At 41.5% G+C, this 144179-nt stretch overlaps 1 protein-coding gene across 9 annotated transcripts; it reads left to right on the top strand.

Annotated features, from left to right (window-relative positions):
• Positions 1-23898: 23898 nt before the first annotated feature.
• epha7 (eph receptor A7) lies at positions 23899-109901 on the top strand. Of its 9 annotated transcripts, none has more exons than XM_061091518.1 (16): positions 23899-24533; positions 41932-42087; positions 50272-50607; positions 91099-91223; positions 92866-93034; positions 95656-95764; positions 99110-99163; positions 99732-99736; positions 101883-101996; positions 102457-102642; positions 103008-103069; positions 103290-103499; positions 104490-104639; positions 107929-108122; positions 108749-108904; positions 109787-109901. In XM_061091518.1, the coding sequence occupies exons 1-16, from the start codon at positions 23930-23932 to the stop codon at positions 109899-109901; spliced, it is 2745 nt and encodes a 914-aa protein (XP_060947501.1). In that variant the 5' UTR covers positions 23899-23929. The 9 variants fall into 9 exon arrangements, with proteins under 9 accessions (XP_060947501.1, XP_060947499.1, XP_060947497.1 ...); XM_061091516.1 differs by having other exon boundaries at positions 103290-103503; positions 104464-104639; XM_061091514.1 differs by lacking the exon at positions 99732-99736 and having other exon boundaries at positions 99110-99165.
• Positions 109902-144179: the final 34278 nt, after the last annotated feature.

Here is a 144179-nt window from a genome sequence, read left to right as displayed (position 1 = left end):
CGTGAATATCATGTGGTGATGTGGCAGCTACACCGATGACTAGCCCAAGGGTGTGGAAAAACAATTATTGTGCAAAACCACCAAGGGGAAAAGCCTTTTCTAAAAGTGATGCATTTTCCTCCCTGCTCATCTTCATAAACCTATGTGGAGAGAGATGCTTAGGAGCCGCAGTGTTATAATAGCTGTCATGGGATGTCACTCATGTATCAGCACGTCTGACGGGTCGAACATTATCCCTCAAGCCACGAGAATGCAGAGCGGCGTTGGTGCCAGCAGCTACTGTAAAGTTTATGAGCTGTTAAAGTGACATTATGATTTCAGATGCCTTATCTATAATGTCAAGGGAACAGGATTTCAATTTAACGGGAAATATAACTTTACAGCAGCTCCATCCCATAAAGTGCGCTTTTCACACTTACTTTGTTATATGGTGGCTATTATTAAACAAAGCTCTCAGGATGAGGAATACGTGGCCGCTCTTGTTCTTTATAATCCTCTGATGTTGTGATATGTCTGGGAAATAAAGTGGCTGCGTCTCCTCTCGGGCTTTTGTCCGTCCGAGTGGCAGTTTCGATTTCACATGTTGAATCCGACATGTGAGGAGATGCCGGGCACAATTGCTTTGAGATTTAATTATCTGATATCATTGTATGAGGTATGCGTTTCTCCACTGATTGTGGATTCACGTGTGCTGCCCCGTCTTGTATAAGTCCTGACACTGGTCAAGCTTTCACAGCCTCCTCTGAGCATCTTTCGGATCATAAACTGATCATTATCTCAATCTCATCCTGTGTCTGCTATCTCCGTCCTCATATTTATCCTCTTATTCACAAATCATAACTTCACTTTGCTGTTGTTTCTATCTCTTAAATCCACATTGTCTGCCCCCCCTTCCAGGTCTTTCACTAAAACAGAGGAAACTCTATTCTGCATTTCTGTTCTGAGCTGTGCAGACTAAGGTTATTGTCATGTAAACAGACGCAAACTCCCTAACCTGTCCCACACACACACGCACACACAGACACAACTCTGTGAGCTACAGCACTGCAGTTGTGTGTTTCTGTGACTCTTGGTAGCTTGTTAAAAGGATTTTTTATCCAGGACCATTTACAGCCCCCCCACTGCCACTGATTCTCTTGTACTCTTTTTATACCAAATAAACCTGCTGTTAAAACGGTGGTAAACCTGCCAATAAAAGGTGATTGACTCCTTTCCTTTCACATGTACATATATCTTTTAATTTATTTCCATCTTGAACAAGCTTGATGTGACATGTAAGACAGGGTTAGTAAATAATTACAGCAAATAATTACAGGCAGCATGGAGGCCATGTTATCGTGGTTATTATTCCTAACACAACTTCAAACTCAATACTGATTGGACCATGTTCAAGCGCTGGTTCAGCGTTGGCGGATGGAATTTGTTTCTGACCATAGAATTTGAAGTCATGGTTCATCCTAAAATAACATTAACAAACTCTATTCAGTCAACAAACACGCTAGAGTGCTTTTTTCTTGGAAACAGGTGCAGGAAGTGTTGCAAATATTAATGTTTGTGACATTTTCGACAGATAAGACATTAAAACTGTGGTAAAAGATAATTTTCATTATCTATTTTACTGTCAACCATGCGCATGGGCAGCGTGGCTACTCTTCTAGATGCAAGAACAGTGGCCGCTCAAATGTTCCGCAACACACACATTCTGCTCACAGATCCAGTGAGTTGGCAGAAAGTCAGGGGTGACAATTAGCGCGTGAACCGGGTTTCACTTCTGATCAGAGCTAGAGTCAAGACACACGAGCGACTGATGCAGAGCCATGTGACCTGGGAATGAATTTCTCTCAAACAAATCTTTGAATCCCTCTCACAGAACAGCAGCTATAGCACCTACGGTAAAGGCAGTGCAGGTGTGTCTTTTTTTCGCATTTCTAAAATCCAACAGGGGAGGAAAGTGTATAAGATAATGTTTTCTGCAACATGAGCTGCAATGGTTAGCATGTCAGTTCCCCTCTGCTAAAGTACCTGCTAAATGTGTCTCCAATAATATGTCAATGTTGTGTCACAACTTGTGTCCTACAGGTGCCTGAACCAAAAATCTGTCAACCGGTATTTGTACCAGAGGAACTAAATGATGTCTGTGGGCTGTAGTTCCTGGTCCGCAAACAGTTCCAGCTCTGGTGATGGTGTGTGGACAACCAAGGGAATCTGTGGGCGGAGTGTGATGTTTGTTTGTATTGCTGATCAGTCAGCTCCGGCCTCGCTAATATGGTTATGTGCTGAAGCAGAAAAACACAACTATTAAAGACTGTGCTGACTCACTAACTATGTGATGGCTTGAGCTTTAATGGTCTATTTGATTAAGGCTCATGGATCTTTACATTCAGTGAAATTACAAATTAATAAAGAATAAAGGCAATTTTTTTCTTCATGAGCTTCTGAGGAAGATAAAAAATACACATATAACCAGCTTATTTAGAGAAAATTAGTTCTTGGAGAGTGTGAATGAATATTTGGCTTCTTAACCAGACAGTCAGACCTAACAGAGCAGAAAGGAAAGCGGAAGGTTACCACAGCAACAATCCTTTTATCCTCCATCATGGCACTTAAAAAGTATGATGGCGTATTAAGGCCACTTAAAGGTAAGAAGAACCAGAGATATAAAGAGTAATGTAGTAAATGTACGAGAATTAAGTTGTAATTTTAGGCAATGTGTCACTTTTGAGGTGAAATATCCGATAAGAAAGAGTAAATTGCATAATATTATAACTCATCAGATCCACATCACCTTAAGTGTCAGGACTAAGAAACTGTCTATTCTGAAGAAAGAACCACATAGACTTGAAGGAAATGTTTATAGTGGTCGTCTGTGTAATTTTGGCTTTGTTTGTTTGGTATTCAACAGGGTTTCGTAGTTTCACATTGGTAATCAAGGCTTTAGATCCTCAGTCAAAATTTGATTTTATTTCAGCATTTTTAATAATAATAACACAATAATAAAATAGTATGACTCAACCCTCATAATATTATGAAATTAGGAGCGGCGTGTTGCTCCCAGCTGCCGCCCCAACAAGGCAACGCCCTTAACCGCAAAGGCTTGGGTTGGATTCCCACCCGCGGCAATGTATGCATGTCCTCCCCAAGTATCTCTCTATCCCCCCTTCACATTACCCTGTCCTATCCATTAAAGGCGATACAATCCCTAAAAATACATACAAAAATATGATAATATTATGAAATTAGTTTCTTGTTAAATTACAACTTCATTCAAGTAATATGACATTATTAAGTTTCAACATTTTATCATAATATGACTTTTTATCAATGAATTTACCTAATTTTCATGATCTAATGTTTTCTTGTTCAATTAGAAGTTTATTTTAATATTATTACCTTTTTTTCATGAAATTACAACTTTTCTCTCATAATGACTGTTGTTCTAGTTAAATAATGACTTAATCCTCATAATATGACTTTTTCATTAAATTACAACTTTATTTTCATGCTATTGTGACTTTATTCTCATAATATTACAACTTTATTCTTAAGTACTACTTAAATCTCATATTCATTTTATTCTCATTGGATTACTCTATTCTATTTTTTGTGTTGTAGCCTACTATGCTACAACACAGTCTACAGCAAAAGTGGAACTAAGCTCAACTTCAGCCAGCTGTTGCCAGATTCTGTTTCCACAGAGCTTAATTATACTGGCACCACTTAATCAACACTGTGACCTAAAGGTATTAATGAGGAGGCTGCGTCTTTTTACAAAGTCTCTCTGAACTCAGCTTCGGTTTGGTGAATTGTGAATCTTCCTAAAAGTTGACAGAATTCATCAATTATAAAGAATAATGTCACAAAGCTTCAGTGTAGCTGGGAGACATTGCTTTAGTGTGGATGAAGTGAAGAGATGGGCTTTCAGCTTTACTCACAATAGTGTGGAATTGGTCTAAAAGGCCCATAGTCATGAGCATTTACTGCACAGGAAGGATCAGGTGGTATGTTCCATTTAAGGGTTGAGTTTGCACCACAGAGTTTTGCCTCTGCTGTCCTCAGGATGGGTTTATGCTAGTGTAATTCTCTTCCTTTTTTCTCATTGTTTTCTACCTATGTTTAAATTAAGTAGCTTTACATCCAAGCTGGGTTAAACACAGTGGGCTGTGTAAATCTGCTCTTTTCCTTTTCATCATCGTATAACTATAAACCCACCACTGGTTCCTCTTGGAAATGCTTATTGGCATAGTGACAGGATTTATTTATTCAACGGCAGAGGTTGTGGGCTTCACATTACCTCACACTGGATATGTTTGGTTTCAGTGAGCTGTAATGGATTGGAAGGTGTAAATCCTAATGGATTTACTTTGGGGAAAGTAATAACATGTTGGTCCGTTCTTTTCTGCGGGTTTGGTGGGTGACCCAGCTGCAGACCCTAGAAGATGAACACTCCCTTTTGGCTTTGGAAATGTGCACATTTACTTCTGCCTTCCATCAAATGTGTTAAAGACAAGGCCTCAATGGTTTTTAGAGTTCTACCTTACAACTTTAGCATTATTATTAATAAAGAATTTATTTAAAGTTCCTACATTAATTAATTTAGGATTTCAGAATTAATGTCTCACAATTCTATCTGGTCCTTTATTAAGTGTAATTTCCATACTATTTTTACCTACTGTATTAAATCATTATTTCTAAGTTGGCTTCATGTATACTGAATCCCTCAGTTTTGCTAGATTCTCTAAACCTTTGTTCTTTTTGCTCCCTTGTAGTTGAAATGTACTGTATGTTGGTGGTCAATGGTCAAAGGGCCACAGAGGTTTCTGTCATTCACCCACACAGTGGTTCACTCTTTCAGTTGTTTGCCAATAACGTAAAGATGCAAAGCTGTTATTTGAGATTAGAGCATGACAAACTGGGAATGACATCGGAGAAAGAAGTAAACTTAAAGAGAATAAAAAAATCAGGACCTGTTGTTCTTTGTTGGATATCCATAAATATTGTCTACAGTCTGTGAAGGTGTCGTCCAAGGACATAACTTATGTGTTTCCATTGTCTTCATGCAGGTTTTTCTATTTCAACATCTCATAATTTTTTTATGTTTACAACCATACAGAAAAACATCAGCTGAAATACACTCTTATTTGTGACTGTGTGAACATTTTCCCTCCATCGTTTTTATGCCCCATCCCCCATCCCCTGCACACAGCACCCCCCCCCCTTTATCTACATCACAAAACAACAAACAAAGTGTTGCATCTGTGCTTCTGTCAGCACCAGCGAACTCAAAGTCACACAAGTTAGCATATTTCCACACACTAATTCAGTCGCTCTGGGAAGTGGGCACGCAACACTGACCTCTCTCTGAGTCAAAGCATGCCACCGGCATATTAATGCCAACGTAAACATAGTCGAGGGCTCAACGCTACAGCTGTATCCTCTGCATTTTAATCAAAATGATGCACTGTTAGTACTTTGTGTTTGTTTTCACTGGAGCGTTCTCTAAATCCCAAAGGTCAGCGTGGTCAATCCCAGCTATAATTGTGAAAGAGGCTTGAGGCTACATCACACATACCTGGCAAAAAGGAATTCATGCAGCATAGCCACTGTATCGTTAAGTGACAATGAGAATGAGATCCGATTTCCAAGGGAAACAAGAAACATGTAAAATGATACTGGTTAAGATATATAACCATTTTAATATTGTAAAAATTGTGGGGTAGCAGAAAAAAACAAAGTTAATAATAGTAAATGGAATAACACAAGGCCTTAATTCAAGTGTAAACAGCAATTAAATTGTCCAAATGTAACTATTTCATGTGTTGTTTAATCAACAGTCGGATTTTAGCACCTGGAGGTGAATATCTCCCTCTGAAACATAGTCAGATAAAAGATATGATGAAACAGAATTTGATTCATTCAAAAGAAAAAGTGAAGGGTTGTAGATATGTTATGAATATGATCAAACAAGACTATATGCAGTAAAGTGCATCTGTGTCACATTATGAAAATATTATTATAGACTGTCCAAAAGTTTTGCCAAAATGCAATATAAGCAATATAAATGGATACAAAAGTAAAGTAAAGAAAATTGCACCTCATAACAGCAAAGATACGATACGTAACAAGATACGCAGAAATACCAGTAAGCAGTAGTGAGTAGAGTTAACATAAAAAGGAAACAAACAACACTCCATTTACATAGACATGAATATATATTTATTACATTGTCCTTTTAAAAAATTGACGACTGCAAAATGATCACGTTAACCTGGAACGCTAGTGTTGTTGTGCTAAATGCTAATCCCAGTTTACACTTCTGCATAAAATGAACACCGTATTAAAAGGTATAGCCGTCACAAGCTCCTCCCTATAAAAGTAATTACATGACTCATCAACTCATACCGACTGTAATTAGTCCAGTTGGTTGAAATGCCATCCATGTCTCCCAGTGACAGACAAGCACAGAAAACTTCATTTTGCCATTGGTCGTACCTATGATTCCTCCAATGCCTTCTCTTGTTGATGCGCTATGGTGATTTCAGCTGTTCAACATTTATTCACCCCAACTCCAACATGAGCCACTCAGCCACTTTCGCCTATTGTTTGAGGAACTCAATCTTGACAACTAGTGTTTTAATGATGTAACTTTTCCAGTCAAAAGTTGATGAACAGAAACGGACATGATCAAGTAGAAGAGGCAGGGAATTTAGAAAGTTAGTTACTTCCCAGAGCTTTGTGTGATTGCTGTCCATCTCCTGCTTCAAAGCCAGTAAGCATTTCTCCCTGCGCCCTCCTCCGACCAATAAGGATCCCAATCAGAAGATGAAAAGGAGCGGAGGGGTCGCTGCTAGATGTGAGCCTATCCCTATAAATCTTACATAACCCCATTGTTTCCCTGTAGGGCAAAAACAAGGACATTATTCGGAGTCAAAAGTTCATGTGGGGTAGTTTAATGACAGAGATGAGCTAAAAAGTTTGGAGTTAGCCATTGGCGTCTCATTAATATATACACACAGGCTGGAGCTAGTGTTAAAGGATGACTACTTGCTCCAATACTCTGTCTCCGTCGCTGCTGATGTACTGCAGTTGAAATGAGTGGTGATGAGAAAGGAGTTTAAGAGAGGCGATTGATGTTATAATGATAGCGGGTTTGTCCCAGGGCTGCAGTCTCGTTGCTGGAGAGCAGTGAGTCTTACTGAAACCTGCTGAGGACTTTACACATTTTCTCTGAATTGTCCAAGCATGGAGACATTTCTTGAGGGCTTAATTCTAAGGCAGCAGTATCGTGCAATGTGTGAGCAGAGATTGTCACGGGTACGGCTACGTAACACAGCGACGATCATGAAATCCTGTTGTGCAGCAATAAAGACACAGAGTGCCGCAGGGTTCATCTTCAAGATTACATCTTTGTATCAACTTCAAATGGAAATTTTGCAACATTTGTCTTTGTATCACTGTCTGTTAATGACACTAAGTGCATATTTAGTTCTGTGATTTGACACAGAAAACATTCATGTCTATTAACTTCCGGTGTATTTCTTACACCTTTCTACCTCAAGCAACGTTAAAGTACATTTGTACCTGTGGATATGTGGTAAAGGGACAGTAAAGTCATACAGAACTGCACAGGATGAGGGACAATTATTTCATTACTTTGCACACCTTTCAACACCTTGGATGTCATGAACACAACTTTTTTTTTGCCAGGTACGTTTAAAAGGAAGGATAACATCTCCTGGAGCTCTTAGAAAAAGCTTGACGGTCTCGTTGGCGTGACAGCACACAGTTACCTTACTGACTGTGATATGTGAGAAGGCAAACGCGAAAGCCCAACGAAAAGATCCAGAGGATTGACCACAAGTGAGAGGGCACAATGATGAACACAAAACTAAAAGCAAAACAAATATCTTTGGATGTAAAAGGGGTGACATACACATAAAAGTCATAGACAAAGATGTCACCTTGGAAAGATAAGATTTGAGAGCTTTTAGTAATGCATGGCGATGATTTAGGTTTTACTCATTACAGCCCTAAGAGGTTGTAGTATCCGTAAAATACATTTCAAAGGACAGTAGTAACATGCCCAAGTGATTATAAATGTTTTATGTTTTAATCTAAAGCTCAGCAACACTGCAATCACTGCTTATTCGATACTCATATGTAGTGAGCCCTGCTCAGTAGAAGGTCCAGATGATGTGCGGAGGAAATCATCTCTGAGTTCAGGGGTTATATTCAAATTGATGTGTGCCTCTCAGCTATTTATTTGAATGTCTTCGTAGAAAGAACACAGGGCATGAACTTTACAGTACGTTCCTGGTATTTGCAGGGACATGAATATATCGGCATGCTGTTGAGTATGCAAATATTTCACACAGAATGGCCTTTTTCTGTTGTTGTTACAAAACTGAGAAAAACACTAACATTCAGTTTCTCTCCAATGGCAAAATGCAAAGACTTTGGATAGCAGAGCTGGACACGGGATTACATTTTCCCATGCTCAGGACAGCTTCAGCTGCATGTTAAAGCAGGCAGCCCATTGTGCAGGCCCATGATTAAAGAGCAATTGTTCAAAATAAATTAAAAAAGTGAGAGAGACATCTATTTCTCAGCAACTGGGAGAGCCAGACAAGCAGTGTGGCTGAAGGCTGTGTCTGGACGGACGACAGCCGCTGGTCAGGCTGCCCAGGGGAGACACAAGCCAAACATCGCCTAAACTGGATGCTGTCAGCATTGCGACACAGGCAGCTGGAATAAAACACCTTACAGCTCTGCATCCTTCACATTCATAGGGGCCACCTTCTTCTCTTTCATGCAACAGACACCAGCACTGACTCCTGCACCCTGCAGCCTGAGCGCTGAGCTCTGACTGACCAAGTTAACTCAGGTTGAGACACATACGTAACACAACACTGTTGCTACATTTGGATTTGGGTGATGTATGGTACAGCTAACAGTATAATGTGTCCAGTACCTGAACAGGCCAATAGGAGCCCTGTGAGCCTTGTTAATCCTATTTCACTTCATAAAAAGAGATTTACTGCTGAAGGAGCAGCTGAACAATCCCATCACTAAACTGTGTTCGCACTTGTGTCTTGACATCTCCAGTGTTAAGGAACTCAAAATTCAATAGGACCGCCTGAGCAACCACAGGGAAGAATTATCCAGTCAGATTTGAACTAGAAGTATATTATTAACTCTAAAATTATATACTTATTTCAATGTGAGCAAAGTTGAACTGAATTTGCTTTCATTTAACTGTTGATTATTTTCAGCAGACCCTGAATGTCTTTTTGTTTCTCAGTGGTATTTGTCCAACTAAAAGCTAATGCTCTTTTAGAATTGGATCTGACAGCATGAGAACTCCAATTATAATAATTCATGATATTTGCCAACGTCTGGACTGACTACAATCACATGCACACACATGCTAGCTAGCTTACAGCTAACATGCCTACGTACAGAAATAACAATCCACCATTCAAATAGTACAAGTAAAGTAAGGGATAATCTACTTTACATAAAGTTCTTGTACACTTTAAAACATTTATTTAACCTTTATTTAATATTAATAACTTAATAATTCACTTCCCATCATCTCGGCCTCCTCACTAGCCCCTGTTGGCTAGTGCAACTCTTCCTTGAGCTGATTCAATGAACTGAGATAATATAATGAGATTCAGTCGTAATTCTTAATTAACCGACTTGCCACAATTAGTTTGTCTTTACTCAAAAGGGTTTGCAAGTTTGGTAGTAGGCTGAAGCTATAGCATCTGTTGCATGTTTTAATCGTAAAAAACAAAAAGATTTAGTTTGTTCTTTGTGTTTGTGCATCATAGCTACAAATAACAATTCTCATTTTGTCTTCATTGTTTCTGTATCTAACAAGTGTATCAATTGTTAAGGCCAATTTATGCTTGAGCGTATTTTCCTTGACGGATAGATAAGACCGCCCTATCCGTCGTGAAACGCCCTCTCCGAGCGCTTCGATCAGCTTTTCGTACACCTCTGATTTTTCGAACTGTCCGTGTTGTGTCGGAGAGCCCACGGACAGCTATTGGCTGTGATTGGTCCGCGAACGACATCATTTCCGTATGACGTCATTTCCGTACGACGTCATTTCTGTTCGACGTCATTTCAGGACCTGTAACTTCCTGATTCACAATAAACACATACACAACTACGATTCTACGATTAATGTGACGTGTGTGTTAAGCCAGCGGAGTTGTCCGGCTGACGGTGAGCACTGACGGCATGTGTGCACGGTCACATACGGTTATAACAAGCTTTCAAAACGGCGCTAGCGGGCTAGCAACAATGCTAACTGCGGTGGTAACAGTGCAAGAACCCACCGTCACGACTTTAATTCCACTTCTATCATGACACTGTTTCTATAATACCGTCAGGTTAGAAGCAAACACTGGGTAGTAGTTAGTGTCGGGAGTCCTGCTGACTGTGTGTGGAAGCTGGGGGGGAGCTAGCTAGGTCCGTGTAGCCTCAAGCAGATTCAAGCTGTGGAATCAGCAACACAGTTCGGAAACAAGACCGGGGAACCGCTGCGCTACGAAACGATAACATCAGCATCTTGACCCGCTGGGTGTCACTTTATTTAGTTCTGTTAGTTGCCATGGTTCAGTGTGTGGGAGGCAGGCTGACAGAGAAATATAAACACAAGTGGACTTCTTCTTCCGATAATTGGGGTAGGCTTCTCTGAGCTCGTCTTCCGTTGCGCCACCTATGGGTTTGGCGGTGAATTTTTTCCGACGTACAGTGGTCGGAGAAGTAAATATCAAAAAGACTCTTCGACCCCTGTGGAGCCCTCTCCGAATAACGGATACGTAGTAGTATACAAGAGCCTTTAGGCTGGAGAGTTATTGGGGGCATGTGATTGGCTGAGAGAAAGGGGGTGGGATTAGGGGAATACACATATCTCAAAGTGACTTGGGAAATAAAAACTTGCAATAAATCCAAATCTTGTGAGCAGTGCTAATGGAATTCTATTATGAAATAAAATTGACTCACTAGACCAGGAATACAATTTTAATCTTACTTATTGATTTTTTTTAATATGACTTTTTCAGTTTTATTTTATTTATAACAATTTTACCCCTTTTGGACTTCCATACTAGCATCAACATAGCGTAGAAAATGAATGCGATACAATGCCACATATTTTGCACTAAAACCTATCTCATGATATGCATACAATCTCTGCAGGCATAAATAATTAAACAAAATAATATCCGTACCTTTGATTACCACTGTCAGATTTGCAGTTCCGGGCTTCTGGCTCTGCTCGTGTGTCATGTTACTGGGAGTTGTTTTGAGACGTCTCTACTGTGGGATTCTGGGAAAGCTAAAAGGAAGCCATTTTAATCACCGTTACATAAACAAACAACACAATGACCGTGGAAGAGCCAGTACCGTCGCTGTGCATGAATGAGGTTAAGTGAAACTTACCACATTTCTCCCTTAAGTGCAGACGCCTGGATGTCTTCATTTGTCAACTCTGATTTCTACAATTCCTCAGTTGTATTGCAAAGGAAAGGAACAAATGAAATGAAGCAGCCATTAGAGCAGGACGCTGCTGCATCGTGATAATTTACTGACTGAAAGTGATTTTTCTGTCTTAGACATTTTATTGCTTTAACAGAATAAACAGCCACGATGATGGAATAACTTGAAATCAGACATTTGAGTATTTGTGTGAGCAAGGTCGATGAGTTAATACATTTCCACTCGCATGGATATATCAAACAAGAATTCAAAGGGTTGTCTTGGAATAAATTGTCTCTTTTTAAATGAACATATGAATTACCACAGTTGTCATTTATGAATAGTGATAATGTTGAGTCATTCGAGGCTCCATTAGTCCTGTTTGTGTCTCATTATACATTCTGGCTGCTGTTCTTTTTGTAATTACAGCAAAAATAATTTTCTTTGTGTTGCAGCAAAAAATTAGTTAGTTATAAAGCTGTGTTCACTGAAGTTTCAAAATCACACATTTTGTGACCCATTAACTAAGATGCAAGACACCGAACTTCTGCTGTACCCACATTAACTAAAAACTAGAGCAACATGCCAGACAGAAACGTGCTTAATAAATACAACTGCATATTTCTCTCTTTGAATCTACTAATTGGATGACAAAGAAACGTGGATTTCTGGTGTACTTCCTTGCCTCCTGATGAACCAATTTTCATAATTGTGACCCAAGGCACATGAGTTTAAACACAGGGGAAATTTTGCATGGAATGATTACTCCTTCCTGAGTGCTTTGCATTTTAAAAACTTCACCAGAGTCGCAGTCCGACTCCGGCAGGAATGTGATTATATCAACAAAACGGTGTCAGGTGCAAATGGCTTTGAGCTGCCCCACAACAATACAAGTTGAATTTTCAACACTTGAGATTTCCTCTGGGATCGCCATTCCATATTACTGATCTATAAAAAGAAGCAAATTGCCTGCTTGCACAACCAAACCACCATCTGACAGGGCCTCTGCGCTGCCTCTCATGGCCGCTATTAAAGCTCTGGGTGGTGTTTTCCTCCAGGGCCTGACAGGCAGGCTTCAGACTGCCCCCACCCTGCAGGGTGGTTGCCAAGAACAGCCTACACACACACACAAACTTGTACATCTATCTTAGTGAGGACACTCACTGGTATAATTCCTTCCCTACTCCCTTACCTTAACCATCAAAACTAAATGCCTAAACCTATCCCTAAAGAAAACATAATTCTAAACCTAACCCTATAAACCAAGTCTTAACCCTGACACAGCCCATTAATAGAGGGTCAGAAAGTGCGGACCGGCCATGTCCTCACTTTCCCAAAATATCCTCACTCTGTAGCCCGTGGGCTCAAAATGGTCCTCACAAAGATATCTGCACAAGTACACACACACACACACACAGCCCCAGCGGCTGTGGTCACCTCGTACGCTACCTACCGACACAGCCTGAGAGGTTCATGGGAACAAGATACAACTGTGTACATAAGTATTTCTAACTTCTTTACACATTGCAGCAGTCTGAGAGACTCTGTCTAAGACATGTAATTTGAGCCTGGGGGAGGAAACACTGACAGAGGAGTTAAGTGCTGCCTGCTGATGAGGACACTGGATGAATGTTTAACAGATTTTTCTGTGTATGTGCACAATTTTTCATCGTGGGTTGGAAACTCGCTGCACAATTCAAACTGAGTGGTGATGACTGGTACTGTGTAAGGGATCACTACAATAGCTAATGACTGGTAAATAGCAAACTGAGTTCAGGAATCTATGATGAGAATTGTAAATCAAATTCAGCCACTAAGCAAAGTCAGTGCAGATAAAGATAGTTTTAATACTTGGGAAAAGCACATCATGCATTTTATTAATTGTATTCCTTATTTTCTTGTTTTCTGAAATACATTTGGGAAAACATATCAACGAACCTGATTAATTCCTCTGTATTTATCCTCTGTACCATGGGGGTAGTTTACATTCTATAGTTAAACAACTTATATCTCAGATTGAGTACAGTATTTATTTTTTAAAGGAATAATTTTGAATATACCCAATGGGTTTAACTTTTACTCATTTTAGGCCAACAAAATCATGTTACAGTTAGTAGACCTACTTCTGTACAATAATCTTGTGGGGATGAGGGGGTTGTGGAAACACTTGGACGTCCATGTTATGAGATAAAGTTTTACAAGAAATGCTAAAAGAACAAAAAAAAAACTTTTGGAACAAAATACCAAGTCTTTGCTTTGTGTTCAAATAGTTTTGGACTGAAATACAAATATAAGCCGATAGATTGATATAGTGTTATTGTTATACTGTTTATTGAAGCTGTGTTTTTCTGTTGTTTGTGTCCTGTGATTATTTTTATATTCATAGCAATATCCTTAAATACCTTTATCTTGTTTTTATTGTAATATACTTGCAATATACTTATTCGACTTTTTCTTCTGTATTCTTTTTCTATATTTTAGCAGGATGCTTTCAAGGACAATATTGTATATCACTGTAGGTTACATAATAAAAATAAAGTTGAACTGAATTAAAACACTTTTTAACAGTGTTTGATAGTGAGTTGTTCACTGGTCAATCAAACACAGAATAAACAACCATAGGTTAAAAGCTGTGTGTGACTAAGTACTGTAATAACATTAGTGTCATTATTGAAAATGTACTGTTAATCTAACGTGATAGTAAATTGATATCCCAAAAGAACAGAAAAAACATGTCATTGATGTGAACTGGTCCTGTGGTGGTTCTAATTGAATTTGTGTCCATGTCAGTGATATCAGGCGTTTCCTACAAATTAACTGGGTTGTGTCAGTCTGCAGTTTGCAGCGTGGCTCAGAGCGTCTTTTTGTTGCGACAGCCGTGCCGTCGTCTCCCTCGTTGCTGTTGCCATTTATGGCAGATCGCTCACTGAACCTAACCTATCTCCCCTGACTGACAGCCGGTTCACGCGGACATGCAGAGTTTCACAGCTCCAGCCGCCTCCGAGTGACCCTCTGACATGTGGCACACTGACACTTTCCTCTGGTGGCCAATCAGTTTGGAAACAACAAGGCAAGACAATAGCAGCTTCATTACTGTCAGCGCGGATCATAGCACTTCTAATGCTTAATGTCACCTCCATAAAAAGATAACAGAGATGCTTTAATTAGAGGAGGACATGGCAGCAGTGAGCTTGTGTAGGTCCGCTACAGTGATGAGAAGGAAACAGCTTCTTGTTTCAGGGAGATATCTCACAATTGTCAAGCAGTAAGAAGTAAGAGCTTCTGAAAGACAGAGTGCTGGACTTCATCTTGTTTTTATGTATCACTGAAAACAGAGTGAGCAGGCTTACAATCCGATGTGTATCACACAGCTCCGAAGATTTGTTACGGGACGACTGATAATATGAACACAGTGTGCCGCAGATTAATAATAAAAAAAGACAGGATTTATTCTGACCAAGAATGGACTTTTCGATTAGAGCCAAAAAGCACTTCCACTGGTGGACAACGTGTACATTACAGCAGCGATGTGCAACCTTTGTCCCATCAAGAGCCATTTCAATTTTTACAACATTTTTCAAGGGCCATATTGAACACACTAACCGAACACACTAACCGAACACACTAACTGAACACACTAACCTCTCTAATGCGTCGGCTGGAACCGCTTCTCTGGTAGTGATAATGATGATGATAATGATCAAGCTCAAAGCTGGTTTTAGGAAACACGACTTTCGTTAAATATAATCCTCAGCTCTGGTAAAGTCATGGGTGGCTTACAATAGTTGCTTCCAGACATGCACTGAACTACGGATGAACCACGGATCTCCTGATATTCTCTAGAGGGGCTGAATGTGAGAACGCACATTTCTGAGTGAACACCTCCACACTTTCTCTGTTGTTTCTTTGGCCTCCGCAGGATTCATCATTAGCAAGTAGGTCTGTTGATGTGATTCTAACATGTAACAGACTCAAAAATGTTTAGACCCCAAAAGAATACAATTATCTCAGAATGAGATGAAAAAGCGGTGCCATACGCGATGAAGACACCATCCGGCTCATCATTTTGTTTATGCTGTAAACAAAATTATAAATTGTTACATTCTTACAATTAATACATTGCATACCTGCTGCACAACCCCTCGCCTGAAGGCTCTGGAAATATCTCTCTTATTGTAAATGCGAGCATAAAATCTCCTTTTTGCGTGGTTCATGTGTGGAAGCCAAGGCAACTCCAGAGAAAGGCTGCACAATTTAGTTAATGTCTGAAAATGGCTGACAGCATTTCCTCCCTTGAATCAAACTCATTAGTGACCCCATACTCAGAAATGTTGAGCTGTTCTGTATGTAATGTCCGTTGTTTCATCTCAGGCAATAGAGAAAAATTTGATTGTCTTGTAGAGTCCTTCAGAGATTTTTCAACTTTCCAACAGACCTTTCTCAATCAAGTTTTTGTGATCCTGACATATTTTATAAATCAAAGGTTACTCTTCAATTCAAATGATTGAATTTATTACTGCAACAAATGTAATGAGGGCCTCTGTGAATAAAATATCAAAGTTATAAAAAACGTGGGGATCCAAAAGCTTCCCTTGAAATGCGTTCATGCTGAACTTTCAGGTTCTACCTGGGATCAATTCATCCCTCCCTCTATCTGTACACATTTCCTGTGGCACTGGCTGGTACGAGACCCCAAAGCAAAATATTTCCACCCCCACTCTGAACAGTCAGCACGCTGTTCTTGTCATCAAACACTGCTGCTGTTTTTTTTTCCTCCACACACACCTTTGGAGATTTCTGGTCAGAAAGCTCTATTTTAACTTCATCTGTCCACGGAACTTGTTTGCAAAACATTTAATCTCATTCAGATGTTTCTTTGCAGACTTCTAAGAATTTTATGATGAGGTGGCAGGTAAAGTTTCTTCCTGACATCCGTTCCGTGCAGTTTATGCATCGCTGCTGCACAAAGGAAAGGTGCACCCGGCTCCTGTATCAGCGAAACCTCACAGCAGCCCTTTGCTTTGCCTGTCTGTCCAGTTTTTTCTTGATCTTCCAGGTATTGTCTTGACTTCCCGTTTCCTTTAGTTGCCCTTTTCTTTACTGGTTGAATTTTGAAAGCTGGAAACACTGATGTGTTTTTATTGCTGCCCCTGATATGTAGGCATTGGTTAGCTTAATTTCCACACCAACAGTCAGTTTCTTACAGGAGCCTGTGGTTGTTGAGGGGTTTCACAAGTTTGAGACCTTATCAAACTTTGAAATTGTCATCCGCTGACAGTTCCTAATTTCAATTCTTGACCTGCCTCCCAAGTCTTAATGAATCACGTAAGGCCTCAGGAGTGTTGCACGAGTAGAAGGCTGTCCAAAGTTTTTGCCGAAAACATCTCAGCACTTGAAGGGATCTGTGAAAGGAGGAGTAGATGAGGAAGAGAAAGACTCTCAGCTGGCTAATGCATTTTCAAGCAGTGATAACTTCCAAAGAGGCTGGTCAATAAAGGCCAATTTATGCCTCTCCGTTTTTTCTATTACGGACAGATAAGACTGCCCTATCCGTCGTGAAACGTCCTCTCCGAGGGCTTCGGACAGCTTTTCGTACACGTCTGATTTTTCTAACTATCCGTCTTCATGTTGGAGACCCGACGGACCGCTATTGGCTGTGATTGGTCCGCGAACGACATCATTTCCGTATGACGTCATTTCCGTATTTCCCGACCTCAAACTTCCTGTTTACATGTAGCAACAAACACGAACACAACTATGATTCTACGATTAATGTGACGTGTATGTTAAGCCAGCGGAGTTGTCCGGCTGACGGTGGCTCGTTAGAGCACTGAGGGCATGTGTGCACGGTCACATACGGTTATAACGAGCTTTCAAAATGGCGCTAGCAGGCTAGGCTAGCGGGCTAGGCTAGGCACCGCTAACTGCGGTGGTAACAGTGCAAGAACCCGCCGTCACGACTTTAATTCCACTTCTATCATGACACTGTTTCTATAATACCGTCAGGTTAGAAGCAAACACTGGATAGTAGTAGTTAGTGTCGGGAGTCCCTGCTGACTGTGTGTGGAAGCTGGGGGGGGCTAGGTCCGTGTAGCTTCTAGCTACATGTAGCCTCAAGCAGATTCAAGCTGTGGAATCAGCAACACAGTTCGGAAACAAGACCGGGGAACCGCTGCGCTAAGAAACGATTACATCAGCATTTTGACCCGCTGGGTGTCACTTTATTTAGTTCTGTTAGTTGCCATGGTTCAGTGTGTGGGACGCAAGCTAACATGTAAACAGAGACACGTGGACTTCTTCTTCCCAAATGGGGTAGGCTTCTCTGAGCTCGTCTTCCGTTGCGCCACCTATGGGTTTGGCGGTGAATTTTTTCCGGACGTAGACTGACGGAGAAGTAAAAATCAAAAAGACTCTTTGTCTCCCGCTGAGACCTCTCCGAGAAACGGACACGTAGTAGTATATAAGAGCCTTAAGTTCTAACTCCATTCGTTGTTTTTTTTCTAACTTCACAAAATATAAAGTAACAGTGGATTATCATTTATTTGCCCCTTTGCAGCAGTGGTATTTACTTCTTCTCATCTCTAGGAAAAATATGCAAATCTGCCCAGCAGTGAGTGCTGCCAAAAGTTTTGCATACAACTGTTTTTGGAAAGAAAAAATGCGAAGACGATGGGATTGAACATAACGTAAAATACTGTTGATTAAAAGGAGTTCAGTGTGTGTGTGTGGGTGTGTGTGTGTGCGTAGGTGTGTGCAGTTTCAGTAAACACACATACAGTTTTACTGAATATGGGTGTATAGTGAAAGTGTCCTGCAGACGCTTTGTGATAAAGGTAACATTAATCCAGATTAATTCAATCATTACTTATACATTGTATCAAGGACAAAAAGGATTAGTCACAATTTGCATCATAAATAGGCCAAATAAACAAACAAACACAAAAAGCAGAGTTAAATAAACCTTGAAGTGAAGTCCTTGTCTGCTTCTGTCAGTTTTATGTACACTCTTTATTAATCAATATTTGTTGGCCATAATTACAGCTGCTTCGCCTGTTTCTGAGGTAATGGAGATTAATTAGTGACCTGCAACAAACGCTGTACGTAGAAAGGGCTAATGAGCTCTGCTCTATGCTTTAATTTTTAAGTGATATGCCAAGTCATCTGAGAAAGCAGGGAATTAACTTCACTCTTTAATTGCGTTTTTTTTCCCACTGTTTATCTGTGTTTGTTATTTAAGACCCCCGGAGGGTCCATCTTTATGGTCAGAGTCTCTCAAGCAGCAGAGCAATGATGAATCAGGTCCAGTCGTGTGAATGGATGTCTCTGTGGGACTTTCCCTTACTTAAGGTGACCTTCCACAAATAAAACAAACAGGATGCAGTGTCTCTCCGTCTGAAATCATGTTGTGTATTAGAATCCAAGAGCTGAATGAAGAGGCTTTTACACAAAACTCCATAACTAGTTAGTTATAATTAAACATTTGCTTGTTTTAATAATGAATGCAGTCATTCTGAGGCTCCATGTTGTACTTCTATCTTCACATTCACCTGCTCTGTAGCTAAAAATAATAGTTAAATACTTTCTTTCTTCACTTGCTGCAGGTTCAAGTGTAACACTGGAGTATAGGTAAGTCAACAGATGGTAAAGTCGTTAAAAAAGGCTTTTTAAATAGGCTATCAAGACTTCCTGACAGAGTTTGTTTGTAACAGTAACACTTCCGGCTCTGAAAGCTAGAGATCATGATTACCTGCTCGGACTTGAAATTCACCACTATGTTGGCTTAAGTTTACAATGAAAAATATAGAAATGAAAATTAAGTAATATAATTCAAGATAAACAACATACCTTGACAAAACAGACAACCGGCTCATATACAGAAACAAAAAACGTATCGCTGATAAAGAACCTTTATTGTAACAAGAATAGAACAATACAGGTGAGGTGGGTTAAATCAGTGGCATCAGTAGTAGTGTTCATGTGGATAATGTAGTGCAATGTGTTATGTTGTGAAAAATAAAGTAAACACTGAACAAAAGCAGAAGGTTGTGGCTGGCTGGGGCGGAAGCTGACTGCAATTGTTTAATATTTCACAGCAGAGCAGAGATTAGAGAAAAGAAAAACTCATTTGTGGTGCAGAACTTTTTTTTTCTCTCCCTCTCCTCCTCTCACATGAATCATCTCGTGCCCCCTTGGATTTACCTGGCGACAGTTTGGAGGGGGTGTAAACCAGAGTGTATATGATGAAGCAGTTAAAATGAGCTGCACACAATAAAACTGCTGCTTACACATCAGTGTTTACAATCTAATAAAGTCACACAGTGTCAGTGAGTGTCTACATTTGACATTAGAACAAGTTATTTGACGTTTATTACTGTGAGAACATTTTGCTGATGTTGCAAGAAGTAGATGTTTTTTTTTAAATATACATGTCGTGAATATTTTACTTTTACTAAAGGATATGAATACACTCACTTCAAATAAAGGCTTTCTCCAGTTTTCACTCTCATTGGCTGCTCATCAAACTGAATCAGATTCATGCAGACATCTCTGGGTAGTGACGAACAAGTTGTGGAGACCATGTGACAAACTGCAACAAGTCATGTTTCTGTTTCTGTCTTGTGGTACAGACTTCAGCCGTGTCACCATCTAAAATAACTTTTATTTTGTAAATAACCAGAGCCGGTTTCGTATTGATTATCAGTTGCCATTTAAATGTGTTCATGTTGTTGGTTTCTAGAAGTGCTGCCTCGGCTCAGGTTCACAGGTCTGCCCCTGCCAACAACTCCCTCCTCCTCCTCCTCCTCCTCCTCCTCCTCCTCCTCCTCCTCCTCCTCCTCCTCCTCCTCCTCCCAATTACACAATGCAGAATATGAATTTGTAGATGACAGATTTATTCAAACAAAAGTGTCTCCCGTGTTAAAACAAGGAGTTGTGTGTCTCCTGTCCCTGAGGACACACAACTCTTCAGCTCCTTAAAGCGATGGGGCGGTGAGATGGACTCCAGGGCATGAGGCTGCCTCTCTGCTCACACAATACCAACCTGGTTTTATTAGCCCTCATGTACATGTGTTTAGTTCTGACTTAAAGTGACGTTCTCTCCACTTAATTTGGTATTTAGTATTTAATTTGTTTTCAAATAGCAATTTTATATTTTATTTTATGTAGAGTATTGTTATGCCTGCTCTGATCATAGTTTTGCAATGACCTCTGTCTGCACTGTCTCATACTTCAGCACTTCCGTAATTCATGAGTGCTTTTCTTGCAGTGTCCAGTTTAACTTTTTCAGGTTTAATCTATCTATCTATCTATCTGTCTGTCTGTCTGTCTGTCTGTCTGTCTGTCTGTCTGTCTGTCTGTCTGTCTGTCTGTCTGTCTGTCTGTCTGTCTGTCTGTCTGTCTGTCTGTCTGTCTATCTTTGTGCCTGTCTGTCTGTGTTTCTATCTGTCTGTCTGAGTGAGTGATAGACAGATGAGCTTCTACTTAACAGAGGTGACATGACAGGAAAAGGATCGTTTGTCTGTGTAGCTGCTTCACACATCGTTGCTGCGGTGTGTGTGCGTGTGTGTGTGTGTGTGTGTGTGTGTGTGTGTGTGTGTGTGTGTGTGTGTGTGTGTGTGTGTGTGTGCGCGCGTACCAGAGCATCTCTTGGCCTTTTCCTGGAGAAAACCAAAAATATGTGATTCAAGTTGTGACAACACTTCCTCCGCCGTACACCCCCTCTCCCCCCCCTCCCACCACCCTCACCCAGTGGCTCCTCGCCTCCGTGACGTCTCCTCCTCCGGGCTGCGATTGGCCCGTGCCTCCGCCCGTGCCCGTGACTGACATGAGCGCAGCCACAGTCTCCTCCCAGCGGCGGCAGACGCTATTTGAGTGGAGCACTGGCGGAGTGTTGTACACAGAGCCGGGCTTGGTGGCGTCAATGGGAAGCGTGCGAGACAGTGGCAAAGCGAGTTACGGTCTAGAGTGAAATCCGCAGGCTGCACCATGCTCTCCAGGTCCATCCCGTGCGTGTGGATTACAGTTTGCCTTCACCTCTGCTGCGTCGTGGACAGCGGGGACGCACAGAACGCGAAAGAAGGTAAGTTCCCTAAAGTTTAGGACTCTCCTCCATCCCAGCGCACATGGAAGACATGCGTCAGAAATGACAAGAGACGTGTCCTGGTCCTAAAGACAGTGTCCGCGTTGTCTTTAATTTCGTCAACCATAATTTAAAATCACACGTAAAGGTAACAACCCAGAAATGTGGACGCGTCCTCCGCGCCGGGATGAGGCCGGTGTGCGCCGGGATGACAGCGCGGTGGAGCCTGTTCGCGGGCTGTTTGTCGGGGCGACCTCTCCGGGTTTTTACGCACCGCGATCAAAAGCCGTAGGAACACGGGAGCAGACGCAGGACCTGCTGCTTTAATCCCCCCCCCCCCCCCCCGCCCGGTGCCAGCGGCGAGCCGTCGGGATAAGTAGCCTGTTGGTTATAGATTAACAATCTATTACGGCCAACCAAAGGGAATACCAGCGGATCGATCGTTCCGGCAGCCTGGAGAAGAGCGTGCCGCGTCCGAGCATGGACCCAGTTCCACGGGGGTTTACTTCCTCCCGGCCAGTCCCGTTCGATGGACGCAGAGAATACAGCAGGACCGACGCGGAGTGGTGAACTGCATCGGACGCTCAAGTTGGCAAGAAAACAATAAAAATAGCAGAGAAAAGAGGAGAATTAAAAACTATAAAAATGACACTTTTAATTAGTTGGATTTTAGCTTAAAATCAATGTCACGTCATGCGTAAAACCCGAAATCGCGATTCTTATTTTCTCGCCAATAAAACTACATTCACCTACAATAATTATTGTAATGATAATAACAATTAATAATAATAGTAATAGTAAGGAGGGAGTAAGGAGCAGATGTGATTGCGGACATGAAGTGAATGTCCTCGGTGTTAGGGGGGGATTCCGCCGACCTCCATATCAGACAGTCACCTTTAAGACATTCTTTTTTTACGGCGATGCATCCTGACTCCTGCACCCCCCTCCCCTCTCTCTCTTACAATATTACACACAATTAAAAAAAAACTTAATTTCTAAAGCCGCCGCCGCCGTGGTGCCGCTTTGCGCTCTCGCTCGCTTCCAGAACCTAAAACACACTGGTGTTATCCCCCCCCCCCCCCCCGCTCGACAAAATCTCTCTAGCTGATTCAAACCGCAGAAACCTGCCGCCTGATAACATCTGTAGTTTTTATGACCGCTTTGAGCCGAAAATACACTCGCCCGTGTTCTGCAGCCAGTTTGCGCTATGGACGCAGCTGCTGTGGCGTGAACGCACAACAACTTCCACGCTTCTCCCTTAAACATGAGTTTTAATAAACTGTTGCACAGAATAAAAGCACAGTAAGTAGATTAAATTCGCGTAAACCGGTGCGTAATGGTTCCCACCACATTCTCATACGTGTGTTACGCTTTGTTCTTTATTTCTTCTTAATGCGCACTGTCGGTGTCTTAATTTCCCAAAAGTTCCCTCCGCAGACAGCGCTGCAGTGTATGTATATTCTCATGAATTTTTTTTTCGTGCTTTAGCTGCTACAACTAGAAATTGGGTCATGCTTATATATGCGCTATAGATATAGATGTGTGGCCTGTCACTGACACCCAGCCCCGGTGCCCCGGTGAGATTTAACCACCTGCCTCTTGGTTTCCTGTCACTAGTGATTCTGCTGGACTCCAAGGCACAGCAGACAGAACTGGAGTGGATCTCCTATCCTCCCAACGGGGTAAGTTCGCAGGATCTGAGCGCCACAGGCACACAGATGTACTCCTTATCTATATTTATATATATGTCTAGCTTTCTCTGATGTCCCACATCTGTGATAGGAATAATAATTTGGAAATTAATACATAACGGCCCCCATATTTCTTTGCTCAAAAAAATCCCTTTCCTGAGCATGAGATCGGGAATACAGGTGGAAGTTTCTGCCACTAAACTCTCCGGGCTTTTGACATTCAGAGCGCAGAGGCCGGAAGCAAAGCGCTTCCAACCAGCTAGTCTGATTAAAAGCAGGCAGCGAGAAACTTTTTAAATAAATAATGTGAGCAGAGGAAGATAAACCGAGCACAGTCATCCTCTTAAGATGTGTTTGTGCGATAAAAATGCAGCCACTAATCTCCCTTAATTCACTGCAGCTTATTGTACAGAGCAGCGACTGAAATGACTGTATTTCATATACCTTTGTCAGTTTCATTGCAGAGTAATCATTCCCCGTTTGGTTTGATTGCTGATCATTAGACTTTTATGCTATGATGGCTAGACGTCTGTTACATTTGAATGGAACATGGTGAGGTTCCCTGACCGATGTATTCATCAAAATGTATGTTTTCTGTTAACAGTGGGAAGAAATCAGCGGCTTGGATGAGAACTACACACCTATCCGCACGTACCAGGTTTGCCAAGTCATGGAGCCCAATCAGAATAACTGGCTTCGGACTAACTGGGTAGAGAAGGGCGATGCACAGAGAATTTTTGTGGAACTGAAGTTCACCCTGAGGGATTGTAACAGTTTGCCTGGTGTGGTCGGCACTTGCAAGGAGACGTTCAACTTGTATTACCAGGAAACGGATTCAGAGGTGGGCAGGAACTTACGGGAGAACCAGTACGTGAAAATTGATACGATCGCTGCAGATGAAAGCTTCACTCAGGGTGACCTGGGCGAGAGGAAGATGAAGCTGAACACAGAAGTGCGCATTATTGGCCCCCTGTCCAGGCGGGGCTTCTACCTGGCCTTCCAGGACGTAGGGGCGTGCATCGCCCTGGTCTCTGTCAAAGTTTACTACAAGAAGTGTTGGTCTATCATCGAGAACCTGGCCACATTCCCCGACACCGTGACGGGATCAGAGTTCTCCTCCCTGGTGGAGGTCCAGGGCATGTGCGTGAGCGACGCCGAGGAGGAAGCCGACAACTCTCCCAAGATGCACTGCAGCGCAGAAGGGGAATGGCTGGTGCCCATTGGGAAATGTATATGCAAGGCTGGATTTCATCAGAAGGGAGATGCGTGTGAACGTGAGTGCCTCTTTGTTTCTCTGATCAGAATGGAACATATTTTTAGTATTACCTTAATTTACTCATTAGCATTCCCAGAGTTGTTTTTCTTGCTGAATTAACTTCTGGCAATCTGTCAGGGGATTCCTGGATTTCACACAACATAAAAAAAAAAATAAAAAACATGCAAGTCTTTATGATTTGATAATGCAAAGCAGGAAAATGACATTCGCGTTGGCAAATGGGATTAAAGAAGCCGATGTGACAGCAGTAAAGATGGATAAAGTATTGAGGACAAACATCCTGATTATAATAATTGGAATCCGTGGCAATTGATTACGAGGCTCTTAATTTATAGCCATGATTCTGTTGACACTGGGATTAAATAATTGGAGTTTAGCTGCTCGGCGCAAACACTGCTCTGTTTCTTACTGGCAGGGGGCCAAGACAATCACTTGCAGAATACACCAGTCCTGAGGAAGTCCAGCCAGTCAGTCAGTGTCTTACTGCCTCGGCCAAATGACCAGGACAGGGGGGGGAACAAATAGCTGCCGTGCTTTGGCATTTAGGCCTCAGGATATTTATGAAGAGCCTAACATGAAGGTCAAACGCAGCCTCGCCGTGGCTCATTTACGTAAACCACGTTGAGTTGCTGCATTGTGCAACTGCCACTAACAATAACCTGCTCTCTGTCACTCTGAACGCTCAGAGGATTATTTTTTAGTGGCCACCTGATTTCAAAGATAAAAATTGACTATGGATTAAAGGGAGGTGACTTAGGTCACAGAACTTAAGTGGCCTGCCTTGTCAGCGAAGCAAAGCTGTTTTTTTTTTCTTTTTTGCTGCAAAGAGGGCAGCCTCATTCTAAGGAGCTTATAGGGAGCAGCAGCCAGTAATAATTGAACGGAATGCGTCTAAGAACAAATTAGTGTCCCTGGCAGACAAGCTTTTATGCCACGCTGTCTTCCATTAGAGACCCCTCTGAGGGAGGTGTGTTAATGAAATATATTAGGCCATGTAATTTAGAGCAACACAGCCCACCTCAAGTTGTGCTATGTCTCCGGTGTTAGCAGGCTATCACTGATTTAACCCCACGGAGCTCCGCTTTATTGTTCTTGTTGTTTTAATATGCAAAGATGTAAGATCCAGTTGTGCCCCTAGGTGGAAAGAAAGCCCGTGATTTATTTCCACAGGGAGACTGATGCAGTGTAACAGCAAACAGCTCCGGCTTGTCAAAGTAATTTTAACCCCCTTTTCTAATTATGTCTTAATGCAAAACCCTCAGAACAGAAGATTGTTGTGTGTCTCTATTAAGTAATTTGTACGTGTGTCAATTAAAACAAATGCCTGCAGATATAATGGACCTACCTTTCGGATGTTAAAAGCCTGAGGAACATGGTTCCTTAATGTGTACGTGGATCAAGTTCCAGTCTTGATGCTGCACCTTTATGAGCTTTATCTCCACTGAGGCATGAGAAGCCTTTGTATTAAGGGGTAGTTAATCTAAATAAAATGAGAATCACGGTGCACCATCAGCACTTCTTCCAGCAGCTCCACTGACATTAAATTGTCCATTCAGTAGTTTCTCCCAGAACAATCTAAAAGCTATTCAGACTATATCTACCAGCTGAACAGCAGAGCAATAAGTCCAAGTGGCTGTGACCATTAAAAATGGGAGATCCCGGCTTTTGGACAATGGGCCGACTTGTCTCAGTGCTGTAAAGGACATCATCGTTCAGCTAAGGGGATTTTGTCTAATGGTATCTCATGGTGCATGATGTGGCACCTACACTGTCGAGGGTTCCGCCTGCTTCCAACAAACTAGGCTGTACAAAGTGTCGTCCAAACATGTCTAAAGGCAAAGATATTTATACTTATTTGGAATGTTCAAACTGGGAAGAATAATGATAGACACTTTTCAAAAGCATCTTATGGGGTTGCACTTGGTTGCAGACCAAAAAAGGAAGAGATTTAGTTTGGTGACAAATTGAAAAAAAAATGAATGAAAAATCCCGGCTGATTTTTCACACCCGGCCACCCGGCCAACGGCTGCGTGAAATGGACATAATTTTAGGATTGTTGGTTTCAGAAAGTAACAAATATTGTCCGTTATCCCCTGATTCCGACGCTGGAATGAGGGTTTTAGATCCTGTTAGATGATCCGACAGGCACTTTGTGTGAAGCATACAGTACTGAGGCTTTTAGGGATTAGTACCATATCCGTTTAACTTTTCGAATAAAATGTTCTGTTGGTTTCTTCTCCCCATCACGTTGGAGGCGGGATGTAGCCTCACTAGTTCATGATATCCAAAACTTAACTTCAAATGCAATACAGCCAATTTGATAAACGACTCCACAAGACAGTCCTTAACCAGCCCGTTATTTGTTACCGGCAGTTTGCTGTGGTTATTAAAATGGTCCCCAAGTGAAATATTCTGAGGGCGGGTGCAGGTGGAGTAAGCATGTAGAGCTGTCGGTCATGACATTTGAGGAGCTGCCTCTGGGGATGCAACGGCCTCTTCTGAAATGTGTTGTGATCCACTCATTCATCACCGTCAGCGAAGAGGGACCCCTTGTCTTTCACCCCTACGCCCCTCACTCCCCCTGTCCCTCTTTAACCCTTTGTGTGGCAATCTGTGGCAGTAAATGTCACTCATCCTCTCGGCCTGCTGTGTTCGGCGGGCCTCAGAGCGATGGGTGATGAAAAAGGCCAGTTGAAGTGTCCCCGCATTCTGCGCAGGCTTCATTTTGCGAAGAAGTGCGTGTTGTGAAAATAGCGGCCATTCATCCGCTGGTCCTGTTTAGCACTGGCCACTGGTTGCAATGGAGCCACAGAGTCGTTAAGACAGAGAGAGGGCCCTTGTGGGAGGACACTGGTCTCTTTGTGCCGCTCAATCCCGGGAATGTATGTTGTCCGATTTTTGACACATCACATCATTGTGGTGCTAAATAACCAGTGCCTGTGACATGATTAACTATTGACCCTCGCCCCAATAAGGGAGAGGCCTGTATTCGGGGTGGAAAACAGATAAAACAGGCCAAACCGTGCGGCTATCAGTGCATGCTAACAAGAAAATTAATGAGAGGATACAGCATCCTGTAGAAGCTGGCACCATCCATCTTGGCTGTCAGGCAGCTGGACAGAAGTTAGTTGGAGACTGATTGATGATCTAGTCCCCCCCAGGGAAGGGGTTGGGCAGTAAGGGTCTGACTGTGGCACCTAACGTGTTTGGAAGCCACCAGGCGGCTACCCGGCCCAGCGGCCGGCTGGAGACAGAAAGCTGTACTTAGCATTTCAAATGAAGCCAGGACGCCAGGAGTCAGGAGGTCCTCATACAGCTTGACGCTCCCTTGATTGATAAGGTGTGAATTTAATACACCAAATGCCTGTCTTTTACAACAGCTCCAGCGCTCAATTATGCAAATGACAGGTGTGCACAGTATCCACAGGAGACCCAAATGGACTTAAATCAATCAAGACCGAAATAAATTGATCAATGGGAACTCTTCCTGTCACTGCCAGTGTCTGCTTCCTGTGAATGGTAGCATTCTTCCACAGCTCACGGCTTCTCCTCCTTGTTGTCTTGGCCTGGCAGGTAGCAGTCGGGCACAAAGATGGGCCATTCTCTGCTCAGGATGTTGCTACCAATGCAGCTGACAGGGTCCTGAAATTGATCGCTCAGGGGAGGACTTGAGACATGGGATTTTGAGGGACTGAAATGCTTAGTGCGAAGATGATTAATGGATTGATCGTTTAAGTCATTCGTCTAAGTAAAATGCCAGACACTCACGGGTTCTTGTATCTCAACACTGGGATTTACTGCTCTTCTCTCTTGTTTTTATTGGAGCTGGAATATCTTTGGCTTTTGGACGGTTGGCCAGACAAAACACATTTCATATTTGATAACATCGCCGTGGGCACCTCAGAGTCTGAGATAACATCTTCAGATGTCTTGTTTTGCACAACCACTAGTCCAACCCTGCAGATATTACATATATTATCACAGCAAACAGAGAAAACCGAACTTTGCACTACCTGTATTTATCCTTATTTCACAATTACTTGAATTATCAAATTATAAACAAAGTTGTTAAATAATAATTCCTGAATTTAACTGAGTAATTAGCTCAACAAAATATAGGTTTATATTTGAACATGGTATAAATGATAGGGTTCATACTTTTTTCCTGTTTAATTTTGATGTTTTTTTGATTTTACAATTGAGCTTATCTCTTTACTTCCTCCTTTCACCTTTTATAGTGGTTTCCTGCATTGAAGAAGTTTTAGGATCAGCCCTGCCCCCCAAAAGACTGTCGAAATAATAATGATTACACTACGACTACTAGTAATAACAATGATTGCATTGGGAGGTTTCTGCTGGAGAGAACAATTGCTGTTGAAATTAGAAAAAAAAGGCCAGTCAGAAGGGTGTTACATTTCAATGGAAGTACCACGGAGATCAGATGCAGACTTGTCTTCACGACTGTAAGATTATTACTGTATTACTGTGCAGATCCTTTGCTCTATCTGGTTCCCTCTCATTAGTGGAGACTCAACCACAGCTGCTCCCTCTGAGGATGAAGAGAAAGGCACAATGTTTGAAATCGTGATTTGGCAAGCTGTGAGGATGAACATTCATTTTCCTTCCAAATCCAATGACCCGATTTAAATATACACGTCCAAATAAGAGGTAAAAAGCAAGAAGTTGTTTCCCGGGATACGCTCACTTGAACGGGTGCCAGCAGCGCTTTCTGCGGGATCCAGCTGCCCTGTCAACACGTCAAATTATGTACAAATGGCTCATTTTGCTTAAGAAAGACATTCACTGGGAGGCTCATTCACAGAGCCGTTGAGTTTGGTGAATATTTTTCACAAAGTTATACACATATGACCTGCACTTATTCACATGGTGAAGCAAAGGCAAGGAAACAAAAGAGTTGTCATGGCTAATTATTTGCTCCGGCAGGTTTTCTGCATCTGTAGATGTAACACTGAGGTAAAGATGGATCTAAAACCTTCTTCTAAGCACGAGGGCTTAAACTTAGAGAAGGACTGGAGGCTGCAAGGGCCTGGTCACTGGTAATGGGGTTTGTCTTTCCCCTCTGCTAATAGGCTTCAGCTACTGAGTCATGCATACATGAATATCAAGCAGGTGATGGGAAAGCTAGAATCCAACTGTTGTAAGCGCACAAATCTTGTTCAAAAAACTCTACTGGGAACATCTTTACTAAAAAAACATTGTTTTGGAGTTTCCAAATACAAGCATCCTCTTGTTTCTTTAATCTTAACTCTTGCATGTTGGCCTGTTTTTTGCTCATTTCCTTTGCTCTATTTACAGGCAGACTTTATTTATGGTATAATCACAAGTTGTCTTTACCAGGCATGCCATAGTCTGCTATTTCTGTAGTCATTTAGCAGACTCAGACACAACAGCAGTTGGCATGCCAGTGCTACAATACATGTTTTTTTTAAAAGAAGAAATAAAATCTAATACAAAAACACAAATTTTGCGTCATAGGACCAACATCTGTACATGAAAGGACAGAGGAGAGTGAGGGAAGAACATGTTGATAGGACTTTTTAAGCCTTAAACCTGCTGACACTATGGAAGTTCAGACAAAGATCAACTGGATTTGTTTTGATTCTAAGCAGAAAGGTTATGGTTTCTGAACAGAGGTATTAACAGCTACCCAAATTAGAGACACTGATATCAGCAAATATGTTGAGTCCAGGAGGATGTTTTGACAAATAGAAGAAAAGCTGTGATTTTAGATGCACATTGCACCAAGCAGCTATTTAATGCTGTTTCACGACTGTGCACAGATCATTGTGAAGGTCTTGGAATCTGACCTGCCAGTCCAAATTTGAGACCCTACGTTGCATCATTTGAAAAGGCAGAATCCAAGCGAGCACCCCTCAGTCCCACGCAAACAAAGCCATATGGTCAGTTGTACTGGTACGGGACTTTGTTAAGCCCCTAAAAGGGAGACCTTTGTGACTTTGTGTCAGATAGTGTTATTTCCAAGGTGACATCAATGTCCACATTAGAGGTCAGTGTATATTAACTTCATTTACACATGGCTGCAGACCAGTGCAGCGCCACAATGGAGGCCTGCCTCTTGTGTTTAGTAACGTGAGCGCCCCGGCTGACAGGACACTGTCAAGACGGAAGATGGATGATTGCAGCAGTTGACCCTTGATCGCCGGTGGAGTCACCTCTCCGCCCCCCCCCCCCCTCTCTCTCTGCATGACAAAGGAGCTCTCCCCATGGTACAGCGGCCCTCGTCTCCACTTGCACTAACAGGTTCAGACATCTCCATCGATCCCTGCTTCCACATCTCTTGCAGTTCTAAGCTTTTGCCCTTTTTAACTACCCAAACTGTGGCACAGATGTCTTTTTTTGTGATTGCGTGCCAGCTGACTGCTTGAGAGGGATGTGATCAGACAGGCGAACTCGACGTCACATCAGAAGACAATGCCCGCGGTGTTCTGTGTGGTGTCCCTGTGGCAGGAGGGCGAAAGTGATATGTGAGTGGGGGTCCAGGGTCTTGCCACCTAAAGAGGCAGCAGGAGGAGTCCTGTTGTCAGTGGAGCTGCTCCTCTGGGAGGCCTCAGACCACTGGTTCTGTACTTCAATCTTCCTTTAAGAGGAAAATCAATAACTTGTTACATAACTTCACTTTTTTTTCTCTCCACCACTTAAATCCGGTACAAAGGGAAGTAGAACTTAAAATGTGTTTCAGATGGCTCCGCTGGCAGGAATTCTAATGTTGCATCCAGAGAGTGGAGTTAGTCAATCATCCGCGGCAGGACAGCAGTACCAGCGTGTAAGAAGAAATAACTTTAGGGTTAGGGTTGTTACTCTCCTTCACTGACCTATCTGATGAATTGTTTTGATGCGCAACATGTAAGAAAAACGAGAAGTTGAGAAATTCTCATGACAATTTCATATGGAAGAAATTATAGACTCAACTTTCTGTATTTTTAATTTGGCACGATACCATTTTTCACTAAGTAATTTGAATGAACTGAACCTTTAACAGGAGTGGAGATTAGCAGATTAGCACCAGCACTCATGGTCATCAGTGGCCAAGTGTCAAAGTGTCTTTTGTGAGGGGAGGGGGGGGGGGGGCTGGCTGGCCACAGCAGTGCTGTGTGGCAGGTTCGACATTGTTCTATTTCTTTCTGTCACAGCTCTGCAACTGGAGAGGCTGTGGTGGATTTCAATGGGCGGGGGCTGGGTTAGGAGGGTTTGGTAGGAGTTGGCACAATTCGGAGATAATGCTCAATTGCTGACTGGGGACATTTTCAGTGCCGATTTTGCTTTGGCAGCAGGGGGCTGTGGATCGGTCAGACCTTTGGACCCCGTGCTTTCATCCCCAGAATGTAGAGCCCTTGCTTCATCTGCAGCGTCTTTTAGCACCGCTCCCTTTCAGAGCTGACCACCTCATTCATTAAAGCAAGGTTGCTGCCTGGCTGGCCTTAAGGGCCATCTCTCCTGTTTCCATGTGAGTTAAATGAACTAAACAAAAGACGATTAGGCAGGGACATTTTCCATGTCACAGAGAATCCATTTCAGAATGCTCACTCTGCATGATAAGAAGCAGAGGCCTCTTAGTGCACAGACTTAAGATACAGCTCAGGCGGAGGGAGAGGCCGTACATTCTCTGATGTAATGAGTTTAATCTTAAAATGCCCTTCATTTTCCACCTCCAGATCCATGCAGTAAATCAGCAGGAGAGCAAAAAGCGAGAATAGGTGTTCACGTTTGTTGTTTGCAATTTGTATCGCTGTCAGCGGCGACTCCAATGGAGCTGAAGCAGTCGTCTTCTGTGTGATCCTGTTACCTCCTGCTATATATTTCACTCATAACCTTATTAGATGGATTTGTTTGATGGTCCTTAGTAGTAAAGTTTGCAGGATTACATGCATATTTTTCCTATCAACAAATTTCATACAAAAACAATACCAACTTTAGTCTGTCTTTAATACTGTGAATTCACTACTATTTCTGTGGCGCTCAGCCCGAAGCCCATTCGTTCCTACTAAGATGAAAATAAATCATTAAAGGTAAGTCATAAATATATTTTTTAAATTCTTAAATAGGGGCTCATAAATTTCCCCCCCAAAAAGCAGCACACAGCAGTTTTTAGCAAGCGTTGCTCATACAGCAATAAATAGTGCATTTGTGGGGCATTGTTAATACACAGTTGTTTATCTAGTGAGTCACAAAAGCAAGATGGTGTATGAGGAGGACGGCCTGTGGTTTTGGTCTTAAATAGGGTCTGTTGTCAATAAAAGTAGATTATCTCCAGCTATATTGTTTATAGGGTCGGTCCACTCAATTACAAAAAAAATTACATCTGTTATCGACCTGTGCAGATAGTGTTTGGTTTTATTTCTTCTGAAGACTTCGGCCTCCCTGAATAAATATCTTTTGCGCTTAAATTGAAAGAGGACGTTGAAAAAATGTAATAATTTCTCTCTTTCCTTAAACACTGATCTGATTATTCTCAGAAATCCGCAGAAGAACCAGAGTCGACAACAAGTTCATAAGCATTCAGTTATTCCTCCATTGTATATCGGGTTGGAGGCAGAAATCCTACTGGAAATTCAAACTGAAGTAATGTGATAAAGAGGGTGAACTGACCTCTTCAAAGTGACTGTGCTCATTAACAGTTACTCGTTTCATAAAGAGGGTGATCAGAAACAAATAGCCTGCAAATCATTAGTGCATGAGACAGTAATCTCGGTTTTGGAGCTGATCGCTGGTTTGCTGTTTAATTCCAAACTGTCCCACTTACAGGGTAAACCAACTGGACTGGCTGAAGCATTGCTCTTAGCACCGCAGCAGGAGCATTAGCTTCAACTGGAGTATAACTTAATCAGTGTTGGGCTTTGATCTTTACTGTGTACTGCCAACCAGGCATTTCCTTAAGGTTTTCCCTGCTCAGAGGGCAAAGCTGTATGCCCTCCAACAGGGTGTAAGGGAATGCTAATCTTCTCTTTGTTTCTCGTGGAAAGCTACTTATCTCCTGCTAAGCACAGGTACCTCAGCTGAATGGGTTGATTGTCTGCATGTGTAGAATGCAGCAGCAGCAGCCAGACAGTCATTCCAAATATGTGGGGGTGGAAGGAGGATCCAGCACAATATGACATCAGATTCTTGAACCGGTCAAACTTATGTTTCAGTGGCTCTCGTCTTTAGCCTCTTTGTAACCATGTCCGAGCCTCCTTTCCTCTCTAAGCCCCGCTGGAGGTGTTGGCGTTGCAAATGTTTGGGATTGAGAAACTCTATCTCCGTCCTGTGAACAGATTTTCCGCACCACCTCAGTTCTTTTTTTCTTTTCTTTGTGTGTACTGCCACTGTATCCCAGAGCGAGGTAGGCGCCGGTTCTTCTCATAAGTGGAAGATAAACATGTCTGCAGGCAGAAACTCAGCTTCTCTATTTTTACAAAGGAGAAAAAAATCGATTACTGCAATGTGCTCAGAGCGAGAAGAAAAAATAAATAAAAACACCTGCTGCTACCTTCATTACTCCAGTGATCAGGCGGAAAAACAAACATGTTGGAATGTGAAGAATTAAAAGTATACAGAACAAGATAATTTTTCCAGCACGCTATTAGAATACTCTGAATACACTTTGGATGAACGCAACGCTAGAAGTCAAATGTTAAGCAAGCACTGCAGTAGGGTTAAGAAATAAATTCAAGGTGGATTTCTTTAAAACCCTTTGCAAGCTGGAAGAGTCCACACATCACCAGCAAGATGAGATCAGTTGAGCTGTCCTTTGGCTTTTCAAGCAGAAGAAATATACTCAGCTAGAAATTTTCCCAGGTCTGCCTGCATGCGTTGCTCTGAAATTACTCACAAGATGTACTGCCTCTTACATTGCTGGGGAAAACACCACAGGCTCTAGTCCGTAAAAAGCGATGCAGCCATAGTTCAGCATGTATAAAATGCCAGTAAACACAGCCTGATGAATGTCCACACCAGGCCCTATTTATTGAGGCAAAGAACATAAGTCACATCTAATAAAAGCAACACACACGGGCCTGCGGCTACATTAATGCATAAGAACTAGCTCTGTGTGAGCTATTGACATCCTTCTCTATAATCGTAACACACGGTCATGGTCCTAATCGTATGCCCTGGAAGTAAAACTGAGAAACACAACACAGGAGCATGGTTTTTAAATAGTATTTCATGGTTGTCTGAACACCCAGCGAGACACAGGGCATCTTGAAATGGCAGACAGAGAATGTTTATTGCAGTATTAACGTTGGATTGCAGAGTAATAGAAGTGAGCAGGCACGTTTAAAAGAGAAAATGTCTTTTTTCTCAGTTATACTGTATTTTGGTACCAACGGAGATGTCTCCTCTGCTCTATTGATTCTTAATTATGTTTCCTGTCATCACATTGTTTTTAACTAAGTTCAATAATTCCAATTTTAGACACAGTATTATTAAAGCACATTTATATTTCGAGCTGGTTGTGTTTAGACAATTTTAACATTTGACCCGGGTTTATGACAAGGAGAACTCTCTGCCCACCCGCTGGTCTGGAATATTACCTGGCCACTGCAGCTTTAATGTATGAGAACTTTTTGACACTTTTCATGTCAGGCTTCAACACAGAAGACCCACTTTGAGGCCCCTTTATGGTCCATATTCTCAAATTAGCACATCGAGCTGACACACATGAAGGCTTTCAGGGCCCCTGGAGTTTTGAGGGCCTGGGGCACTTGTCCCCTCTGCATGGTTGGTAATCCAGCTCTGCATCGGAAAAGTTTGGCTTCTTTTGTTAAATGAAAGAAAAAAAAAATCTATATCATAACATTCTGAAGTCAGGTTTACTCAATCGTCTTTATCCCAGCAACTGGCAATTGTTCAGCTACAAACATAGAGTGTGTTTGCGGACTAGAGATCTATATTGCAAAAAGGTGCCACTTACCAAAACTCTGTAATTGATCCTTGTGAACTGAAAAAAATTGATATAGAAACATTTCAAACAATACAAAGCCTTAGGAGGAGAGTTCTGCACTGGGTGTCAGTATCAGACAGCCTCAGAGGAAAGAGACTTGGAGGAAACATATTTAAAAACCAACAGACCAATGGCTCTTCATGGTACCAGACCATTGTTTAGAGTTGATACATACAAAGACGTGTTCCTATCGGACTAGCAGCGGACATTGCAAGCGTTTGGCGGAAAGAAATGGTGTTTTTTGGGAAATAAGAAAATAAACTGTTTCCTTTATCACGCTTGACCCGTTCCACCTGGCATTCATCAGTGACTGGGCCTGCATGTTGGTCCTGTCGGCTGCTCTCCTCCCTCTGCCTCTTTTATCACTCTAATGGGGTGCTATCTCTAGGCTGCTCTCTCCGGGTTTCCGCAGCCGCAGCTCGGCTCCCTTCAGCGCGCATTCTTTCCACATCCATCCCAACACATGGGCGGATTTAACACATAATCAGGCCGGACGGGAGGGCAGTGGGGGGGGTGGCTGGCCCTGACAGGACTCATCATGCTAGGACTGTTGAGACAGAAAGGCCCACACTAGTCAGTATCACTGTGGCTCTGGCAGTCTGAGAAAAACGAAGCGAATCTCCCACATTCCCTCACTGCAGCCCACATTGACCCTCCCGTCTGCGGTAATATTGAGACAGATGGGGAGAAACTCAATATCAAAGCTGCCCTACTTGGACAAGCCAGTCCCCTCCATGCTGAGCTGTAATAGGGATTGCAACCTTGATTGGATTTGTAGGTTGTAAGCAGCCAAGGACACCCAGTGTCCAGGTCGAAGACAGTAATCATCAGAAGCTTTTTGACAGGGTTTTATGAAAACAACACTTTACCTGTTACCTTTCTTTCTGATAACTGAAGCTCGAACCATACATTCTAGATAAGCATTGCCTCAAGGGTCTGTAAGAGATGATGTTGGGCGGAAACTCAATATCCCAGTTGCTCAGCCTCGACAAGCCAGTAGTAATAAGGATGTTAGCCATTATGGAATCCGTGGGTCACAAGCAAACAAGGACACAAGGTCTCCAGTTTTACCTCGACAGGTTACCATCATCAAAAAGTTTTTAGAAGGGACTGGCATTCCTGGTATCAACCAAGTGATCCGATCACAAGTGGTCAGCTCTGAGTCAGTTTTCACTGGACATTAGAATGCGTCTCCACATGTGTCTCCAGTGGCCACTTGTGATTGGATCTAACTTCCTCGCTCTATATGCAAATAATCATGTAGCTACATATTTTGGTGTTGTAGTCAGTCTGACTATGACAGAAGGGTCTGATGTGTCAGTGTGTTGGTATGAGAGAGTGAGAGATAACAGGGGGCTGCACACAGCTCTGCGATGAACTCGTCTCAAAAAACAAAACAAATTCTAAAATCAATATCTGGAGGTCAGCGCTGATAGTGTGGAAGTGGCTACGAATAAATCAATGTATGTGAAACATTGAGACGTGTCAAAATATTTTCTGTTTGTTGTGAAACTGTAACGGGTCAGAGGACATCATATGAGTCGGCGATCCTCCAGCTTCCCAGACCACTAAATGCTTCCTCAGCATGCATCTCAGGTGCATCAATTTAGAAGTTTATGAACCAATAACAAAATCATACCTAACTTAATTATAATTATAGCTTGAACCTGTTTCAAATACTTTGTAAATCTTATTGGCGCGAGAGAAAATGTTGTCACATGTCGCCATCCATGAGGGCACATCCATGGGTTCACACACCCAGTGTAGCATAAAGCAGATAACATGAGAGCATGTTATCATGTTATGTCATAACATGGTCAGAGTCGCAGTCAGATCCTGACCCAGTATTCTCGGTCAGCTTCGATAGATAGATCTTGAAAGTTGATCTTATTGAAACCAAAAATTTTTCAAGGTGAACCAACCAGTTCCAGTGAATAAAAATAGAAAACCTCATCTGTACTTCTAGCATAGTGTCTAGCATTCCTCGTCATATTCAGTACTTTACAGATTTGATTCTTGATGCCATGGACCGACTTTTGGTTGACTCTTTTCTTTATTAACCAGCCCCAGCATATACATAGAAACACTGGAACACTACACAGAGAGCGAAAGGGCAAATTTGGAATCAGAGGGCACAAGATTAACTGAGGGAAAAAAAAGAAGTGCCACGGCGTCAGCCTCAGACAAGGAAAATAATTATTTTCTATTTTGGCCAGGATGGGATATGTCAGGCTGTCGCATAAGGAGTCATTGCTTCCCTCCCCCTCCCTGGCTGTCCCTCACCCACAGTGTCATGACACTGCCAAAGCGTGAGAGAAATTGGATGTAATTCAAGAATGTTAAGAAGCTCAGCTCGGAGGAAAAAGAAATAAACCAAGATCTTACAAAAATACAGAAATCCGTTTCACCCCCTTTTTTGTGTGTGTGTGCATGTGTGTCTGCATAAGATAAGGAGACTTTGTTTTACTCTCCGGGCCAGTGTGGGTGCTGTGATTGAGACACGACAGTCACAGTTTGATTATCTCCATCCCACTACTCTGAGGTCGTCTGCTTTCCCAGGCTCCTCTTCCTCTCTCTGTATAACATTGCTGAATGCAACACAAACCCCTCTCGAAGGTGTTTGACCACTGGAAGGGGAATTACAGATGCTGGTTCTGTAGCCTTTGCGAAGAACTGGCTGAAATATAAGACTTGTGTTTTCTCATCTTCTCTCTTTTGTCTCTGCTTAACCTCAACCCACTTCTCAATGGACTGACTAATTTCTCAGTGTTGTAAATACGACGGCTGGTGTGTCTGCGACAGAGATTTGTTAACGGGCCCGTGTCAACAAGCACAAGCCATTAGTCGCTTGTTATCTGTGCCTGAAGAAGACCAGACATACATAAACAAGACCATTTTTTTAAGGGGTCACACTTGTACGCTTCATCCTTTCAAATGCGATAACACAATGGATTGTAAGTTCCCTTGTCAAAGTAGGGGTCTTAGGTTTTGTGCAATGTTCCAACATGTTTGTGTGTCAGTGTTTTCCAGTGAGGTGTCAGTCATGTTGTCAGTTAAAAGGCTACTGGATAAACGGACTCGGTGTAATTGCTTTGTAGATATTTCCACTCAGATGGGAAGTGTTGCTGCAGGAACGGGCGACCAAGAGCCTCTCACTCACCATCGTTCCCATCTCAGTGTCTCAGACTGAGAGCGTGTCTTTGGCATCTGGTGCCAGGGACGGGAACTCGCCAGCAGCGAGTCAATGTGCAGTCGCTGGGACAGGAATGCCGGGGCCCGAGTGTAGAAGGCTGTGTTTGTACTTGTCACTCACTGCTCTGCCAGTGGTGGGGAGAGCTGCAGAAACACTGAAGTGCCCATGTCATACAGGCATTCCAGTTTTGAGGCCTCATTTGCCGCCTTGCTGCCTCTGTAAACATTTCCGGGTGCCAATGGCAGTCGGACGCACTGATAAACACATGAGCTGTAACTGAAAAATGAACTGCGCTTTGCATGTGCACATGAAGGATAAGAGAAGTTTATTAGAACAGGGGCCTTTTGGTCATCATGGATTATGTTAACACTGAAATTACCAAAGTAATTAGTCAGACTGGTGAATGTGGCATCATGGTGTCAGTCCATTTGAGCAGAAATTACAGGCAGTCAAACAATTTATAAAAGCCAACAGTTACATTAGCATCGGTGCAAACAATACAGAGCATAAGTGTTACATATCATCATCCAAAATGTTTATAGCAGTTTCCCGAGAGAAATCTGTAAGTTAATCAAAGTAACATTTAGTTTTATTTCAATGGCTTCATATTTTCAGTGTTGTCTTCGTCTGCCGTAAAAGTCTGAGTGGACTTTTAATCCAGTTTTAAGTTGCATTTTTATTACACACATTTTAGATCTTGGTGGTTTTTCACTGTATGATAAAAGATTCCAGTCATTGGACTTTTGAATTTTAAGAAGTAAGAGAAACAAGCTGAGCACCAACTCGGTTCTCAGCTCTTCCCAGCTGGCCTTCGAACAAGTAACACCGATTTTTTTCATGAAGCTCATTCAATGATTTTACCAGATTGAATCCATTGCTTTTGGGAGGAGGAGACCTCTGAGCATAATTTGTCTCCTGAGCGATACAGAACATTATAGGAATTCTAACCGGTAGAGGCTGACTGCAGTGACAACAATGATGGTAAAAGCAATACGTTTCTTGATCTCAGTTCACCAAACTAAGTCTTTTGTTATTGTTTTGAAATGAGGTTTTGAGTTTTTGAATGGCCCTTGTGTGGTCGAGGGAGAAAAAGCAACCTTAACCAATAAAAATCCTTACAAGGCCGTGGCCCTCCCAGGCTTTGTGCTCGTCCTAATCTTCACTGTGGGTCCTCTGGTTTTGTGGAGTGGAGGATGCGGTGAAGATAGCCCAGGTCCCTGCCAGGCTGTCCCCCTCCGCACACTGGCCACCCAGCAGATGAGCTCTGAGAAACCCAAAGGCAAACAGACTGGCTGGCTTATCAGAATGTTTAAACAGCACGGCATGGTGGGAGAAACGGGATCTAGCCAATCTTTAACCTGCTTGAGATAGCCCTGCAGTGTCATTATAAACATCCATGGGGGGAGCGCTTACTCAAGTATCACATACTGGGAATGGACCTGGTTTTCTTCACTGTTTTTCCAACATTATCACTCATCGGAATTGCACATAGTCCATAGGAGCTAAATATATTGAGTACGCACTTGTAGAATGAGTGCCTCGTCTGGGCAGTGTTCAAGAGCGCCTCTCGCAGCCCCCTCATGGCTCTGTTTTCAATTACTAGTTCAAAAAGGCAAAGAAAGATTAGAGATAAAATCTTGTTTTTCAACTTTTTTCCTCTTGGGGGTAAGAAAAAGTTACTGCTGGGCTTTAAATGCCGAGTGACAGGGCTTTCTTGTAGCTGAGATGGGGGTACCGTGATCCTCAGCTTCCTCATCAGGCTGCCCTGGAAGTGTTAAAATGAGAAAATCTGTGCTTTTCATTCCTGACCTGTCACAAGACATGGTGTTCAAATTACCTCAGGAAAAAAAAGTGCAGCACATAGCAGAGAACAGGAATGGCAGGAACCCAGTGTGAAAACCATCGCTCGTCTTCCCAAGTGGCTCGTGAAAAATGCACGTGTCGGTTTATATGAAGAGCTATTTAGTGGTTCAGAAATCATTGCAGTTCTGCAGCTGTTTTGCTGAGGTGCCGCTGCTCTGCTCGGCACACACAGCCGGTCAGTGCAAATTAACTGACTTAGAGGCTAAAATTGACAGACCCAGAACAGACATTTAACTCCTCGCTAGTATTTAATCATTAACTCAACAAAAAGATGTGATTCACACTGAGGTTGTTCTGTCTTTGTCTTCACGTGCGCTCATGACTCTTCAATAGTAACTTCATAAAAACGACAATTGTGTTAACTAGCTGGGGTGGTAATTGTAATTGTGAATTTATAGCAACGGGTCTTTCTTGATCAGTCGTATCAGTCTCAGGTTTGCTATAAATTATTTGTTTAAGGTTAAATGCTGAAATGATCCATGCTAATGCCTTCGATATGTGCACTTATCCGTGGGCTCGGCAGAACAATGTTTCCTCTCAGAGACGTGAGTTGTTGTTCTAAACATGCCAGAGCCCATTTGCTGACCTGAGAATTCACCAGAATAAAAATAGCCTTTTTATTTTCCCTCTCAAAGTGAGAGGTAGTAGTTTATCCCTGTGTGAGCGCCTCAACGTGATGCCATTTCATGGCTTTGATAAGGGAGCATCTTCATCCAAATACCGGCTGCTTCATGATGTGAAACACAATGGGTTGTGCTGTCATGCCCTCCTCCAGATGGGAATTCAGGAGCAAAGCGATGACTTCTTCAAAATGTGTTTGCACAAGACTAATATCACCCGGACACACTCAGTGATTGGTTGTAACTGCTGAAATCACCGGTGGATAAAGTCCTGTTTGAACCAGAGTTTACTAAAAAAAAAAAGGCTGTTAGAATTGCAGGTGCCTGTTGAATTTGGTGCTGGTTATCTCTTTTGGAAAGATTTGTTTATAGCATGGGGGTAATAACACATCAGAGAGCCTGTGGATGAACATGAGCTGTATCGGCCCCGCTGCCTCCTCCTGGACATTTCGACTGCCACTAAATTGATTAAACATGAGTTTAATTACAATTTATTTTAAAGAAGATGGTTCTATTATTATTTTTGGCTGTAACAATTATTCAGATCAAAGTTTAAGCAGGGAATTCACACTTCGCTGCAGCTGAAGTTTCATTATGCAGAGATTTTGTGGTTCACTGAGAAGTTGCATGAGATCCCCACATTATCCGCTTTGTGCAAACAGGGTTTATAACTGTGTTTTTGTTTTTGTTCTCCTCTTCTTCCTGGGGCCCAATTCTTATGTTTTTCTTTTCTTTTTCCCTTTTCTTCTTTCCACAGCATGCGGTCGTGGTTTCTACAAGTCTTCCTCCCAGGACCTTCAGTGCTCTCGCTGTCCAGTGCACAGCTTCAACGACCGCGAGGGCTCCTGGCGCTGCGACTGCGAGGACGGCTACTACCGAGCACTCTCTGACCCTCCGTCTGTGGCCTGCACAAGTAAGTCTGCCATGCCGTTGCTAGGTAAACACAGCAGCGCACACCACTTGCTGGGATCCAAATTTAAACAGTCACACATGCGAGGGAAGAAAAAAAAACACACCCTGTTCCCCCCCCAGGCCAGTCCTGCTTAGTCAGTCTGCAGTGGCCTCATGAAAGCCCCAGATGTGTTCCATAGCAGTTCGTCTGCCTCCCAGTATGTCATTATAATTATGTTTGCAGGCTTGGATGTCTGTTTTCTGTCTTAGCTGGTTGCTAATGATGAGAGGAGCAATTTGCCATTTCCCCGTCTGAAAGATTGCAATTACAGTCAGCAGCGGCAGCCCAGGCAGCACCCTGTGTCTTCATTTGTCCTGGCCAGTGTAACAGCTTTGTGACAGCCATCGATGGCTTACTTACACAGTCTGAAGGCTGGTGCTCATTCGCTTCTAAATCCAAGCTCAAATACATATATATGTTTAATTCATTTCAAGGTGCTTCTTCTTTTTTTTTTCTTGTTCCATTGCCTACGTGCACCGGGTGGGGCCCAACCCAGCAGGGCAATGTAAGCTCCCTGCTTTATCTGGAGGTAGACAGCCCCCCTAAACAGAATCTCTGCACGTTATCTGTGTGCCTTCGTTCTGCTGATAATGTGTCAGAATCCTGGATAAACCTACTGGCTTCTGGCTGCCTGATAAAAACCTCCTGTCATCCTTTTTTTATATATATATATCTATTAAGAAAAGCAGATAAATTAACCTTTGGGATTCTGGTCATTTATCTTGTAGCATTTTTCTGCTGATTAAAAAAACAACAAAAACCCATATGCACATGGAGGAAAATCAGCACGCCTGGTTCACATCCTGAGCAGTGCTGCTTTTCTCCCCCCTGAACACCCAAAGTAGGCCAAGTCAGAATCTCTAATGTCTCAGTTGGTGTGTGTGTGTGTGTGTTTGTGTGTGTGTGTGAGAGAGAGACAGGGAGTGCTGGTGAGATATAATGCAAATATTACAATTTTATAGGACTGCATGGGCTTGTTTTCTGTGCAATAAATCAGAGAATCAGCAAGGATTACAAGGATTTGAGTTTGGATTTGAGGTTGTAAATTTCATGTGTAAAAAATGTTTGTCATTTATGGGTATTAAGTGTTGAGCGACATCTCTGTCTCTGCCTGCCCTACAGCTCTTTCCGTTTATTACGACACTGGCTCAGAGCACAGGTGTGTTTATGCTGCCAGGCGTGTGTGTGCATAGGTCATGAATAATACGGCAAAGCCTCAAATGTTTCAACTTTTTCATAAGATTCTTTAATTCCACTCTGGTGGAAGGACAATATTCCTGGAGGTTCCTATTAATAGGAAAAATATATTAATTTAAACACAGGGTGAGATAGAGGTTTGTCTGAAAAAAACCCCGTGAAGATTGCAACTCCGATAAGAAAGTTATCTGCCTCTCACTAATAATGAGCTGATTTCCCACAACCATTATCTATCTTCAAAACATTAGCTTACTATTTTTCTATTATTTTAAGTCGGCTGTTTTTTGCCTCCATGTTCGACAGATATGAAAGTTATGTTCTGTGGGTCTGTCTCCAACTTCGCACTCAGGACATCAGCTTGTGACCTGTTCAGAGAGTCTGCCATTTCCTTTTTGTTTCTGGATTCACGCTCTACAGAAAAAGTTGCATATTTTACTGTCTGAGTTTCATCACATACTGAACACTTATCCTAATTATGTTCTGAGTATGGATTGTGCCAAACTGACAAAAACAAATACAACATAAAATGCTGGTATCCAGTGAAAAATGTGGCAGCCTGTACAATAGTAATAGGAGCAGCTAGCTGGACAATAAACTGTGGCCTCATGTGGGATTAGCAATGAAGTTTGAGGCACTTTCTTTGGTATTTCCTTTTTTGTCCCAACATCAGATACATTTGACCAATAAGGAAATTAGCAGGTTTGTAGTGATGCAGTTTGGAACATCTGGATTATCCTCAATGTGAAGAGAACTCTAAGAATGTGATAGTTAACTCTAAAGGCAGAGAGAATGGAACAGAGTGGGGTGGGGAGGGAGGTCAGCTGGTGCCCAAAGCTTCTGTCCCCGCCTTGTCATGCTAATCCAGTCATATCGTGTTAAAATATAGAACAAAATCATGTTGAAAATAGGACGTTAGGAAATGTTGTGACGCCACCATGAAGCCCTGTCTTGCAATCCCCTCTCATGACTTCTTGACTTCGATAATTTCAGACAAGCAAGAAATGCCATCTGGCATAACTGAAGTATCTGACAATGCCTGGAGAAAGTTATTGAGCTCAACTTAAACCTGTAAAAGTTCTTTACCAAACTTAGATTTGTCTGTTTTAAATCCATTCCTTTTGTTGTCTAAAACAAACAAGGACATAACTCAGGCTAAGCAAATCTAAGGTCGGCCAACGACCACAAAACCACCATCCAACCATACAGATCTTGTTGTAAAAGACAGGGCCATTACTCACTTCTCCAGCCATCCTAATCGGATGTTAACACTACACTCCAACATCTCCCACTGATCAAGGGCAGTGGATAGAACCGGAAAAAGTTCCCACTTCTTCTCGGTGTCCTCTGACTGTTCCCTTCTGGGTAATCACCTTGGCCAAGTAGTGCAGTAATTACTGAAGCTGGCTAATGCAGACTTTCCATTATTCATTTTCATTAACTTGGGGTCTACACTTGATGACCCCATACCATTATATGTAAATATGTATTTTTAACTTATGAATAGCTCCACCATCCTCCTCAATCACCCAGTGCAATTTTTCTACGGCTTTCTGTTCGTGCATTTCCTCATTCATCGCTGGATTAAGTCAGTGTGACCAATAGTCACTGTGATTTCCTTATTCAAGCCTTATCCAGACCAGGAAAGAATAGTAATTGAAAATGAATTTGCACTGCCTGAACAAATAGCTTGATTGACAGATTTTTTTTTTTAATAGGGGTTTGTAAAGCTACCATATTGGAGGCCTTAGCAAAACAGTGAGAGGGATCTCTGCCATACAGAGATTAAGAATGTGTCTATGAGGATTTGAGAGGAAATGAGATGAAGATGTAATGTAGAGACATGAAAAGCCAAATCCGCACTGAATAAAGATGAGGGAAGAAGTTCCAAAAACATAGTTCCAAATACATTGTTTCCCAAGTGATATGTGCTGAGAGGGGGCGGGAAAGGAAAAAGGAGAAGTGCTTTGTCTGACAAATATTTGTCCAGGCCATTCATATGCAAAGTTGTGAGAAAATTAGATATACAGGGACGGCTGTGGGGACGCATTTTCACCGGGGCCGAGGCACAGACTTGAGCTGTTGACAAGCTCGGGAGTGGACATCAATCATGCAACAGCTGGGAGAAGTGCTGGAACAAGCAGGGGGCTGAGAGCAGCAGTCGCAAGTGCTTGGCCCCTCCTCCCTGCCGCTAACCCCCCCCCCCCTGTAAAAAATGTGCCACCTCAACAAGTTGATATCTGTCAGATGGCCCATCGTGCCTGGAGTGGTTGTGACAGGGCTGAAGAATGTAGGGGCTAGTGTTGCCAACAGATATCAGAATTTGTTCATTATCAAAAAATCCTATGAAACTTTTTGTTTCGGATTTACCAGCAAGGTGGCCCTTAGGCAGAAAATTAGCTGTGGGGACCTTTTATGGGGTATATTTTAATTGAAAGCATTCTAATAATGGAATGTGATATGCATTGGATACTAAATCTAGATTGGCAATGAGGCTGATCCAAACATAAAGGCTGTTTGTTATCTCTTGTCCGTGTTGCAGTGAGATAAGGCCATACAAAGGGAACGCAAAACTGACAACTAACAACGTATACGGAGACATCGAACTCGCAGAGATTCGGGGATTGTTCTCTCATTGGCTGAATGTGTCCCTGTCATGGCAAGAGATCAACTCTCAGCTTGTAGCTCTGCAGTGTTTTCATCAAATGGAAAATGTCGTAAAAAAGAAAAATTCATGTTTCTTGCATATATTTTCTCTGGGAAATCTCAGAGCTCTTAGTTTATGCAGCTGAAGTGCACAAACGTGTGTGTGTTGTTCGGACACAGTCTTAGTGACAGTTCCTTTAAATTTTTAATTCCCGTCCGCATGCCATCGTAAACCCTCCAGAGAGTGAGGCTGAAATGGAATTTCAGCTTGTGGCACGCATTTTGTGCGAGTTGCATATCCAGTATTGAAATCAGTATGGTGTTGAAGTAGTCTTGAAATTTTAGTTATCATGACAACAGCAGTCGGAAGCCCTTCAGCTAAAAAAAAAAAAAACCCAACTCTTCTTCAAGCCCTCCTCTTCAGCCTCATACAGGTTCTGCTGCAGCCACATCATTAGAGGCTAGGTCACGGGGCCACAACACACATTTGTAGAGTGAGGATTACCTCATGGGCGATTTGAATACCACTCACCCCTGCCGCCCTTCTCCCCACAGTTTCCCCCCCCAATTAGAGCACAGCCGGCTAATAGGCTGTGGAGGGTTAAGGCAGCCCTGAGCACATCTCAAGGCCGATAAGCGCTGGATTCTTCTCTCCTAAGCTTGGATTTAGTCAGGTCTCACAACTCTGCACAGAGTAGGGATAGGCTTTGAGTAATGACCTAAAAACGACTGGTATGTTTCCTATATGGTAGATTATTAGATGTAGTTGTTACCTCTGGGCTTTATTTATTTTTTGAACCACTTTTACATATGGAAGTGCTCTTCCACAGATTCAGAGTTGAATCTGAACCATACAAATTCTGAGGCAGGAACATTAAACTGTGCATGTACGTATTCCATATGTATGCACATCAACAAATTTACCAGCACATAAACAAATTTACCATCACACACACATGCTCACTCATGCTTGGTCACAGTGGCAGTGATGGAAGGAAGCTAGCAAGTGATTGAGACGTTTCAGGCTGTGGGGGCTGGCTGGCTAATCCGTGAAATGAAACTTGACTGGGAGGAGGGGTGAGAGGAGCGAACACGAGAGATAAGACAGAGTGGGGAATGGGGTGGGGAGGGGGGGTTGTGGTAGGAAAAAAGCAGAGGGAGAACGACAAGCCCTTGAGCTATAAGAATGAGCAGACAGACAGACAGTGGAGGGCTCAGGATGCGGCGCAAATCTGTGCTGCAGGTGAATTGGGGGCAGAAGAGTTTCGTATTCCTGAGTTCAGACAGAGGCTGTTTGGAGAAACAAAGAGACGCCAAGGCACACGAAGAAGAAGAAAGAGAGCTGAAGGATTTAGTGTGCTTCAAACAAACTGGGTTGTACGATGTGTCATATGGTTTGAAGGGAAAAGAGTGTATACCTTTTTACAAGTGGGCACACTTGTGGCCGGGTAGAAGACCCACTTTCTCCCATTCCCTTTATCTGTCTCCAAGACGTTTGTGTCTTTAATGTTTATAGTCTTCACCAAGTCTCCAACAGCAAGTCGTCTATCTCTACAGCCCTAGAGAATGGACTGGCTACACCCATTGTCATTCTGTGACAGGAGAATAAACTATTCACGATCATCTTGGGTGGCGCTAAACCCGGGACGCAGTGACTGTGCCGCTGCAAATCAGTGGTGGGGCTGAACTTGTATTGAGCTGCTTTCAGACATGCACCGAATCCCCTCCTGCCAGCCCCTTGGTAAAAACTCAAGATAATGTCCCAGCGAGATAATGTCAGAAAACGGCAGGAGATTTTAGCGTTGATGTTCAAAATAACAAAAATAGAAAAGAGGTGCCATACACATAGAAGATATTAATGAAGATGTCCACTTAGAAAGACAGCCAGATTTAAGGGGTTTGGCAAGTGTTGTTGTCAGAGATCCCTGTGTTGTCGTGAATGCATCTGATAATAGAATCTCTTGCTGCGTTGTTGATATGTGAAAGGAAAACCATTAATTGTTACATTAAAAGGAAACGGACATTCTCCGGAGTTCATTTCTGAAAACGACTTGGCAATGGCAAATGCCCTGTAGAAGGAACTCCAGAACAGGTAGCAGCTCAGAGGTTGCTGCAGTCTTATACTCACAATCTCAATCCTGTGTGTCAGACTAGTCCTCATGCAACCCATTTGGGAAGTTGTCAAACCCAGCCCTTGTTCTTGCTATCAGAGCAGTTATTTTCAGACAAACTGATAGCAGTGAGGGAAGAACTACGACTTGCAGGGTATAGCTGCATCTGAAAACAAGACAAAATACAAAGATAACACAGATCAAGGAACGGTCTAATCTAATTTCCTTTTGTCTCCTGTTGCTCTGAAATCACAATTTTGATCTTTGGCACCTGAGACCTAAATGTGAGTGGCACAAGGAAATTGAAGCCATTATTACCAACTGTGGCAGAATAAAAGACCCCTGAGGCTTGGACTTGAGGTGGGAGGTGTGTGTGTGTGTGTGTGTGTGTGTGTGTGTGTGTGTGTGTGTGTGTGTGTGTATGTTTCTAGGTATGTGTAAAGGGCACACCGTCCCTATTGTCTGCAACAAAGACTGAGATCATGGGGCTCAGAGTGTCAATGCCAAGGCTGAAGTGGAGTGGCGCTATCGGCAGTCACTCCTCTCCACTTCACCTGCCACAGGTGGCTCTTTCATCTTCCACGTCCACAGTCTGTCTCTTATCTTACCCGATAATCATGAATATGGATGTCTCCATCGAGGCCTCACTTCTAAAAGGGGTTGGGGTGGGGTGGGGGGGACAAGGAAAAACAACCAAGCGCTGCATTAATGAATATTGTGATAGCAGCTTTGGTTGTGTGCATATGCATGACCTATTTTGTTAGTTAATGTGACAAACTTAATGAGTTGAGACGTCCCGCCCCGAGATTCCCTCAAAGAATATTTCCTGAGAAAACAGAACGATTTCAATGAATCTCCCAGAGAACAAAACCAAGATGTTCTTCACAACCTTCATAAACAAAGAATACAAGTCATATAATCTTAACTGTGTTACAGGGAGTTTATTTATATCAACATATGGGTCATAAAAGCCAACAGCCTGGAATTTGAAAGATCTAAGCAGCAATTTGTTATTCATCGTTTTACGAGATGAGCTAATCTCCCTGCCGTTACGTTTACAGGCAAATGGTCCGTGTGGCCGTGTTCACGTTGGATGCCGTAGCGCTGGTTGTTTTTGTATGTCAAGTGAAACTGTATATGGCAGCTACAGGACAGCAATCATCCAGGTTTAAAACCTCGTGCATAAATTCTGCGGATCAGGCACTTCTTTTTTTGGGAGGCATTCATTTTAAGTGTCCTGCTGTCAACTTGATATACAGTACCTTTCCAAAAAAAAATAGTAAAGCCCCTTCCTCCAGCTGGGGGATAGATGTATATTTTTGGAGGACAGGAAGAATTTGAGAGTGACTGTCTGTGGCTTCTGATTCCCTGCGAAGCATTTGTCTGACCGTGTAACCATGTCTCAGTCATTTCCAGCAGCTGCAGATTTCATGCTGTTAACAGTCACTATGTGAGCAAAGCCTTTATAATCTATCTGGATGAATCACCAGCTAGGTTTGCATGTGCGAGTTCGCTGTTAAAAAAACATTAGGTTGCTTCCAAATCAAAATACGAGGCTGCTCTAATCATTATTTTTATATTTGCAATAGCTCTTGTTAACATGACAGAAAAATTATAGCAACCATCAGCTCTATATAACTATTAGTACACTCTGCTCTCATAAAAATTACATAATATGTACAATTTAATTTCTTTATCTATCTATCTATCTATCTATCTATCTATCTATCTATCTATCTATCTATCTATCTATCTATCTATCTATCTATCTATCTATCTATCTATCTATCTATCTATCTATCTATCTATCTATCTATCTATCTATCTATCTATCTATCTATCTATCTATCATAGACAGTTACATAAAATCTACTCTGACTGTTAAAGTTATTCTCCCTTTGAAACTCTGGACTCCACTGAATGATTTCACACCCTTCTTTGCACTGACCTTGGTGTCTGCCAGAGCTGATTTCCTCTCTGTGTACCTGAACCTCTTTTTTTCTGGATCTGAGTCTTATTATAATTGAGTGTCAGTGTTTGGCTCTAGGGCTGAAGCTGGCATGTCCCGGACTGTTTTTTCTCTTCTTCCAGAGAACAGAGAAAACACAGATCCAGTCAATGCACAGTCTTGGCTGTCACTTTCCTGGGCACTCAGTTATTTAATTCTGGTTTCCTCCGTGTCCACCTCTGACAGGACCTCCCTCGGCGCCACAGAACCTGGTCTACAACATCAACCAGACCACTGTTAGCCTGGAGTGGAGCCCGCCGGCCGACACAGGCGGCCGCAATGATGTAAGCTACAGGGTAATATGCCGGCGCTGCAGCTGGGAACCTGAGGAGTGTGTTCCGTGCGGGCAGAATGTGGGATATTCTCCTGCACAGTCAGGATTAGTGGACACCTACGTGAGCATCATGGACCTGCTTGCCCACGCCAACTACACGTTTGAAGTGGAGGCTGTCAATGGGGTCTCGGACTTGAGCCGCACACAGAGGCTGTTTGCAGCGGTGAGCATCGCGACTGGTCAAGCAGGTAAGGCGTGTTTATTTACAATGATTATATTGAGCATGAAAATGTCTCTCCAATGTTCTTGTGTGGGGTAACATCACTTATTCATTGAAATGAGGCTTCTTTCAGTTTTTTTAAATTATTACTTTTGTCTCAACCACAGTAAACACTAGAATGGCACTCAGTATACCACATTAAAATGTGTAATGATCCTGAATTCCTTCCTTTTAACCCTGCACCAAAATCGCATCGGTTCTTTTGTGGCCTGTGCCCCATCCTTCTACTGACTTTGGTACAAATCAGTTCAGGATCTTTTGCATAATGCTGCTGATAAATAAACAAATAAACCAACAAACCGACACAGAAAAAACATAACCTCCTTGGCAGAGGTAATAAGAAGAATATATTATGAGCAGGTCCTCCAGGTCCCTACTACAGCCAACCCAGATTCCCGACATGTTGTAGAGCATTGAGTTTTTCTTTCATTTTGGAGAGATAGTTTAACATTTGGGAAATATACTTATTCACTTTCTTTCCGAGAGTTAGCTAATAAGATCGATAACAATCTCATGTGAGTGTATTAAGTACAAAGGTGGAGCCAAGTATCAGTCAGCCTAGCAGTAACTTAAAGACTGGAAATGAGGAGACACAGCCTAGTTTTTAAAGTTAAGCTATACACAAAATGACAATTACAATTTAAAAACTGTTTACTTAAAAAGTATCAGTATAGTCAAAATCACCTTTTTTAAATCTCCCCCAATACCTTATTAGGGCCTGAGCACCTCCGGTGGGAGGCCCTATTGAAATTGAAAGGATTATTCTGAGCGTAGTGAAAGGGCTTTTTGAGAGCTTTCCCATGCTCAAAAACTTTCTAAAGTTTGCAGTAAATTAGAGAGGGTGGAAATTGACGTATTCTGGAGTAATTTGAAATGGGCGTGGCAAAATAGCTCAACAGCGCCACCTACGGAAAGCCCCCTCTGTTAGCTTTAACCGATCCTCACGAAAATAAAGACAATTGTGTATCATGATGAGACGCACAAGAAAGCCTCTTGGAGCATTATGAAAAACGCAACAGGAAGTCCGCTATTTTGGATTTAGTGGCCATTTTTGCCATATTCCACATTTTTACTTTGATGTACTTGTCGTAGAGCTTTCATCGGATCAACTTAAAATTTAGACGAGTGTCATCACAACAAGATGGAGATCTAAAGTTATCAAAAGATCAACTTTTCACCAGAGCGTGTGACCGTGGCCTGGCGTCAAAGTTTGATTAAACGCCATCAAAACACGGGCGTCTGTATCTCGGACATATTTGGTCCAATCGAGTCCAAACTAGACACATAAGACAAGAGTCGCGACCCAAAGACATAAACACAGAAATCGTGACTTAAAAGCACAGCGCCCCCTGGTGGCAGCAGGAAATGTCTTGTTTTTTGTACGTCTTATTCTTGGAAGTATTTCTCCTCATCCACTTTGCGCAACCATGTCAAACTGTGGCGAATGGGTCTCAAAGGATTGATAATGAAGATATAAGATTACTGTGACTTTTCGTCAAACGCCATATTAATGGCGTGGCATCAAAGTTCATCAACTCGCCATGACACACGAAATTGCTATAACTTCCGTGTTCAAGGTTCAATCTCCCTCAAACTACATGTGTGTGTCAACAGCCCCCCCCTAAAAGCTGTCAGATGGGTTTAAGGAATGGGCGTGGCAAAATAACTGACTAGCGCCCCCTAAAGGGCAGCCCCGGCACTATGATTGGCCTACAGCTACGAAAATCGACGGGGACATGTGTCTTTTCACGACAAAGAAATAAGTCTCTTGGATAGATATGCTAGAGTAAACAGGAAGCCCGCCATTTTGGATTTGGTGGCCATTTTGGCCATATTCCGCATATTTACTTTGACATACTTGTCGTAGGGCTTTCATCAGATCAACTTAAAATTTAGATGAGTGTCTTCACAACAAGATGGAGAACTAAAGTTATTGGAATTTTAACGTTTCGTAATACCGTGTGACCGTGGCCTGGCGTCAAAGTTTGATTACACGCCATCGAAACACTGTATCTCAGGCATATTTGGTTCAATCACGTCCAAACTAGGCATGAAAGACAAGAGTCACGACCTGATGACATCTGCATAGACACCATGACTTAAAATCACAGCGCCACCTGCTGGCTACAGGAAGTGAAGCCTTTATCATTGCCGCAGTGCCGAACGCATGCAATGCGAAGACGAGCGCTTGCTCATCCAACGCTCTCTCTTCCCCAACCGCAACACACTTGAAATGGCAGTGTGCTCGGGCCCGTTAGTGCTACAACGTAGCCCTAGTCTCTTTTTAATTTCCATTTGATGTATTAACCAAACAAGGTAAAAAATGTTGATAAGAGAGCTTAAGAGGTATTAGCTACTAAGTAAACCATGTCCTGATGTCAGTTTAGTATATAATATGGGTTCTAGACATTAGATTGATCCAGACAAATGTCGCCATATTTCCCTGAGTGTCTCCTCAAAGCTTAAGTTAACACATGGGGCTCAACCTTTGCTCCAGCTGAGAGAGCATTAGGCATTAGCAGCATGGTGGTTTCATTTTGAGAACCTCTCCATTAGCATTAATGACCATAGTCGGAAATGAGCCATAATGTTTCCAGTAGGCATATTAGCCAGATTAATTTAATGTTTATATCACAGTGGTAAACATTATTAGCTCAGCAATGATGCAGACTCCCAGTGGCCCCTAAAGAGCCAATACAGTATTTGCAGCTCAGTCTCGAGGGGATCTACCGTAATTAAAATGGTGTATTTTGCTGTGACTCCAAAGCCTTTATTTATTCATTATTTCTATGGATCCACCCAACAAGAGTCCTTTGTCATGCTCCAGCATCCATAACACAGTTGGTCCAAAAGACTATGATTTGAAAACTAAAAAAAAGAAAGCTACAAATAGATCACAGAACCTTTGCTGGATGAATAACTTCTCTTTCCCCTAACTACACCTGTCCCTGTGCCATGTGATGGTTAATTATGCCACAGACCAAGTATTCGTACATCTTCTGCATGGTTTAGTTGTAATAGTGTTACTGTAAAGAAAAGGTGCTCACGTGCCAATTTTCTCTTCATCACATTTCAATAGGTTGTTGTTTGTTACCAAGAACAGTTTATTACGCAATAAACACGTCAGTGTATTCCCTGTGTGCATGTGTGGGAGGGACAGACAGAGAGAAAGAGATGCACCGTTGAGTAAATGTGTGTGGGAAACAGTGTTAGGGATGATGTATTTCTCAAAGCTCGGTTCATGACAGTGACGTGAGCTGGAATGTGCCAAAGGGTTTCCCAGCCAAGGACACAAGGGCGTTAGCAGAAGGACGACCTGCAAAGGAAAAAAAACGAAAACAATTAACACATGCTCTTTTAGAGTCGCTCATAATTATACTTGTCATGTTGACAACAGACAATTACCCTAATAACCCAGCTGAAAATTTAGTCTTTAGCTATTTTGAAAGAAGGTAGCATGCTCGGCCAAGACAGTGTCATGTTTATCACTTTGAAGTAAGTACCATTTAAATTGCTATAACACTATAATCAGTGTAATTGACCCGGGTGGAAAAGGTCGCTGAAAATTTTGAATGCCGATTCCATTAAGTTTTGATACATTGTAGTTTATGCCAGTCATCAATACATTTTATCATTGTCATTTAATTAATTGCGAACACGCCTTTATTTCTTGAATTATTTTTCGAGTAAAAGGGTAGAACAGTCTCTGAAACAGTATTTAGAACATGATGCAAAACTAAAACTCCTCTTTGAGGCCCAGACTAATTAAATTCCTTCAGGGTTAGAAGCTTTTCAAGTCAGGGCAACCCAATCCATCTGTTCAATGGGACAGAATAATACATTTAAATGAAGGCTGAAAGTTCAGACCGCATTAAAAATAATAAATTGAATATGCTAAAAGAGAATCAGCATTGGTACATCATGTTTTTTTATGCATGGCATAACTGAGTTTATCTGTACCGTAGTTAAAGCCAAATGGCAAGTGAACCCTGAGGGATTTTTTGACTGGTTTACAAGATTTCTGTCAAAACATTTAACTGGTGTGAAAAGCATGGAGAAGAATTACTCTCAAATAATATCAATTTTAATCTTTATTATACCATGTTGTTCCAACTCATGGCATTTGAAAACCAACTTACTGACCATTCCTGGTCTTTTTGGGTAGGTTTCAGAACAAAAAATATTTAGTTGGGCCTTCACTCAGGGACCACTTACCATCTTTCTCCAGAGCTTTTAGATCATATCACACAGCTTTTATGAATGTCTGATGATATGAGTTAAATATTTAACACCAGTCATGTTATGAGTTCAGGAATGACCTGCTTTCAGATTGAGGTAGAGAAAAGTCATGATTTGGGTTCAAATAAATGCTTCAATATAATTAGAAAGCACTTATTGCCATGGTTAAGTGGTTAAAAATTGAGGGAATATTTGGAACCATAGTTAAAAACAACTAGTAATTACCTTCAGTTGGCTTTGCTGATCCATCCATCCCACCTTCCTCTACATGAACTCTGTGGCCGGTCAATACCCAGCGTTGGGTTGATGCCGATGGCAGTGTGACGGCCTCTCCTATTTCCCATATAGAGCTGGCTTTGGCTCCACGCTGCAGGGCTCATTGTCCCGCTCACCGGACCATCATTGTGTCCAGCGCTCTCTGGTTGTTGTGGAATGCTTGAGCGTTTTGTAATTGGTAGGTTGGTTCTTCCTAAAACAAACGTTTCGTCCTGAGTAAGCATGCAGGACCAGTCATTTGAAAAAGACTGCATTATTAAAGCTTTTATGGCTCATCATTCAGAAATGATTAACCTTTGTGTGGCCGTGACGCACCGGAGCCCCATTGCGCTGAGAGAAACTTAAAAAAGACAAGCCCTCTCCTCCATCCCTCCCATCTCAACCTCACGCATGATAATCACCATGAACATAGGGCTTGTAGCTGGAGAGTGAAGGAATGAACACGCACTGTGTGAATGCAGATGGTGCTCCATCTAATGAGGAATTCACACCTCCCCTAATTACACTAAAGGAAATGTCTGGAGCGAGGCTTCAGCTTCACAAGATGCTGAGTGCTTATTGTTCCCAGAAACCTAATTACGCCTCAGCTCTGTCTTAAATGACTTTAAGTAGAAGCTGTGAGTTGGTAAGCTTGATTTCTCCGTCCTCACTGCGTTTGAATAGAAATTCGTCATGTTGAGGATTTTGCTGTTTTCGCCGCTGCAATGAGCTGGAAGTTAAGAGCGCGTTTCAGTCAGCACTCCATTGTGAGTCAACAGTGCCACAGAGCCGCCCTCCGAAGGGCCCTCCCTGCCGAGCGCACTTGTAAACAAGGCCTTTTGTTCTTCCGGCACACTTGTGAGTGGGCACTGCTCGTAGAATAACCATTAATATTTATTCAAGCGGGTGTTCACATCTCTGAGCCAGAAGAAATCACTGTGGAGAAGGGCATAGAAATAGGATTTGAAATTGGTTATGGGTAGAAGACCTGTGTGAGAATGTGTGTGTGTGTGTGTGTGTGTGTGTGTGAGTGTGTACACATTCAACTTGAGACCGGTGGAATGGGGTTTAGGTGCAATCAGTAAGAGGTACAAACAATGAGTGAAAGGAAGTGTCTGTGGAAATTGATTTTGATGTTAACTGCTTGTATTAGCCAGCAGCACAAAGCCTGTTACACTCAGATGTCAACTTTTACAAAAGTTAGGCTGGGCTGTGAAATATTTAACAGCAAAAGTTTTGTAATGTAGCCAGATGTTGCTCTTTAGATTGTGGTGAGTTTGACTAGAAATGTCTCGGAATGCAAAAAAAGGCCTTGGCTATCATTTGAAAAATATGTCTGGTAATGTAGACAGTCTATCAAATTTCAGATTATATTTCTGACTATGTCTATTAGTTACAAATATTTAAGGTTGTAGTAAAAGAAAATCAACTCCTGAAATATTTGGCTATTATCTCCTACCTTATCTATTGGTCGAAGGGAAAAAAACATTAATTCAAGCTTCTAGCATTAGAAAGTCGATGGACCTTTGTCATGCAGATAAGTTAGCTGACTGTGTTGAGATGAGGTTTCATGTTGTTGATTTGAGCCGTGATTCACAAACTGCTGTTGGTAAAATCAATCTCCAACTCTTTTCAGCCATTTTAACAAAAGGCAGCCACAGAGAGACTTCCTCGCCACGGTGTCAATTTGTTTGGAGTCGAATCAGAGTAAATCTTAAAACAGTAAAACCTTGCAATCCTCATTAGGTTGAGCAAATTGAAAGTAGTAGTGGAAGTCGCCGCCAAAAATAATGGATTAATCCTGGAAGGCTATTGATGTAGCTCTTTCCTCTTTATATATGTTACACCAGCAATTGTCTGTGCAATGACAATTTGTGTTTGTTATTCATGATGTGCATGTCATTAAGGGGCCTTTATGGAAATATCCAGACATCTAGTATGTATGAAAAGTATATTATAACAGTATATTTTCTGTTAAAATAATTACTTTACCCCCTGTTTCAGCCTTAACACATCCACTTTTGACCCCTGCCACACACCAACACACACCACTCTCATAGCTCAGATTGTTGCTCCATTGTCCCTCATCCACTCACCCTATCTGAACCGATGTATTTCACAGATAACGTTTGATGGTCATTCAAACCTATAGAATCTTAGTTATGTATGCAACAGCTTTATCGGCTGGTTTTTCATTTCACTCTTTCGCCTGAGGCATCTTTTATTAACCTCAGACGCTGGGAGCAGCATGTAAAAACTGCCATCACACTTACGTAACCGGATGAGTGTCTGGAAAGAGCTTTAGGTTGCGGTGACTTTGACTGGATTGTCTCTGAATGCCAGGCCATCAATCCAAACCATCTGATAAGAAAGTCATGATATGGAATTTTTAATCAGCCTTGGTGTGAGATACAAGCGTCACACAATTGACACCGGCAGAATTTGACAATAGAGTTATCAGATTTTATTTTTAGCAATTCTTTGCCTCAGTTGTTGTGCTACACCGACTGCAGAATGCAGGATGGTGTTATAGTCCCCCTCAAGTACAAACCTACTTACACATTCAAAGAGAACAACAGGATATTCCCTTTGGTTCAATCTCTCAGTGCAAAAGGAAGAGAAGAAAAAAAACACAAGAATGTAAGCTAAGCATTTGACTTTGATCTGAAAAGCCTCGGTGCCCTCGCATTGCACGAGAAGCGAATAGTTTCCCTGCCTCAGTCAAAGTCTGCTCCGCTGTCCTGCAGCAGTTTAGTGTCTGGAGTTCAAACAGAAGGAGAAGTGAGCGAGATCGTTAGTCACATTGGTTTGATGAGTATTTACTGCAACAAGGGAGCAACTCATTAAGATATTAATTGATCTTTGGTGTAAATTGATATCCCATCTCCTACGTAGGAATCGATACGGCCACTTTATTGACACTTTATCGTCTCTAAATGGATATAAGTCATTACATTTGTGAAAGTAACACTTGGGGAACAATAAGGCCATTGATTATCCCTTTTTGTGTTCTGATCCGCCATGGTGGCCCTAAACAGAAGGATTGATTGATTCCGAGGAGTCCCCAGTGACCAGTGGCAGCCAGTGTAATTTTCTGGTTAAGCGGATCCTCCTTTGTAGCATTTGTCCCCCGGTTTTACGTTACCTGGGAGCCCATTCTTTTCACCACAGCCACTCCACCACCACCCACCACCCGCTCCACATGCTCACAGTAATTTGATGAGAGCTGGGCAAAGCACTGAGATTCAACAGCTGCAATAAAACTGTGGTGGTCTCAGAGCAGCAGCTCGGAGCACTTAACCTGTAGCTTTTCCGTAAATGCCTCCTGATTTGTCTGTCACCCAATCCGTCAGCAATGAATAATTTTCATGGAAGGTGCACTTTAATTACTTTCCCATTTAAATGGCATTATCATGGCCTATCTAGGTAATTAATCTCACCAAGTATCCTGTTTCAGCCTTTTATTGCTGGCAGACGAGCTCCCTAAATCCCCCTGAATCTGCCGTGCTTGAATGAGTCCTCCCTCATAGAAGCCGGTGTTGTCTCTTTCCCCTTCACTTGGTCCCTATCGCAGCCGTTGGACAGTCCTTTTCTCTCGGCGCAGGGAAGCCTGTCAGAGCAATGGGCTGTTTCACCGCCTTGGAAAGGACATAGGCAGACACATCCATGCAGGGTTGTAGTCAAGAATAGGCCTCCACTAATACGGGTTTAGAGGGCTGATGGCTGCTGATATGCTGGTGGTATTCTGTTTTTATTACTGTCAACAAGTCTCATAAAGAAACAACACCAAACAATAAATGTCTCCTTCAAACAGGTATTGTGTTATTATTCAAAGCTTTGCACGAGTGTCCAGTTGTTACCCTTTTTTAAATGAAAGTATACCATGTATCTGGGAGCCATTTAAAAACCTCCCCACAGTAGTGCTAGGATCTTTTGATGTTGTAGAATATATAAATTTAAACCGGCTTCGTACCTAAAAATTTGCATTTATAAACCGTAAGAATTCAGTGTGCGCATGCTTGATTTTATTCCAGCCAGCGTTGAAAAGTCCCATAAATGTCATTAGTGAGAACTCTATAACTTGTTAAAGTTGATGTTTTAGTGTGACAGCATCATTAGAGGAAAGGTCAAAGATTCTCTTTAGCATTGACCATGGATGTGATTAGTGAATTTGAGAGGAACCTTCAGGTGGATTGTAATGGTTCTTTTATTTTAAAGTTTGACATTTTGTGCATTTAAAAAAAAAAAAAGAATCTACTGCAGCCATCTAAATAAGTGAATGACTGTGGATAAAACAGACTTACATCAAAAACAAAAAGACTAGGGTTGAAGCATATCAGTCTGTGCTCACATAACTATCATCAGGTCCCAAGACCAGATCTTGTTTCCCCTACCAGAACAAATTGAGTCCAATTGTTACAATTTTTGGTAAATAATAGAAAATAGCAAATGCAGATGTGTCGATTATATATTACAGTGGATTTGGACCAGTTGTGGACCAAAAGAAAAACACGACATTAGCAATAGTAATAAATTGAAGATGTGCAGTTCACATACACAAAAACAGTGTGAATTAATTTCTTTGTTCTATTGTCTCCTGTAATGGGACATTTATTACATATCATGACACAACAAGCAATTATCAATTCTGGATGTTTAATTCAAACCGTCTGCGGACGGTTTACAAAGGTCAAGTCACGACAACAGACTTGACCTCAATGGCACAGAGCTCAAACATCACGGTGACAGATATGAGGGCAATGGCAATGAGCTCTCAAAAGTACACTCCATTTATACAATCAGATCCCTCCTCTCCACAGTAAAATACATTTGTCCAATCAGCTTCTCTCCATGTCGTTTACAGGAAGACCAGACATTGGTCTCTGGCGGTCTCTTTGAAGTTTGAACAAGATGCTAAACGCATCTTGTTCCAGACCCTGTGAGTTTCTCAGAGATCTCCTGTCTCTGCAGGTCACACCTATTAGCCTTTGAAGCTCCCTGCTGCAGAAGACTTAATTGGCCCCTGTTGAGAAACCTTTTGTTCACACTAGACTGAGAAGGCCACGTCTATAAGGCCCTTCAAGAGTATTATGCATAGTGTTAACTTGACCTAAACTCTGACTATGAGTCTTAAACACAGAAATACATCTTTCAGTAAACTTCTTTCTATATAAATGTAATCTGTTACATTTGAACATGTCTAAATACAAAATTCCCATCACAATTCCTCCCTTTTTATCAATCTGGGATCAACATCTTTATAACATCTCATCATTTAGATTGGGAATTTTCCAGGATATGTGAATTAAAGAAGTAACACTAGTCTTAGCGCAAAAACAATACAACAGAGTTACACAATTGAAAATGATCAGTTTCTACAAACTTCAATAACGTATTTTACAATTATTAACATGATGATCATCATATTATCAAAATGTTCACTGTATTGGTGCCACACTTCGTCCTGATCGTGTGTCGAACACCTCCTTGTTGAAGAACATCTTGTTTCAGAGACATCTTGTATGCTCTGACTTTGATGATCAGAAATTTGATGTTGTTCCTGCCAAGCATTCGTGAGCAGGGAAACCATCTCTTTTCCCTTGAATGCTTCTCAGTCGTATAATCATGTGTTGCTGATCTCCTGTTGGTGCGGTTGTGTTCAGCGTGTAGCTCTTCAAATGTGTTGACTCTCCTTGCAACACCTAAAAATTTCAGACTGAAGCTCACACACTGGCACAAAGCACTTCCCGTCCTGTAGATCCACCCCTGGCTCTGGAAATCCTCCTGCGTTGGCCCTCATCTCCAGGTTGACCTCTGCGACCTTCCTGTCATCTGTGTTGAGAGGCATTTGGCTTGCACTCGTTCCATCCGCACGTCCTTAAGCACAATCCAGTCTCCTGGTTTCAGGTCACGCAGTCCTCTCTCCATGGATTTAGATAGAATCTCCTCGTCTGCCTGTGGATTTTAAAGAGTACAGGAAACAGTTTAAAACAATATCTACCAGTTTGTTTTTCAATGTGTTTTTCAATGTGTTTGTTATGTTTGTTTTTTACTTCCTTCTCTCTCCACTGTCCCATCCCTGGCGGGATGTGGCATGATGTTGCCTTGTGTTGATACTCATACTCACCAGTATCCATAAAGCTATACTTATGAATATGTTACCCTTGTCAGCGGACATCCTTTTGAAATCTTCCATCATGGAATGAGTTCTCCGAACAGTATCTGTTTCACCGCTGGAGAATCCTGTTTAGATGTTTGGGAAACACTTCTGCTTGCATAGAAATCATGTCATAAAACAAAACAGTATTTATTTATTTCCCTAACCTACTTTATTAAACTTAATCTTTAAATACATCTCTATAAATGATTAAACCGTTTGTTTTGAGGTGGATGTCAATCTTGTAGAATCTGGATGTCTCTATTTTATTTGTAACTCAAATTACATAACTCTGTTAAAAAAGTTTTATTGAATATTATTTAGAGTGTTTCTTGTGTACACCCAATAACCCAATTCATCTATATCCAGCATATGTTACTCCTCTCTCTTGACACACTGACTCCAGTCATGTGTCAATCCAACCTAATGAGAAAACATACACAGTTTGAACAAAATCATCCATATCCCACATCAAAAGTCCATCGACCACCAAACAAAACACAGTCTATCAAGACTACTTAATTCCTAAACTAATAAACCCAAATCTGCATTCTAAAAAAAATTTAGTTCGATGTAGTCTTGCTAACCGCTCCTGTAACCCACATTAAATGTCAGTGTTAAGAATCATTCAAATGCCTTCCATGTCCTCTACAGACTGCATACTGTTTGCAACCAGTAACACAGTCAAGGCAAGACAATGGTGTGAAGTCAATCTCATGAATTTCTTCTTCAGCCCAAATCACATGCAGAACCCCCATGCAAACAAGCTATCAGTGTAAATCTTGACACTCTCGCCACTAGCATATTTGCATCTCTTTGGTCCATGCATGTAATGATGGGGACGGTTTTCCTTTGTTTCAAACAGAGTCGTAAAACCCCTCTGTCATTCGTTATCACACTGTGATGCTGAAAACCTGTCATCAAACACTTCAGTTTCACAGTAATCAGCTGTTAACCATTTAAATCTTAATTTGTTCTACTGATAAAGTTAAGAATTTCCTAGTTAAAAACTTTCTATTTGTAAATAGTAATGTCTATCATCCAAAACAATACTGTATCATAGCTGAACCTCCTAGCTGTTGAAAAGTGAACGTTATTTTCTCCAGCAAATATCATTGTTACAGCATATGACACTAGTAAAGTCTTATTTCAAAGTATCACACATATCACATTATTCTGTTCTCTCAGAAGCTGCCATTGCTCTGAGACTTGCTTGAAACTTTGCATCTGTTGCTTTTCCCCTAAAGGAAAAAGTTTTTCTGTTTAAACAAAAGATTACTCATATTCCACAAGAAGATTTCAGATATTCTTTTCTATTGCGTCTGCTCTTCTGATCAGACCAAAATCATATATGTGTCCGTTTCACAAACATGATAGTACCTGTTATCAACTCAGAAAAATCAATAATGTTTACAACAAACTAAAAATGTCAATCAATTACATCAAAGAAATACATTTTCATGCAGAAATGTGTTCAGAAACCCCAATGTGATTTAGCATGAAAGAAAATCGTTTGCGATTAACTTTAAACCTTCCTTTTAAAATCTTTTAATTTGATTAAATGTATTTTCTTTTCTTATAGCCAATGTATCTATCAAAAACTACTGAGACAACACCGTATTTACTATTGTAAATGCAACCAAACTTATTTTATCCTTAATTTACTTACTATATAACCTTTAAAACTAAATTTGTCTTACCAAGTGTTTAGATAAATCTAAGTAAATACCATTTGTGCTCTAATTTGATCTCTCCCCTTGCTCTTTGCAAGAGGATGTTAATTTAGAGGTGAGAAATTTGTCTCGGATCATCCATTGATACGCTTGTGTCAGATCCCCCTTTCTCGTTTAAATAAATGCAGATGTTATTCAACTCTGTCTTCCACTACTGCCCTGCTGTTTTAAAATTTAGCATACTATTCTATCTTCCCCCTAAATTTTACCCAGCAGTACAACAAGAACAAGAAGTGACAACAGAGATAAATGTTTGTCTTGCATTTAGCCTCTAACCACATTATTAAACCCCAATGATAAAAATGGATCTATCTACAACTTTGCATATGTTTTTCTATCATTATGAGCTATATAACATTCATTCTAAGAGTAATATCACACTATTCACACATATTTACTGGTGCTTTTAGTTCCTGAACCTAAAAATAGATTTAATTTGTGTGTTTTTAGCAATTAGTTTTATTGATTTCTAATTTAACTATAATAATGTTAACCATATGCTTTATGTGTAACATTATTTCACATGGTGTCTGCAGCTGTGTTCTTACTTATATGAAGTTTTGTTGAACTTCTCTCTCTCCATCATGGTCTGCTCTTGATGGCTGCTCTGTCTCCATGATCTCCCTCTCAGTGGAAATGTATCCAGATCAGAACCTATTTGGAGAGACTGATACCTGGAGATTATTTCGGTTACAGCATCCTGTATTCTGTCTCTTATGTTGACTTCAGTCAACCAACACTCAAATGCTCTCCAGTCTGGCACAAATAGCTCCACATCTCTCCCTCTTGTTGCTTCTTTGCTTCGTTCTTGTTCAATGAGCAATTTGATCTTAAGTTGCTTCAACTGATTTAAAGTTATGTTCCCTGTGTTTGGAAAATCATAGTTTTTTACCCACAAGCCAAACTGTGTAACACTATAATGACCATACTTCAGAACCATATCTTGAACTGTAGGAGAAGAAATCTGTGGTAAATTCATCTCTGTAATGGTTGTTTATCAATTTAAACTCTGATTTATTCAGTAGAATACGAATCTTTTGGGAATTTAAGTTCTGCTGATATGGAAAAGACCCTAATGTTTCAGAATTAATTTCTAAAGCCAATTATTTCCTAATTCTTAAAACCGTCTATCTTCAAATTCGTTTTAAGATTGATCTGAATCTTTTTCTTTTTCTTTTGATATAAGCCTTTAAAACTTACACATATATCCCAAATATGATTGAAATTATACTCACCTTATTCCAGTGTTGAGAATTCCAGGAAATCCTCTCTCACTCACTCCTCACTTTTTCTTTTTCAGCTGTAATTCTCAGATTAGTCTCATCAAATCATGCATGTTACTTGTATCAAATCATCAACATTTGTGTAACGTTGATAGTAACCTTTCACCTTCAAAACACTTTTTAAGAGACAATGAGAAAAACCCCTTCAGTTATAATATTGCCACTGTAATCACCTCTTGTAATTACTAAGTTTTAATTTTAATTCCTCTAATACAATTCTAAAACTCTGCATGAATCAAATCGCCTTAGAGAAAACTTCATTTCACATTTCTCTTAAACAAGACACATGTAGGTATAAAATGTATGGGAATTTATCAGATTTTCAAACAGATTATTATGCTGAGACGATACAGACCTGGCCTAGGTCTCTCTGTCACAGCTTTTCCTCCATTTCAAAATAATAATACTATTATATATTTATATTCTACTCTTCTGCTTGTTTACAATAACTATGAGCATGCCGCAGCGCCCAATATTAAAGTAATTTAGCATTAAACTCTTTCGCTAAACCCTGTTTAACATTTTGATCTTTTTTTGAAAAGAATCTTAACCTATTAAGCTTATTGTGAATCCTACACCGGTCTCTAAGACCTCCTTAATGCATACGCGTCCGTAACTCACTTCCCTGAATGAGTGAATTTCTTTGGACCTTTTTCCTTAAAAGATCTAAAAACAAGAATTATACTTTACCAGAATGAAACTGCTTGCCTGTCCCAGTCGGTTCTTTAGCCCACCTCAGTGAGCACTCCGGATTCTCAGAACATCAGGCCCACTGAAATAATAAAGGTTTAGTTCCAAACGTACTGCCCCGGCGCAATTACCTACCCTCAGCACCGAGAGCCAGAGTCGCTCACGTGGATGTCACTGCCAACAACAGCCAAATGTAATGGAAAATTTATTACATATCATGACACAACAAGCAATTATCAATTCTGGATGTTTAATTCAAACCGTCTGCGGACGGTTTACAAAGGTCAAGTCACGACAACAGACTTGACCTCAATGGCACAGAGCTCAAACATCACGGTGACAGATATGAGGGCAATGGCAATGAGCTCTCAAAAGTACACTCCATTTATACAATCAGATCCCTCCTCTCCACAGTAAAATACATTTGTCCAATCAGCTTCTCTCCATGTCGTTTACAGGAAGACCAGACATTGGTCTCTGGCGGTCTCTTTGAAGTTTGAACAAGATGCTAAACGCATCTTGTTCCAGACCCTGTGAGTTTCTCAGAGATCTCCTGTCTCTGCAGGTCACACCTATTAGCCTTTGAAGCTCCCTGCTGCAGAAGACTTAATTGGCCCCTGTTGAGAAACCTTTTGTTCACACTAGACTGAGAAGGCCACGTCTATAAGGCCCTTCAAGAGTATTATGCATAGTGTTAACTTGACCTAAACTCTGACTATGAGTCTTAAACACAGAAATACATCTTTCAGTAAACTTCTTTCTATATAAATGTAATCTGTTACATTTGAACATGTCTAAATACAAAATTCCCATCACACTCCTAAAAAAACAGTTGTTTTGTTCCAAACTTAAAGCAGGTTAAATATCCACATGAATAATGTGACTGTTATACAGTGTTTATACATATACCTACTGTATATGGATGTTTATCATCATTATTATTATTATTATTCATGGACCACAGTTAATACTAAAATTCCATTTACTGGATTTTGTGTTTATCTGTGCTTCCTTCATGTGTTTGTGTCTGTCTCCAGGATCCTGTCTCCAGCCCTGTTTATTGGAGTTTGGATGCAGTGTTTAATTTGGAACATTTGTAGCAGGCGATATTATTTCATAGTGAAGACTTTCAGAGAAGCTGCAACATTGTGATGTTTTTGGCTCAGCTGGGAATATATGGAAGTTGAAAAGGGAGCGCTGATTCTCATTCAGCTTCATCCTATAGGCAATGTTCCCCCAGAACAGACACAGACACGGCTTTAATTATTCAGACCTCTGCGAGGCAGCAGAAAGAGACTCAGGCAACGTTGTTTTTTTCTTTCTTTTTCTGGGGTTTGGCAGTCAATCTGGTGTTTACCTTCCACATAACAGCTCAACTTCTCAGTCAGAGTCTCACCTTTCTGAAATCATTACTTTTTCTCTCACAGACATCGGCCGATCTCATTTTTCAGCCCAGACATTTGACAACTCATTCTTTGCAGAAGTCGGCCGCTAAACAAGTTTCCCCGAGCTTTGTTGCACTTATCAACAGTTTAGGATATTACATTTTTGTGTATGTCTGTGTTTGTGTGTGCCTGTGTGTATGTGTGTTTGTGTGTTTTCACGACATCTTAAACTGCTCTATAAACAAACAAGGATCCTCTGTTGGAACAAACCAGGAAGCTGAGACATAGGAGAATGCTGACTGGACGCCTCTGCATGTTTACATGTTGGTGACCCGTGGGTCAGGTGATGAGGGTGACAGCCCACAGAGTCAAACGTCGCCCTGAAGTCACCCCACAGAGCAGTCTGTTAATCTGCTGCTTAAAGCGATGAGCTAAATGCATTAAATGTCCCAAGTTATCAATGTGTCAGCAGTTCTGAGATTAATATGATCCCTTTATTAGTAAATCTCTCTTCATGAGCAAACTAAATTCTACTCCGTGAGAGGGAGTGCTAGAGCTGAGCATGTGTCATTCTCTGCTCTGGACTCTTCATGTTACTCAATGATAGAGTTGTGAAAATGCAATTAAACGCTCCAGCACACAGGCTTTAGTTTTGCTTTGTCACTTTATGTGAATTAAAACTTATAACATATCCTTAAAATGTCCAAAATAAGACGCTCGTGTTAGTAAGTATGTTAAATGGCCAATTCACCTCAAATTATAAAGCTAGGAACATTACAAACCTCTTTTGTTATCAGGCATGCAGAATTTAGGTTTTGGGACATTAACTCTTATCAAATCTACTGTAGGTGGAACTACTTTCTGATAATGAAAGATGTTGACAGCAGATTTGTGTACACCTTTTTCTGTAATTTATATTATATTTTTTCCTAGCTTTGAATATAATGAAAAAAACAAACATTCACTTTCATTGTATTGGGCCTGAGGGGCATATGAATATACCAAAACATTTAGATGAAAATAGGTTATTTGTTTTCATAATCTGGGTGAACCGGCTTTTAATATATTTAAATAAGCTTGCGGTGTGAATAAACAACAGCTAACCAGGCTGCTGCCTTCATTAGGACTGTATTCTTCATATATGAGGGAGCAGCACATGAGCAGATTAAGGTATGAGTGCCTGAGCCCTCCCCAGCCCCACCACCACAGGGTGACAGATCACGAGCAGAGAGTAGTCGCTCAGTGAAATTACAGACCTGAGGGGTAGTTGATGAGAAATGTCACTGTCGACAAAAATGGAACTCTAATATATTCCGTCTCAGGTTTGTTGGACACATATTAATGTCTCTGCGAGAGTGCCACTAATTGAGGCAGTCAGTCTGGTGCAGCAGATGAGGCGTGGGACAAATAACAGTGTGACCTGCAGAACAAAAGAGCTGCATTGAGGATGTACATATTTAGCAGTGCTGTGAAGCACTCGGAGCACACAGTGTTCTCAGGTGGAGCAACAAAGACCACATTGTACCAACGGGATGCTCCTGATTAGTCATCATCGCATTTTTTATTTCAAACAATGAGCGTTTCTAGCAATGAAGTCTGGCAATAATCGAAAAAGTCAGAAGCCAGGAGATGGTCTGCTATATTTAGTGTTCGGCCGTACAGATCAGAAAAATGCATCAGCTGCAAAGCAAACCCAAAAGATAGAATTCTTCGTCACTATGTAACTATAGCTGGGTTTAATATTCCCTAGGAACTATACAAGTGGAATTCAGTTAATTTCTTTGTCAGATACATTATTTCATGTATATTTAATACAGATGAACATCACCATATTGTGATACATAGTATATCCCGCACTGACTGTGTGGAATAATTGTAACGATTTGAGCTTGAAAATATTCCGTTGTGTCTGGAAACAGTAGTTTGACCAAAAAAAAGAGAAAAAGACTTAAAGTCCACTTACAAGCTTTTATTGGTGCTTTCAGCTCCATTGACTGGTCATCAGTGTTTTCTCAGTGTTTGTCACATACATAATAAAGCGCTCATGTAGAACCGAGATAAAACTCCAACTGATCTTTACCAAGTCATAGTGACCCTGCTGAAACAGCCAATGAAGCACATACGTGATCATCGGGAAAATTAATTGCTATCGTTTTTGATCATATATTAATCATCGAGTAATTTGTCAAACAAAATTCCAAACATTCACAAGGTTAAGCTGCTCAGTTGAATGTTGAAAATGTAGAAATCAATAGTCGCCGTCCTTCCTCTCCTCTCCGACACTTTGAAAATGAAAAAGCCCACTTTAGCGTCCATGCTCAAAGGTGCCGTGTGTGTTTTCATGTGTCGACCAGTCAGTGAACGCAGCTGGCTTTATGTACGGAATGCAGCAGCTCTCCGTTTTCAGCCCATGGGTGAATGTAAGGCCTCAATAAACACCCAAATACTTTCTTTCCTGCTCCCTCTTTATCTACTCACTCGCTTGCCCTCCGTCTCCTCTCTCTCGTGCACATTCATGCAGACGCACAGCCACATACTGCACTCACCCTGTCAGCGTGCACCTGTGACTCCCAAAGCTTCTCTTGATATGGAACACATGCTGGGGAATCTCGCGGCCCCGGCTGCAAATGGCTCCGGCACTTTGCAATAGGGCCATTCGAGTGTTTCATTTCCTGCCCAAGGAGTTAAAAGGACTTCCAAGGGTAATAAAAAGTTGAGCAAGGCTGCATTCCGTAGGTGCCCGACAGCAACGAATTCCCCCTACTGGACAGAACACACACACACACACACACACACACACACACACACACACACACACACACACACACACACACACACACACACACACACACACACACACACACAGCAATCCCAAGTCAATAGCTATCCTTTGATGGCTGTTTCCTGCAGGCAGTGGTGTTTTGTCTGGTGGTGCAGATGTATTGTTCGTAGCCCAGACCGTGTTAGCGTGTTAGTCAGAGAGGGCACGTGTCTCTTATCACACACAGGAAAGCATCAACATCAACTGCATGTTGGTCATGGTCATTGGCGTCTGACCATCGGAGCTGTTATATCACCATTACTCAAAGTTTTTGATCTTTTGGTATCCGAGCAGCCTTCATCACAGATCATTTTGCTATTTTCAGCAATTGACCTTTTACTTGGTTCAGTGTAACTTATCGATTTAAGCACGTTGAGAAAGACGGACACATACTCGATGAGCAGTAGAAAGGGACTTACTTAAATCTGTACGGACTTTGTTTTAATTTCAGTTCTTTGGATATCATTTATATTTAAATACGAAGATGCATCGCTCTATTTAATGATCTCTCCTTTAATCCAGCAGCTCTGTGCTGAGCTCTCAGTTATTCTCTCGTCTTCTCATACAGGGTAAATGGTGCAAATCAACTGTAAGGGCTGGTTTCACAGTGAGTCCTCGACTGAAATCACCCTTAAGTCACCTTCCAAGTTGTACATTAAATAGCCCTTTATGTTTAATAATCATTTTGGAAGTTATGATTATTCATTTCTATGAAGTGATAAAGGGTCTGTTTGACCTCCCAAATCGCTTTACAGTAAAGTTTTGCCATTCATCCATTCAGACACAAATTCATGCAGCAATTTGGGCCAAATCTTGATGTTTGTCGAGATTTGATTGATTGATTAATTGAAGCACCTACCGTCTGGTTAGTGGACGACCCACTCTACCTCCTGTGCCACAGCCAACCCATTACATTACAACTACAGCAGCTAGTGATTTAATGAGAGCAGCTGCCGCTGGAACCTGTGTAAAATAAACAGGTGGCCCTAGAGTTAAGTTGTTAGGAGGCCATTTCATTTAAACAATCTATACTTTCTTACAGTTGTTCGACTGTGAAGCTGCTTTGTAAGTATTGAGAATATCAACCCTCAGACTTAATATTGTTTAACCAGTTTAAGTTTAGTTTCATGTTTATTTTTTTTAGGTTTAACCAACATTTTCTGATAAATCCCCATATATATATTCTTACATTTGTCGATAGGACACAATTACCACTAGAAATAAACACTAATGTTGCTCTGTGTCTGTTTAATGTCCAATTAGGGAGTGTGTTCGCTTTAACCATTCTTCAACTTAATTAGGTGATGCTATGTTCTTTCGCAGGTGTTGAGTTGTCAGCTTGTTCAGCTGCCCGCACGTGGCCTCGAAAATCAATTACTTCATTTTAAGAGCTCCTCCGAGTTTCGAAAACCTGGGGTCCTGCATTACTGTGCTATGAGGCTGTGCAGTCACTCTTCAGTACAGACCCTCGTGGAAAATCTCAAGCAGATGCCCCTGAATTTCAGCTCCCATCGGGCATATTGCTCACTCCATTTGCTTATTAATCAAATTAGCACAATCTGTTTTACACAGAGGACTTGGACTGTGAAAGAATTGAAATGGTGCCAGTTGCCCACATTGTCCTGTTGGCAATTCAGCCTCCTGAGACACACATTGGAGTGGCTTAATGACCAGGACAGCATTGGTCCTTTGGCCCGATGTATTTTCTGAAGCAACATGTGTAATTGAGAATAAGATCGTTTTAGCTCATTCTGTGTTGATTGCAACTGTAAAAGTTTTCAGTCTAATGAAATGAACCCGAGGAAATAGTACTTTGAAGTGAACGGCAGATGCTTGTTGAATCTGTGTGTGCGGTTGGCTCCCCCTACGGTGAGAAACGTACATGTAATTAATCATGCGATCCGTGAAAAGCTGCTCCTACACCTAGCCATGAGAAGGGATAAATGTTTCTTATTTTTCACAAACTGGGAAGAACCTCTGCTCTCCGAAGATGTGTTGAAAGCATTCTTTTCGAGTTGTGTTTGTAGAAAGGGAAGGACATGTGCAGCGCTGAAACGTTTTCTTATTCATTCCCAGCACTTTGGCTGAACACGACCTGGATTTTGTTTTGCCGGAGAGCCTGCTCTTTCAAAGCGTTTGCTTTTTCCTCTCGGGTTGCGGACGTCTATGAAACGGTTCGTGGCTGTAGAATTGGCAGAGATTTGCGTCTGTGAGCGTGACTCGCTGGAGCTTTGTGAGATGAAAGAATCGCGAGGGGGAGATTGACAGCTCGGCTTTTTTCACTCTTTCATTGTCTCATCAACATACTGTCTCCTGCAGTGAGGAAAACTAATTATGTCTCCGACCCCCTGCTTCACCCCCTCCCATCCCCTCCCCTTTTATTCAGATCATCATCACACTTGGAAATCATAATGAGTTTGTGGCCGACCACTTTGGCTTTGGAGAAAGGGAGTTGGGGAGGGGGGGGAACTCTGAAAGTCCATTTGCCTCCACTCAAACAGGCCGCTGGCAATTACGGACCACCTTTTGACCCCCGAAAGCTGTGGCCTCAAATTCTTTCGGGCCCTGACCAGGACCTGGTTTTGTCCTGCACACCTGCCAGCTCCCTCAGCTGAACTTCCACTGCTTTTAACCGTTGCTGTGCCAAAACATTTTTGTTATCAAAGCAGAGAGAGTGTGTGACAGCCATCTGGTGGGACTTCTTTTAATTATTTGGTATAAAACCACGGTAAAAAAGATGATGGCAGCCGAGGATGTGAGAGGACGTTGGTGTGAGACGCAGAGCAGATGGTGCTTCACATCTGGGCGAGAGAGGGAGTTAGGGAGGGCGAGAGGGAGGCGATGACAAGGCAGCGTCTCTCAGTCCCTTTGTACTGGATGATCTCCTTCACCCGTCCGTCCTCTCCGCTCATTCTGCCGCAGCCTCGGACAGCTGGGACAAAGAGCTGCTTTGCAAGTGTTCAGATCGGAATGAGGCGCGGCGGGGACTGCTGGGGGAATAGGAATGCTCATTTAACCTACAGCGAGTCAGGGTTTGTTGACAGAGTGAGAGTAGAACATAAACACACACAAAGATGTTACCTTGGGAGAAACACCTGACCGGAAGGAGGATGTGCAGGAAAAAACATGGTTTATTTCATTATTGTATTTAGATGAAAAAATTGAATCCTTGGATGTTTTTTCAGGGTCTCTTATTTGCGTTGTTATTTTGTTATTATTTAAAGGATTCCTACCTGAGGCCTTGACATCTTCTTTGATTGGTTTATTCCTGTATGATGGAAAGTTAAAACTTGAACTGAAACTTTTCTCTTCAAGAATTAAGGATTTGCTCTTTTTCTTCCTGGATATTAAACTGAACGAAAATCTGAAGTTTGGACTTTTGTTCTATAAGGAGGTCAGCATGGACTTTGAGGAAACGTTGTTGCTTGCAAGTTTTACATTGTATATATTAAATTAGAATTTATAATAATTAATAAGTTAAGAAAGAATACGTAACCGTTAATTGCAGCCCTAGAGCTTACAGATGATTCTGCAGTGCAACATCTTCATCTCTGCACTCCTTCCGATGTTCTTCTTCACCAAAGAGAAAAAGGAACAGCAGAATTGTGGTGCAACAAAAATCGACCAATATTTAACTGTGATCCCGAATCGACGTATGTGAATTTTTAATGACGTTGCATCTCCTATTCATTATACATTTTTTGCAGAGTTGTTCATGGTGGGTTTGTGTATCTCCTAACGCTACACTCCCTGGAACTAAGCAGCCGCTGTGTACTGCGTGTGGAGAAGCACCGAGGCCGATGAGAGCTATTCTTCTGTGTCCAAATATATTCTCCGAAGAAAGATTACATCTAAATGAAAGCTGGAAGAGCTTGTATCCTTAGAGACCGAGTTAATTAAATTTGTAAATTCCTCCCAAATCATCTCCCTATCACACTGGTGACTCGCCATCGAACGCTGCCAAAAAGTGTGTCACAATGCGTTAAGACCAGTGTACTTTGGCAGCAGACGTCTGGATGTGAGATGAAATTAACGGCCTGCAGAGACCCCGCGTTTTCAGCAGGTCTGGCTTTTGTGAAAACACTCCTCCAGTGAAGAGAAATAATCACTTATTAATGTCAAGACGTTATTTGATTTTGTCTGCCATGCAAAATTAAATTACATCTAGCTCGCGAGATCCAGTGACTCAATGCACTGACTGGGTGTATGTCAGCCGTACGGGCTTGTTAATCTGACACATTACGGGTAACATCCTGTGCTTTTCTGGCTTTAAATCGCAGCTGATAACACGAGGTTGATTCAGGCTGGAGGTCCGAAGTGTGGCAGCTGCTGGAGACAAGTACAAGCTGTAAAGTCTTTGCCCCGGACACAGTGAAAGCCAAGCAGGGGCGTGCTGCAGGAGGGGAAGACTCCTCCCACGCAATGTCAACACGCTTTTTGTTATTTTGTCACCTCCAGCTAACCCGACGGTAGCTCGCTTTAAACTGTGTGAACATGCCCGGCATTTGCATTAGAATAAGTCGCTGCTCTCCAATTAACTGGTGACAAAGTGGATTGGAGATACGCTAAGTAAACACACCGGACGTCTGACACAAAGAGGCAAAAGCCGCTGTCTGTCATTGTTCCCGGGGTAATTGGGAAGCGGTTTTGGGAGACGGAGCTCGGCACCCTGAAAAGGAAACACTTGCATGCCCCCCCCAATTTCCCACTACGTCTTAAGCCCCCTTCGCCTCCTATCAGACAAAAATCACCAATTACAGTAATGGCAAATCCCGTAAGCCAATACACAAAGGCTGGCGATGATGTGACACCTTGCTGGGTCTGAATCAGGACGTCTGGCTTCATCTCTCAATTTGGAGGCTCTCCCTCACTCTCCTTGGTTTGACATAACTTTTAAGTTTGGCCCAGTTTCTCATGCTGCTGTTACACACTTTCGGGACGGAGTTCGGGCCGGTTAACCCCTTCATTCCTGTATGGCTGTAGTGTACATACTCTACATAAACACAAGGCAGTTTTTATCTGGAAATTATAAATTGGATTATGAATCTGATTAAATGACAGATTCCCTGCTGACAATCAGCAGGGAACGGCACTGAACGGCTGATAGATGATTTCTGTTAGGCCCGATATACTGACAAGCCTAACAAGTAACTTGTGTGGGTGTGTGTGTATTTGTGTGTGTGTGTGTGTGTGTGTGTGTGTGTGTGTGTGTGTGTGTGTGTGTGTGTGTGTGTGTGCGTGTGTGTGTGTGTGTGCTCAACACTGCTGGTGGTCCCCTTCTAGTAGGGCATCTGCATCACAAACAACAAACTAGCCGCCCCACCACCACCGCCTCACCCACTCTCCTCACCCGCCCCCTGCTGCTTCTTTCTGAGCCTGAATCCACGCAGCTCTGCACAGCGCAGCCGTCTATATAGATATGAATGGGCCCACCAACTAGTCTTGAGTTTAATAGTAAAGGATTAAGGCAATTCAGACAGATTCACAAAGGACGGACTGGGGCAGCAGTTTTTTAAATTGTCCATATGTGACTAATGGCAGATGTGAGCATTAAGGGAGACAACACAATGTGTCTAGGCATTGGCTGCTGATTGTTTCCATGCGGAGGCTGAGAATTGGTTTGACCAGAGCTCGGTATATGTGCAGCAGGGATAGATTAAAATGCCTTTTTATTCCTTCTTATAATTCCGTCGCTGTAAAGAACCACTTTGTCAGCTTCTCTTTGTGCCGCACCTGCCTCCCTCTCCGTCTCAAAGAAAATAGAAATATGATTCTGAGCAAAGAAAAAAAAAAACAGTTAAGCACAGATTGGGCTTTTTTTCATTTTGTCTGGCCAGTCTCCAAACTTTAATCAGTTTGCTGACTTCAAGGAGGTACAATACTTTCCAAAGGCTTCTTTCTTACCCAGTAGGGGAAAGTGATTGGTCTGCTCAAGGTGCAGTTTTATGTAACCATTCCCTGCTTCTGCCGTTTTAAGCTCGCAACAAAGTCATGAAAGAGCCAGAATGAGAAAATATTATACATCTAATAGAGCTGTTATACAAAAAAAAACTGTGGATTGCTTAATGCCACAAGGTGCCACCTTGAGCCTGCTGGGTGTATTATGTTTCTCTGCTCATAGTAGTGTTTTGAATTCCTCCTCAATATCACCGTCATTTTCTCTCCCCGGCTGCTCTGATGATCTCTGACATCTCATTAGAGTGTCTGTTATTCGTATTACTCGCACTAAGGCAAAGTGATCGCTCTGGATAGTGTGAGGTAAATTCCTGTAACCAGCCAAAGAAGAAAAGAGTCATTATCAAGTCCAATATATAGTTGGCAGCAAAACACAGACACTTTGCTCGAAGGAGAAAGTACAAGCTATGAGATTGTTTCCCAAGATACATTTTCAAGGCTAATTATCTCCCAATAATGACATCATTATAATGGTAGTGAGCCAGGGCTCAGGCTGCTTGAGAAAGAAGCTTTTTTTTTCACACGACACTCACACATGAAGCAGGTTACAACACTTTCTTCACATAAAAGGAAAATTCAAAGAAGCTGTAGTTATGTTTATTTAAAATTCACATTTCTGCTGAGATTTAAGCTTTAAATGCGAATACCACCCGCAGATACTCCACCAGCACTCACGTCCGGTACGGCTGTTAATTTATTCTATGAATATATTTAATGAAATGTTTATTTTGGGATATTCACTGTTAAATTAGTTATTTCCTCACAGCCTGCTGGGATGGGGTGTGAACTTCCGCTGTCAGCTTCGGGTGTCAGGCACAGGTGGCGACAGCAAGTCGAGTCGGGAGCAAGTCGAGTCGAGAGAAAGTAAAGTCAGTCATGACCCCGACTGAAATAGTCTGGTGTGTGTGCGTCTGTGGCTGGAGAGAGCGGCACCTCCGTCTCCTCGGTGATTGAATTTCTCCACCGGGTCGTTCATTGACTGTTCGTGCACAATGACAGCTTTTCATGAGGAGAAATGTTTAAAGCCCACGATGCTGGCACCGACCAGTTTTCTGTTCACGTACAAAAAGTAAACCGGCGAGCAACAGAAAATGTGAGTTGAATATGGCTTCATAAAAAAAGTTATTTGTGTCCTGTAGAAATGTAAAAATTCTGTGTCAATATTTTTTTAATGTTTGAGGTTATTTGTGAAAACCACAGGTTTATTTTGGAAGATCTGTCTTAAAGATGTAGGATTTATAATGATGCTGTGAGATGATGTATTTATAAGACAATTGTAGGTTATGTTGCTCATTAATAAACAGGACATTTTTATGAAGACAATAGATTTTTATTTGAGTTTCAAGTGTTTTATTTACTGGATTAGCCATAAACAGACATTAATCTCTGGACGTTTTATGCATAACTGCAGATGAAGTGTAACTTTATTGGTCCTGAAACCATTTTCATTGAAACAGAACAAATAAAGCACGAAAACTCGCTGGTTTGTTTGAAACCAGCACTTCATCTCAAAGCTGAACGCACGGCTGTTTTTCTCAGGTCATTAATTCACGAAATAAAAATTCGCTGCAAATGTAAATAATGCAAAATGTAGATTTACATTTGCCACAATTGAGGATTATATTTGTTTCCACCCATAGAACCCTGTGATCGCAATGGAAGTTAAAAAATCCCAAAATTGAAATTCTCTGTCATAGGTCAAAGGTCATACCACTCATCTTCCAAAAAACTGGTCTTGTTTTTTTTCCCTTCTCCCTCGGAAGAGAATCAGGCTTTTGGCTCCCGCTTTCTCCTGGAGCCCTGGTGTTTATTTAGTGCCGGTGTAGCAGCATCACCGGGTCTATCTCCATGCAGCGGATCTGACTCCGTGCCCAGCGACCGGGCCAGTGACTTACAGTGGTGGGGAGGGGGGGGGGCAGTTAGGACAAAGGACAGTGAATATGCCTTTGTGGGGCAGAGGGAGCCGATCTGGGCTGAGTTCAGCCGGGCAACCTGAGAGCCAGCTTTGTCTCTGCATGCAGGCCGTCACTCAGCGCAGTTTCGGTTGAAGCCTTTCGGGGGGGGGGGGGGGGGGGGGCGGTAGGCCGGCTGGTACGAGTCTGAGAATACTGTTGTTGGACTCTACAGCTTTTTAGCACTGGAAACAGCTTTTATAAGACACTCCATAATAAATCATAGTTATGAATTTGATCCTAACAGAATGTTACACGCTGTGAGTTGCCATGTATATATATTTTTTAGAAACCCACAATTTCCACAGGCCCCGTAGAGATGGAGTCCCTGCTCGTCTCTCTCTCTCTCTCTCTCTCTCTCTCTCTCTCTCTCTCTCTCTCTCTCTCTCTCTCTCTCTCTCTCTCTCTCTCTCTCTCTCTCTCTCTCTCTCTCTCTCTCTCTCTCTCTCTCTCTCTCTCTCTCTCTCTCTCTCTCTCTCTCTCTCTCTCTCTCTCTCTGTGTTTAGCAGTCATTAATCTTCCTCACTTAGCTGCTTCCGCAAGTTAACAGAATATAAAAATGAAAAGATGTGACTCAGGAGGGCGTTCATTTAAAGGATCGACACTATTCGACACAGCGGTACTCATGAGCTAATACCTCCATAAAAGTATTCTTCAGGACAAATGTGTCTGATGTGTGTGTTTGTCGAGTGCGGAGCGACACACCCAGTCGCGTGCTGCCGTCTGGTTCCCGTCACGTCCTGTCATTTGCTTTTTGTCTGGGCATAAAGAAGACATCAGGCGAGCTCATGGCAGACAGATGAGCGATGGAAGAGTTCACTGCTGATGACAGACATGCACGCACAAAAAAAAAAGGCAATACCCAGAACTACTGTCAGCCACTAAGCAGGCCATTGTTGTTTTTCCTCTTCCACATGCAGTCTGGCTGCAGGCCTGTCTGGAGTGTCTGGCCCGGGGTTTACTCATCACGAGCGCAGCTGCCAGCATCAGGCTGTCCCCTTGATTACAGGGCTGCTGCTGAGTCCACTGGGCGTTCCAGTCTTATCCCTTATCACCAGGTGCATTCGCTCCGCCCGTGCGCGGCTCTGGGTCCACACATGTATGCGATTGACTCAGACCGAACGCCCATTACAAGCACTGGTATGCTTCTGCGTGTTAGGCCATTATCAACATTCAGTTTCTGTTCTCTCATGCAGAGTTGGGTGTTGCTAGGTGGAGGTTTGAAGCAGGCTTTTATTGGATCAGTGTGGGATTTAAAAAGGGTCTGAGTGTATATCTTATGACCGGCAGCGTGAATGTGTTATTTTTATTCAACAGGCCATGAAGAGTCAATGCTTCATTTGAGATGTTCCTTCCTCCCCGTTTTGCAGCATTTATTTCCCCTCAAGTATTTTTAAGGCTGTTAACATAATCTTTCTCCATTTACTGTCATTACCACATACTGTATACTCTGTATTGGGTTGTGGACGGAAGGCCAGTGCAGGACCCAGGGCCAGAATGACCCGATCCTGTTGGCCTCTTCCTAATCCAAGTTTCGCACAAACATTGGTTGTGGATGCAGCTGACAGGTAGTTTTTTTTAATTAATGATAATCTTTTATGTACGAAATATTCAAAATCTTTAATCTATTCAACTATTAGTTTAGTTGTTTAATACAAGTAACAACCAAAAACCCAAAGATTTTAGCCTCTTATACATGTACATATAAATATACACATACAAACGTATATATATATATATATATAAAAACACAAAAAAATACACAAATAGTTATACAACAAATGCAGTATACAGATACATAGTCATATACCAAAACATGTACAAATGCCTATAGATATACCTATACATATACAATGACATATTTACATAAACATGCTGGCAACATAAATATGAATTTACATAAACATACAAAAACAGGCATATACATGTACATAAACTTGTAACAAATAGAAATATTGGAGTCTGGAATCACAGAGAGCTTTGTTAACTAAATGCAGACAGAAAATTTCCAATGAGTTGCTGGAAACAACATGTTATTATGCTGCGTTTCAGCATCTGTCAAAGGCGTTCCAGAAAGTTGTTTGAGCTTTGGGATCAATACGATCACAGAAATGTGTTTGACTTCTTTTTAACATGCAGCCTCAGTGCTGTATCATACTGGAGTTCTGTCATTCACACATAGACCTGGAAGCGATCAGGAACATTTTGCAGTTCCCTGATCAGAAGATGAAATTTCTTAGGCCTCTCAGGATTAGAAGGACCCAATCGTTCTCTCTTTGTGTGAGAGGACCACAAAATCATCCTCACTTTCCAACTCCATTTGATCTCCAACTGCGAATTTTTGTTACAAACAGAATAATAGAACACAGACTCAGACTTCAACTTATCGGCCAGTGGAGCTGTGTCTTTTTATTTATTTTTATTTTTTTGTTTGTTTCTCGGTTGTTGGCTTATTTTACTGTGGGGATGAGGGCGAACCTCTCAGCGTGTGTTTGCACTTTTGCAGATTCGTCCCTCTTGATGTGATCGATGAGATTGTTTTCAGTCTGAAATATCAAAACATCAACTCATTCTGACCACACTCGGAATGCTGACACTTTATCTGGTGGCGCACTGAGCTTGTTGACAGATTCAAAGTGCTCAGCAACCCGACTCTGGCACTCGGGGAGAGGGCTGCACCTTCAGCACCTTCCACAGCTGTCCACAGCAGTTGAGCGGGGTCATTTTCAGTGCTTGTTGGACTTGTCTCAGACTCTGATCTGATTTAACAGTACAGTGTCTTGGAGAGCTTCAGGCCTGCCCCAGATCTGTTGGCAATCAGCAGCGTGTTGGACCAGACTGCTCTGTGCTAAATTACAGAGGCGGCTGGAGGGGCCCTGGATATGATTTCCCTGGGATGGAGCCTGTCCAAGACTGTGATTAAAGAGCATATGAGCACTGATTAATATGATCATCTTCCCTGATGACAGAGATATTCCTATAATAAATGGATGTTTACGATGCCAGACCTCAGTGATCATACCAAGCGCTCACATTCTGCAAAATGGCGGTGGTGGGTATAATTTGGAATTTAAATATTTCTCGTGTCAGGTGCCAAACATTAGATTTATTTCCTGATGATAAGGGAATGAGAGCGGCGTTAGGAGCAGCTGCCTCAGTGTGAAGCTGCAGATAAGTGTGACTATAGAGGTTGAAACCTCAAAATAATAGCAGTGCCTCAGGATTCTGACCCGGTGCGCGCGGCACAGTGCATTTTGTGAATTATCTCACTTATCAGTCCCCGGTGAGCTCAGATGTCCAATCACGGTTTCAGATTGGAGCACAAGGCCCTCAGGCTGTGCTTTGACATTTAAGGGAAGCAGAGAGGTGGAAGGCCATTTGGCTGCTTAGCAGCCCCTGTAAATATCCACAGTCACCGCGCCGGGTATGTGTCGTAATCGGCACCGTGCCTTTTCACTCCACAGTCTTTGTTTTATTAAGATAAACGATAAAAGCCGCTGTGTATGCTCACGCGTATCTGTGCTTAGCCTGGTCATGTATTTGAAAAGACATGCCTTGCAGCTGCTTGTAGCAAAAAGGTCAGCGAGGCAGCGGATAAGCAAAGCCAAACGTGCACATTATAACAAGTACCACTGCTTTCATTTCTCATCTGGCCGGCGCCTATTTGTTTCACAGTGTATTCTCTCCGACAGTCCATGTGCTGAGCTGGAGTTAGATAGCATCATTACAACACAGCTCACCAGCAAAAGGGATTTGGACAAGCATGGCATGTTTTCATGACTTCATCAGGCTGCATAGGCAATGCTGCACATTTCAGGAAATTCGGCAATTAAGGGCGAGGATATCAGGCTTTGCATCAAGCAGCCAGGCACTTGGGGATTTACTCTGATTAAGTGGGTTCAGATGAACAGAAAAAAGGTTTATTTACACTCTCGCAGAGCTTTTCCTCTGTTGTTGACCTCCGTCGTTTATTTCCAGCGACCTCCCGGAAACTAGTCTGCATCTCAAAGCGTTTAGGTCCGTCCCGCAACGCCACCTTGCATTACATCCTGCACACACATGCCGGCCTGCTGTGTATTGTCACAATAATTATGATTGCTAGAGTAAGTCAACAAATGTTCTTATTGGCAGCCTGGGATGTTTTATTACAAACAACTGGGCTGCTTGTGTGAACAGTTGAGCATTTTAAATTAAAAGGCTCAGTTTTATGTCTGTGGTAAATCTGTGGTTTTGGCTTAATCAAGCTGCAGTGCACATTTAGTTTATGTTTCATGTCATTGTTCTTGGAGTCATATTGCTGGTTCCCATCTGCCCATCTGATCACGACCTTCTACAACATGCCCTGGCTTCTGAAAGACACGGGAGGAAATTACATTTCACACCTAGCTTTATTAAAGTAGGTCTCAGCTGATCGCCAGTGATCACATTTGCTTCACAGCTCATATTTTATGCTTTCTGTGGAAAAACTGTGAAAAGGGGAAAACATACATTTGAATAGAGCGCGAAACCAGAGGGGAGGGTTGCCTTGGTTTTGCTGTAGCCGGCATTGTGTGGGCACGAGTCCCTTAGCACCTCAGATTGGACTTGAGACGTTGGAGTGAGTCTGGCTTGTTCCATACGTTCATAATCAGCCCCTGCAGGTTTCTAAAAAACGTTTAATTTGAAGTGAATTTTACATTTTCTTTACCACAAGAGGGCCCCATATTTGTCAGCAATACGTGAAAATGCATCTTATCATGAGTGATTTCAGGATATTTTCCACTCCACCAATGAAATGTGTTAACCGTCAGAGAATTAGCTGAACTGGTCAAATGGATTTCACTTCAATAGCTCTGCTTATATACAGCCCTTCAGGACTTATTCAGAAATTATTCAGGACTGCTTTATGACTAAACATCAGTTATACAGATTTGATTTTGATGAATGAAGGAAACATTGACTAGATTAGTTAAAAATATTTATTTATTTACTGTTTGTCATTTAAATGATCTATAATGCAACATAAACTGACTGATAACTTTTGGCAAAATTTCCCACTCAGCACATTGCTTGATCACAATCCTCAAAAAAAGCAAATACACCTTTGAGTATGTTGGACTCCACAAGGACACCAATATTTTGACTACCTTATTTAGAATAAGAAAATTATTTGGATTGTTGTATTTACATGAGTTACAGAGCATAGTCTGATTATGACTCATTGCATCCAAAGTTATTCTGCCAGTTTTAAAAGCCCAGCCGGAAATAGTTTATTGTACGACACTAATATATTCCATTTTGATGCTGTCTTATTGCTATTTTAGCAAACACTACAACTTATGTGTTGCTAAGCGGTTGTTAAGTGCTTTATGTTGATGTCGCAAAATGCTATGAAAACGTTGTAATACCATAACTACCTACTAGAGGTCTATATAATACAACTGAGGTCAGAATACTCCACACGTCTTAATTTGATTATTTATTATTCGAGTACGACATGCAGTTTCTTATTCAGAGCGTTGGCTTATAATCAGGTTAATATTGGAATAACGGTGTCCATGTATACATAGTGAAGATGAGCACAGTTGACATTTTGAAGTTGGGTATCAGTTTCATTCTCCATTAGCTAGTTTTGGCTGGACTCTGACTGTGATTTAAAATGACACACACATCAACAGAAGACTTCCTCCATGTTCTTTCCAGCATTTAAAATTCATGGAAATAGTTTGTATGTGTTTTGAATCCATCACCCTAGCATTTCAGTGCCCAGTGTGAACAGGCCCGTAATTTCTCCACCACTGGTATATGATTATGTAAATGTAGCCCACGGTACAATGGACTGGAAATGACTCTATTCTTGCCCTACATGAGGGAAAATAAATATGGCTATTGCAGAGCCAATTCTAGCTGACTTGAAGAAATCAGGGAGTGTGCTAAGAGCCATTGATGATAGGCTGCCAGCCCTGCTCCCTAATTTGGATACTGACACAGGAAAGCCGAGTGCTTCTTAAATAAGTCCCTGCTGGTTTAACAATTATGTAACAAAGCTGACCAATGATTTCTGCGTATGTTACACTGCCGAATGGCATTTTGATGTCATACATGAGCATGCAGCGTGGAGCACCACTGCACGTTCAAATTAACTCACTGTCAGGAGGCATTGGAGGAGCAATCATGCACAGTGGTGCCGTGTGTATTCATGTCAGTGTAGCATGAATGCAATTTCCCCTCGCTGACCTTCCACTGCGATTCTGATTCCTGGCTTCACCGTTGCGAGCAGGGCTGTACTTATGCTGTTAAGTGTGGGTGATGCACTCTGCAAATCACTCACCAAAAAAAGGGGAAAAATGCTTTAACTTGCTTTGAGCACTGGGAGAATTCAAGACGGGATTCAATCAACTGGAGAAATTCTTATTGGCATCTAATGTGCTTCTTGTATGGCCAAACACATCCCAGCATCATGTGATTAGCACATTTCTGTCAGACCTCACTCTTGACTGTTACTCTGAAGACATTTTTTGTGGGGGGGGATTTGATACCTCTCTGCTGATCTGGGGAATTGATGTGAATGTATGATAGTGGGATCCTTGAACTGGGAAATAATGAGGGGAACTCGGATGGCTGTGTTGAGCTGTCAGCGGTGAAAGCATCTGAGTTGTTAATAATCATCTCGTCACCTCTGGAGCTGTCAGCCCTATAGAACATGAAGCATCCCAACCAGGTCCCAGTCAAATCAGACCGTGCTAATTGCTTTCAAAAAAGAGTCACCTCTGACCCGCCCTGCATGGTGACCAAAGGTGTCCCTGCCGTCGACCCGCATTGCTATGCAGCGAGCACTCCGTCCTCTGCCAGGCTCAGCTTCAAGGGTATTTCATGCCCCTCGTATGAAGTACTGATGAATTGGAATCATCAGAATGATACCGCCATTCTTTGTTGGGAGGACAAAGCCTTTGCTGTCTGTGGCCATTCCTAAGGAATTACAATGATGGGCGTAAGTTTGGTTTAAAAAGAGATGGGGGCAGATTTAAGAATTTAGGAACAAAACACGTTGAGCTAAAACAGGAAACATTTCATTAAGAATGATATTGAACAATCCCCCTCTAGCATCACACAAGACGTTTTCAGACATGAACTCGTGAGGATGTTTGCAGAATTGGGTCTGGACTTTCTACAGAGGTTGTCTTTCACACATGAACACGGCAGCAGGAGATCGTTCACTCAGACACAATCACAACAGCCCAGGAGTCTCTGGAGCGTTCAGGTGAGGGCTGGTGCAGACGGCAGAGGCAGGATGAAACCTAATCATTCTGCTGCAGAGATCACATGTTTTTATTTACAGCACATCGCCAACGTTGTCAGCCCTTATCACCAAAAGCTCTCTCGACATCTTCGTCGGTGTTAAAGCCACAATCCCCTCACAGTAAAGGGATCTTGGCTCTGTCCTCCCTTTTTCCTCCGGTTTGGGTCCAAGCAGAGGTGACCTGGCACTGCCTGGTTGTGGCATGTGAACAGCAATGCCTCAGTGCCACTGGCAAGACACTGGCTCTGTCGGCCGGGAGCAAATAACTTGTCAGAGCAGTTTTGACAGTTCCCCCTCACATTCATCTATCACCGTCCTTCATCCTTTACTCCGAGTGCACATGCAGGATAGTAAAGGCAATTCTGCTTTTTATACAAGTACTTAAGTTACGTAGTTTTATGATGCTGTCGAACTGTACTGCAGTTCATCTATATAGAGAGGCCCTGCTAATATTTAATTCATCAAATTTATGTGTCTTATGTATTAATATGGATTTATATGGATTACAAAATAATCCATTGCCCTTCAAAAGCTCCAGATATTATAGTAAAACAAAAAACATTACAATAAATCAACACCTCAGTCAAACTAATTCATTAAAATCTGATCGTTATAATATACTGATAATAGCCAGCCTGTTGGCAGGTTTCATAGAAACCTCCTGAACTGGAGAATCACTATTTTGACTGAGGAGCTGGATTTAGGATATGAGGTGGGTTTCATTCATCACTGCAGTCATATGTATTAAGGAAAATATGTGAAACTATATACAGGCTGTACAAACACTGGCGGCTGTGAAAGGAAGCAGAAAAAGTGCACGATATAAATGTTATGTTGCCATATAGAGCTCTGGTGTACACATGGTGATCCTGTGCAAAGTTGTATCGCTGCAGCTTGTTTTACAGGGAATCTTTATTTGAGTCTTTATGTGATGAGATGAAACAGTTGTCGTAATCAATGGCGTTTGTTGCGTGGAGGTGTCACACCAACCCTAACTCAAGTTTCTCGAGAGCTACTCATCCAAAATACTTCACGATTGACACTGCACTTGTTTGGTTCGAGTAATACACAGAGGGTTAAAGTCTAGAGTTTGAATTGATGAGCAGCTGTTGAGAAAATCAGACAGGCAGACATGATAAATACACACAATATATACATTATAATTAAATTCTTAAGGTACGTTGCCCAATGAGTGGGTGCATGGCCTTCAGAGAAAGTATAGGACAGTATGGCCATCTCCACAGTCAGACAGGTGCACAGTAGCTGGGGGTAGATAACTTCCACCCACTCACACAAGCACATGCACATATTTTCTCCTGGTTTCACACAGGCATGTAAACACCCACTCTCCCACACACACAAACATGCACAGGCGCTGTGCTCCAGCTGTAAAAAACAACCCAGCTGAAGTCACATGAAATTTGGCAAAGTGATTGCGCTGTCTTAAAATGTAAATTGCATCCTCGGTGCAAGGAGAGACAAGCGTTTCCCCACCGTGAGACGATTACACGGAGAGCGGGTGACAAGGAGCAGGCGGCGGTTTGACACTGAAACACAGTGGCGGAAAGTGAAAGTGTGTGGGGGGGGGGGGGTACACTTGCCTTTAAATCCAGCGACCCATGAGCAATTCTCAACTCACGCGAGAAATTTCTCCACTTTCAACCCGAAATGGTTTTTCATTTAACCATGAGCACACAACTTAACCAAACTGCCTGGCCTTGACTTTAAAAGGGAAATTGCATCAATTTTACACGTACAAGTCTGATTACTGTTCTTCTGTGGCCTCTGTGAGACTTTCCAAATCTGAGAAAGAAAAAGAAAAAAAAACTCCCGTTGATGTCATCAGGATTATCTTGGCTTGGGCTTGGAGAAATACCGGCGAGGGCGAGGAGATGCTCCCGGCTGCCACGACAAGTAGCCGGCATTTTGAGGCTATCAGGAGGAGACTGCTCCTTAAACGCTTCTCCTGAGCTGCCAACGTTCAACATCAGTCACTTTCGACTCTGTTGAGGGAGTCACAACATCAAGTTGAAGTAATCTTGATTATGTCATACCTCGTTAGTGTCAGCCCAGCCCGGGACCAAACTGTCGCCAGGCTTTCCTTTTCTTCTTTCACCGGCTGCTGTGAAAAATATCCAGACTCCACTGAACTGTAAATATTAGGCTCTGCTGCGATGAAACTGAATGGAACCATACATGTATGTTCATGTCAATGTGCAAAATTCTTGATATAATGGGGAGGAAAAAGGAGGATTTTAAGTATGTTAACATAGATTTCTGATAAAGACAGAACTGCACAGCCTTATGATGATCAACAAACTTTCATTGATTTGTGAAATTTGTTTTTACTTGTTTGTTTATGAGCCATTTGGGCCTCACAGGATGTTGTTTTAATTATTATTATTTCCTTAGAGACATAGCAATTTCTAACTCGAATTAAAAACCGGTTAAAATGAAAGAAAATTCTGAAAACACCGAGAATCTTTTGCACCTCAACACAGATGGTTTCCGTAGGCGTTAACATACACCAGCGCATCCTGAAAATAGGACTAATTCATTTATGGGTTTAAGGCATCGATACGGTCTGCGAGGCGAGCACGGAGGCGGAGAAAGACACTTATGTAATGAACTACCTCCTCTGTGCTTTTTGCCTCGGAGACGAATCAGGCAGCTGAGTGAAAGAAGAGGATATTAAAAAACGCACTGCCTAATGTATTCATAAGATATTCAAATGCAGCACACGGTGGAGACGGGCTTCTGGATCAGTTAGCGTTAAAGGAGGTGCTTTTCAGGGTCACTAACACACTTTCTAATATTGCAAAATGAATGCACAAATGCATTATCCAAACAGTCTCTTTAAGACCTGCATGGCAATTATACTGCTTCCAGCCCCACAGGTCTGAGAGTGGCCTAATGTCAAATCAGTCATTAATGGCTGTCGCGCGCTGCCTTCTGAGTGAGACAGAGAGAGCCAGGGAAGCAGGTTCTTGGAGAGTGAACACTCCACTCTGCTCTTCGTTGGCAGCCCCTGAAAGATGGAGAACGACTTCTTCCGCGTTCTGAAAATCACCTTCCACGGAATGAGCCCCCTTTTTAGCCCGTGGAACAGCAGGTCTGCTAATACTGTTCACTGATCTCATGATCTCTGTGGAAACACAGGGGCCCCGGCTGCCTGTCACCCATGGCGGGGTGAGGGAGGGAAGGAGGGGGCGAGCTACTGCTACTACAGCTGCAGGCCAAAGGGGGGTAAATGGGGCAGATCTGGTGCCTGAGCCTGCGTCACACTCTTCAGAGAGCAAGCTCTGTGGGAAAGTAGCTCATCTCCGGCAATAACACTGCTGCCACTTGAATCAGTGAAGGGTGCTGCCAAATGAAATTGGAAGAAGAGCTAAATTATTAATCGAAGTGAAGTGTACTAATATTTCAAATATCTCAGGATATCTGAAATCCAGATCTGTCTCAGGGTCCGGTAGTTTGAGACAGTGCCAACTTGCTAATGGGGTGCAGCATTTTTGGAACTTGCTGGGAAAATGCCTAGCCCCATGCTAGGAAATGAAAGTGAGGATATGTCAGGGTGTTCAAAAGGCCACAGCTTGTCCGTGGGTCCACCCAGTACAGCTTCATAGGAAGTGAAGAAACCAGGGTCTTTGAAACCTGTCAAATGTAAAGGAGTTCACTGCCACTGCTGCATGGAAGGTCTCTTGTGAGTCCTCCAAGTTTAAGGAATTTCAATACTAAATAGCTAGAGTTTGCCCCTTTCACTTCACAGTGATGTAATAACATTGGAGGGAATACATATTAATATTTATAGGCTGGGGACAAAAGAAAAAGAAAACCGGAACAAGTCCACAGTATGTTTTACCCATAGTAAGAAGCAAAACAGAAAAAAGTAAAAAGAGATTTTATCATCAATTGGGAGGAATCAATGTTTTTTTTTTACATCTCTGCCAAAACAGCATGTGAATCATTTTCTTTCTAACTAATTGACCTGAGAAAAAGAGTGAAAGAAGCTCCAAAACCCTCGGGGGAAGAGAAAGCAATGTATATCAATGAGTCCAAGAGTTCTGAACAGAGTAAATATATACCCTGAACTAGTGTCTTTTTATGCACATGCAGGGGAGACAAATACATCTGCAGGGCATGAAAGCAAATGTCAGATTAAAGCAGTAAACACAGACAAGAATCAACATTTAGTGCCTATAAACCCCAACCAGAATTAGACGCTGGAAGAGAAAGGTCCGTATTTCAAGGACATGGTCTGGGCGGGGGAAGAGAGAGCAGCCAAATTGGATGGAGTTAAGCTGCAATAACTGCTTGTTATGACTCTGGAGAGAAAAGCTCAATCGTCCCTTTGACCGGCCGCTGAGAAAGGAAACATTGTTTCTGTGTTTTGGGTGGATCACAGGGGGACATGTCACAACAGCACGTTTTTGACAAGGTCTCGGGTTGTCCGCTCTCGTGTGCTTCACTGTCAGGAATGCTGATGAGGCTTAATGAGCTTTTAATCCAGCCGGAGTTATTAGTGGCAGGCCATCTTAAAACAACCTGGGGTCAGGCTGCGTGAAGGCTGCCGAGGTCCACTCCCATTGGATCACTGAGCACGGCACTTCTGTGCTTCAGCAGGTTGTGCTCGTCCGGGGAAAAGCACTTTTGTCTCCTGTTGGTTGTTGTTCAGAATCATGGCAATTATAGGATATCGCTGTCTCTTGACTCGTGGTTAAGAGTGTGAAATTTCAGGTTTTGGAACATGGCACTCTGCCAAATGGTGCGTCAGTGCGTACAAGTAAGCTGGGTGTTCCACCTCCTCATTTGTAAGTTGCTCAGGATGAGATAATGAACCGAAGTCATGTGATTGCTGTCATGTTAGGATCCTGATCTTCTTTGGTGCAAAGTCTGCATTCATAATCTTTTCTTTTCATGTGAAAGCACTTTGCTGTATCGTGACATGAAGTGGTTTCTACCTCGGAGTTCAAGTCGTTCCCGGGACAGCTTTTCGAACTTGCTAAGACATGTTAATTAATACGTTTAGCCCCCCGAGCGGGATGAGTCATCACGTTTTCACAGTGTGTTTACAGAAAAGATTTGGGGCTGTTTCGAGTGCAGATTTGCAGTAAGCATATCTTTTGAAAGCATAGTCTCCTCAGGGTGCGGTTTGCTAATCCAAAAAGCTTGCCATCTTTTTCCTCTCCGGGATCCTTGAGAATAGTGCTGTACAAATGATGCTGATTACAATTAAGATAATGATGGTAATGACGTGAAGGTAATGGAATTTGTTCTAGAAGCAGCAAGCACAGCTGCACAACAGTGATGCAGGGGCCAGATTCTCCCACTGGTTTTTACTAAGCCTGGTTCTGACTGATACGTCTTTGTTTAGACTTGTTTATAGAATTGACATATTAAACCTTAAAGGGGAATTTCTGTGTTTTCTGACTTGGTCCCTAAATGTGGCTATGTTGATATTTTTGGAAATTACTCCAATAAACAATAAACAAGGTAGAATGTGCTGTGTCATTTTCAGTGACAAACACACACAATTCTACCATTGCTCACATGGACAAAAAGTACAAAATGTTTAACGACTCATTACAGTAACAGCCCAGCCCATCTGGGTCATGTAGCATTTTAGCATCTCTGAGATGTAGACAATTTTATAGTTTTTGTCTATTTCTAACTCTGTCTTCTTTGATTTTTATGTAAATTAAATTGTGGATTTACCAGTTCCGAGAGGAGTTAGCATTAGCAGTAAATGTGGTAGTATTAATAGCAGTAAGCCTAGCAAGAGCAGCAGTAGTAGCCGTGTTATTACCTCTGCCAAAGAAGTTAGGGTCTCTGTGTTAGCAGGATTACACAAAAATGCTCAAATCAATCAATCTTTCTTCGAGTTTTCCAAAATTTGTCATTGATTTCACAGAGAATCATTTATGGGTCTTGGAAACAAATCAAGCATATTTAGGGAACTGATATTTATGAATGTGTGCAATTTGGTGCAGATCCAATATCCGAGTGCCATTCTAGTAATGATTCGGAATGAAATCAGCAGTGTGGTCGCAGTAGCTGGTGCTGCAGCTGTGCCAGTACAAAAGTTCTAACAGGTGTTTTTGCAGCAGTAGCAGCAGCTGCACTAGTTGTTGCAGCAGAAACATTAGGATTATATCAAATGAATGACAATAATCATGCTTAAACCCACATTCGTGTCATGTAATAAGATCAGTACAACCCTTTCCCTACAGCTAAAAAATATAACTTTGTATCTGAGCTGTTTTGCAAATCTAAATGTGATAGCACTTAATCTGGCAGCCAGACACTTAAAATGAGACATTCAGAGAGCCTTAGATAATTGGTGTGCAGAAGACTGGTGTCACAGGGTTACAGGTACAACCCTCTCCCTCTAACAGGCTTTTTCAATGGCTCTGTCATCACGGAGAGTAAATGCCTGCCTGTTCCGCTGGAAATGTTGGAATTAATTGAAGTGAATTGTCATTTATAATCTACATGTTGCAGTTTTCCACGGCCTGGGGTAACGCTATCTTCCGCTGGGTGCACTGTAATTGAAATTTCGATCAGGGAGGGCAAACATTTAGAAGCATCCCATGAATATTCATGCGCTCGTGAGTGTCTCTGAGCGCTTGTGGCCGGCTGTATGTATGCCTGTGTGCGTGTGTGCAGAGAGGCTTTGCCCTTCACTCACTGACATGTTCTTGTCCAAACAGCTCCATCCCAGGTCAGCGAGGTCATCAAGGAGAAGGTGCAACAGCGCAGCATCCAGCTCTCCTGGCAGGAGCCGCAGCAGCCCAACGGCGTCATCACGGAATATGAAATCAAATACTATGAAAAAGTGAGTGCGCCGGAGATTTGTCTCTGCATTTGTTTCTCTCTTCCATCTCTCCATTCACACACACTTTTGCAGACTCTTCATTTTGTATTCTGTCGGCACGCTGCTGTGAGTGGAATTCGCAAGATTCTGCAAGTACCGTCTTCGTCTCATAATTGCAATAATGAATGAGATGCTCATAAGATTTTAATCAGGCTACAGTTCTCCACAGCCACCCTGTCGCTCAGGTTAGCACACGCACAATCCGTGCTGCAGGGCCAGAATTATCAATCTCTCCTCTCCCCTCCGACATAGATTATAGCACTGCTTCCCTGTGTTTCAAGTCTGAACACATCAGCTCTTTACAGCAAGGTTTAATGGAGCGAATTTAACCCAGCAAATCAAAAGCAGGGAGATGCCAGTCCTGCTGGCCACAGCCTCTCGCACACACTGACAAATCAGTCTCCTGTGTCACACACTGTGGCTGTGGTCTGCCCAGCTGTAAAAGTGGAAAATTGGAAACAACGACTACACCCCTAACACACCCTGGCATTCCATTTGGGCTCTGAGCCGAGCAAAGCATTTACAGTTCAACAACAAAGTACACAATGCATGTGGCCTGTGCATCCAAATGGATTCCTTTATGGAGACGATATTTTGCTACGTGCTTATGTTCTTTATGTGGCCGGGCATCAAATGGTAATACAAAATACGAGGTTTTCCTCAATCTACAGTCAGTAGCAAGCATAATGAGAAAAAAATGCTAATGTAATTTCATACATCGACATCATCAATCTCAAATATGTGATTGTAAGGTTGGGAAGTATAGATTATAGCTATTTTCAGCATAATGTAGATTTCCACTGTAAGTATTCTTTCACAGAAATACTGGTTTCCTTTTAGCTAATCAATTCCAACTGATTCAACTTTCTGGTTTTTATTTTTAATCTGTTGTCAATACACCTTTCTTCCTCAAATCAATCAAGAAAAGGTGCCACTTAAGAAAGCCACTGGAAGTGTTTTGATATTCAACATCTATCCAGGAAACCTTACCACTCACTGATGGTGGCTTTAACAGCAATTTAAAAGAGCCAGCAAAGTAGGAGCAGCTGGAATTAAATAGTGAATGAAAACAGTAACTCAGCCTGGCAGTGACATGGCTCTCCTGTCGAGCAGGTGAAATTAGTGCTGTAGAAATGCATGTAGATATACTGCACGTTATGCTTTATTCATCACAACAAGTAAACACAGGGGAAGCGTTCAGGGTGCATCCACAGCAAATTAAAGCAGCAGCAGAAAACATGGATGCGTCTCACTAAAGTTTGAATAATTCAGCTAAAACAGGGAACATTTGGAAGAAAAGCCTATCTACTGCTAAAGCTTGTCCGCAGCTGCCATAGATAAAGTAATAATAAGCTTTGCACTATTTTAGATGATACAGTAAACAGACTGAATGTTACAATGGACACTGAAAAGCCACATACATTCCATTTGCAAAGTGCGGGTAATTACATCCTCTGAAGTCTATCTGCTGTATATTTGAAAGACGTCGAGATAAAAACACTTCAATAGGACTCAATTATGAGCTGGAGGTTCACAGCAGTGTGGTGTTTGTTTGTTTTTCTGCCCAGCATCATTTGGGAATAATACAATGATTTATTCACAGGATCAGAAGGATAAGATTTACTCCACGGTGAGGTCCAAGTCCACATCGGCCACAGTGAACAACCTGAAGCCCAGCACGGCCTATGTGTTCCAGATCCGGGCCTTCACTCAGGCGGGTTATGGGACCTTCGGCCCAAGACTGGAGATAACCACCAAGGAGGAGGCCACAGGTAAGGGGGCTACACAGAGGCTACATATGCAGGGACACACACTTTTTCATTTGCCGCTGCTGCTACAGTTTTGTGTATATTATATGCGTCATGTGTGGCAGGGATGTAAACAGATATGTTCCACTATGAGCAGATGTAAACAGCATCCAGCATCTGTGTTGTGATGTTCAGTTCAGATCCAGATGTTTCACATGGTTTGTCCTCAATGACCTTCCATTAGGTTTCAGGTTATTTGTGCCAGTGCAGAGAGAAAACGACTTGTGATTTTCATCTCAGGATCTGGTTTGATCCAACTGCAAAATCAGACACGGTTTAGATGCAGTGTTGCAATGTCCTGCATTAAAGTCCGTGCGACCCTTACTGTATCGTATGTTTCATCGACAGCTTTTCTGCCGAGTACTCGTTGCTGAAAAAGAGATCAATGTGTTTCTTTTTCCACTCTCACCAGTCAAAATCAATTTGATGTCATACTCAGTCCAGCCATCTTTTCCATTGATTTTGTGTCAGGTGTGTTTCATTCATTTCACATGGCTGCAAAAATAACCTAATGTTTGCATATGTGATCCAACCCAATGTTTTGGAAGCAAGTGGATGCAACAAAGATGTGTCTCTGATCTGCTCGTGCTATTAGGGAGTAAAAGGATGAGAATTAGCTGTGAGAACTGATGCGTCATTGTAATTCAGTCTCACTTGTGCTTTTCATTTCATCGTGTTTCACCTCGTCCCACTTTTCCTCGCGAGCGTGCACCTTGACCGCAGCAGTATATCAGCACATCACTCTGGAAAACCACCTGTTAATGTCTCCACTCATTACAGTAACAGCCCAGGGAAATTATTTTCTTCGAGGCAAAGGAAACACAAATTGCTTTGACTTTATGCTGAGAAGACATCATGGGAAAAAGTCTCGAAAGCATAAGGACAAGCTACTGTATCGTCGTGAGGATAAACTCATTTAAAGCTAATCAGTTACATCAGCTCTATAGTCTCAGTGTGATACTGTGAGGCTCACTAGCCTTATATATATATATATATTTATATAGATACTATATATACAGTATGATTGTCAAAGTTCAGACTACAATAAAGGAGGTGCTATTCCTCCTTTTATTAAATGTTTTGGTAATAACATGACATGTGCTACGTTAAAAGGATATCTACATTATGCTTGTTCACGTTCTTACCCAGACTAAGATGAGAAGACTGACAGTCTCATATATGTGTGTTGTAATCAGGACACAGTAGCCGTTGCATGAGAGAAGTCACTGATATATATGTTCAATAATTTAGTATGGCCATCAAACGATGCTATAAAAATTGAATTGGCTCTTGATAGGGAAAAGGTGCTTCACCCTTGCTATAGGCTAAACTCTTCAGTGTAAATTATAGAGGATGTAGGCAACCGGTGAACAAGGGAATGATTCACAGCCCAAGACTCTGGGGTGTTGTGCACAGTCACTGTGCTCAGCTGGTGGTTGCCAAGAAAGTGTTCCTGATTCCAACTCCTTCTCAAACCACAAAATGTTGTTTTAACATGTTCTGTTCACGTGGGGCTCAAACAAATTGCTCATACAGTGTTAATTACTAGGATTTAGAGGCTGTATATGTTGTTTGTTTTTTTCCACTCCAGGCTGTTTATAGTACTTAGTAACAGCAAATGTTAGTAAGTTGTCTGCAGTCACAAATGTTAAGGATTCATTAATACAGAGTTTGGTACAAATGTAATGGAGTGGATAGGACGGTAGGATTTGCTCCCCTATTAGTCACCTTTTGAATCAGTTTTTCTTTAGTTTAGAGGCCCACCATCCAACCTGCCCACCATACTGCCCCCCCGCCCCCACCCTCCTCACAGCCAACAGTTCTGCACAAAAGGACACATTAATTACTCATACCACACGCAGAGTGTGCCCTGTAACAAGGTTATAGTTTGCAGTCTATAGTCAAAGTGTCGGTGACCGGCACAGGGAAGCAGCAGTCTCCTCCGTGAGAGCCTCTAGAGTGAAACCTGCTCGTGTGACTGTGACAGTTCAGTCCTGGCACTTCCTCCCAAAATAGACAGTTGGTGAAACATTGAAGGTTGATTGAGTAACAGCTGATCAAATGTCACCAGGTTTTTTCATCCCCACTCCTCATTCAGACAACAAAAAAAAAAAAATCATTATCTTCCCAAGTATTTCCTTTGCCTCAGATCCACTTGATTTAAAATGCATGAATTTTTCCCCATATACACCGCTTGCGTTGACTTTATACGGCGAGCCGTTCTTCTGAGCAATCGGCAGCGTGTCAATGCAAACAATCTGAGCACTATGAGAGCTCTGAATGGGAAACAATCCAACCTGAATGTGTCTTTGTTTGAGATGAAGGGCATCGCCGTTGCCGTCTGGGACTATTAAGCCCACTTTCTGAAACAGTAGAGCCGTGTGTACAAGGACGGCTCAAAAATAGAAGCGTCCCTCCTCCACTCTTCAAGGGAAGGAGAGGAAGGCGGGGGTGGGGGGGGGGAGGGTTATCAATCTCCATACTGCTCATTGGGCTCAATTATGCCCTGCAGATTTTTGCTCTCTGATGTGCTGACGTTCACACTGTGCATTTCTGTCTTTCTGCATGTCTGTCCGTGTCATCAGCTGCGATTGTCTCCAGCGAGCAGAACCCCGTCATCATCATAGCAGTGGTGGCCGTGGCGGGAACCATCATCCTGGTGTTCATGGTGTTCGGCTTCATCATCGGGAGAAGGTACGCTCTCGCGGGCCCCATTGACTCTCCGCTCCTGTGAGTCTGCGCTTGTCAATAAGCCTTTCTGTCACTCACAGGCCTCCACGTCTGTGGCGTCGTCACGTGCACACACACACATGCACACAAGTGCACCCATCATCTCGTGGCATGCTGTGCTAATGGGTTGTGATGCATCTTTTTTTTTTTTCTTCAGCACCAACTGCATTTTAAGGCTGTTTTTGCAGAACCATTATGAGGCAAGAAGTCCTGTGTGACTGAGAGAACCTGAGGGCAGGATGAAGTGTGGCACTGATCACACAGCACCCTGCCCATTGTCATTAGCCCCATTCCCTCTCATCTGTGTTTTCATCTGCACGAATGGCATTTCATCAGAGCTTGTTTTAATGGTGGATCCTCCTGATGCCCCAGATGCCTCCACTTGAGACACATTTTGTGACAAAGAATTGTCTGTCTTCTTTTCAGAGGCATGACTTTGTCAAAACAGCATGTACAGATGTTGTGCACATCCCTCTGGAATCAGTATTAGCACTATCTGCACAGAGATGATTTAAAAACAGAAGATCAACTGGAGCTTAAAGCAGATAATGACGACCATGTCTCCCAAAAATACAATACAAGTCAATAACATATTAATTTAAGCTATGTTGAGCCATATAAACAATATACAACTATATACAATACTTTTCAAAGTAAGGTTTATCAAAATCAAATATTTGCCTTAAATGGTGCTATTGCTTGGCACGCATCCCAAAATTCTCAGTAAATTCCCATTTCAAGAATTTATATTCTCAGTTGTCATCTCACATTGAAACGCTCACATCTGAAACTAACCCTGACCCCTAAATTGTTATAGAACCCACAATCTTTGTTCAGCAATAATTACGTTCCACACACCATGAGCTCCGCCTGAGGTGGAGTTTTTAACCTTGAATGTCATAGTTGACGTCTCTCATTAAAGGATAATCGTTGTATTTTGCAACCTGGTGTATTTCCCATAAATGTGACCGTGACTCTGCAGGTTAACTTTGCCACCTCTGTCGTTGGGATTTAGGGAAACAAAGGGTTGCTGCATATATAGGTGCTGTTGGCAAGAGCCTCTTAAACTTATTATCTGTAAATTTTTAATTTAAAATCGTTTCAGAGACTTTTCAAATACTTCTTACTGTCTGATTCTGAACAAATGTAATCACAGACTGTAGCTGCCCAGATGGCTTTTATGCTGACAGATCTACATCTGGGGCTGGGGCCGACCTAACCTGATCCACACACAGTCATTTAGTTAATGTGTAGGTCACAAGTTTCACTGCAGTTTTACTATCCTTGAAGTGAACTGAGGAAAACTTCTGTAGAAAAAGCTAAAAGCAATGGTGGATTTCGCCGTGGACTAGTAAGAGCATGAGTCATTTCACAGTGATGGTACATCGTATTTATATGAAAAGTAGAAAAACAGATGAGGGGATAATCCAAACCGTCCTCAGAGAAAACATGCCTCAAAAGGATGCTTGTGTTCCTGCGGTTGCTGTTCTCCACAGCCGACTGAGGAGGACAAGTGTTGCTGCAGAGAGTGAAAAATGTTGTTGACTGTAACTCCAGCAGTGAGTCCACAAGAGATGCTTTTGCAGCGCTCAACAACATTGTCGTCTCTACAGCTGTTATTTCTTCTCTTGAAAATCGAATGAAGAAAATACACAGGCCGTATGCACAAACTAATGAAAATTATAACAAATATAACACGTTAAGTGCTGTAACACCAGCAACAAACACGAGCATCTGGTTGTGTTCCTGAAAATGCTCATTGTTTTGGATAATTAGCCCCAGTTAAAAAAGATAAATCCCAAAATAGAAAGAATGCGACAGCTCAGAGCGGAGTTAAAGGGTGATTAGCTCGACCAGCAAAGCAGATCTTTAATGTGGATCCATAGGAGTTTGAGCTTGACGACCGAACCCAGCAGCTACAGTCTGTGTTTACTTTTGGTCACGAGTGTTTGAAATGAATCAAGTTAATTTAGAAAGCTGTAGGAGGCTCGCTCGACTACCCACAAGTCCTTGTTTCCCCCGAATTTCTGAGGTGGCAAATGCAAAAATGCCGCATGTATGGAAAACACACCATGATTAGCCTTAAAGGGCATCAAGTTTCAGATCATACATTCTGTAGTTATGTTATATGACAAAGAAAAAACATCATGGGAACAAATTTGCTATTTCTGTATTTTTTTTTACATTACAAGGCAAAAGACAAGACATTGACAAAACTATACAAGGGGAAAAAAAATTGTATACAGGCCAGTCAACAGAATGTAAAGTGTGTGTGTGTGTGTGTGTGTGTGTGTGTGTGTGTGTGTGTGTGTGTGTGTGTGTGTGTGTGTGTGTGTGTGTGTGTTGTTTTTATCTATAAAAATGGAAGAAAAAATTCTAGTGATAATTATTATTATAATTAGTATTAATACCATCACCATTTGGTGGGGAGAATATGTTGTAAATTTCAAGAAAATATTATAATACTAATAAATTAAAGTTATTATTACTATAACAATCTTAATAATTAAACCAATTTGATATATTAATAATCATAATAATTGTATTCCAACAATAATCACACCCCCAAAAAATATTATCAAAAAGAAGAGAGAAAAAAACGTGTAATAATAATAATGCATGTCTTGTTGCCACCAATATTATTTATTAAAACAATGAATAATAACCATTACTACTATCATTAATAACAATCTTACTTTCACGGGACGCATGTAGTCAGATTTCTTAATAATTGCACAAATCATTAAAAATAAATTATATTATTGTCAGTTGATGTTATTTCTTAGTTGTATCACCTATTCTGATCAAATTATCCCAACACACTTACTGGCTGTTTCCAGAGATCAAATGAGAATAATAATAGCCGGACATGCTGAGTTAATAAATGTAGTCACAGTGGCTGTAAGTGCAGGAAGTACAAACAGGATGGGGCTGTAAGAGTTAAGAATGCAGCATGAACACTTGCTTTTCTTTCTTCTTTTCTTCATCCACAGTAAGTGCATATCAATCACGTGCGTCTTGCCACCTGCTCGAGGGAACCTTCAACACATTGATATTATAAATTCGTATTAAAAGACATGTTAAACGGTCCTTTGCAGTTGATATGTTGCATGAGGCGATACTCAAGCTACTTTCCCAGGCTGCGGCTTCTGGGTTCGCAGCCTCTCGCTGCTCAGCTGGGTGTCTTAAGAGATTTGTCATGCACAGCGTTAGTTGCCACATTAAAATTCTTGTAATTTAGGGCGTTTATTTCTCCCGCACCAATCAGTTGATTTTTGCCACTCTCTTCCTCTCCCCCCCTCCACGCAGGCACTGCGGGTACAGCAAAGCGGATCAGGAGGGAGATGAGGAGCTCTACTTCCAGTGTGAGTGCCTGCATTCATCAGCCCAAACACACACACACACAAACGCACACACACACACACGGTATGTGTCTATGTATAAGTATGTGTCCACACACACAGACACGAATGGTGCTTTTAAACCCCTTAGCACCCACATGCATGACTGTTTTATCCCAGTTCATTTGATTTGAGTCGAAGCCGGAAACAATCCGGCCGACATCTGCTGCTGATTGGCTTGATTTAGTCCGTGGAGATGAAGAAGTCAAAGACATGAATGTGACAACCGTCAGGCAGGCAATAAAGGGCTGACCCATGAGGGAGGAGGGTTCTCCAAAAATGTAAAAGCCATAACTTGGCTGGTTTTTAGCGAGTGACAGGGTTTATGGTGTACACTGCTTCCAGGCAGCTTCTATCTGTAAGAGGTTTTTTTTAAAACACTCATACACCACCCCTAATGATGCCCCTGGAGAGACAGCTTCCCCGAGTGGTGCCGTAATGATCCACGCTGTAGGCAAACTGCTGATTTGGAAACAAAGGGTCAGGGGTGTCACACGGCGTACAGCTCGAGCAGTGGCAGTGCCGGCGAGCCCAGGTTGGCTACTGCTAAGTGCCTGACAGATCCACCTCAGCGGCTCACCACAGGCCACATCTGCCGAGGAAGGAGAGAAAGACAGGGAAAGAAAACGGAGAAAACACAAACAAGATGAGTGTCGGGCTTAATGGAGGGATCTGCCACGCAATGTCAAATGACGAGACGCTGCCGGGGCGACAGAGGCTAGATAGCGCTGGCGTTCAACATATGGACACAATTTGTCTGCCATGTCGCGGCGAGGAAGTCGTGATAAGACGTCTCCTATCAGATCCGCTGACATCTGGAATGGACAAAGCAATTATGGGAGCAAGTGGAGTGAAATCTCTCCTCGCCACAGCGGGATACATTCGTTCTATTTACGCTGTTGGCTCGGCCACCATCACGTCTCTCCTATAAACAGAGGAGCGGTTTCTTTCCAGCTCGCTCTTCAGCTGTGCTGTTTTGTCCACTGTTTATCCAATGTGCTCCGGCTGCACTCTTTTCTCTGTGCTCATTAAATTTTAAAGTTGACAGGTTATATTGTTATCAGTGAAATTTAAAACGCACAGTGTAATAGGACCCATGGGTTGTATGTTCAGTAAATAGTGCATAATACTGTAATTTGCTGTTAATTTGGGGAACTGTGCAAAGCGTTAACCCCCTCAACGTCTCTGGCCTTTATCTAACCTTGTTGGTTTTTTCCTTATTTTTTGCAAACTGCTTCCCACTCTCACCTCATGGATATTCATGAACCAGTCCCATATCAGTATTGTTTGAAATTGCATGGATTTCAGTCCTAAATGCCTCGCCTGAGGCATCAGTCAGGCAAAAGAATTAAAATACAGTCCCTCATTCCCGCACAAAATCTCATTTAGTTTCATTTAGTTACTTCATGATAATGCAGCTTCTGTACTGAAAAGACCTCAGTCCTCTATTACCTTATCTGTCACCAGTGTTCAATTCTAGCGTCATTGTCAGATTATAATTACTTATTGTCATCTTTAAATCAGCATACACTCTGGAATAAATGATTTATTTTATGAGGTATTTTGCTGCTGTAATATTGTCTGCAGTCTCAACAACCACCACCACCAGTCAGATGTAAATGGTGATGCAACAGGAAAATACTCTAAGGATTTGAACTCACTACTAGAGAGGGATCAAAACCTATGACCAATTCATTTCAATTTCAGTGAAATCCAGCAAAACGTGATACTATAGATTTTGTACAACAAAACAGGACCCAGCCAGCTCCTGTTTGACCACAGAAAATGTGGACATGTCCTAGGGTTTTGGGGATGGAACTATGAAGACAAACATCAACATTAACATAATGAATTCACAGCTTCATATTGCATTGCTTGGACAAAATTCGTTAATACTTAACTTTGAAAACATGTTAAGCTCTTTGTAAGTATCCAGAAGCTCATTTCAAATGGGTCAATTCATAAACATGATTTTATCACTTTTGGGTTCACAAACTTAAATACAAGATTCCACAGTATTTGTCCTGCATAAAGTCAGACCCCAAAATTGTATGTGATTTTGAAAATCTGCATCAGTACTACTGACCCAGCCTCAACAAACTGACGAAAAATGTTATCATGATTTCAGTCTCATTCTGAAAAGTAAAAGATGTCAGGTGCAATTCACATTTTAACATTTTTAACAACTTAAAATGAAAACATAAAAAATTTAAAAAGAAAAAAATTAAAAACATTATCTAATCACTACGTTGCTTGTACAGTTTATTTCCTTGAGCTCATTGATATTTTATCAACATGAGACACTGTAGAGGTTTAGGAGAAAATTAAAGAGCTCTGCATCCCTTATGATATCATGTAGTATAAAAACTCCAAGTATGACGAGTACATGAAGTAGTGTTGCTGTTAGGCAGCTTCTTCTTCCACAGTGCAGTGGTAAGGGCAAAGGTAACTCGCAGCCTCATAAAAAAGGCCCTTCGTGCAGGTTACTCAAATCTTTGCTTCCCCATTGTGATGAATTTCCCTGCGTGAAAGCCCTTCTGACACTGGCCGCTTACTGCTCAGCAATTCCCTTTGAATCACTGGTCTTAGCAATCGTTTGCCTGTCAAGTGCCTGATGGTGCACAGTGTGCATATTTAATCGTAACAGTAATCCTCTTACCTTTCTACAGTCAAATTTCCAGGCACCAAAACCTACATCGACCCTGAGACGTACGAGGACCCAAGCAGGGCTGTCCATCAATTTGCCAAGGAGCTGGACGCCTCCTGCATTAAAATCGAGCGGGTTATTGGAGCAGGTGAGAGCCCATCCTGTGTCTTTCAGCTTGTGCTGTTTAGTCACTGCATGCTCTCATATATCACGCTGACAGCCAAATATTTACACCTTGAGTAGGGACACAGCTTCATGCGTTGTATATTGATAGTGCAATTGCAAAGAGGAGAAAAAGTTCATTGCAATTAATGTGTGCCTGGTGGAGGCAGTCGCAGAGATTCCCGCTGCTGAAAAATTGCTGCCACATGGGTTTTACGGAGGCGGTCAATGACAGTATCTATGCATCTCTAGCATGTCTTATTATAGGTCTTGGTTACACTCCCCTGAGTATAACAAGATGTCGCACTCCAATTTGTATTCTGCCACAGCGCAGCTCCTTTGTCTCAAAATACACTAATACATTTGTCATTGTGAGGGGCTTGATTTTTCTTTTTTCAACCTACCCAAACCAATCGCTCACTCACAAATGGTTTCATCCCCCACAGGAGAGTTTGGGGAGGTGTGCAGCGGCCGGCTCAAGCTGCCGGGAAAGCGGGACATGTCTGTGGCGATCAAGACGTTGAAGGTGGGCTACACAGAGAAGCAGAGGCGGGAGTTCCTTTGCGAGGCCAGCATCATGGGACAGTTTGACCATCCCAATGTTGTTCATTTGGAAGGTGTTGTGACAAGAGGTAAATACGCACAAAGGCAAGAGGAAAACGTAAAGCCTATATAGGTTTATTTAAAATCTCATCATCAGTACATGTTTGTGTTTGGAATGTAACAGCGTCAAAGTTAGAGTGACATTATATCTGATTAAATTTGCCAAACTCCCTGTTTAATATGTTCTCATTTAGTCACTGTAATAAAAGGAGCAGATGGTAACTTTTAATTAAAAGCCAATGAAACACGCACCTAAAAATAACTAAGAAGCTGCTTCAGCGTAGTCCATTATTGTAAAGTATTTTGTAAACAAACAAAATGTAGTTATAATTAAATTAATCATCTCCTTTTTTTCTCTGGTTCTTTCTCCTTCTTTTCCTCTCTTTTTCTCCAGGAAAACCAGTCATGATTGTCATCGAGTACATGGAGAACGGCTCATTAGATGCTTTCCTCAGGGTGAGTATCACCTCAGAGGCACAGGAGGCTCATAGCAGCATCTTTTATAACTTTTCTTTACATCAGAAAGTGTCCCAAAGAGCAGGCGGTCTGCAGTAGGATCTGTGCATCACACAAATATCATAAATCTTGTGCTGGAGCTGCTGCAGTGCTGTGACCTACATTTCCCCCATGGTCAGCGAAGATGGCTGACCCGCCTGTGCTTCTTTGTACCCTGCAGAAACACGATGGTCAGTTCACAGTCATCCAGTTGGTGGGGATGCTGAGGGGCATTGCGGCAGGAATGAGATATCTTGCCGATATGGGATACGTCCATCGAGATCTGGCTGCGCGAAACGTCCTCGTCAACAGCAATCTCGTATGTAAAGTGTCGGACTTCGGCCTGTCCAGGGTGATCGACGATGATCCGGAGGCTGTCTATACAACATCTGTGAGTCAATTAAAGCAATTACTCTCTCTACTTAATAAGGCACAGCCTGCGCATGAAGATAGAGCAGAAGTGTGAGGGTTTGCCCTAGTAGTCTGCAGCGCCTATATCTTAGCACAAAGCTCTCACAAAGCACCATTTTATAAAAGGTTTCTAAGTTTAAGCTGATGCTTTACTAATGTTAGTAATCATTTACAAATGATAAGATATAAGCCATTGATAAAAACACACAGGTTACACTGAATTTAATATAAAAACAATGTTCCAGTCGAGTTTTTTTTTTGCATCTTAACATTGTACTGGAGCCATAGACCACATGAGTCCATCACAAACACCTTAAACAATTACAATATCAATTACTAAAAAATTTAATAAAATAGAAATATATCACATTTAAATAAATCCAGTGAGAATAGAGGAAAACAGTTAAATAGAAAAAATTTTAGAAGAAAAAAACAGGAACAATGTAGTTCAACATACAATATTGACCTATCAAAACTGTAAATATGTGCATAGACTTTAAAGGGACGATACAGTAATTGTCAAAGTCATGAAATAGAAATTTGACTAAATTGTTATTTCCTTTGATCTTTAATAAAGTAAATCTAGAAAACAATGAACAGATCAAAATAACATAGTTGCTGCTTTGCTAAAACTGTAATAAGTTACTTCAAGTGGTAATTATCTAAAAAATGCCAATGCAGTTCATCCAGATGAATATTAAAAAGTAGAGTCTGGTATCTTAAAGTTACTGATGGTGGGTTCTGTGTTTCTTGCTTACTAATAATTTAGTGTTTTAATATGTTTTATTATTATTTACAATAAGCCAACAAGCCTGCAGTTGTGAACATTTCCAAGCTGTTTATAAATGTACTCTGTTTCTGACCCTGTGTGTAATTTCAACACTCTCTCCAATTGATGTTCTAGGGGAAGATGCAGGATGTTATGAATTTGATCTTTGCTCCAGCCACTGACCTGCGTTTTTATGGACAGGGCGGCAAAATACCTGTGAGGTGGACCGCCCCCGAAGCCATCCAGTATCGCAAATTCACCTCCGCAAGTGATGTGTGGAGTTATGGTATAGTCATGTGGGAGGTGATGTCCTATGGGGAACGGCCTTACTGGGACATGTCCAATCAAGATGTGAGTTACTGCCCCATAGAAATGTTTCATGTTTGACATCTTCAAATAAGGAAAAACTGTATTTCCTCTCAAAAAATAACCACACAGCATTTTTTTAATATTGATATCTAAATAACTTGTCATCTTGCAGATTGTATTTGTTTTATATCATAATAACAACATGATTAATTTATTTGCCTTTTGGACTGTCAGACAAAAGATGCATTTTGAAGAGGTTGTTTTTGGTCTTGAAATTTGAAATCTCCACTATGACATTTTGTAGTCGAAGCAATCAATACTTTTATCGTAGAAGTATTTCTAATATATATAGTATATATATGGACAGATTAAGAGACACTGAAAAACTGTGGGGTCTCATGTTTCTGAGTTTCTTTAAGAATCTTGAATTTCAAAACCATCAATAATGTATTGCCTACAAACGACAAACCAGTATAAGGAGTGGTGGTACTGTGGCAGATATGCATTACCTCTGATCTTCATCTTAACTATCTACTACTTTCTAAACTAAGGATAATGAAGGGGACAAAATTTTAAGAAAACAGCATTATCTGTTATTCTCCTTGATGAAGTTGTCCCAGTAAAACAGAGAAAATCTCTGACAAAACCCAGTTTGTGGATTTCATTTTAGGCTCTCGTGCAGGACTCTCATGAGAACAGCTCAGCCGGGATGGTAACCTTGAGTTTAATTAGTTCAAGAAATATTGCTTGATTCTTGCAGTCTAAATCCATTTGAGGGAGAAAGAGTCCTGAAATGGGACAGGCATAAAAATGAAGTCCTTAGAACGTGGGTTTGATGGTGCTATTAATATGAAGAACAGGAGTGGAACGCACTTGTCATGCAGGATGCTTCAGATTCAAATTTTAGTTCATAATGACTTATGGTAATGGGAACCAGTGAGAGTGGCAATGTTGAACCAAGAACACACAACTCGTGCATATTTTGAAGTTTACCCGGACTTTGCTGATTGTGTTTCCCTTGTGGAATTCAAAATTTGTGAAGTCATAGATAAGCTCTGATGTTAGAGTGCTACTTCACATATCAGGTTTAACTATCAGGGTACGACACAACCTGTGAAAACAGCTTCATGATGTCCTCTGTGTGAGGAAATAGTCCCTGCTGATGTCATTGTGATGTCATCAGGCTTAACTTAGCCTAAGCACCAAGACGCAAAAGATGACGGGCTTTAATAGAAAGTATGCTCCAGATTATGTTTTCAGAGCTACACCCAAACAAGCAACAATATGATTCTCTGCAGCATTAATTTTGACCACTATTTTTTATCTGGCCCTTTTGAGTCCCCAAACTTTATGGAAGTACAATACTAAATCATACAGTACCTCATTAAGTACCTAGGTTATAGTTGTTTTGACACCTTTAAATTAAATATTTAGCACAATTCCCTGCAAGATAATTAGTCTTTCTAGTTGTACGTCAAACAATGCAATCGTTTTGTACAAGATTAATATTGGATTAGTTCAAAACCTTAAGATGAGTCAGAAACATCACCTTGCACTTGTATCCCAAAGTAATACGACAATAAGTCTTGTTGAAATGTTAGAATCACTATTGCTTGTATCTCTAATACAATCAAAGCACAACACAGTGCTGTTGCTGCCGCTTCCCTGCTAACTCCCACTGATGGAGTCCGACCGCGCCAGACCACTCAAAGCTTTTTCTTATCGTCTGACTCTTGACACATTTTGATTGATGGTGGAAGGCGAGTGATTGTGGCCTTTAAGATTCCTCCATGGCGCCCCGGTATTCAGTACCCGCAACACCGGGGCCTAACATGATTAAGATTCTTTGGTGCTCCAGAGCAGTGGCGTGCTGATTGAACAATCAGATGTTAGAAATGCTAAACAAGATGTCTGGGCATTGGAATGGAGTATGTGGTGTTTTGCCACTCAAGTACTTGACAGACATCAATGTCAGAAATTTTTGCGCTTTGTCAAGACGTCAGCAAACATCCTCCGTGGATGCTGGGAGAACATCATTTGCATTTTTTCCAACAGTTTCAGTGTTTTGACACCTTTTCCCTCCATGACTCATTCTTGTATGCGAGGTCCTGACAGGAATAGCTGATGAATATACATTGTGCACAAATACACACACAGCCCCTCATACACACAGAAAAGGAAAGGGAGGAAGGGGCTCAAATCAAAGTGCCCGCTGCACCTACTGTTGTCATGGTGTTGACTTTTAATGAACTCAATGCTAAACTTCCTGCATTAAGTGGGGTGACGACAGAAATCGTGGATCTATTATTCATCAGAGGCTTTTGTTTAGACATATAAACAATGTGGGAAAATAATCTTGGCTAAGACAATACTTTTAATTAAAAGGTAAAACAACTGTGGCATTGGGACGTATACAGTATCTTAGTAAACATCTACAAATTATTCTCACCAGCTTCATAGCCTATACGTAGGGACATTGTGACTAGTCTAGGCAAAACCTTACAACAATAAACACATAACTGACTGTTATTGTGGAGACTCTGGCTCCATTTGCAGGATTCTCTTCCAAGTTAGTGGTCCAGTTAATAAGAATGAACCGGAGGATTTGGTCAAAACTTGTCTGAATGTGTTACAGTTAATGTGCTTTCCGTTTTAGCACTCCATTGTCCAACTGAAAACAATCCATATCTCAGAAGTCAAACTGATAAATTAAATGTCACCACCAATGATGGAAATTACCATGACATGGACATAAAACATAAATTTGGTTAAGTGGGCTTTTAAAACAATATCTTTCAGGTAGTTTTGTTTCAAAGAAGACATACAGTAGGAAGAACTTGGCAGCCTCATTCAGGAAGAGAAAACAGTTGGACGTACTTTGTATCTGATTGTTGTGTTGCTGTGATGGGATCAGGCATCAATCAGTCAAATTTTATTTGTATAGCCCATATTCACAAATCATAGGGCAGAACAAGGTGCAACTTCCTCTACCCTTAACCTTTACATGAGTAAGGTTCACAAGGGTATGATCAGAAATGTATGAGTCCTCAATTACTCCCCTAACTTATCAGTGAAGCTACTTTTACTTATTAGAAAACAACTGGCACTTAATCATCTACTCCAGTTCCGCCCCGTGTTCCTTTGGGTAAAAACACTAAAGGTTTTTTACTAAAGGGGTTGGAGATAGCATGATACTTAAGGCTGATTCTTAATGGTTTAGGGGCTGGGTGATTGGTAAAGGTTATGGCTGGGGATTAATACCTTAAAGGTTTGGGGTTTAGGGTGATACTTAATGCTGAAACCAACAGTCCATCTGTTTTGCATTTTCCAGGTCATTAAAGCGATAGAGGAGGGCTACCGTCTTCCAGCCCCCATGGACTGTCCGGCCGGCCTGCATCAGCTAATGCTGGACTGCTGGCAGAAAGACCGAGCCGAACGGCCCAAATTTGATCAGATAGTTGGCATCCTCGATAAGATGATCCGTAACCCCAACACCTTGAAAACCCCAGTGGGAACGTGTACAAGGTAAGGAAACAAAGCCTAGTATGATTCATTTAAAAAAAAATGTGTTGTCATTCAAAAAAAGGAACTTCTGCTTTTATTTTTAAGTGCATTAGTGGATGATCCAAAGTGTCCACTTTATGATTTAGCGTCTGTAGTTCACAGATGAAAGATAAATCCCCAGGGATCGATACCCCAAAGCAGCTTCCATGGCTTTATTGTCAGTAGCAGGGCTTTTAAATCAATCGCTATAATGAGTTCCTGGTACTTTAAAGTGCAGCGGGGACTCCAGACCTCGCTCTGACGTCTGTCAAATGAATTCTATTTGCAGTCAGAACATATTTTCCAGAGGTGAGATTGCGACTCGGAGGTTACAGCTGGTTAAAAAGGCACTTTACAATATAGACACTGTCTGAGGGGGAATGTATAAAGATATTAACCAAAATATTTATCAAGCAGAAAGGTGACAAGCTACATCTGATTGTGAATTCTGTATTGATGGAAGCCTCCATTCAGCTACCTCTCCCCTTCTTGCAATTGACCGCACAGTCGGATGCCTTTGGTCGTTGTTTTGTGTGGTTTGACTGTTGTTCAGCGGAACGCTTCCCTCTCACACTCGACACAAACATCTTTCTCTGCTCATCCCACAGACCAATTAGTCCACTGTTAGATCAGAGCACACCAGACTTCACCGCTTTCCGCTCGGTGGGAGAGTGGCTGGAAGCCATCAAGATGGAACGATACAGAGACAACTTCACAGCGGCTGGCTACAGTTCCCTGGAATCTGTGGCCAGGATGTCAATCGAGTGAGTAGATACGAAGTCCTCAAGGGGTTAAGCATCAGTGGAGAACATTAATGCCAGTGATCTCACTTACACGTTACTTCTAAACTTCGGTAAACAGAATCTACTTTCTTCTGTTTTACATTCAATTACAGCTTCATGGCTGACTTGTAGTCTCTGTAACTCTGTACATTTTCAGATATTGGTTTCGACCTTTATTTACCCAAAGTGCAGAGACATGCCTTTATTATTAAATTTCCCTGTTTTATTACTTTACTTAATCATAATTTAGTCATACGTCTCTCTGTGTATTGATCCTCCTGAGCCTCCTGCTTTAATTTGCGATTAATGCAAACTTTACACTTTCTCCATGTTTACTTGTGTTGATGAATTCAGTAAAGTGTTTCCACAGAATTAGTGCAATCACCTTAAAAACAGAGTCAAGCTCTACTCTATGCTTTATATCTGTGTCATTGCTGTATCGATAAATTTCACTGGATCACTTCACACATGTTTCACATTTAAAGTCGTTCAAAAGGCTCAAAGGGCATCATTGTTCATTTCCTTGTCTGACTTTCAAAGTAAAGATTTACACAAAATTAAAATACAGTGAAGAAATGATCGGAATTAATTTGCAGTTGAAATCTATGACTTATCAATATACAAATGTATAAACATGATTATTGTGGCAATAATAAGAAAATGGATCACACTTTCCTGCTGCACCATGTTTGAAATGGGTGTTAAAATGCATTATTGAAATTCACAGCCAAACCTGTGTGATTGTCTGCCTTTGTCTGTTCCCCTTACTCACTATAATGAAAATCTTGAAGCTGTAAATCTCACTTGTTTCTCGTGCCGTGCTGTGGTCCAGTGCGTTGATTGATGTGTTGTCCTCTCTTCCAGGGACGTGATGAGCTTGGGGATCACGCTGGTGGGCCATCAGAAAAAGATCATGAGCAGCATACAGACTATGAGGGCCCAGATGCTCCATCTCCACGGCACCGGTGTCCAGGTGTGACTGGGACCGGCCACCTCGGGCAGGGGCGATCACGAAAACAGAGCGTACCTGGAGCAGCGCCTGGGACGTTTTACCAGGATCTTCAAAGTAAACAGACATCTGTTATGTCTGACTCTTCCGGCTGTGTCCGGAGTGAAATCATTCCTTTGTTCCTCAGTGAAGGATTGTGGTCCGCATCTTCAGAGGGCACTAAAGAGAGGAAAAGGGCAACAAAAAACAAAACAGTAACAAAAAAAGAAACTACCTGGACTAGACTTTTCTTTGTTCTTTTCTTGTTTGTTTATGAGGCGCTTAAAGACGCAACCACATATCAAATGGCACATTGTAAAGGAGTTTGACGCTGATGTTCCTTTAACATAATGAATGATTTGAGTGCACACCATGGCCATGGATTTCCTTTAACGAGAACAAAAACAAACATCTTGCAATGGTTTCACTTTCGTTGTTTTTGTATCTGTTCATTTTCTTTGTATCTGCCACAGTGACATGTTGTGGCGCATGCAGCAATGCTTTTTGCTCTTCTATCTAGACTTGACAACAGGGTAAACTCCTCTTTTATCCAAAACGGAGGGAAATCTCTCGGCACAGATCCCAAGGTCCCCGTCTGTGCCGAGACACGCTGGGCTGTTTGAACTATTTGCAGTGGTTGGTGTTTTCATGCTATCCTCACGTGCTTGTTTGCGGCCGTGTTTTTGACGTGGTTTCAACCTTTCACATTTTTGTATTTAGTAATTTTCCCAATAGTGCAACACTCGAGGAGACGGAAGATGTGAACTCTTCTTTGAATCACAAGACTTTTTTTCTTTATCCGAGTAGCAATATCCTTTGTCTTAGTGTTCAATACAGGAAACACAGAAACCATTACTTGGTTGTTGAGTAGAATGTTTTAGCACTGTTGAAAGATTGTATTGAAATTGAAGCCAACGCATATTGTTTTGCCATGATTTTGCCTAAAATGTTGCACACAGGAATTTGTAAGGGTGGATCCAAGAAAGGTGTAGACGTAATACTGCCTTAAAATACGTTACATTCATTTTGCCACTATTTTAGGCACTTCAATGGCAACGCTTTTTGCGATTCATTTTGAGGGCGGACAAGCTCCCGTTGTTTTTTTTTTTTTTTCTTTCTATCTGGAACTTGAGCAGACACGGATTAACGCCACAAGCGGCACAGTCAGCGAAGAAGAGATGAACTTAACAGAGCAATAATTACCAGGTAGAAATGGTCCTCACCTGAGATCCTTTTTTTTTAAGGTGCTAGGTATAAACACATGCGAGTGCTGTGCTGAGACAAACCCTTTGGAAAGATTCAGTCACCGCTGGAAAGAAAAGGAATGTACCTCTTTAACCTAAGAACGGTTTTGGAACGTGGTCAGACACATACAAAAAAAAATAGAAACTGCTGTGCCAAGTGATCAAATGAAATAATCATGTCCTACTTTGCCACTCTGATAAGCTGAAGGTTTGATGAAAACCGAACATGGCAGGGAAATGTTTAACTGAGTGGCTGCAGAGATGAAAGAGGCAACTTTTGAAACACAAGAAAGGTGCCAATTAGCCTTGCTGATATTATCTTACACCAACGCGCCGCCCAGAAATCAAAGCGCCCCTTCAGGGTTTGGGTGTTAAAGTGCGGGAACGTGTGTCAAGCACTGATCGTGTCGCTTAAGTCCACGGCCCTGCCTCTGGAGGCAGCCAGTGCAGCCACCTTTGTTTATTCATGCATCTCCACCGCTCATCCCTCACAGGCATAAATGGAACATGCGTTAAAGTGTCTCTTGGGATTGCTCCTCTTTTCTCCCATACGCATACGGTGTGTACTGAGAATAGAGACGGGGGGGTTTTGCAGAAGACGTCGTCCTAAAAGCCAATCAACCCATTTGGTGCCATCTGTCTCCACTTCACATGCAAAAAAGGCGTGTTTCCACGTTGAGTGTGTTTTTGTGCAGTTTCAATAAGAAAAAACACTTCACAGTAAACAGAAAAAAAAACATTAGCATTTTCTTTTATTGCTACTGCAGCCTGAGATATAAATCTAGATTTTCACAGATGAAGTTATTTTTTTTAAAGGTTTTCATTGAATTTACATTTAAATTAAAACTAAACTAAATTGTAACACCTTTCAAAGTGGGTAAAGCTGAACTAATATGAAAAAAAATAGTAAATATTGTCATTAAAATAAATGTGGTGGTTTAATGTGTACCGCACAAATGGGTAATCAAATCTCTCAGCTTTTGACCTGTAAATTTAAAATTTGGTGAACTTCATCTAAATTCTCTCTGGTTAGTGTCGTCAGAACAAAATATGGGTGCATAGCAAAAGCAGTATAGGTGCTTGCAGTGAACCACCACAGTAATTCACAGTGTTGTACAGGTTATTAACTCTCTTTGACTTCAGTGCAGTATTGCCCTGACTACGTGTAGAACTCTGTTAATGTTTAGTGTCCATATGTGTAAACTTTGCTGTCCAGTTATGTGGACTCTTGTCCTGTGACGATCACAGGTTGGAATCAAGCCCTGCAGCTTCAGTGTGTGACCATGTCAATCACTGTGCCTGCACCATGTACTTAGGAACCATATTCAAAATGAAACCAGTTATTAGAACCCACCAAAAAACATTCAGCTGTTCTATTGATCAGGTGTTTTAGCATGACTGGTCCACTACAAAGGACCTGAACACTCTTGAACGCACATTCGGAAGCTTCAAACTGTATCGGCCTGTCATGGACGCACCTTCAGATCCATTGTCCCCGTGGGACTCGCGCTCAGCAGCTTCGAGCCCCTGTGTCACACACACTAACACACACATCCTCACTTTATCCATACAGCAAAGCTCAGCAATTGGGTCTTAGCCAGACCTTTGAATTGAATACCGGCATAAAGTCATTCAGTCAGCACAAAACTCCCCAGTTCACAGGCAGCACTCTGTCTCACCACCCCCCATCCCGGCTCTGATTTTCAAACCGGGCCCCTTGAGGCTTCTCACACCCTAAGGTATAATGCCTCTGATCCCCTCTTTCCTCCCCCTGTGCTGGGAGAAAGAGCAGTTTCGGCCAAATTGAGATTAAATTGATTCATCGTCCAGGTCACCTGTAACCTTCACCAGCAAAGTCACTTTACTGTCTGTTTTAGCCTGTTTCATCCCCCATTCTCTTGAGCTTACTCAGCTTTGGACAAAAACAGGTTTTGCTGTGGCTGTATTTTAGCAAAACGCACACACACACATAATCACATAAAAAGATAAAACACAGGAACCTGCAGGATGTAGGCCGTTGGTCGGAATCAGGAATCGCTGATAGAGTATGAAGTTATTTTTCAAATCTTGTGGTACAGCAGTTGGACATGAGTTTCACCGCTTTGGCGAGGTGGTGGATAGTTCCAAAGAGTGCAGCACTGTTGATTGTGTCAGACAGAGTCGAGATGTGAGGGAATCTTTGTATATGTTCTAATTGTAAAACTTGTACATTTTATTTATATTGTTTTTTACACATATTACTCAGTAGAGAGCTCTGAATACATTGAAAATGCACTATATTTTTATATCTTGCTGATGAATTATTGTCACCCACAAGATTTCAGTTGTACATAATTTCTCATTTAGGACCAAAGACAGTTGATAGGATCTCCATCTTTACTTTGACTTTGTCTTTATTTTTGCCTTTTAGTTTGTTGTACAGTAATACAAATTGTCAATGTATTATTTATTTTTCTGTGATGAAAGTATTGAGAATATTCACTGGTCAAAAGTATTTTCCCCGACGGAAGAAGATCATTTAATTAGACAATTTCTTGTTACATAGACAATTCTTTTTGCTTTGTAACCTTTGTAATAGACTGTACATATATTTTTGGAAATATAATACAATCTCTATAGAAGTTGTGTGTGTCATTTGCTGTGCTTCTTACAATCTGGCTGGTGCTAATCTCATTACCTACTTTTAGGCTACATCACTATTGATGTAGATACATCATCACGGATTCCGTCAAAAGAAAGCCTGGAGTGCTTTTAATTTGAAAGGGGTAAAGGAAGTGTTGCAAATATGTAAGTTTAAGTCCAGTGTGGCCAGGACGTGATGCAAGAGGGTTTTCCAGAAGAGGTCTAATGAGAGAGGAGCCTGACTAATCATTGAAGGCCATACTGTGCCCAAAAATACCCAATCAGGAAGCAGCTACGAGTGTCATCAGCTTATTTTCCTAACATCTCTATTTCTGCCAAACAATATTGGGGTTTTTTCAAACGAAAACTTAGTACCGTGGCTGTAGCGTTACATTCATGATCTTGTGATGAGAAGTCCATACAGGTATAAGCATTTTGTTAGAGGGGGCACCATCTTTTGACATTTTGATACTGCAAATCTGATCAGTCTAATACCAGAGGCTGTGATTTATGATTCAGTTAATGTATTTGATTAATTTACTAAGTGCTGTGTATTAACAAAGGATTAATGCAATTACTGATGATCGATCCAAGATTTAAATTGGATGAAGATTTTTTTAGTATTAGCTGATACAATGGACAATGGTGGGAGATGATATCAGTGTATGTGTTTATGCTTATACTACTAAGAGATGCAAAGAGCTCTGCAAACAAAATGTAATATTATAAACTTTACTTTGACATCACCTCACGTGTTATGAGTAGAAAGGAAGATGGATTTACCAACTACAGCTGACGATAGAAGGTATTTTTCACAAACTGGCAACCTTTTAATTGTAGAGGTTTTACAAATTATTCATCAAACATTTTTAAAGTCAGTACATTCAACTTATGGCCTTTTGGAAAGGATCCCTTAGTCAGAAACAAACACCACCTAAAAGTATACATTTTAACATCACATAAAACAATGACATAGGGAATATTAACTAGAATATAAGAGTTCATGCTCAGGTGAACAAGAACAATATCTAAAGACAAGAGCTACGGAGATTTTCTTGGAAATGCTTAATCTAGACATCAGTAGTTGTTTTCTAACAAACTGTATTTTTGTACTTCTGTTCTCTCAAATTGAAAAAGAAAAAATGTGTTGCGTTTTACTAAATTAATACAAAGCCCAACACCTTGAAGAAACCTTTCTTATATTCTTTCAGAACTACAGACCCGAAAAATATCCAAATCCCGTGGGGCTCTTTCTCCGACACCGAAGCACACAACACTTTTTTTTCCTGCCAAGCTCTGCTCTTACTGTGATTTATTCATCGGCCACCTTCTCAATTGGCCACACAGCTCTTACAGGATGTAGGATGCAGCTACTTCACAGCTCGGGCGCTGGTGCCGCTGCACTGCAGGCGTGCAGCTGTGTCACTGCTGACAGACAAGAACAATGACAGGAGACAATTCTGCAAAAGCCAGAATTGCATCCCAACCTTTTTAAAATGACCACTTTCTACATCGTCTGTGCATAATAACTGCTGTGTAGTTAAGGTATAAAATGATTATGGTTGTGACAAACAAACTATGATAAAGATATGGTTAGGGTAAACTCACTAAACCATGAGGATGAAAGGAAGTATTTATCATTTAATTCATGATGTTTGCTTCATTTTGTGAATATCTTTGTCTTGGATATATAACGTCCCAGTTACTATCAACAAAATGAATACTAATCCTGTTAAAGTATTTCCCATCATTTATCCAACAGCTACTATTGAGAAACAATTGTGTGCACAGGCTTACTGACTTGTTTGTGCACGCACACATGTCCAAAGACCGTCAGAAGTGTCCAAACAATCTTTCCCATTTTGTAATTGAATCCTGCCGAAATGCTGCTGCTTTGAAGGAGCTTGGATGGATTTCTTCTGATCACACCATTCAGCAGTTCTGATATTTATTTTGGGAGGTCCGTAGCTGTTTCCAAGCCCGCTCAGCTGTCTCTGTTAAGCAATGGTTTGGCATGATGTTGGCTTCCTTCCATCTGTTTCTCTGTGGCTCCTCCACACGTTCCATTAATTTAAGCTACAAGCCTGATCCTGCTTAAATGGTGAGATCATCTTCAGGGGTATTACAGTGAGAGTCTGCGAGGAGGAAAACATTCTGTGATGCGTTGTCTTCGAGCCTGGCTTTAAAATCCAAAGCTGGATACTTAGTTTAATAGTCAGTGGTTACCGTTGAACTGGGACTGCGTGGGATTCACTGTATGTGCCTCCTTTTTAGTTATTACTGTCTGATCAAATCTCAGGATGACAAAGGTGAGCTGCAGCTTGGCCGCCAAGAAATTTAAAGGGTCAGTTCAACGAAATTACCAATGACCGATCTTTGTTGGAGTGGATAGTTCGAAGAACACACTTTCATCAAGTTTTGAAGGGACTCTATAGTCTCGGTAGAAATCGACTAATACAACCATGCAAACAGAGAGAAGGGAGAGCAATGCTAATCATTCAATTCAATGGCAGCTGTAGAAACTTCAGAGGGACTGTAGTGCAAAACCACATGAAGCCGTTCAAAGAGGTGCCATGCGAGTAACTTTGATCCTCTCTCACTGGTTCAGTCGTCATCTTTCTGTCCCACAGCCATATTGGACTGTGTTGGAGGCATTTTTAAGAAAACCTGTTCAAACTAGAGAGACAATAGTCTATTCATCCCTGGTGTTATCATGTTATTTCTGAGTTATTAACACCTTCCCTTGTCGAAATGCTGCAGTGAGAAAGTTACATTACGTCATGTTCATATTCATATTCTGAGCACATACAATACAAAAGGGGTTTGTACGGTGTTTATTTCCACAGGTTTTCAGAATTTGGTCCAAGCAGAAATATGGTAAGACCAGCAGCCTGCAAAGCATGAATAATGCAGATAATTATTAATTTGAGGGTAGAAATTAAATTCATTTATAATACGTAAAAGACAAAGAGTACCTTTTTTTACCATTAAACACCTGCAAGGCTCTGTACAGACCTTGTAGAACAAATGACTTTGGAGGCTTGCGCAGAACTTTGAACTCGTATCCAGCAGCTGCATGTTTTATTCTTGTTTGAGCAGGACCCAGTCTATTTTGCCACTTACTTCTATAGCAACACACGCACCTTCATTCATAACAAAGTGCCAGACAAAAGTCATCAGTGGCAGTAATCATCAGAGATCCAATGTGTCGTTATTCAATACATGTGGGTACGAGCCCAGTTAAGGCACTGTGATCCGATAGATCTAAAAGTGTTTCAATTTATGAAGCTTGGATTAAGAAAAATCTAAATATTTATATTTACTGTTGATTGTCTAATGCAGACATTATTTCAACAACCAACTCAAACTCTATTGTTTTTTCTATTTTCAGTCATATATATTTTTTGGTCACATTGTCATGAAATAGCAGTGTGGTGTGGCAGCATGACAACCATAGATGCAACTATATGGGTGGCACCCTTGACAGGTCGCCAGCTTATGGCTGAGCATACGGGAAATCTTAGAGTCTCCAATTTACCTACGCTGCATGTTTTTGAACTGTTGAGAAACCCAGACGATACCCGAATAGACACAAGCTGCTTTCAGACATGCATTGAACTCTGCAGATCCTCCATATTTTCTCCAGAGGAGGTCCATGTGTGAACACAAATATCCGGGTGGAAGGCTCCTAAGTTTCTGCAGACCTTTTCCGCCTGGCCTCCTAGTATAATGCCCGTAGAAATTCATGAGAGTTCTATGTGTGAACACAGCAGGGATTCACTGCTGGATCCACCGCGAGCAAATGGGGGGTTGATGGCACTTCCAACACGCGACAGACGCAAACACTTAAACAAAAACTAAACGGAAACAAATATCTCCCGGTGAAACAGCGTTGACACACATGTAGAAGACACAGAGGAAGATTTCAAGAGAGTTTGTGGGGATAAGAGCTGCAACTAGCTGCACCTCTGTGCTGCCCCAAAATGGAAAAGAATTTTCGTAATTATGTTTTCATTAGTTTATAATCACCTGAGACTTAAACCATTTTCAATATCTTTAAAATGAGCCCTTTATATTAACATTGGCCCTATAGGGGGACCTTTCTGTGAAAAGGGCAGGGCTATTCAGTTCGTTAAAAACATGCAGCTTCACCACTAGATGTCACTTCATCCTATACACTGAACAATTGAGGAATTCTTACCGAAATATATTAAAATTATAATAATAACTGTAGATGTATCATCGGCAGCAGTGTGGATACAATTTTTGCCACGGACACAGCTTTTCCATTTTTTTGTAGACTATTTGTATTTATTGATGGCTACCTCGCTGTGTCAGAAACCACTTACCTTTAGTTCATTTTATTTGTATAACGCCAAATCATAACATACATTATCTCTAGTGATTTTTCATAGAAGGTCAAGACCTTAAAAATTTAAAAGAAATCCAGCTTTAACCCCAATGTAACTGAAAGCCATAGATTTTGATCTCTGTCAATTATATCAATGTCTTTTTTTAAGTCAATTTCCTCCCTGCAATGCGTCACTTATTGGATCTTCATGAGTACAAAATATCTTCATCCACGTCTCTCCAATACACTGATGCACGCTCCACAGGAAAAAACAGAAGCAGCCGGCAGACTGCCAGAGGATGACAACAGGGAAAGAAATCATTTGTATTGGGCGATTCTGCAATAATCCTGAGCCCTGCTTCACCGTTATTACAGTATCTGACATTTTGCATCTAATATAGAAGTCAAACAGCGATATGGAGATGAATGGTTCTAAAGTGTGTAAATTGATTAGGAGGAGTGTGGAGGCCTGACTAATGGTTTACCTGTTTGACTCCACAAGGAAAACAGATCACGGCCCATTTAGAAAACAAAGGCTTCGCTTTGCACCGTGCAGATGTATCCTCTGGGGCAATGTAATGAGGTATTTACAGTTGCGACCATGTGCACTTTTCACGCCTCATCTCTCGCTCTGGTCTTGAAGAGAACTAGAGGTGACTCCTGGGGAAAGAGGACGTGTATTCTGAAGGAAAAAGCAGTCGCTCCATCATCAGAGGTTGAGCCTGAAGGAAGGGATCATAAATGTATAATCCATTTAGTGGATAAAGTTCGTAATTCCAGTGTTTTTGCTCATCAGACCAAATTGTAAACACTATTTGCTTTGGCCTGTTTCAGATCAGCTGACGACTGGTTAATACTAAAATAATTAAATAATGGACCTTTGCATCCCGTGTGCCACATTTCCACAAATAAACCATGTTGTTGAAAAAACCCATCATTAAATAATTGCCTCTCTTACTCCTAATATACGTATCCTCATAAATTAGGTCACAAGATATTGAGTCTGGATTGAGCACTGAAGACTCACAGATCTGAATCCGTCTGCCTGGACCATGCAGCCTGCAGGACAACATATAGACAGAGAACGGTGTAGAACCCTGTGTGAACCAGATCAGTGACATGCTTGTAATAGCCACAGTTCAATAAGTTCATGTTGCAGGGCACAGTGTTGTACCGAGTTTCAAGTGCTTTACGATAGTAAAACACGTGAGCAACATCAACATTAGATTTATTTTCAAGGTGACAACGCCCCCACTGTGCAGCCCCTACAGCATCATTACTTACAGCCGCCAGAGCAATGTAGCTCTCACCTTGAGCAGCATTATGCGTGACTATAACATTCTGCATAGCTAATATCATACACACCTGACGATAATATGTGCACTGTTTTATAGGCTGTGACATATTGATAGAAGAAATAGCATGACATGTCAGATGTCATGTTGGGACAGTTTTTGAAGATGGTTTAAAGCGCAGTTGCAGATTCTGGAGAAAGCAGCAAAAGTAGATACATTTTGAACATATACAAGAAAAACAAATCCAAGCCCTTCCCTTGTTAACTGAATAGTCATTGCTCATTCCCAGTTAAGAAAGCAGCACACATTATCATAATGAGCGTAAACAACGAGCATTAGGTAGGCCATTCAATCAATTCATCTGGGACAGATAAAATGATTAAATGAGCTTTTTACAACCCCACAGTTTCCCCAGATGACAGATTTCTTCCCCTTCTTTTTATCCTCAGAGCTTCTCATTCACTCTTTATCATTGGCATGTCTGAACTCATATAGAGCTTTCCCGGTCTTGATGACCACTCAAAGCACTTTACAGTTTTGTCAATCACCCATTCACACACACATCCTCACAGTTCATCTATGTGCAGCTCCTTCTCTATCATACATTAATCACACACTCCAGGCACAGCCGTCAGGGGCAATTTGGGGTCTTGCCCAAGGACATTTTGGCCACAGACCGGGGTGGGGGGGCTGGGATTAAACCGCCAACCTTTCAAGAGATACAAAATAAGCTGCCTTGAACCAGGTCCCACGCCTGATCAAGTGGTCCACTCTTGTGGGCTAAAATGTGTCACTGCATGAAGTCAGGTCATGTGTTTAACACAATGATCACTGATTGGTGTGCTGAGAGGTGTCCTCCATGGCATTTGTTACTTCTCTCAGTAATATCTCAGTATATAGATACACCCTTGTGTTTTTACTACCTATATGGACAGTTGATGTTGTGGAAACAGACAGGAAACAAGGGGAGAGGTTGATATGGTAATGTGCATGACATGCAATAATATATCTCATAGACGTTAACTACTCAGCTACTGACACACGTTTTGTACATAATACAATAAGATATAACATTTGAACATTAAAGTTTTTTATGTATGATCATTTATTAATTTAAGGGAAGAAGACTGCCATGGTTGTAGAGGAATTATGCCCTTTGTAACCTGATATTAACATGGGTCCCGAGGGATCTGATCACAAGTGGAAAGCATTATGTGTTTACACCTGGCAATAAAATGCATCCTTAATATGTCCCCTGTGACCACATCTCGGCTCCCTGCTCTATACTGTATGTAAATAATCAAGTCCGTCATTACTGTTGATGTGAGTTTACAGCTGTTTTCCATTTGACCATACAAGTGTGTATGTGTGTGTGTATGTGTGTGTGTGTGTGTGTGTGTGTGTGTGTGTGTGCGTGTGTGTTTGTTTCAGTGCGAGCGAGAGAGAGTTAGAGAGAAAGAGTGCAAGCAGAATCAGGAGGGACCGTATTAATGCGTTTCTGTGAAAAGAAAGATTTGACCAATTTAAGAAAAGTATCAATCATTATGTGGTGATCAGTGTTTATATTGTGGCAGAGGCTACAAACAATTCAACGTACGTCACTGAGAGGCGTACATTTGGACACATGCGGGCTAGACCAGCTCTGAATGTGACCGGATCTCAGGACGGATTAAGGAGCATCCACAGCTGTAGTCATTGCTGACCATTTGTGATCGGATCATTAGGATGGATGTTAATACCAGGTCTGAACAAGGTCTTACACCACACGCAACTCAACCCTTGTTAGTTTGTGTTAAGTGTCTACAGTACTTCAAACTGTTCAATAGATATGGATATGAACTCCTTTAATTTAAGGATGAGAGTCAGTGCTTTGACCTCTACTGACAGGAGGCCAACCCTAAAATGACAATAAATGCATTGAATCATTGAAAATGTCTTAATAATAGTAAAGGTCTCCCGCTTTGACAGTGCAGCCTGTTGAAGCTTTTTCATTCAGCAAACAGCAGAACTTTGCCTTCATTTCCCCTTTTATGTTGTGTAATCCTTGGTAAAGAGCCACTCGGGCTTCATGTGTCAGATGTCAACAAAATAATCTTAAAATCAAACAACATCTCGTGGCTTAATCTCCTCTCCACTTTCATCATTATGAGGGTAAACATTATATTTTCTGCACAAAGTACTTGCATTCCTCCGAAGCCACTCTATCGCTTACTCAACAAGTCAGGATCCATGATTATGGCGAAAGCCTGAGTGAAAGTTACAAGGACATCTGAGCAGCAACTCAAGATTTAAAGAAAATTCAGCAAATAACAGGCAGTGGTTTGAAATCGAATACTGCCTGGAGAGGGGAAATATGTGATTCCCCAGAAATGTTCTTTTCTGGGAAAAAAGACAATACATTTGAGTAGACATAGAAAAAATATATTTCTGGACACGAATCTGAAATTTCAGTCAAATTAACTAACTAACCTTTGATAAATTCAACTACATCTCTTTACATTTTGTTCCAACATTTGAAGACTTGCTTTTTTTCTAGAACAACTCCAGGTGGAAACCACAGTCTGTTTGTTAAAGTAGTGATTAAAGTGGCAATAGAAATGTTTTTTTGCTTTACCTTATCATTACACAGTAAATGTTATTGGTCACAGTGTAATGGCTACAGGATAATAGAAGAATACAGAATAATGCCACCATCAGCGTTTACACTGATTCCCAATTGGCCTCACTTTCACTGTGCCCCATACCAAATCATGTGGGAAGGTGGAGGCTTGATTTAGAACACGAAGGAACCAATTGTCTGGCACTGTGCAGCTGAATCAGGAGGGGGATAGTACTTTTTGTTCTCCCCAGGTAGAGGAAATGTGGAACCTTCACCAGGCAAAAGAAGAAGGGGCCCTCACAGCAAAGATGGAGAGGAGGGAGAGTGACAGAAGACAAATCACTCCTCCTTGCACAAGCATTTAATCGACGCAAGAGATCTAGGACATGAGAGGGTCCAAAACAAAAACTCAGTTCTATGGGATCATTTGGTAACAAAACCAGCAACTGCATGTTTTAGTCTACCTTTATCAAAGCTATCCAGCAGGCAGGCACTATGATTATATTAATTTAGTTATAAACATAAAATGACATAAAACCAACCCAGTTTGTTTTTCTCAATGAATGCGATGCCATCCCCTGCTAATGCAAACAAATATGAAATGATGCTAACTTCACATTACCACTACAGTGAACTTGCTTTTCTTCTCTTCTACTTGCAAAGTGGTGTTTGATTGTTCCAGGGTGTTGCTATCAGCTCCTACAATACTGACTTTACATATTTCAATTACATATTAAAGTTCCATGTAACTTTGTTTAATACATTGTATTTAATGTATACACTTTTGTATAGTTTAACTTTATTTAATCAAATCACTCTGAAGTTATTTGATTTAAGAACTCAACATAAAATAAAACACTTCCTTTACATTGAATTTACGTGATAAAGTTACTTGGAACCAAAATATGAAAGTCTGAGCAAACAGGAGAGCAGTCCATACTTCAGGAAAACAGCACCAACAGTAGTAGCACTTGACTTGGGGCAGCAGCGAGTTTAATAAAACACACATGTTGATTGCAGGTCTTTGAGGAGCTGCAAACTTCTGTCTCAGGCCTGATTGTCAGAATTGCTACACGGTCGTAGGATGCAAAATCATGGTTAAGAAACATATTGGCTTCCTGGTGGGAGACTTGACCTAAAGTAAACATTGTTATTCATGCAGGCTCGTACAGATAGGTGCACCACAACTTGATTACAATCGTTTGTTCCTGGCAAATCCAAAGATAATGTAGTTCTAATGCAAATTTGACCGCCCTACCTTGAAGAACGCTACAGTCCCATTTCTCTTCTCTTCCTGAAACCGAATTCCATCTTGATTAAGTGTTGCAGCCACAGTCAGATTCATCACATGTCTGTGTTCAGAGTGTCTCAGGATGCTTTGGGCTGATTGAGAGTGACCTGGCCAACTTTTTATGGCTGGGCCCATGGCACTTTCCTGCATCAAATATTTAAGAGGGCTGTAAAATATGTCTCCCCCTGCTATGGTCCTCAGTCCCCAAGGTAGATGATCAGTTTCACAGGCTGGCAAACGCCTCTGTGGGAAAGGTTGATGGATTTGGCAGATACAATGGTTTCTTCAAAGACACAGCAGAGCGGAATGAGTGATGGTGTTGCCGCTATTAGCTCGCCGCTTGCTGAGAGAATCTCAGCTCTGTTTCCAGCTCATGAGAGGCGCCTGAAAAACAAAAAAACAACATGAAAAATAATGCACTAAATGGGAAAAATACATCATTTTGAAAAGCAATTTTTTCTTATCAGGTCTATTGTGTAAAGAAGTTTTTAGGTGGTCATGTTTAAACTTTGTGGAAAGCATGTTGTTTGGGTTTCATGCACTTTTCTAAACTGAACTCAAACTGACAACTCCCTGTAATAAATCACTCAGCACGCTGGGAAAATGTACTGTGACTCTCCAGAGGAAACACTATTTGGAATATCACTGAATACAAAAATGTGCTGGATTCATCATGAACATCTCACTGCAGATATTTTGAGTCACATTGTGAGAAACAGTTTACCTGTTTGCTGTGCAGAAAAGCATCCAGCTCGATAAGGTTATCGTGAGATCATACTGTCGTGTCAAAAGATTTCAATAATTAATGAGGTTAAGCTGCTGCCACATGCCTTTATAGCCTACAGCAGTTTTTCGCAATTTTGAAGAGACACACACGACGATCCTGCTGCTGTGCGGTGGCCAGGCAGAGAATGGTGCAGACCAACCGTTTGGTGATTTATCCACCTGGAAGGAAACGCCGAGTGGCTGTGGAGCATGTGTGGCTTCCCCCAGCAGCAGGATGGGAAACAGGCCGATGTGCCTAATTTACTGCTACCACCACAGGGAGGTGTCATCTTTTTACAGATATCTGTTGACTGATGTGACACATCTGCATTTTCTAATGAACAACTAAAATGTACTTAAACACCAAAACTAAACAATTGTAATATAATTTGCATGACACTAATATAAATAGAAGCCCCCATCTATCAATAATTTGATCTTGGTAGTGCCAAGGCTTTGTTTTACAGGAAAATGTAGATAGAGTAGCCACTGTAGCATCAGATTTACTAAAAGTTAAAATATTCAACTAGAATATCACTGTTTGAGTTGAGCACATACATTTGATAAGGCCCAACAGTCTACTTGGATTTAATCAAGCTGCACCAACTCACACAAACTCATAGAAATCAGTCTACTTAAAACTCCTTATTTCTCCTATCAAGATCGATGTATTGTTCCCTGAGAAATTGGGGAAAATGTCAAAAAATCTTGCAAAGTTAAATTGAAGAATTATTCTTGAATCTGCCTCTTTGCCCAGACCATGTTAAGATTTGTGGGTTCTGTCATGACCCATGTCCCATCCGTCTACCACGTCTTCTGGAAACCTGTATGGGAGTTTGTTCATCATCAAGCAGACATACAAACAAACCAACGGACTAGGGTGAAAAACTGTCTGTTTGATGTCATGCACCTTTTAAAATTCAGGGTATATTTGCTTTTGCAGTTAAGTTGAATAGAAATATCCTTTGTGGGAGACAGGGTTGACATTCCTCTTTTGTCTGGTTGGTGTGAGACTGCGTCTCAAGGTGGATGTTCTATGCCAGCCGTGTCAGAGTTGGCAACACTGTGATGCTCAAGGAGACGGAGCTCAGCTCTGGCAGAATGCCATTTAGATGTCAGGAGGCAGGGTTCGGCTGCAGTGGGCCTCAGCTTCAGTTCAACCCCTGGCTGTTATGTGTGTTCTATCAAACTTGGTGAACACTAGGAAGTAAAAGTTAGTTTTTATCCAAAAACTCCCTACTGCCAAAGGACAAGAGTGAAGTACAATCAGGGATCGGAATCATTAAGTAACACAAACAAACACAGTAGAATATACCGTGAGCAGCAACTTTATAAATAATGATAAGAGAAAAGATTATTAAACTAGAATTATGTATATATACGCACAGGAGTCACATCTGACAATACATAGCTAATAGAACACTAAAATAGAACAAAAGTGTTTCAGTCAAATCATACAAAACAATTCTGCAAGAAAATCAAAGGCCACAAGAAAATCAAATCATCCACTCAAAGCTTCTATACCTGTTTGAGTAGAAACATAAAAACATTAGTGCATGACTCGCTTATCAGAAATTTTAAAGTTATCACACCTCAATGTGTAAAAAGCACGTAATAAAAAATTGGGGTAATACCTTGTTGAATTAGTGTTTTTGTTTCTTAAAGTGCACAGCAACAGGAGGGTCGGGGTCACTTCTGAGTATTGCAGTGAATTTTCTTGTGGTTATATCCACTTATGATAAAATACAAGGACAACACAACAGAAGGACAACACTACGCAACAGTCTAGTGTCGTCTTTTCTAATGAGTTAAATGGAAACAGACTGTCGGTCTGAGAGCCTGATAGTTCCGTCTCTCTGATTTGCCGCTTTCAAGGAGGTGTGGCCTGTATAAGTGTTTGAATGGCCTCAGTTTCACTGTTTACCTGATGAAAGTCCACAGTACAGTGTGCAGGATTCCTCTTCTCTCACAGGGGTTTAACAAGGTGCACCATCCTCTGGCCTTAACCCTCAACATGAGTAAGGAAAAACTGTCAAAAAAAAATCTATTAAATAACCATATAAACCTCAGAAAGAGCAACGTGTGAGGGATCCCTCTCCCAGGACGGACAGAAGTGAAGCTGAGACCTTGCTGAACACATCAACAACATTACAATATTTACAACATTAAGTAGTTGATAGTTTTTATCGTAATACAAAGCTGTGTCAATGTTTAAAGTATTTATAATTATTATTATTGTGTGTTTGTATCCAAAAATATGTCATGCGTCCGAGGCTTAATTACAAACTGCGCACGAGGGACAACTTCATCTCTAATCGCACAATGTCGATGACAGAGGTCTTGAGTCAGGTCCTATTTCATTACCTCATCCTGAAACCATGATCTCCAGGTTCGCTCCCTGTGTCAAAATCTAGTTTTAAAGCTTCACTAGTTCAGCGTTATGCTTTTGCGCTTTTGATCAAATTACTACACAGCAAAACTGGGGCCAGGTCACATCCCAACCACGGACGAACCGCACACACTTTGCAGAGAGGAGAAAAGGAATGCTGGGTTTTATGGGGGCTCAGCAGCTCATGCAGGTTAATCCCACAATCCAGAGAGCAGTGTTAGCTGCACGGAAATACAATTATTTCACTTGTAGCAGCAAAACAGAAGTGTGTGAAAGTCAGTGATGCGGGAGGTCGACAGCTGGACGGGGGGATTGATTGAGTGATTTGTGTAGTTAAAGCGATGATACATCTTGTTGTGCTGTCAGTCGGTGCAAATATTCCTGCCTATTTACTCACCGGCTTCCAACAGCTTGCGAAGCAGCAGTGTGTGTTGATGGTGGGATTAAGGAACTTTGGTAATAACAAAGAGTGATTTTTGGGAAAGTTCAACTGATTCACTCGGGTGGCAATAACGCACTGACATTTGGGAAAACTCAATAAATTATCTGGTGGTATTTACTCTAATTACAATTGCTGTGTGTTAGGTTTGGTTCAAACTTTAAGTGAGTCTCGGAAACCCCCTCCTCTGCTGAGTCAGCACTGTCAAGTCTGTGTGGGACAGGTAACACTGTATGGAATAGAAAAACAAGGATAAAGTCAGAGAAGCAACACAGGAGCCATACTTTGTGTTTTGCAGAGTTTCACAGTGTATCACAACGTGTGGTGCTGGGAGGAGCACATTAGAGAACACTACAGACACACATTATACTGTGTGACGGAAAAAGATGAACCCTCTTAAGGCTGCACTGTATTCAGCATCTTGCCATCAGAGAGGTTGAGAGAGAACAAAGCCGTCCAATCAGGAGGGATCAGTGGTCACAGGTCAACAAGAGTGATGTGGCCGAGCTGTATGCCTGTGTATGGACAGCACGTGCTCCTCTCTAAATCACCCTCTCACTGGGCAGCTATGTGAGGCACGGAGAGGCAGAATGGCCTATTGTAAATTGTGCTGATGGGGAGATGTGGGGCCAGCATTGTGACACTATTATCTTTCCATCTGACATGAGATGTGCCACATTATTCACGCTGAATGAATAGATGGAGGATCCCAAAGGCTTGGGTGAGCGGAGACAGGCTAACAAAACAATAGATGAGTATTTATGCAGTCGCTGAAGTGGTAGAGCTGCCTGGAGATAACTTACAAACTGATATGTATAACGTGCACGATACGCCATTGTTTCAGCAATGATTAGACAGTGCGAATCTTCAAAAAAAAAGGAACAGCAATTGTCAACATCTGTCCCCTCTGGCCTTTATTTTGCAACAACACAGTTGCAGATAACATCTGACTCCTCTCAAATCAGCCACAATCCATTACAAGTCTTACACTCAATGTTCAATAGTCTGGTCCTACTGGCAAACAGCTGCTTGGGTGTCCTCTCACACGAAGCTTGATTTCGTTTTATAAACACAGCTGATAAACGCGCCTCGCAAATTATCCAGTAATTACGGTTATAATAACTGGGGTGCAGTTAGAAAGTTAGTAATGTGTGTGATGCACCTTGAGCTGTTGGGAGAGATGGGCAGCAGAAGCTGGAGGGGCCCATATGGTCACCACAGCGACCAGAGCGGGTGGGTCGATGCTCCGAAGCCAGATCCGATAGGGGTCCATAATGGGGCCTGTATTGATCCTAGCATGGTGTTCACCATATGAGCCTAATGGAAACGACTGCTGAAATACAAAAAAACAGGAAGAGTGCTCTCCACTCTCGAAATTTGGATCATCGGGGCTGAAATGTCCCCTTTAACATGCCCTTTAGACAGACACAACTTTTCTGGAAGGTGTTTATCTAGGAACTACGAGCACAGACGTCGCTGAGAGGTGAGCTAATATAGTAATAGAGCTAGTGAAGAGGCTCATGGTGGGAAATGCTGTCCTTGAATGCCTTGCTCCCTCCTTTGAGTAACTGCTCACAGCCACCAGCTACTGTATGATGTATAGCCTACACCTACCCCAGTGACCTTGATGCAGTTTATTGAATGTAAACTAGATTTCAGCGTGTGGTAGCCGTGGTACATGGTTCTACAGGGTCATTGTTAGACTTAAGGCCTGATAAACAGGCAGCCTTGTTTTGATATTGATTGGTCTTGGGTGGCAAATATGCTGGTAGCTGAGGCATTGCTGCTGCTGTGTGGCACATATCACCCCAGAGATTCATGTGGCAGTTCTGCAGTGCACTATTTGTGTCATTGCAGAAAGTAATGTGTCCCATGCATAGGGAAGCAGGGAGTTCGGGTGCAGTCACAATTTATTGTTATTGGTAGCTTTTTTGAAAACTATAATCACGCTTTTTTCCAACCCACAATAAAACCAACTATATTCAAAATTAGCCTCAATTCACATCACTGTGGCTTGTGATACATTTATAGACAATTTCATGAGCAGGAGTTCTGGGGTTAAATACACTGTTGGTGAGAAACTGCCTGGTCTGATGAATCTGGATTTCAGCTGAGGCTGCCGATGATACGAGTCAGAATCGAGGTTCAAAAGCAATTATTACCAAATCTATCTGTGTAATGTTGCTGTTATGTTGCTGTTGCAAGATGGAACTCTGGCCACAGTTCCATCTTGTTATGGATACTTCCTGGGTCATAATGCCTCATGTCACACTCCTTTTAAGATGTGGTCGAACAGGAGAGAGCAAAACCTTAAAGCAAAGTTTTCATCCAAAATGTATTTTGACAAATTTTATTATACCCTGTTTTAAATTAAATTATTGCTGTTAGTCAGATCTGTTTCAAAAGCCAATCTGCAGAAACTCAATCTACACTCTTTCATTCAGTGAAGCTGCTCACTGCCAGTGAGAAGGTAGTGTAATATTAATACTGTGCAGAAGGTCAGGGTGTTTTAAATGTTCTAATGCCAGAATTCCATGGCCCATATCAAACTGCTAAAAATATTTGTATCTAACTGATAAGAGGAAACGGCTACACTTTTATGTAGCGAACTTTTTACTTTCCTAAAATGAATCTTGAGCATTCTTTAATGTAATTCTCAGAGCTGGGGAACAATTCCTGTACCCACTGGTAGAAGTATGGGTTCCTAGGATCCAGTATCACCCCTTCCCCCAGGTGGCTAAGGTACATCTGTCTTTGTATTACTGGAAAATAAACTGCAACTTGGCACCCATCTTCTCACTTTGTGTCACCCACACTTGATTTATGACTGTTTTGGGTTTCACGTCACCTGTGGTGTGAACGATGGCCTTCACCTACACAGGGGCGTCTCACTGTTTGTAGCTCGCATGCTCCACCGCTCCCTGGCTGTTCTCATCCACAGCCATACTGTATGAACAGCCAGGGAGCTAGCTGGTAACCACAGCCATTATAATCTGATGTCCTTCACTGCCCAAGTCCATGTCAGACTGGTTCCAGTAATTTGATGCCTGCATCTAGTAGTCAACTGGTTTTCTCAGGCCACTTCATAATTATAATCAATCGTACACCCTAAGATAGGAACCCCTGGTCAAACGTAATTGTCTCTGGACCAAATGCTTATCAGAAAAATAGACCAGATTCTGGTATGCCATTAACACCGTCACCAATATCAAAAGACAGACTCTTGCTTTGCATGACTTTGAAGAGCAGAATCCCATTCATACACCCCTACCTAGTGAAGCTTGAGAGGGACACAAGGAGCCTCATTCCAGAGTACTTTTTGATGATTTGGAATCATAATTTTAAAATCCACATAGGTCTTGGGATTGTGCATTTAAGTGCAAGAAGCCTTTTACCAAGATGGATACATTCAAAATGTGGGTTTGTGACTCACACCCTGACTTTATTGTAATGTCCCTGGTTAAACAGTGATATTTATGATTCAGATTTGAATCAGTAAAACTTTGGAAAGTGTCCAAATCTCTTGACTCATAACTTCCTCCATCCTCCCTCAACAGATTATTCTGGACTCCAAAGTTGTGAAAGATAAAACAGAGTTCTGAAATCATTTGAATGATCTCTTTAACAAATCAGGGACTTAGTATGAATCCACTTGGTGTGGATGTGACACTAAAGGCTCAAGATGATGTCTCTAGCACTAATTTAGAGAAGGAGGGAGATTTCTTCCAAGAAAAAGCAGCATTAGTGACCCCTCCGGTGAAACATATGCTCTGAATAACTATTCAACTAACTCCCATTTCCCGAAAAAATGCTATAATATTTTTGGAAGTGAACTCCTCTGTACTCTCTTGACTGTATATTATAGTTTAGGCCCCTATGTATCTATTTATCTGGGTTTGGAGATAGCCATAGCACCCTTACAGCAGTGACTGTGCTTATAAACTGTCATCTCTGCACTTTATTATAGAAAACACTGTGAAGTTTTGTTTATCAATTTATCAACAGTTTGTGACACTGTTGATCACAGACTACTTCTGGCCTCTGGGCTTTGATGACACATCCTGCAAGTGGTATCAGGACACTTTGCAGGGATGCAACAGCATTGTCGTTTATTTTGTATGTTGATGATATATGTGCCCCTAAAGCATATTTTGATGTATGTGTTACAATTTTTTATGCCTGTGCACCATCTGTGGAGTAGGCTCTGACAAATCTTCAGTTTTCAATTTGTTTCAAATTAATCAAAGGTCAAGAGCATGCGATTGTTATTTCTCTAGTATTTGGTCCATGAAAGTTTGTTCAATGAGAGGCTTTCATTTAAAACAAAGGTCATGCTTCTTCCAAGAAAACACATTGCCTAGATTATGGTGATATTTAGTATACTCATGCAGCACACTTCACACTTTTAAGTTCTGTATGCATTATTACAGAGGGCTGTTTAAGAACTCATAACTTTGAACTTCATCAGACACTGCCTCCTTTTTGTTTACAGTTTTGCAGAGTTGTTCCTCCTCAAACTGTTCTACGATATAATGTCTCTTTTTGTGTGTGTGTGTGTGTGCTGGAAGTTGTGTGCAGAGCTTTTTACCAACAGGCTATGGTGGAGACTGAAGTTAGAAATCATGTGTTCATCCTTCCTGGTTTATCTGCAATGAATATTGTATAGTTAATTAGTTGTCCCTGTGCGATTTGTAAACAAGTTTGAATTATTCACTTAACTGCTGTTGTTTGTTCATACATTACACGTCGGTTGTTTCCTTGGTCTGTTAAGCAATCAATACAATGATCAGACCCAAGTTCACAACTTTTTAAAAGAATAGCTCTGTCATTCAACTCAATATAAAGTATTGCAGTAACGGAACAAACCTTGCTTTCACTTTCAGGGCGCCTGTGGCTCAGGGGATAGAGCGGGTCGTCCTTTTACCAGGAGGTGAGCAGTTCAATCCCAGTCTTCCCCATTCCACATACCAAAGTGTCCTTGGGCAATATACTGAACCCGGAATTGCCCCTGAGGGCTGCGTCCTCATAGAGAAAAGTAATGCCCATAGAAGCACTGTATGAATGTGTGTGTGTGTGAATGGGTGAATGTAAATCGCTGCTAGTGGTCATCAAGACTAGAAAAGTGTTACATAAATACAGACCATTTACCATTTACTTTGAAGACAAATTGCCAAACTGGATGGTGTTGCTATGATGGACCTACTACGGACCTCAGCACCCCTTTCACCCTTGACTGTCCCTATCAGTCCGACAAAAAATCAAAAGGATCTGATAGCGATTTTCGACCCGTGGTTTGACCCAGTAGCTAACTGCTGTTGTAGTTTATCTGACAACATAAAAGAAGTTTAAAGTCAGTCCACAGAGTTAGATTTTCAGAGTTACTTATTGATCGTTACAGAGCACTGGTCGCCTCTTTGATCAATTTTTATAAATATTCAGAGTATCAAGTGACCAAACTCTGCACTGCACTTCCGAATTAGAAAAGTAAGACTACACATCATGTGTGAAGTCGGATACCTGAAAAGACACACAGACAGTAATTTGTGGAATTAGTAGGTAGATTTCATTGCTGGGTGAGCTTAAGACTCAAATCCATCTGTCACCAAACACACTCAGGCATTGTTATGCCTTGAAACTCTACAGAACTGGTTGTTGTAAAGTATTTGTGCTTTGGAGGATTCACAGACATTGCTGCTGTTTTTTGTTGTTGGTTTTTCTTTTCATTTTACGGGTGTCATATAAATGTTCTCCTTGAAGGACATGCCTGCTGGTAAGTTCTTATATTTGACTTTTTCATCGTCTTATCATTATTAACAATGTGGTTGTTATCACATATCAAATACTGTATATCCCTCAAGCCCCTGTGAATTCCAGAGCTTTGCTGTAAAAGAACTCAAAGCTCAGTTTGGCTGAATAAACAATAACAAATAGCATAAGAATAAGATCAGTTTACTGCCCTGCAGTATTTTTGATGTATTAATCTGTATTGGAAGAATGTTTACGAAGGAGTTGAACAACATCTGAATTTCCAGCATGAACCAAATATGTTTTTCTTCAATAAGACATTGATGATAATAAGACATCATTGAGCTGACATGTATCACTTTGTGATAATGTGTGGTACCTACAATGTGCTGCTGTGTTGATGCGACACTATTTTTCCCACTTGCTTTTACCCGATGAACCCGTCAGGTCGTCTGGTCCTGGCCTCTTAATTAAACCCGAAGTCAGGAGAGGAATGTATTAATATGGTTCATGTCTGTGGCACAGCCTCCCTGAACACCGACCCTATTAGTCAGGCTTTTAATTGATTTTGAATTGTTCCATACATGTTGGACTGTGTTACTAGGATATCCTTTTATTCTACTCTTGTATTTTGGACTGATTTATTACATCTCTTTTTATTCCTGATTTATTTCTTCTCTTAGGTATTATTATCTTTATTATCTAGTATTTTAATATTGAATCTAAATATTGTTCTCATTTCTTTTAGCATCTTATTATTTTACTTGATATTTTTCTCTCTTTAATATTGTATCTTTTTCCTGTTTGTTGAAGTATTAAATTAATAAATAAATTAGACAGCGCTTCCTCAAATCCTGTTATTTTAATTTTGCTTTGTATGCGGATTAGTGTGGGTAGTGGGTATTGTTACAGCTTTTATTCTGTAAAGCACTTAGTCTTAAATAATTTTTTATAAAAAGTGCAAAACAAAGTCGGATTTGTCTATTGATTGAAGTTGATCTTATATTCATTTCTACTTTAAGGTCAGTCAGAGCACATACTGTATGTTCCTGCAGCAAAACAAGCGTGGGCTCATGTCCAGTCTCACTCTTACACCTGAGCAATACTTCAGGTGCCACCTAGGAAGAGCCAATATAAAAATCTAGATGTTGGATAGAATGAACCTTCTGAAGAAAAACATGATTTAGCTGACGCAAAATAGTTGCAACATAACACAACGTCACTGCATCTGTTGCCAAAAAGAATTCCAATTTAAAACCTGAACTGCAAAAGCATATTACAACTGAAATAATACCACCACCATTAATCACACACATACAAAGAGGCCAGAGGATGCTGTGTGTGAGCAGCAGCGAGAGGACGCTGGCATCTTCCTGACGTGTGTGTGTCAGACCATCGGAGCAGGTGAGGAATGGATGTATATTTACATCTGTGTCAGTGGCTGCATTATCATAAATATTGAGAGGTGAGGGGTAATTTCTATGACTGATGGACAGAGTCTGTGAACAAATATTAGTTTTTGTGTACTTTGTGGCTGAAGATAGGAGGTAAGCAATGGATTTCTCAAATGATAGCTTCCTCTACTCGTGTACCATTTTCAGACACGTCCTGCAGTTGATCTCCGTAGAATTGGGTCCGGACTTTCTCCTTTTTCTTGTTTCACACATGCACACTGAGCAGGAGGTTCTCCACTCAGGAGCGTTCACAACAGTGGCGAATAATCTGCAGGATTAATACGAGGGCTGCAGCAGGCAGAGGAAGGATGTAACGTATTAATTCTGATGCGGAGAACATGTGATTTTGTTTACAGCACAACTACACCGCTGTCGGCTCTTATCGCCACAAAGTCTCCTGAAACTATCTGTGTGTTTTTAGCGAGCATCAACAACCCTCCCACTCGCTCGTGGTGAATCCAGCGGGAGGATCTCCTGCTCTGCGAATCTGATTTACTGAACTTGGAGCCGCTCTCACTGGACACAGTTAGTCCAGAGGCTCAATAAGTAGAACATTTCTCCTTAAACATCTAAAGATGGCGCCTCATTAGACACACAAGCAGCACTCGCCATTCAAAATCAAAAACAATAAGTTCTAGGACCAACAGCACTCCTCTACTTGACTAAGTCCGCCTCCCTCTGAACCACGTGGATAATCACATTACAGTTGTATTCACGAGGGACAGATTTTTCATTATTATGCTATAAATATTCTACATTTTTGTTATTATTCAGCTAGATGAATGTCGGTTCTACTTGTATACAACTGAACCGTGATCCCATGTGTTAGTGCAGTTTTTCTTTGTGGGGGGTGTTTCACAGTGATCGTGTGAGACAAACATTGCCTTGATCTCCATCTGTACATGAGATGATTGTGACATCTCTCTCGGCACGTGCTCGGGCTGCAATTAATCCTCTGGATTTAATTTTGTTCATTTGCATAAGTGATTACGTTATTCTTCTGCACCCTTATGTTCCACCTTTGTTAATTGCTTAATGATAGCACAGGGGGATTTGGGACTAAAGACAAAGCTCCATTCTCAGGGGAAGCACCCTGCAGTGTTGTCTCCAGTCTAACATGGCAGGGGTTCTTTTTTTGTTTAGTTTATTTTCTTTTTCTCACATCTGGAGCTGTGAGCAAAACGCCCCTCTCTGGAAGGAGCTGTTGACCCTTTGTCAGACTTTATACACAAGGTCGCTCCAGCGGCGGAGCCAAGATCAATTGCATTCATGTCATTTCCGCTGACGCTGCTGTCTTGTAGCAGGTCAGTCCACTTGCTCGAGCTGTCACCACACACTAACTCAGCTGTGTGGAGGATCCTCTGGCTCCCCTGCACATTCACCCATGTTATTACTCCTGGATGAATCTAATTTGTTTCCGATAACCACTGAAATTGTCACCTTCACATAAACAACAGCAGCATATTGTATGGATTGCATGATGAAAGTCAACAGTTAAAGCTCACCTATTGGTGTGGTTTGGTGGAACTGTGTTGTATTCAGAGTACAAGCCAGCCTTGTGCTGTATGGGTAGGGTGGGGTGTATACATTGCTGCCTGCTAACAGCTAACTCTGAGGTAGAGCTGCAGTTTGAAGTGACAGTTAAGTTGTATGTATTGCATGTTTTGCTGTATAACATAGGTCTGCTTATATGACCTTCATCACAGGTTAGTGCTGATTTGTTTTCTGAAAAGTCGGAGGGTGGCCTCTCAAGCATGCAGAGCCAGAACTCATTATTGTTTACATGAGTTGTAGGACTGTTTATTTTAGTTTATTCTGTTGTAAAGCACTTTGTGCACGTAATTTATTGTAAAGGACCTTGAGCTGCATTTCTCATGTAAAATGAGCCACAAAATTAAAGCTTATTATCATTGTTGTTACTCCAGACAGAGAATTGTACGGTGCCCCCTACCAGCAATGCACATACAAGTGAAAAAGATAAAACATTACTGGACACACACTCCACATTAATAAATAATACAACACGAACAATCATAAATTACAAATTACACATCGATGTGGATTAAGATAATGACTGACAGCATCTTTATGACAAGAAGGTAGTTTTTCCCCTAGCAATGGCAGACAATGGAGAAATGAAATAGCTTTGTTGTACTCAGTTGCTTTTTCAATGTCCATTATACTTTGACTTCAGCAATAATTATCCAGAGATTTTAACACAGTTTTAGTATTTGAACTGACCCTGTATGAGTGCATGAATACTTCACTTAATTGAATGGATTCATTAATGGGCTGATATTAATGTCAGACGTCAAATATAGCAACTATCATGGAAGATGAAGTAGATTATATTAATGTTCCATAATGCAATACTACAAATAAGAAATTTTAAAGTTGTTGCTTGCTGGTAAAACCTGTTTGCATTTGGTCTTTGTTGCATCTCTCCATAAAGTAAATCTCCCTTAATATTTGTTCCTTCACTCATGTATGTCTTTGGGTATTTGTAGCATTCCTTTCTTTTCAAAGGGTGGATTTGTCATTCAGGAATGATACGCTTCATTTTTACCAAATGATGTGCTCACCTGATAGAAATGTGGTCACATGTGCTCGGCTCAGATCAGAGAAGGCGGAACGAATCAGTGGAGACATTGAGGAACTTTATCTTCCACACATGCAGGCAGTAAATGAGAAGTCAAACATTACTCAGTTGATTGAAAGTGTGTGTCTGGATTACAGGGATATATTACCTGACCAATCTGTTTGTATTTAGTACATATTATGTGGGGTTGTGTCAAAATGCTCCTCACGCAGAGGGAACAAGATATTTCATGGATTAATTTAGACTTTTCAAATAACCAGAAAGCAAAATGGTCCAAAATGCTTCTTTTAGCATGTTCAGCTGTGAAATTGTATTCAGTGCTGTGATATTAAAAAGAGAAATCTTGGTAGAGATAAAAACAACCAACAGATCTCAGCAGGAGGTTTCCATCTTAAGAACCTCAGCTGGAATCAGTATTGATGAACAGTGGAACTCATTCCTCAGAGGGTGTGCAGCCTGTGAGAGAGCACAGATGTGGGAAAACCTTGCCCATAGCTACATCAAGCTACAACCCCCCTTTCTTTCTCCCACGTTGTCCCTCTGAGGACACACACACGATGCAACAGAACAAGAGAGATACCGTGTTCTCTCTTTGTCTCATTCTCCTCATGGTCGCTCATATTCTTTCTTTTCCAATGGTGTGTGATTATGTTTCTCCTTGTTTATATGTCAGCCAAATAGGCCTGTTGCTGTAGCCTAACGGAATGATTGTGCCTATGAGTGGACACGCAGAAGAGATATTTTTATTGTAAATTACTGATAAGACTATCTTTTCAGGGAGGTGACTCATTCTTCATCATTGCAACAGCACCGTTGGCTGTGTTAAACTCCCTCTGTCTCTTCTATATAACAAGCTGACAGATCTGGTGAGCCTCCCATGGAAAAATGCAGCAAAGCAAACTTTGTTTAGAACCTTCTGGTTCAAGTCCAGCCAGGGACCTTGGGTGCCTGTTACCCTGCCCTCATGTATATCTCCATTGTCAACTGTCTAATAAAGACCCAGTGCCAAAGGTAAAGTTGCTATTGTAATGGGTGGCTAGACCAGAAAGTGGCACAGCAAAGTTCTTCACAGAATATACAGTGCTAGTTCAAGGCTAAGCAGTAATTGCTATTTGCAAGGCAGAAGGGTGAACTACTATTGCTGGAGAATAAAAGCTAATAGGCTAACCTTAAAGTAGACATGTACATGATTTAACAGTTATAGAGGAAGACAATGCAAGCTTCTTGAGGGTCGATTACGAAGTTAATTTGCTAAACGGACATTCTATTTATATAAAGAGACATGTAACCCTGGTGTCTTACCTCTCTCAAAAAATATTCTCTGTAGCTCTTTATACTCCAGCGAAGGAGCATCATCTGAACCTGGAGGGAGCAAGACAGCTAATTATGAGAGCGTCCTTCATTTCTCCTTGTGGATAATCCCATAGATTATTGTTTGTTGTAATTTTCCCAATAACACACTGACAAAATAGTTTTATTTCTGTTGAAAATGATCTTGCACATTATGTTTTCGGTTGGACTGGAACATTTAGTTGAGGCAAACAAGGCCTATGTCATTCACTGAAGCCCTGCAGGTTGTGTTAACAGAAGGCTGCAGATAGACGACATCATACATGAACAAGATTTATTCCATTCCGATGGCGGAGCCGGATAATTGGGCTATCAGGGCTCAACAACTCATTAGGGATGATAAACAGTCGACCTTATGTGATCAATGATAAACAGCGGACCTATGAACGGACAATGCACACACATGATCTCTCTCAAAGAGCAGTAAACACGCTTCCCACGTGTATTTCAGTCGTCTATATCATGAGTCGGAACATAGTCTGAACAACCACCTATTTTCAGTATTTTACTTTCTGCACATACTGTGCAGTTGCTCGAGGTTTACTCATGCTGTTTGTCCAAGAAGATGACTGGAAGCCCATTGTAATGCTCTAAATGAATGTTCCTGTGTTTATAGCGACAATGTGTTTCAGACTCTAAGTGCTTCTACAACGTGGGTGACCTACTGCTCAGTATTGTGCCTGAACGCAGCCTGTGCAGACAAACGGAGCAGAGGGACTGCAGCTGATCACGCTAAGCCTTCTGTGCAGACATGCTGTAATGACTGTCAAAGCTGCAACAACACGATAGCCCTTACACTGAGGGTACTGAGGGCTAAAAACTATTAGTTATTGCCACAAATTTGCTCGCCGATATTTCTCAAAAGTGAACTTTCAAATAAGAGGATGGTTGAGTTTTGATGAATTTAGTTTTCCACATAATTTACAGTATAATAACAGTATAACCAGTTTTCAGACATGAACTCCAGAATATGTCCATTCAATGGGGTCTAGACTCTGTTTAGAGTTTGCCATTCACATACAGTATGAAGCCACAGCAGGAAAATCTTCGGGTCAGACGCCTTCACAAGACAAAAAACTCTAGAGCGTTAAGGTCTCTTTTTCAGTTGGTGGCATGTAAGAAACTTCATCAATTTATATTATCCTGCTGTGTTCACACATGGGCTAACTCTGACATTATTATAGTTCTTACTATGGGCCTGGCCAGAAAGATCCTGGTGAGTGAGTTGCTACAGATTCAACAATCTGTAGCAAATCACTCGGACATTTGCGTTCTCACATACAGCCCCTTTGTATATTTTCAGGAGATTATCTGGAGTTCAGTGCATGTCTGAAAGCAGCTTTAAAGTGGACATAAGACTTAAGTTAATTTTGGTTAACCAACCTGAGTCTGAAGTGGTACCAGCAGGCCCATACGACTGCTCTTAAACTATAAAGGACAAAGATTATCAAAGAAAGTCAGTCTGTTGGCCTGAGTAAAGCCTATCCATTTTTTATGAGAATACAATACTGTCAGCTCAATCCGCATTCGGCACAGCATGCAGGAATGCATGCTGCTGATCTCCTAGCTATTTCTGCCTTTCGCTCTGTCTAAAGCTGACTTTCTAAAGAACACTGTCTTCTGCAGTGCTGTGTGGGTCAATCACAGTAAGAAACAAGAGAGTTCTAAGGCATATTAAATGCAGTGACACTTCCTGAGGTCATGGTTGGATGTAAGATGTCCATGTTGGATCTTAATACATTATAAAAAGAACAGGGTGACAGGACAAGGCCAATACAGATTAATTGTACAGTGTATGTGTGGCTGATTTACAGAGGAGAGCTAAACAAGAGGAAATCAAAGAAATGGAGGAATGTCGGCCAAATAAATCTGTCTTGCTTGCAGTCTGAGATAACTCTCGTCTGAAGGACTTTTCTCCTCCTCTCTACTGTAAGATAACATCAATATACATGGCATTAATAGACTGCAATTGAAGGCAGTATCATCTGAAGTAAGGGCTAAAATACTGCGAGGCCGAAGAGGCTGTTGGAGATCTAGTGAAATGGAATCCATGTAATTTTTTTTCTCTGAAAGTCCTTCATTGGATGCACACAGTTTGTTCTGGACACAGATGCTAATTGCATTTTAATGTGGCATTAAAAATAAACCCATAAATCAACTGGTTGCACAGTAATTGGGCTTTGGAGAGTTAGAGGCCCCTTAGGAGACATAATTCCTCTTTCAGAGGAGAGTCGGGGTTATGAACAGGACTGGATTTCAGGACAAACATTCAGCTTTTCTATCTGACAACTGCATGTTCATCGAGGTGCTATTCAGCTTTGAGTCTCCAGCTGATGAAAGGGGGTATGCTTGAAACAACGTGGAGAGAATCCAGGATCCTACGTGAGAACACACACAGTGAAAATGTTTCCATCAGGGGAGAGGAACCAGGATGCCAGGGGCTGTGAGTCAAAATATGGATGCAATCAGTTAAACCAACAGAACACATCCAGGTTCATCTGGGCTGATTTCATGACTGTGTGTGTGTGTGTGTCTGCTGTTCACAATTAAGATTTTTGTGTTCTGACCACAAAAGGGTTGATTCACCTCAAATATAAAAAAAGAAGAAAAAAAAAATCATCCATTCTGAGTGTTTCTTATTTTTTTGTGGCTTTGCAACCCTACAAAGGCATTGAATGGAATGCAAAATAAAGTGGAAACATGACATTTGAAAAATTCATCAGTGCCACAACCTAACTAAAGACCTCACAGTGAACATTTTGCAGGGGTATCAAGAGATACCAGTATTTATGATACCTGTGATATTTACAAAACATGAAATGTTAATATTATACCTGTTTGAATCGCATTTAACTGATAATAAATAAATTATCTCCGGCAAAAAATATCCCCATCCTCTTTCCATTTTACAAATTACATCCATACCTGTAGCTGGTGAACACAGTGGAGCATTGAGCAGGTACACCACCATTTGTTTTTCTCCGGAGTTGGTGGAGGCCAAAAGAGAGATACAAGGAGAGTATTTGACTTAACTTTAACAGATCCATAGAAACACAACTCTAAATAGACGCTAACGCTGTTCTGTGTAGCCTTAATGTGCTAACAGGCAGAACCATTAAGTGTATGGTTGGGTTATCAGCTTACTCTGCTGCCTCGATAGAATGTATGCAGAACTTGCAAACTATATGTGAATCCCTGCAGAGAGGCATACATACCCAAACAATACAATACAGGGAGCAATGCATTTCATCTATCGTAGGAAAGTTGGAAGATAAGCTGTTGAAATCTTCCCGTCAGACGTGGCTGCCCTGATCTGTTGTTTTAACAGAATTAGGAGGATCTGAGGTGGATTATTGTTGGGGCTGAACCAACACCGTGTGGGACTGCCGGGCTGTGCTTCGATGTTCCGTGCATTTTACACTGTTGTCAGAGTGATGTGACAGGGAATGAAAGGCTTTTCTGTGCACACAGGCTGAGACGTCGGGAGGAGGAATGTAGCATGCTATTGAACTCTGCTGGAGACACAATGATTAAGGAAAAGACATATTGCTATTCGCCCTATGAATCAGGGATTAAACAAATTCCAAACTGATTACATTTTGGAAAGAGAAACTTGCGTTGCTTTGGTGCCGTGTCGAACTAACCTTGTCATGTGACTGCTGACTGATACAGTGCTTATTTGGCAGGGCTGAAATGGAACTGAGACTAATCTGACAGCTAATTGCTACTTTACACCTGCACCTGCACACTGCTGGAGGTAAAGGACATTCTAAACCAATCCAGAGTTCTGAAGCTAATTGTGTTTTAATGTGAACACTTTCAAGCATTCTCTCCTCTTTGACTTGAAGCAGCAGGTGGAAGTTACTTCCTATACTTTTTTGTCTACACTGCATCAAACAGCCCTGTCTGTGGGGGCTGTTAAAACAATCATTCTTGGAAATGTCAGACCAGAACAAAAACATTGGGACACACCCAAAGATATCAACAATAATGTATCCCTTTCTAAAAATAACTATTGTATATAGTATATATCAATGTAAAATTAACTATAACTCGTACATATTGAAATGTAAGAGCAATTGCGGTGCTTCATAAACTATTGTGATGTTTTGCAGTGGCTTCATAAAATATTCAAACCCTTTCAGTTTTTGCACACCCTATTATTATGCTGTAGATTTTAAATGGATAAAACTGCCATAATTTCCCCATCAACTTACATCCAGTTACCTGTAATTAAGAAATAAAGAAAGTTTTTAGAATGTCAGTTAGATAAAAAACATCCAAAACTGTAATCTCTCATTTACAAACATATTCAGACCACTTTAATGTGTCTATCCAAATTGTGATCAGGTGCATCATGTTTGCTCTAATTATCCTTGAAATGTGTCTAGGACTTGATTGGAGTCTAACTGTGGCAAATTGAACTGACTGGACATTCTAGAAAGGTCCAGATGTGTGTGACAAATCCAAACCACTATTTCCAAGAAATTACATTACATACAAAGTCAATGCAATGACCAGGCTTTGGTCATCCCGAAGTTAATGTGTATTCGCTTCACCCGTTGGAATTGGAATATGTGAACTTGAGCAAAAGAATCATGGAACGCAATGTCCTGAAAGCCAATCGGAGTGGACATTCTCTTGACATCTCCAAACTGGCCACTGAAAGCATTTGGTAGCGCTGGGCATTGTGCATATGAGAAGCATCAAAATGTTCATAGAAAAAACTATTATTTACATATAATGACTTATTGTTTACCATGGTCCACCTGATAATAATCTGATAATTATTGGATTGTTGAAAATGGCAAATTTGAAGCAGGCCTGGACACCCATAGTCCCCTCACACTGGGGAACTCACTCAATTTGGCTTTTCAGAACTCATTACTAATTAATTCCTTTTAATGAGCCATAATAACAGCATTGCATGCTTGCATGCTCTGTTTCTTGGGTGGGAGATGTACAGAGTTTGGCTTGATACTTTGCTTTAGCAGTTGCAGAATAAGCACACTTGGTAATCTAGTTGTCTATTAACAGCTGTAAATTAATTTTAGATGCTGTAAGATGTTACTCTGGTCACTTATGTATGCGTTTCCGAATGAAAAGAAACAAAAAAGTCCTGAGATTACACATAAGTTTTATTTCTCCTATGTCTATGTTGCTGAGTGTCATTTGAATCAGGTGTTCAGTGTTGTGAGGCAGATGTAGAATGAAGCCTTATAGATAATGCAGGTCTGTTAATTGGTTGTATTACTTTGTTGCCAGCGGTGTTAATATTATCACCAGCCGCAGACAGGGGGGTTGGTATTGTTTTTGCCATGCGTGTGAGCGTCAATACAAACCTCTTCTGAAAGACGTCTACTGTACCACAGAGGTGGTTTTGATTACTTTAGCAGATGCTACCATGAAAGTGTCAGAACTTAAGATGCACTCAGAAAACTTGTTTGTGAAATATGTATACCATGTAAAAGTGTGTACTTCAAATCAAAATGTAGGCCGCGCTTGAAGATGGTTATGGTCTGACCAGAGAACAGGGACGCACCTCTGTACCTGTGTGCATGCTCGCATTTGCATGCATCAGTGACAAGTTTACAAAATAGTCTACTCTAACTGAGCACATGTTCAAATGGTAGACAAACTTATAATAGTTCTTTCAAGTCGAGAATGTTATGCAGCAGTAATCCAATCATCTGTAGTAAGTAATTAATGTGGCATTAAGCAATACAAGTAATTAAATGAAATGTAAACAAATGAAACTATTGCATTTTAATCACTTACAGGTCAGGTTCTTGAGGCTCATGTTATAAATAATAATTATAATGTTTCTGTATAAGTGTATCACAAATAAAGAAAATGTCAGAAGAGAAGTGGACAGACGAAGACATTTAAACACCTGCCAGCAAACCGCCCTGTGGAAGTTCCTGCTAGAATAGATGTCTCCACAATGTTTTGCTATGATGTCATTCGCACACACACACACACACACACACACACACACACACACACACACACACACGCGCACACACACTCACACACGTATATGTATGTGAGTGCAGACAAGGTGAAAAACATGCTGTCGTGTCTGGTAACAATAGGATATAACCTTAATGGAGAGCATTCTAGGGA

The sequence above is a fragment of the Limanda limanda genome, chromosome 18 (assembly GCF_963576545.1).
Source record: "Limanda limanda chromosome 18, fLimLim1.1, whole genome shotgun sequence".
NCBI lineage: Eukaryota > Metazoa > Chordata > Actinopteri > Pleuronectiformes > Pleuronectidae > Limanda > Limanda limanda.
This window is presented reverse-complemented; position numbering and strand designations above follow the sequence as displayed.

Coding starts and splice junctions, on each gene's coding strand:
- epha7 (XM_061091511.1), top strand. CDS start 23,930: ATGGAGCCCAATCAGAATAACTGGCTTCGGACTAACTGGGTAGAGAAG. Junction 99,166..101,870: donor TGAGGAGCTCTACTTCCAGT/GTGAGTGCCTGC, acceptor ACCTTTCTACAG/TCAAATTTCCAGGCACCAAA. Junction 108,905..109,786: donor GTGGCCAGGATGTCAATCGA/GTGAGTAGATAC, acceptor CCTCTCTTCCAG/GGACGTGATGAGCTTGGGGA.